The sequence below is a fragment of the Elaeis guineensis genome, chromosome 15, assembly GCF_000442705.2.
Source record: "Elaeis guineensis isolate ETL-2024a chromosome 15, EG11, whole genome shotgun sequence".
In the NCBI taxonomy this organism is placed as follows: Eukaryota; Viridiplantae; Streptophyta; class Magnoliopsida; order Arecales; family Arecaceae; genus Elaeis; species Elaeis guineensis.
Window position 1 is genome coordinate 65,589,790 of NC_026007.2, and position 144,179 is coordinate 65,733,968.

The 144,179-nt window shown below is 37.3% G+C and overlaps 8 protein-coding genes across 9 annotated transcripts; 4 read left to right on the forward strand and 4 right to left on the reverse strand.

Moving 5' to 3' along the window:
- Positions 1-14,520: 14,520 nt before the first annotated feature.
- On the reverse strand, positions 14,521-33,111 carry LOC105058490 (uncharacterized). The gene is made up of 23 exons (XM_029268484.2): positions 32,886-33,111; positions 32,529-32,614; positions 31,640-32,425; positions 28,573-28,778; positions 28,412-28,486; positions 28,113-28,247; positions 27,358-27,476; positions 25,997-26,299; positions 25,820-25,907; positions 25,540-25,645; positions 25,344-25,457; positions 22,947-23,110; positions 22,327-22,447; positions 21,479-21,703; positions 21,202-21,392; positions 18,078-18,245; positions 17,889-17,994; positions 16,698-16,835; positions 16,409-16,573; positions 16,121-16,321; positions 15,406-15,600; positions 15,254-15,325; positions 14,521-15,125 (listed from the first exon to the last, which is right to left on the reverse strand). The coding sequence occupies exons 2-23, from the start codon at positions 32,574-32,576 to the stop codon at positions 14,970-14,972; spliced, it is 3,882 nt and encodes a 1,293-aa protein (XP_029124317.1). The 5' UTR covers positions 32,577-32,614; positions 32,886-33,111; the 3' UTR covers positions 14,521-14,969.
- A 7,766-nt stretch (positions 33,112-40,877) lies between these two features.
- LOC105058489 (glucose-6-phosphate isomerase 1, chloroplastic) lies at positions 40,878-59,722 on the reverse strand. Its single transcript, XM_010941439.4, has 14 exons — positions 59,092-59,722; positions 57,327-57,449; positions 52,636-52,734; positions 52,439-52,522; positions 50,189-50,332; positions 50,042-50,107; positions 49,862-49,930; positions 49,657-49,764; positions 47,509-47,561; positions 47,284-47,422; positions 44,072-44,228; positions 43,901-43,979; positions 43,103-43,169; positions 40,878-41,116 (listed from the first exon to the last, which is right to left on the reverse strand). Exons 1-14 carry the CDS (start codon positions 59,629-59,631, stop codon positions 40,982-40,984), a joined length of 1,863 nt encoding a protein of 620 aa, XP_010939741.1. The 5' UTR covers positions 59,632-59,722; the 3' UTR covers positions 40,878-40,981.
- A 4,119-nt stretch (positions 59,723-63,841) lies between these two features.
- Positions 63,842-82,503, forward strand: LOC105058488 (uncharacterized). 2 transcript variants are annotated; one of them, XM_073249492.1, is made up of 5 exons: positions 63,842-64,089; positions 66,774-66,851; positions 67,084-67,159; positions 75,700-75,773; positions 77,676-77,868. In XM_073249492.1, exons 1-5 carry the CDS (start codon positions 63,991-63,993, stop codon positions 77,808-77,810), a joined length of 462 nt encoding a protein of 153 aa, XP_073105593.1. In that variant the 5' UTR covers positions 63,842-63,990; the 3' UTR covers positions 77,811-77,868. The 2 variants fall into 2 exon arrangements, with proteins under 2 accessions (XP_073105593.1, XP_010939740.1); XM_010941438.4 differs by lacking the exon at positions 77,676-77,868 and adding an exon at positions 82,056-82,503 and having other exon boundaries at positions 63,843-64,089.
- On the reverse strand, positions 70,013-71,328 carry LOC140854089 (uncharacterized). Its single transcript, XM_073249515.1, has 2 exons — positions 71,308-71,328; positions 70,013-71,160 (listed from the first exon to the last, which is right to left on the reverse strand). Exons 1-2 carry the CDS (start codon positions 71,326-71,328, stop codon positions 70,363-70,365), a joined length of 819 nt encoding a protein of 272 aa, XP_073105616.1. The 3' UTR covers positions 70,013-70,362.
- Positions 82,504-84,924: 2,421 nt separating the features above from the next.
- LOC105058487 (uncharacterized) lies at positions 84,925-90,056 on the forward strand. Its single transcript, XM_010941437.3, has 5 exons — positions 84,925-85,231; positions 85,313-85,506; positions 89,450-89,554; positions 89,651-89,722; positions 89,806-90,056. Exons 1-5 carry the CDS (start codon positions 85,081-85,083, stop codon positions 89,875-89,877), a joined length of 594 nt encoding a protein of 197 aa, XP_010939739.1. The 5' UTR covers positions 84,925-85,080; the 3' UTR covers positions 89,878-90,056.
- Positions 90,057-102,277: 12,221 nt separating this feature from the next.
- LOC105058486 (14-3-3-like protein G-BOX factor 14 lambda) lies at positions 102,278-105,934 on the forward strand. Its single transcript, XM_010941436.4, has 4 exons — positions 102,278-103,231; positions 104,201-104,323; positions 105,379-105,495; positions 105,589-105,934. The coding sequence occupies exons 1-4, from the start codon at positions 102,443-102,445 to the stop codon at positions 105,607-105,609; spliced, it is 1,050 nt and encodes a 349-aa protein (XP_010939738.2). The 5' UTR covers positions 102,278-102,442; the 3' UTR covers positions 105,610-105,934.
- A 17,001-nt stretch (positions 105,935-122,935) lies between these two features.
- On the forward strand, positions 122,936-126,182 carry LOC105058485 (cyclin-D3-1). Its single transcript, XM_010941434.4, has 6 exons — positions 122,936-123,664; positions 124,478-124,564; positions 124,704-124,802; positions 124,881-125,082; positions 125,183-125,304; positions 125,448-126,182. Exons 1-6 carry the CDS (start codon positions 123,359-123,361, stop codon positions 125,679-125,681), a joined length of 1,050 nt encoding a protein of 349 aa, XP_010939736.1. The 5' UTR covers positions 122,936-123,358; the 3' UTR covers positions 125,682-126,182.
- Positions 126,183-134,958: 8,776 nt separating this feature from the next.
- On the reverse strand, positions 134,959-138,263 carry LOC105058484 (root phototropism protein 3). Its single transcript, XM_010941433.4, has 5 exons — positions 137,886-138,263; positions 137,443-137,602; positions 137,247-137,316; positions 135,868-137,133; positions 134,959-135,653 (listed from the first exon to the last, which is right to left on the reverse strand). Exons 2-5 carry the CDS (start codon positions 137,559-137,561, stop codon positions 135,087-135,089), a joined length of 2,022 nt encoding a protein of 673 aa, XP_010939735.1. The 5' UTR covers positions 137,562-137,602; positions 137,886-138,263; the 3' UTR covers positions 134,959-135,086.
- Positions 138,264-144,179: the final 5,916 nt, after the last annotated feature.

Genomic DNA, 144,179 nt, shown 5'->3' on the forward strand with positions numbered 1-144,179 from the left:
TCTAATTTCGGAGTGGAATGAGAATGGTCCAATATATATAGAACTCAATCCCTACTCTCTTCTATAGATTCAAATTTTCATTCCAATTCTGATTTCGATTTTGATCACAAACCAAGCACTTCGGAGGATTTGGCCAGTCCAATTTTGATTCCAAGCTATTCTGATTTCCATTCCAATTTTGATTCTGGTCGCAAAACAAGCACCCCCTAGATTAGAGAGTACTAGGCCTAACTTTGATTGGGCCCATACCTGAAGCTAGGGCTGTCAAATCGTTAAGTAGCTTGAGCTCAGTTGAAGCTTAGCTTAAAATAAGCTCAAATCAATATCGATTTGGACATAATTCTTGGACCTAGTTGTTGCCTAGAAATGAAGCCCAAGAAGAGGGATGAATTGGATCTTTTAAAAATTTTAAAAGATTAGTGTACTAAAACAATGTGTTAAAGAGATCGAGTGAAGTGGGTTGATATTCAATAAAAATAAATTCAAACACAAAAGAAGGAATGCAAGTAAATGGTACAAAGAACAAGTTAAGAGAAGTAAGTACAGTAAACATAAGAATTTATAGTGGTTCGGTGCTAATCTTGCACCTACATCCACTCTCCATGTCTCTACTTGAGAATTCAATCCACTAAATGAATTTAAATTTACAACACGTTGGACACTCTGACCCTTGCTATCCAAGCAAGAACACTTATTTTTCGGATATAAGCCAATCCTCAACAATTCGATTCAGGGTTCGGATCAATCCAAATAAGTTTTAGAACCTCCCAAAACTTAAAAACCCAAATATAATTTTAAAAAAATAAAGTACAGAAAATTCAGCACACAATCTCCTTAAATAGATACAATGAATGTAAAATAAATACAATACTCAAGGGGAAGAAGCTTTTGCTGAACACTCTCAATTAATTCCACACTCAATTACTGCTGGAGAGTGATTGGTGAAGTAATTGAATGCTTTTTTTCTCTCTTTTAGGGCTGAATGAGCTTTTCACAGATATGAGCTTTGAATGCTAGCAAAATTTCTGATTTTTCTCTTCAAGAGAGCTTTTATAATCACTATCTACCCTTGAGAATATCTTAGAGTTGGTTTATAGCCATTGGAGAGTGTTTAATGCACATTAAATGTATCAAAAATAGACTGAAAACTATCCGTTACACAGCTCGCTCAGAATAGGATGTCCCATAGGGCATCCCACTGGCATTGAAACATCCCATGAGATGTCCCAATAGGTCAGACAGAAAGTTTAGCTTTCTGTTTTGGTCTCAGGATCTTAGAAGTCATCCCAGATAGGTCATCCCAATCACATAGGTCGTCCCAGATGGGTCGTTCCATTGCATGCCATGAGCCAAAATGAAGCACGCCGTCTGTCCGACGAAAGGAGATGACCCAGATGGGTCGTCTCATTTTGTTCTAACCTAATTTTTTATGTATTTAAGATCCAAAACTTACCAGAATACTTTCAAACACTCTCAAGTAGATTCAAATCAATTTGGATACTCTCAAAAGCCTTCAAAAATTTTTTCAACTTGCTGAAACTTCAACTTTTGGCATACTTGATAAAATTTTTCAAATCCAATCTTTTGGACTACCTGAAATATCATAAAAATAATCTTCAAAAATAGAAAATACATTAGTAGTCCCCTCAAATGGTTTGTGATCATCAAAATCAATTCTTGGAGCAACAATCTCTCTCTTTTTGATGATGACAAAATATTTGAGTATATATAAAAAATATCTTTAAAGCTCAAAAAATTTGAGTTTGTGAAGCACTAGAAGAGTTATGCTAAGAATTCAATATAGAGGATCATGATATACATATTTTTAGTAAACTTTAATGATTTAATTCATTTAGCCAAAATTATTTGTGAAGAAATTAGAGAATTTCTAAGAATTATTCTTATTCGATCAAAATCCTCTTCTTTCTTATATAAATTAAATTATTTTGATCATTTAGAAACAAATCTCTCCCTTTCTTATATAAAGAGTGTTCCATTTTTAAAAAAAATTTATTGAAACAAAGATGGTTCATAAAGAAATTTTATTCTTTTCTTCTTTGATTCTATATCGGAGCAATGATATAAAAGAAAATATTTTTTTTCTTTTTCTTGTTTTGATATTAAAGCAAGAATGAGACAAATTGAGCAAGAATCAAAAATAGATATATCGAATCAATTTGGTATCAGTGCAAAAATAAGATTAGTAGAGTATTTAAGAAGAAAATAGATTGATCAGAGCAATTTTTTAAATATTATCAAAATGAAGGTAAAAAAAATAATGTATTAGAGTTAAAAAAAAATAGACGAACTAGTATAGAGTACTACATTAGAGCAAAAAGTTTTTTTAAAAAAAAATAAAAAGAATAAAAGATTTTAACAACTACACTATTTTCACCATTTACCATTATTTTTCTCCCTTTACCATTATTATTTTTTATTTATCATTATTTCTTTCCTTTTTTATAACAAATACACCACTTTCACCATTTACCATTATTTCTCCCCCATTTTCACATCATCAAAAAGAATAACTAGGAGAATAAGATTTTCATCGTGTTAGATCAAGTATCAAGGAAATAGAGCATCCATTCATCCATCCAAAAAGAAATGATAATAGACATTCATTCATCCAAAAAAATATGATAATAAACATTCATTCATCCAAAGAGACATGATAATAAACATTCATTTATTCAAAGAGAAATGAGTCAAATGGAAACAACCTCATTCATTTACACCAAAAGAGAGGTCACAAGAGTCATAATGAGTATAAAGTTCTCATACATCCAATCTACAAAATATAACTAAGTAATCTAATACAAAATGATAAAATCAAAGAGACTGGGCATTGAGCACGGAATCAAGATAAATAACACAGGATCAGCCTCGTCCTCGACCGAAGGGTCTGGTCTGAGATGAAGAAGCAGAAGAACGAAAAGCAATAAGCTATACGAACGCAGGCTCAGTAGATGTAGAGGATCTAGACTGAAGCTGAGTCCTAATACCATCTAACTGGGATAGGATACCCCTCACAGTAAGTCTGAGTCCATCTAGATCAGCTGTCACAAAATTTCTGGAGTCTCTGATATCTGTCCTAATCACCTCGAGAGAAGAGCGAAGCTGTGAGTGAAGTCTATCTATCTCTCGAGCTACGTTATCCATCTGTGATACAGAAGAAGTCGATGTGCCCATGCGAGTAGAGAGAGAATCTACTATCTGTCTGATCTTTCTCTCCAAATCAAAGATCCTGCCACTGAATCTCAGAAGGGAGCTCTCCACACTCTAATCTGATACTCAAGTCTGATAGAAGCTCCATCAATGAAAAAATATATGGCACAATGAATGAATCTAATGACGGAGCAGAGAAGGCATTCAAAGAGGCAGGGTGAAACTGCTGTAGCTGCTGTTGTACCTACTGTTGTACCTGCTGTAGAAATTGCGCTTGGTATAGTTGAAACTGATGGAGCTGCCGTAGATCTGATCTTGAAACTGTTGCTGCTGGACTGATAAGATCCCTGCTACCCTCTCAGCAAGCTATCCCATATCAACATCCCCCAAGCTAAAAGTAGGTATGGTACGACTAGATGAGGAGACTCTGACTGAGGGTCCTACCTAAGGCTCTGAAACATGGTGATCAGCTGAACTCAGCCTGTGCAAGGGAGAAGATGGATCCTCTCCCTCAGCATGCTCCTCCTCTTCATCACTCTCCTCCTCAACAGCTTCAACTCGACCTTTGGCCCACCGGCCATCAACTCTTACAAAACCCATGCGCCTAAGAGAGTGGTTGTTGTAGGTGTCAGTATATGATAGTCTATAAACAATCTCTCCCTCAAAACTGACTCCTGACTCTCTAAAAATAACAGTAAGGATCATACCATAGGGCAAGGGAGCCTTGGATCTGTTCAAGGCTTCCCTCATGGCATCTATCATCAGGAAGAAAAAGTTCAAGGGAGTCTTTAAAACTACATGGTGCATCAGACAAATGTCTCTCTCCGTCATCAGATCATATCTTCCCCTTCTGGGGAAGAAAATCTTAGACACCATGTGGTGGAGTAGCCTCATCTCCACACTAAGATCTTTGGCCTCAATCTTTAAGTGCCCTTCCACATCATCTCTCCCTAGTATGGTCCTAAGTCCAATCTCTTTCTTAGGAATTCATCTAAACAACTACCCTCACAAGGCATCTGAAGCAGTCTACTTAGTCTAGGTGCATTTAAGACAGTTTGGACTCCCTTTACAGTAGACCTCAAAACATCCTCAGTGAAAATCAAATTTGAGTAGAACTCTTTCACCAAATCAATATAAACTGGTTCGGACAAACTTAGAAAAGATTTCCACCCTTGCTTTACTAGTTTATCTCTAATTGAAAAACCATCATGTCTCAAAAATTTGAAGTCTATATTTCTACCCAAAGCAACCTTCCTTGCAGATAATGGAATCTTACTTGGAGTTTCTGGAGGGGATGCTTGGGTTGGCTCATATGCTGCCTTCTTCCTCCTTTCTTCTGCTTCCACAGATCTCACCGACTTCTTTGTGGCATTCTCATTTTGGGGGCCATGTCCCAAGAAGAAGGTGGATAATGGTCAAGAGGGTGGAGAAGGATGCGGACTAAAGTGAAACTAAGTGGAGAAGATGATTTTTGAAAAGTTTCTCATGAATTTGAGGGTTAGGATTTGAAATTTGGAAAAATCAAAAAAATGAGCTGTGAGAGCAGTAAATTTGGGGAGAGTAGATCTCGATTTTGAGATTTTTGAGAGATCTAGGATGAGGTTTCTAGATTGGGATGAGAGAGAGAAGAAGAGTCTTTAGATTTGAGACATCCCAAAATCTCTTTTTAATAGAATAGGGTTCGAGTCGGCTCACTTAAAGAGAGCCTACCCGCATGAATGGGATGCCCCATCCAGGGTTGCATCAGGCGATGAAAAAATTATTTTAAAAAAAATCAAACTAAAAAAATTTGAAATTGATCATACCGAGTTGAGAGGGTCATTGAAAGTCTAGATAAATTTTGGTATAATTTTTGATTTAATATTTCAATAAAAAAAATTAGAGAAGGTATCTAAATAATATTGATGATTTTTAATTATCTTAAAAAATTCTCAAAAAATGATAGATGACTCCCACAATTAAGATAATGAAGTCAAAAAATTTTAAATAAATTTTGAAAGTAAAATTATGATTGAAATTCAAGCAGAAGGGTCTAAGATGTCCAATTCTCTTCTAATTTCATAAAATTTACTTTCATTAAGTACTTTGGTGAAAATGTCAGCTAATTGATTTTCAGTGTTTATGTATTCAAGTGTTATATCATTATTTTGAACATATTCTTTTATGAAATGATATCTAATTTCAATATGTTTTGACCTAGATTGTTGAATTGAATTTTTAGTCAAATTGATGGCACTAGTATTATCACTTTTATGAGGATATTTTTAAGTTCAATACCAAAATCTATGAACTGTTGCTTAATCCACAAGATTTGAGTACAGCAACTTTCAGCTGCGATGTATTCGGCCTTGACCGTAGACAAAGTCACTGAATTTTACTTCTTGCTAAATCAGGAGATTAAGTTTATTCCTAGAAATTGGCAAGTTTCACTAGTACTTTTTCTATCAAGTTTTAAACCAGTAAAGTCTACATCTGAGTAACCTATTAAGTCCATAGAAGATTGTTTTGAAAACTAAAGACCTAGGTTTTGTGTTCTTTTAAAGTATCTAAAGATCCTTTTAACAATATTTAAGTCAGATTCCTTAAGATTTGATTGATATCTAACACACATGCATACATTAAATATTATATCAGGTCTACTAACAGTTAGATATAATAAAGAGCCTATCATGCCTCTATAGAGCTTTGAATCAATATTTTTGCTATGCTCATCTTTTTCTAATTTACAGGAAGGATCATAGGTGTACTTACAATTTTTGAGCTCTCTATTCCAAACTTCTTTAATAATTCTCTTGTGTACTTATTTTGGGTGATGGAGATCCCTTCCTTCATTTGTTTAATCTGAAGTTCGAAAAAAAAATTGAGTTCTCCCATCATACTCATCTCGAACTCTCTCTGTATGAGTTTGACAAACTCTTGGCATAGATCTTCATTAATAGACTCAAATATAATGTCATCAACATATATTTGTATAACAATAATTTTTTTATTTTTTTTTTATAAAAAGAGTAGTATCAACCTTTCATCTTGAAAATTCATGTTCTAATAAAAACTTACTTAATCTTTTATACCAAGCTCTAAGAGCTTGTTTTAACCCATATAAAGCTTTGTTTAACCTAAATACATGATCTGAAAGTTTATGATTTTCAAAATCAAGAGGTTGCTCTATATATACTTCTTCAGTAATATATCCATTTAGAAAAGCACTCTTGATATTTATTTGAAATAATTTAAAATTCATAAAATAAACAAAAGTAAGTAGTATTCTTATAGCTTCTAATCTAGCAACAGGAGCAAATATTTTATCAAAATTAATTTTTTCTTGTTGATCATATTCTTTAGCAACTAATCTTACTTTATTTCTTATTACATTTCCATCTTTATCTAATTTATTTCTATATACCATTTAGTTTCTATTATAGGATGATTTTTAGGTCTAGCAACTAGTATCCATACATTATTTCTTTCAAATTAATTTAACTCTTCTTACATGGCCATTATCCAGTTATGATCTTTTCAGCTCATCTATTATTTTAGATTCTAGATGTGAAATAAAAGCTACATAGTTGCAAACATCTCTAAGTGAGGATCTAGTTCTTACTCCCTGTATCGAATCACCAATTATTAATTCTCTAGGGTGATTATGGACATACCTCCATTCTCTTGGGAGATTACCTATGTCTGGAGGTTGTTCTTGAATGTTCTGATCATTGATTCTTTCATCGTCTTGTTTTTCATCCATCTGATCTTTGTTTTGTTTATTTGAATCATTGAGAGTGAGCTCTTTCATTCTATCTTCTATGATACATGCATTATCAGTATCCTCTCTCTTTCTTGATAAAAGATCATTAGTTTCATCAAAGACAACTTGAATTGACTCTTCCACTATTAGTATTCTTTTATTAAATACTCTAAAGACTTTGCTAGAAGTGGAGTAGCCAAGAAAGATAACTTCATCAGATTTAGCATCAAATTTACCTAGGATATCTTTGCAATTATTCAAAACAAAATATCAGCAACCAAAAACATGAAAGTAACATATATTAGGTTTTCTACCCTTACATAATTCATAAGGTATTTTCTTTAAAATTGGTCATATTAAGACACGGTTTAGAATGTAACATGCTGTGTTAATTGCTTTGCCCAAAGGTACTTTGGGAGCTTGCTTTCACATAATATGGTATAGGCCATCTCTTCTAGGATTCTATTTTTTCTTTCAACAACCCTATTTTGTTGAGGAGTTCTAGGTGCTGAAAAGTTATGATCTATGTCTTTTTCGTCACAAAATTTTTTAAAATCTTTATTTTCAAATTTAGTGCCATGGTCACTTCGAATAGAAATAATTAGCAAACCTTTTTCATTTGAAATTTTTTAATAAAATTTAGAAAATACTGAAAATACTTCATCCTTAGAAGCTAAAAATAAAACCCAAATAAAATACGAAAAATCATCAATGATTATAAAACCATATCTTTTTCCTCCTAGACTAGTTGTCCTTGTAGGACCAAATAAATTCATATGCAAGAGTTCTAGCGGTTTAGAAGTTGAAACAATATTTTTAGATTTAAAAAAAAATTTTGTTTGTTTACCTAATTGACATGCATCATAAATTTTATCTTTATTAAAATTAATTTTTGACAAACCAACAACTAAATTTTTTTTAATAATTTAAAAAAATATGTGCATATTAATATATGCAAGCCTACGGTGCCAAAGCCAACTAGTCTCATTGATTTTAGCATTCATGACCACAAGACATTGCATGTTTTGCATGGAAAGATTATTCAAATCAACCATATAAACATTACCATGCCTATACCCAATGAATCTAGTGCTATCATCAAAAGGACTAGTTATAATACACATAGATGATTCAAAAATTATTTTATAACTTTTATCACATAATTGACTAATACTTAAAAGGTTATGTTTAAGACTATCTACAAGTAAAATATTTTCAATGCAAGTGGAGGGAGTGATACTAATGTTACCAATACCGATGATCTTTTCTTTATCATTATCTTCAAAGGTGACCATCACTCTATTTTTGACTTCTAATGTGATGAATTAAAATTCATCATCAGTCATGTATCTTGAGCATCCACTATCAAGATACCACTTTCGTTTTGTTGCTTGGGAAGCAAAACACACCTACACACATGAAATCAAGTTTTAACTTTAGGTACCCAAGCTAACTTGGGTCCTTTGGGGTTAGTCACAATAGTTCTTTTTGGTACCCATATTTTCTTAACATTTCTATCATCAAATTTATTTGATAAACATGTATAAGCTTTGTGCCCTACCTTGCCACATTTAAAACAAGTGATATTTGGCAATTTTGATGCATTGACAAAAATATTTTTCAAAAATTTTTATTTTCTTAGAGTGTTATAGCCAAGTCCGGCTTTATCATATACAGCTTTTTGATTATCAATAATCATTTGAAGTTTGTTTGAACTTAGTATAAATCTATCAACTATAGGTTTCAACTTGGTTACTTCTTCCTTTAGATCTTGATTTTTTTTACAAGAGTTTTATTTTGACTAGAAAGTTCATCCTTTTCTTTTATTAGAGACTGATTCTTTAGTTTTAATTCTTTATTTTTCTTATCAACTTTTTCATTTTCCTTAGTTAATACATGGTTTCTTGATTTCAGATTTTTATTTTTAGTACCTAATTCTTTTAGATCATTTAAAAGTTCATGAAAAGCTTCTAACAGTTCATCATAAGTAAATTCAAGTTGAGTTTCGGATGATACCTCAGTTTTATGTACTATAAGGCACAGGTTGGCTTCTTCATGAGACTCTTCGTCAGTGGTGGAGTCATCACTTCACTCCATGTAGCCATCATGGCCTTCTTTTTCTTGAACTTTTTTTGGCCTTTCTTGAGCAGGGGACATTCTGATCTGAAATGGCCCAGCTTCTTGTATTCATAGCAGATGATGGACTGTTCCTTTTTCTTTTCTTTGCTCGCCTCCCCCTTGACTAGTGGTCTTCTCCTTGTCCCTTGTCTTTTTCTTCTCATGAAGCGTCTAAACTTTCTGGTGATCAGAGCCAAGTCCTTATCTTCTTCGCTATTGTCTGATTTTTCTGTCTTCTTCTTCCTGAGCTATCGACTTGAGGGCTATGGTCCTCTTTCTTCTAGTTTTCTCTTTAGTGTATTGCTTCATGGTCAGTTCGTGAGTCATGAGAAATCTAAGCAGCTCCTCCAATGATAGAGTATTCAAATTCTTGGCCTCTTGGATTGTAGTGATTTTTATCTCTCATGATCTTAGTAAGGACCTGAGCACTTTTCTCACAAGATCACTGTTAGAATAACATTTGCCAAGACTTTTTTAACTATTTATGATGTCAGTAAAATAAGTGAACATTTGAGTTATTGATTCTTCAGGTTCTATTTTAAATAGTTCGTAGTTGTGCACAAGCATATTGATTTTAGATTCTTTTACTTGGTTTGTACTTTTGTGTGTGACTTCTAACCTATCCCAAATTTCTTTAGCTGAATTGCATGTAGAAATGCGATTAAATTCATTAGCATCCAAAGCACAATATAAAATATTCATGGCTTTAGCATTGAGCTGAGCTATTTTCTTATCAATTTTATATCATTCACCTTCCGGCTTGGAAGAGACACACCATCAATTAATTTAGTAGGTGTGTGTAGTCTATTTATTATGACACTCCACATGTCATAGTCAAGTGCTTATATAAAAATTCTCATCCGAGCTTTTCAATAGGTGTAGTTTGATCTATTGAAAAGTGGAGATCGGTTTGTGGATTGCCCCTTGACTAGAGATGTGCCAAATTGGACTGCCATAGATCTTTAGCTCTTGATGGTTAAATCAAGCAAGGATTAGAGCACCGAGCTCTGACACCACTTGTTGCTCAGAAATGAAACTCAAGAGGGAGGGTGAATTGGATCTTTTTAAAATTTTAAAAGATTAGTGCACTAAAACAATGTGCTAAAAAGATCGAGTGAAGTGGGTTGATATTCAATAAAAATAAATTCAAACACAAAAGAAGAAATACAAGTAAATTGCATAAAAAATAAGTAAAGAGAAGTAAGCACAGCAAACACAAGAATTTATAGTGATTCGATGCCAACCTTGCACCTATATCCACTCTCCAAGTCCCTACTTGAGAATTTAATCCATTAAATGGATTTAAAGTTACAACACGTCGGACACTCCGACCCTTGCTATCCAAGCAAGATCACTTATTTTTCGGATACAAGCCAACCTTCAATAATCTGATTCAGGATTCGGATCAACCCAAACGAGTTTTGAAACTTCTCAAAACTTAAAAACCCAAATACAATTTCAGAAAAAAAGAGTACAACAAATTTAGCACACAATCCCCTTAAATAGATACAATGAATGTAAAATAAATACAATACTCAAGGAGAAGAAGCTTTTGCTGAACACCCTCAATGAATTTCACACTTGATTGCTGTTGGAGAGTGGTTGGTGAAGTGATTGAATGCTTCTTTTCTCTCTTTTAGGGCTGAATGAGCTTTTCACAATGTGAGCTTTGAATGCTAGCAAAACTTCTGATTTTCTCCTTCAAGAGAGCTTTTATAATCACTATCTACCCTTGAGAATGTCTTAGAGTTGGTTTATAGCTGTTGGAGAGTATTTAATGCACATTAAATGCACCAAAAATGGACTGAAAACTAGCCGTTACACAGCTCACCCAGAATGGGATGTCCTATGGGACATCCCACTGGCATTGGGACGTCTCGTGGGGCATCCCAATAGGCCAGACAGAAAGTTCAGCTTTCTGTTTTGGTCTCAGGATCTCAGGGATCGTCCCAGATGGGTCATCCCAATCACATGGATCGTTCCACGTGGGTCGTCCCACTGCATGCCATGAGCCAAAATAAAGCATACTGACTGTCCAACAAAAGGAGATGACCCAGATGGGTCGTTCCATTTTGTTTCAACCTAATTTTTCATACATTTAAGGTTCGAAACTTACCAGAACACTTTCAAACGCTCTCAAGTAGATTCAAATCAATTTGGACACTCTTAAAAGCCTTCAAAAACTTCTCCAACTTGTTGAAACTTCAACTTTTGGCACACTTGATAAAGCTTTTCAAACCCAATCTCTTGGACTACCTGAAACATCACAAAAATAATCTCCAAAGATAAGAAATACATTAGTAGTCCCCTCAAATGGTTTGTGATCATCAAAATCAATTCTTGGAGCAACACTAGTTTGCAGATTTCATATTAATTTCAAACCAATTTTTTTTAAAATCGAGCTTTTAAACAATCTAGTTCGATCAAGCTTAGCTCAATAAGGCTAGAAATTAAGGAAGTATATTATAACTGTTGTGGTCATGGGTCAAGGAGTCGAATGGCTCAGATGGTTGGCTTATACTTTCGCCTCCGCATACGTGAGGTGCCTTTTAAAGGACAAAATCGTGAGGCTCTAAATGATCAAGGCCCATTGAAGTTTATGGTCCACTAAAGCCTAAAGATGGTCATGAGTCAAAGCAGACAATACCTCACGTATGCAGAAACGGAGGCATAAGCCAACCATCTGAGCTATTCGACCTGTTGACCCATGACCACAACATTGGCGCCGTCTGTGGCAAGCAAGATCACTTATTTTTCGGATACAAGCCAACCTTCAATAATCTGATTCAGGGTTCGGATCAACCCAAACGAGTTTTGAAACCTCTCAAAACTTAAAAACCCAAATACAATTTCAGAAAAAAAGAGTACAACAAATTCAGCACACAATCTCCTTAAATAGATACAATGAATGTAAAATAAATACAATACTCAAGGAGAAGAAGCTTTTGCTGAACACCCTCAATGAATTCCATACTTGATTGCTGTTGGAGAGTGGTTGGTGAAGTGATTGAATGCTTCTTTTCTCTCTTTTAGGGCTGAATGAGCTTTTCATAATGTGAGCTTTGAATGCTAGCAAAACTTCTGATTTTCTCCTTCAAGAGAGCTTTTATAATCACTATCTACCCTTGAGAATGTCTTAGAGTTGGTTTATAGCTGTTGGAGAGTATTTAATGCACATTAAATGCATCAAAAATGGGCTGAAAACTAGCCGTTACACAACTCACCCAGAATGGGATGTCCCATGGGACATCCCACTGGCATTGGGACGTCTCGTGGGGCATCCCAATAGGCCAGACAGAAAGTTTAGCTTTCTGTTTTGGTCTCAGGATCTCAGGGATCGTCCCAGATGGGTCATCCCAATCACATGGATCGTTCCACGTGGGTCGTCCCACTGCATGCCATGAGCCAAAATAAAGCGTACCGGCTGTCCAACAAAAGGAGATGACCCAGATGGGTCGTTCCATTTTGTTTCAACCTAATTTTTTATACATTTAAGGTTCGAAACTTACCAGAACACTTCCAAACGCTCTCAAGTAGATTCAAATCAATTTGGACACTCTTAAAAGCCTTCAAAAACTTCTCCAACTTGTTGAAACTTCAACTTTTGGCACACTTGATAAAGCTTTTCAAACCCAATCTCTTGGACTACCTGAAACATCACAAAAATAATCTCCAAAGATAAGAAATACATTAGTAGTCCCCTCAAATGGTTTGTGATCATCAAAATCAATTCTTGGAGCAACACTAGTTTGCAGATTTCATATTAATTTCAAACCAATTTTTTTTAAAATCGAGCTTTTAAACAATCTAGTTCGATCAAGCTTAGCTCAATAAGGCTAGAAATTAAGGAAGTATATTATAACTGTTGTGGTCATGGGTCAAGGAGTCGAATGGCTCAGATGGTTGGCTTATACTTTCGCCTCCGCATACGTGAGGTGCCTTTTAAAGGACAAAATCATGAGGCTCTAAATGATCAAGGCCCATTGAAGTTTATGGCCCACTAAAGCCTAAAGATGGTCATGAGTCAAAGCAGACAATACCTCACGTATGCAGAAACGGAGGCATAAGCCAACCATCTGAGCCATTCGACCTATTGACCCATGACCACAACATTGGCGCCGTCTGTGGGAATGCCTCCTATCAACATATACTCCCTTTTGACTGGGGGGCTGTGTTGTGGTGTAGAGAGAGCTTCTTTAGTCCCGCATCAGTTAAGAGTCAAGAGAAAATATGGCTTATATAAATTGAAACCTTCTCTCCCAATGTGAGGCGTCTTTTAAAGGACAAAACTGTGAGGCTCTAAATGATCCAGGCCCGTTAAAGTCAAAGGCCCATTGAAGCCTATGGCCCACTGAAGCCTAAAGATGGTCATGAGTCAAAGCGGACAATACCTCACATATGCGGAGGCATAAACCAACTATCTTAGCCATTCGACCCCTTGACCCATGACCACAACAATAACTTTAGAATATAATTACTTATAAGGACATGTTTTGGTGCAATGATAAAGTTGCTCTATTGTGATTTGGATGTCAAAAATTGGAAACATAGAAATAATCTCCCTACGTGGAGAGATAAACCTATGCACATTTAACCCTCATCAAAACCCAAAATGGCAGGAGCCTATCGGGCTACTCCAAATAGACTTGACTTTAGCATTGTGACCTAGGAACCAACCACCCACTTGCAAGCCTAGTTTAGCATTAATGGGCAACATAAATTGACCTACTTGCAAGCCAATCGGAAGGATAGTTTTTGGTCCTATGATCGACATGTAGCACCAATCAGCTAAAATCTAGGACAATCTAAACTTGGATGCTCTCGCCAAGAACCTTCTTTCACTAGTTGATCAGTCGGTCTCTTACCTGCAATTGCTAGCCTTTTGGACTGGAAGAGATTACATACTGATGTGCATGGCCATTTTTGGGCAGCTAGCCTGACAATCATAAGTTGTGACGTGAAGATGGGTTGAAGTTTGAGCATTTCGAACTACATACGACCTACCTACAAACGATATGACTCCAGCCTGTGAACTTCATTAATCATGATCAAACCATACACTGAAATAAAGGACTGGATGCAAGACCTGCAGAGAGAAGAAGTGAAATTGCTTCGCTTTCTGCATAGCTTCAATAAATAACGGTCTTCAAAACAATAATCCAACCCAATGAGTTAGCGTCTGTAAAAAAGTGATCCACCCTGGCCGAGAAGATATCAGAAAACCTTTCAGAATCCAATCCTACTCTTGGGCAGAGAAAATAACAGTTCAGACATAGATAATGTCCTTAAATTTTTCCCCCACCTTTTCGATTCAGTCAAATAAGCTTCAAACCTGTCGATGTTGATTTCTGAAGATTACCTGCAGTGCCGGAAAACCAACAAACACGCCATAATTCAAGGCAAGCCCCAGAAATAAAAAGCTTAACATAGCTTAGAAGCATCATTTTAGTTAGAGGCAGGGGTGCAATCCTTCGAGGACAACTGAATGAGAATAAGAAAGAATAGTTTCATAATTATTGCATTATGTTCTTTGGATTAGTACCATCACACATCTCAGCCCTAAAACTGAGTCAGAGCACCAATAACCCAGACAATCTGCAGGACACCGCTTAATTATCTCTGCTTATATCATACAAACAAAGGAAAAAGTAAAAAAAGCCCATTCCGCTGAATGAGGGCACACTGATATATAAAGCCTAAGATAAGTTGAATTCCTTTTACTATCTACACTACCGGCGAGAAGTTCATGGAGAACAGACTTGGCCTTCATTTAGCTTCCTCATATGCGTGGAACTATACAAATTGGCGTGTACTTGTGCAAGGCAGCATGTTTTAGATCACCAGTAAACTATTTAAACCATATATTGATGCCCTGCTGTCAACTCTTTCAGGACTATAGCGTAGAAAATGGATGCATACGAAACATGCATATTTACACAACCTAATAGTAGAAATTTGAGTCCTTGTGAACAGGTGCATCCTTGCAGAGCACTGATCGCACTTCCATGATTGATCTGGGTGGTTCCAGGTCTTTCTCCTGCAGTGCATTACTACCAAGCAGCTGCTGCATCTGTGATGCAAATGTATCATCCAAAACCTGCATCATTCATATCTTTATTCAGCTCAGAAGATTCAAGAACATGAAGTAATCCAAGATACAAGTTATATACATCCAAGAAAAAGCTAGTTTATGTAGAAAAACTATACTAAAATTAGGGCACTTACAGCCACTGTGACTCGTGCACATTTATACCACGCTCTGTTCTCTTTTCGATTCTCCAAGAAACTAAGGACATCCTGTAGCCAGAGGTAATTAATTATATGCATTGCTATAACCAACAAGCAAGGATGCATTGCAAAGTTGTTACATAGTATACCTGTCCCATTCGGTGCCAAAAGCCTCGACATACTGCTACGAACACCTGAACCTCAAAGACTGTATGGAGGTGATTGATTGTCTGAAAAAGCAGATCTTTCAAGGCCTGCATTCTGCTTCTAATATCAGATTCCACTATAACATCCTTCGAGTCTTGGATGATCCTCTTGAGTTTTGTGGTGCTCTGTGCACGAGTCTGAACATAAAAGTGAGTATGATAAATGCATTAGAAATTGTAACATATTTCTAAACCAATATATTGTCTTCCTCAAGCTGAAACGAAGTATCTGGTTAGCCTAGAATCAAGATTGGTGTTGGCACATGATTTCTTGCATGAAAATACTTGTAGTGGCATGTTCCCGTTTTGCTAGAAAAAGTTACTTGATAACTTTTCTCTTCTTGAGCATGCAAGCAATTATTGAACTGGTTCATGTTTGCAGTAACTTCGCAATTGACATTAGAGGAAAACATATAGTCCATCAAGAAAAACAACAAGCATGCATGTCATTTAGGGCGACACAAATTTTCTTGAACATCTCATACATTGTGCATTATATACTACAGGATTGCTGTCATTTGGTTGTCTAGCATCCATGCAACTGAATGAAATCTGGTCCTAGAGTGATTAAATTCTTTACATTTTCAAAATTTTTCTTTCAAGCAAACTAAAAATAAGAAATAATGTCACAAGGATGAGTTAGTAAATGCATACTTACATTCTCTGCGAGTTTCTCTACAACTGCCTGCAGGTAATTCCTGAACTTCGCTCTCAACGTTACATTTACTTCACCAAGGCGATCTTCGGCAGCTACATTCCCACCATCTGGTATACAAGAACGCCAAGATTTTAACTGCATCTCTATTTTGGGTCGCAGAACATCAAGCACTCTTTTCATAGTGTTCAAAAGAATCCCCAGCTGAAAGCAAAATATGCAAATTCTTAGACCGTAGTTAAGTCAAAATGTTTAAGGTGCATTAAAAAAATGCACAAGCAGACAGCTCACTTCATCAGGCACAGTATAAGGGCATATCGAATTGCGCTTTGTGAGTTTCTGAACATATTTGAGGCCAAATTTCTTAGGTGCCATGCTATCCTTCAATGGAGCCAACACATCTGCATATTGCTTCTCCAAAGCCTCAACCACTGCCTTCTCAATATCTGCAATGGCCTTTAAATTATAAAGGCAACAAAAACAAATTGAACTAAAATGGGTGATTTTTCAAATTTGATAGGGCATGGAGAAGCAAAAAAATAAACACTCAGAGGGCCTAAGAAAATATGCCCAAACATACATTCTCCAGGACAAAGGTGTATTCTGGCCAGCGGCATACAATGACCTCATATTCATTCAAGGTATCTTTCAGTAGGTCATACATGTCATCAACAAATGGAGTTGTCATATGTTGTGTTCGAACTCCTGACCATTTCACCTGCCACTCAGATATCAGCCAAATTAAAGAACCATGAATGCAATATGAATGACCAATGTTTTGAAGCAGTCTTAAAAAGAAGAGTTCAATAACATTTACAGAAACATCTAGTAAAGGATGAAAGATCTCCACAGGGCAAAAATGAAAAATGTTAATTGTGGAAAGCTCAATAAACATGCAATGAAATAATAACACAAAATTCAAAGAGAAGAAGGAAAAAGAAGAAAAGTGGCATCAGGTGATCAAAGAAGAAAAAGAGAGCAAGAAGAAACGAGAATAATGCTGCCAAAAGCCATAATGGTTCATGCAAATTCCTTTTACTAAGCATGTACTTGTGCGAGGAAGTTATATCAGGCAAAGTGATAATGACACCACTAGCAAGTCCTGATTCCCCATGTTAAACCTTAACACACTAAGCAAGTGTTGAACCCCGATGTTGCACCATAATTTGCCATTGTTTGGACCAATGTTTGCTGTATCATCCAGAACAGCCCGCTTCTGGGTGTACCAAACTGCACCAGGTCAGAACCAGAATGAAAACACTATTTGGGTTGGTAGAGGACCCAAACCAGCCTGCCCGACCCGCACTGATCGAACCAAGCTGAGCCATATCATACTTCCCAGTACCATTCAAAACCAGAGTGCATACTATATTGTACCAACCCTACCACCCAATTTCAGGCGGTACTGTGATAGAAAGTGAGAAAAAGGAGTCCGAAGCTGTCTCGACATGGAGTGTGTACCATAGCATACCAAATCGGTAGCACAGGGGTACAATTCCCGACATCAAGATTTCAGACCTCGGCCTAGATTTTCTTTAACTTGACAAAGGCCAATTCAACAAGTGCAAGCCCACAGATCCCAGGTACTAATTTGACTGGCGATCTAACAATTCCTGATCATTTTAAAATTGAAGCAACTCGTGTTTCCTATCTTTGCCAAATGTTACTGAGACAACACAACTTTCAATAGAGATCTGAAAAAAACAATACACACGGACATATATACATGCATATGCGAACTTGAAAATGACTTAAAATGTAAATAACTCACCTTATCTAATTTGCAAGACTCGAGCAATGCAAGGCGCTTATCTTGGATCCATAATATAATATACAAGTGGAATAACTCCTTAGCATCAACACCTCCTTTAATAGGACTGTGAAGATAATAAAAAATATTTACTGAAAGTTTTTTGAGAAAGCCAAATAAGCAGCATAATAATATAAGTACAATATTTACCTAATGTTCCAACTAGCAAGATCCTTCTGGAAATCAGCAGTTGCAATAACAAGATCAGCAACAGTGGGTGAAGGGCCAGTAGGAGGGCATGCAACTAGGAATGCACGCAATCTACTACAAAGTTCCACAGTGTAAATGGATGCAGATAGATTCGGAAGGTCTATGAAGCTGCAACAAGAAATAAACACAGATGTATTAATAGTAATGTTGAATAGGATACAAACACCTTTGCTGAAAGAATGAGGAAAGTTAATATAGACAAGAACACCTGTGCCGAAAGAATGAGTAAAGCTAATGTAGTTCTTCTATTCACAATCATGGAAAATGATGCCAAGCTACCAATGAACATGTTGATCAATCTAATTATTATCTTCTAAGATGTCAAGGACGCATGCATACAATCATGAAAACGTAAAGGACTTCAATTGTGCGAGCATGCAACCAAGGCCTGATTAAACTGCAAGCCATTCTCAAAGATTACTTTCAAATGCAAGATTATGAAGCAGTTATGTATTATATATCAACCCAAAAAAATCCTTCGGTCTGTCTTTTCATAAGCTGATAGTGCATGTGTAAAATACTATGAGTGGCCTGGGGGTTTCATAGGAAGTTTGGTCTTATGCGGCAAAAAATCAACATAATAACCTTCTCCATCCACAGATTCTGCACAGGCAACAAGTAACAGATTGATGCACAAGCAGCACAACTTCATATCCACACATGTATCAAAACAAATCCATATTAAAACTTGCTAACTCAACATGATCAAATAATCCCAAATCTTCACATACAGCAGTCAAATTCAATGGGAGTTATGGAGAGAGCAATTTATATTTATTGCAAGTGATGCAACAAATCATTCCCATCATGCTATCTTAACTTCCAAATGATGTGTCAAAGCAATATAGAGTTACTTCGCAAAGATTATTTGTGTCACTGAGGGGAATAAGTAAGAAATGAAGTTTTACCTTTCCAAGTTTAAATTAAATTGACTATAACTAATATCACAGAACCAGTAGTTAATAAGTTAAGCAAGGCATTGCCTAAAAAGATTTACTTTTCCAAGTTTAACTTAAATTGACTATAATTAATATTACATAGAACCAGTATTAAATAGAAGAGCTTATTTCAGATATTACATCGAACCAGTAGTTAATTTGACAAACAAGGCATTGGCTCATACTATAAGATTCCAAGGCAAAATTTTCTTCTTCTTTTCTTTTCATTTTTTTTTTTTTTTGGATAAGCTGATAAGCATATGTCTCCCTTAGATATTAATCATTTCGATTTATATATGGATATTGAGTTATACTCTTAAGAATAATAAAGAATAAAAATATTTTTAGAAGTATGAGAACTATGGATATAAAAGCTTAAGGTGCAATTCACTATGTGTCACAAGGCCTTTTTCACAGAAGTCCATCAAAATTCTGGCAAAAATAACACAATCCAATGTTAATTAGATGTTTATTAGAAACATGATATGGGTGTTAAGCATTTGTCTCCCAAAAAATATATGACACAGTGACATTGTCTTGCAGTTTATTGAGTATATACTAAAGATATAAAGAATTGATTCCCGTAAAAGAATTTGCAAATAATCTTGTTGTCCGCACTGAGTAAACAGAATCGTAAAGAAAGGAAATACCCTAACACTGCAGTGACGAGCCTGACATTTGACTACAGCAGGCCATATTTTTTCCCATACATATGTCAAAATCATTTAAATTTGGCTTCTGTCTCATGCTGATTTTTAGGCATGAAGATATTCAGTTTCTGCAGGCCAATATACTCTGCTCATATTTTGCTACTAAATTAACAATATTTCCACAGGAATGAACAAAAAAAAAGTAGCATATTTTGGTAATTTGGTTACTGTTAGATTATACAATGACACCGCAAAAGCAACTATTAAGAGAATAGTTAGGTAACTTTACATATTTTAGCGATTTTGCTTTGGTGAATAATTTTCATTATTTGCATCTAGATTTTTCATTTTTCAGCAGAATTGCATCTTGATGTGACAAAGTTAAAATAAAATTTGATTTGGCCATAAAATTTATATAAAATTGGATATGATTCATGATACTTTCATGCCTTGATATTGTGGCAATTGCAAAAAAAAAAAAATTATACATCAAAGGGAAAATATCAAGACTAACATGCATCTGGTTTAGCTAACGTGCATCTGGTTCTAAAAAGTTAAAACAAGTAGGCAAAGATGCACTGACTGACTTGTTTACACAGGTCCCAGGTGAAGAATTTCATTAAGCCAGGTTCCAGGGTACGTAACAAAGAAAGAAGGAAAGAAAGTAAGTTTGTATCTATGTATATGAACTGAAGGAAACATGTAATTAGATTCCAGATTTTTGCATCAAATACAACAAAATTCATTGTCCATTAAGATTCCAACCAGGAAAATTTTTGTACGTTATGATCTAGTTTTTGAACGACAGAATACTGGTTAAAAGGATGCGTATGTGAAACCATTTCAGAAACTTGTAATACATAATCTAATATGTTTTTATATGGTATTCAACAGCCATTGTTCAAAATACCCCCTTATCTTCGCTTGCCAAGGGCTGGGAGTTATCATCCTGTTGCTATTACTTGCAGATTGTATCTAAAGCCTTGAAGAGAGAAAGATAAATGGTAAAGCATGGGGGAAAAAGACTTGAGGCAACTCTAATACCCCTTCCAATTTGCCCTTTTGTGGTATTAAATATCTGCCTTGTGTGTGTGGCATGAACCTTACAGCTTTAAAAATGTTATGATAACACATTTAAAAAAAAAAAAAAGAACAAATTAAACTCATTCAGATTTATACAGTAGCTAGAGAACACAAAACCAAACAACATTCCATGAGATAAATAGTAAAAATGAGTATGTGGTACATATATATGAAACAACAAATTATTTTGCAAGGCACTGCTACAGCAATAACAAACAAGGTCGGTAAGAGAAGACCCAATGCAAGGAAGCATATGACAAACATGTTCTTTACAGGTTCATGACTACATTAGTCAAAGAAAGGATATTGAAGGGGTTTACTTTTCAACATGCCTAATCCACTTTACAGTACTGGAGCCTGATTGGTAACTAAGAAAAGGAGAAAAAGATCTACCTGGGGAGTACATGCTGATTATGGATTTCGATGTCCATGAAAATTTCATTTCGGATATTGAAGCAGAGTGATCTCATTTTCTGGTAAGCAGTAGAAATGGTCACAACATCCATCAAGTTGCCTTCACATTTCCCTGCAACAAACTCATCAGTTTCAACCAAGTGCCGCCTCATCCTCTTCTTTACAGCAGCCTGAACACATAGTGGAATCTTAGTAAAACATGTATATCAAATTCAAGAATAGGAAGCTTCATAACAATATTGTTGGATTCCATTACCTGGAAATAACGGCATAGTTTTAGTTGAGCCTCTGGGGATAGTATATCATGCAGAAGAGTGTACAGCTTGACAGCAGGTACCAATGCTGGAGCTGGAGCCCCGGTAGCAGGACAAAAAACTTCCACCATCCCTGACGGTAAAGACTCATCGAGGGACTTGTAATTCTCAAAAACCATAGCTAGAATTTGCTCAATCTGCTCCTCGATTTCTCCTAGAATGCGGTTCTAATGAAGTATCAACAATAGTTCATGTTAATCCATAATCAAATTGTTATTGACTGACATTATTTAGAGATAGCTAAAACTAGTAAAAAGGTCTACTCATGTCAAAGTAGAATCAAGACATCAGGAAGCAGAAATGATGTAATTTCTATATTTAATATGCTGGATGATACTTTAAGATTTTTTCACAAGAATGGACAAAGATATATGTTAGTAGAGCAGTTCACATTCATTGAAGAAATTCACAAAAGGACCTGGAAAATACTAAATAACAAATAAAGATTTTTCCAGATTAGAGTGTTAGAGTATATGACTCATATTTAGAATTTTATATATAACGGAAACATACCAATAGGTCTCCACAGGTGCAAACTAGATTGCAATCATATTTAAGGATTTAAAACAAGGTTCTATCATTTACATTTGTCACATACTGCGAGTTAAGCACAAAAATGGAACCAAAATTGTGAACATGCAGTCAACAACATTGATGCAAAGGTAACCCATACTCATCTCCAGAATTTACAGAAGGCCACTAGAATCTCACATTTGATTCTGGACATAATATTTTGTGGGGGAAAATTTATACAAAAAAATCCATATTTGCCAACAAAGAAAATAAGTACCTCTTGATGACTCAATGTATTCTTACTATGGCTCTTCAACATCACAGGCAACAGCAGATCATGAACCACAATAAGACAGTCTGCTGTAGGGGTTGCGACATCCATAACATAAGAAAGGTATCTGGCAATCATAATAACCTTATTAGCATAGATTGTATGAAAACATAAACCCATGAATCTGTACAAAATTGTGATTGATTTCTTAACAATAAAGCACGTTTGATGAACACTTCCAGGCTTCTTCCAGAACTAAGATAACCTTAAGCTGTTGCTCTCATATGTATGATTACAAAACATGTCTAGTAGGCTCATGCTACTGCCAACTGGCTTTCTAAGGTTCATGCCAACTCCCTCTCTAGCCTAAACATGCTCAGTTCAAGAGTAGACCACCATGTTGTAAAGAGTCAATTTAAAGTTGAGAGACATGTCTCAAACAATAAAAGTCATACCTAATCTATAAAGCAAACAAGCCTTGCTGGTTAAGGTAAAGACAATTTTGGGGGTAGGAATTTGTGTTTGTTTTCTTTTTCTTCCCTTTTTTTCCCGTTTTGGAAGTGGGGAGGTACAACTCCATCATAATTTTATTTCATAGGAAAAAGAGAGTATTATCTGAACAATACCTTAGTTTGGTATATGCATCTGAAACCCCATAATAGGAGGCAAATTCTGTCAGTAACCATTTCCATTGTCCATGCAGCAACAGATTCCTCTGTTGAAAACGTTGAGCTTTCATTGCAACTTCCAAGACTATATCATAAGCCACAGTTTCTGCAACGGAACCATACTGCAACACAGCATGAAAACCGCTATGTTAGGATTCCTAGCTACGCAATAAAAAGAGAGAGAAAGAGAAAGTTCATTATAGCCATGATGATTCACAGCCAAGACTTAATAGCATCAAAACGAAAAGTAAGCTGATGAGAAACATCTGCAATAAATCCTAATATACGGAAAGGGATATCCTTAAATCCCAGCGATTAGGAGTTCAACATTTCTATTACATCTAAGCAAAAGACTCATCTGAAGCTGCCTTCCCCCCCTAATATTCAAGCCAAAAAGTACCGCCTTCTTCAATAAACAAGCCCCTCCAGATTCTACATCTTGAGATAATATTTTGCAAAGTGATGACAAAAATCAGAGTATAACAAACTTTTGGGGAAAAGACACTGACTAAAAGATATCAAAAAAGTATATTAGTTTTTAGAATCACAACTATCACCACTCTATATTGAAACTGCCATGGGCATTCCATTTAATGAATAATTCTATAACAGTAATATAAGATGAAACACAAATACTTAATTAGTTAATGGGATCGCAGTCATCTATTAATACCATTTCAATGTATGACATGTAACAGATAGAGCCTTCCAACAAACATTCCTTCCACAGGAACCAGTATATGCACTATATTTGGAAAACATTTAACATGTAATAGCAGTATGTGATGTTATAAATATTTCATCATGTGATGGGATCAAAGCCATCCATCAAGTATTCCATTCCCAACTCAAACTTAGCTAGGAGTCAGCATCTGTTGCAAAAAAAAGCAAATCATATCCAAAAACAGAAAATGAAAGAGAAAATCAAAAAACTCCTATGAACTTTCCTGATAGTTAAGTGTGTTGTAATATTTGTATTGGAAGCTCCAATATTCTATAAAAGCTTAACATTTACTAGTAATATCTTAACTCTTAAGGATGTTATTACATGGAAACTATATCTCAGTTCCTACAACTTCTATACAAAAATGGTCCGGATGCATTATGGAACCTTGTTATATAAACAAATTTCAATTTCAATCCCTCTTCTTATCATTATAATATCATATAGTGATCACAGTCCACCAATGTCTTCCAAAGTTTCTTGCCCATGCATTCCCATTGTTTGACAATTATTTAAAGAAGAGCATCTGATCAGTGACATCAGTCCAAAAATTGCAAGAGTTAGACTATCATCTAAGGTTTCCCTAATATGTCCTCATAGGGAGCTTTAAAGCAAGATCCTTGAGGCATCCAAACAGCTGCTCAACTTATACTCTATGTGGCTGATCAGACCGTACAATATCAAATCTTATAAGACAATTTAAGACACTTCCCCTTTTGTTGTGCACTTCTCTGGACGGAAAAGGAAATGCCTGACAGTGTAACAAGATGAAATGCTATTGAATTGAAAATCCCAATAAAAACTAGTAAGTTGGAATTGCTCCAATAATGTAACTTTCAATTTCCACATTTAGTATCATATAGAACATATATTTGCAGATTAATTATAACCATTAAAAGAAATTATTGTAAGGATACAATTTACAACTCCAATTTGCTTTTATAGGAAACTAACTTGAAGCAGTCAGCAATTCATCAGCATTTGAAGGCTTAACTCATTCCCAATATGTTTAAGATCTAGAAACACCATCTAATAAATAGTAGAGGAGCTAGATGAATATACACAATGAGGGAAGGATGCTAGGTCCACAGAAAGGATGAGATTTGACATTCATTTGGAAATTCCTTGGCATGCCCTTCTTCTTTGTAGACCCTTTAACATAAAAGCAAGCACCTTTGCCAACCAAGATCTCTGACCAGTCATCAAAGAATTATGTAATAAAAAGCACCTAGCATTCCTCAATTGCGATACTATTTTAATACAGCATCTTTGAAGTAGAAGACCTAACACATTCACTCAAATCAAAAGATGTTAACTAAATTCACAACAGAAACTATATGACTCTAGACTGTTCAAAAGAAGAGGTGAAGAAAGTAGAAACACTGAGAACAAATCTCCTCCAAGAACAGAGTAGAAAAGATAATCCAGTTGTCTTTCTGTTGCTCCAAAAAGCGAGAGTGTATCTAAAAATTGAAATAACTATGGTGCACTTTTTGATAGTACAATGGGCAGAAGGCTCTTCTCCTTAATGTATGTACATATGCGCACGCTCCCCACCCACAAGCCAATGAATTGGTCAGTGACCATGCAGATTTCATAGAGAAAAAGAAAGAACATTGCCATTTTCATACCTTCAAAGCACTATTCTCGTCTACACTGGTTGTGTAATTTACACAAAGTTGTATTCGTCCAACAAGTTCGTGCTCCGGTTCATGATAAATAGACCACCAGCGAAGTTTGTCACTCTGCATGAAGAAACATTTTAAGGCCAACCAGAATAATATAGATTTGAATTAATGTCAGTATCATCAGTTTAGGGATGCTTACAGGATCCTCCGCAATGTTGGCCACTTGAGCTACGACTCGGCCACATAACTTTCCTTTGGAATCATGGACATCAACAATTAAATCATCTCCTAAGCTATCAGGGAAGCTGTAATTACCAAGCAAATATGTTAACATGCATACCAACAGTAGGGCAAATTAGTCCAAATTTTTGGTTCAAGAGAAAATAATTATCTACTTGAGCAAAGAATGCGAATTAAAATATTCATACATTTACTTGGATGGAAAGTAATTTGCAGTTTCATGAAAGATCGATACATACAACACATGTGTTTCGCCAGATCCAGGTTGCATTCGAACCCAATCCTCTTCGGTTGAACTTTTCAGTCTCAACTGACAAGAATATGTTTCTGTGATAACCAAAATTTCATCAGAACAGATCATTAAATCTTTTACCTCATAAAACTTTACCTTCTAATACAGAGTTCATTCTAGTTACCTTGGACAATTTCATATGTTGAACTGCTACGAAGAGTAGTAACCCCAATTTTTAGAAGGCCAGAGACTTGTTTAATATACTGAGCACTAGTATGCATATATGCTAAGCTGTGCCTCGAAAATGAACTATTTGCAGGTAGATGGGGTAAAACACGAACTTTCCTAAGCGATTCCCATCCTGATGAAAGAGTTGATTGGACATTGGACATGCGATATCGAAGTGATTCAAGCTTTACCATGGGTGCCTTCAAGGATGAAAAACTGCAGCCAGAAGGCATATCCGGAGACATTCTGACCTTACGGACTGAAAAGCAAACAAAAAATTGAATGAGAACATAGATATAACCATACAAATCTGATAAATCTAATGTAAAGAGGTGTATTGCCAATGTCCAGTTGATGGGAGAAAAGTGAGCAGAAAACATGAAAAATTCCAAAAGTAAATTTTGACAGCTTTTTTTGAAAAGAATGATATGACCAAGGTTCGCTGTGCCGGAACCGGATCCAATGCCGGTTCGCTGGTGGTATGGTTCAGTATGCCCCTATACCGTTCCACACCGAGCCCAACCGACATGGCAAAGCAAGCGGAGGGAGGGAGAACTAGAGAGAGAGAGGGAGGGAGGGAGAGAGAGGAACTGAAGGAGAAAGAGTGGGCGGGGAGGCCGTCGGGGGTCGGGGAGGCCCCCGAAGGTCGGGAACTTCCTCCCTGCCCTTCGTCGGGTTGAAACAGAGGGGTCACCCCCATTCTGATCGCATTCCTTTTTTTTTTTTTTTTGAGATCTACAGTAAAATAGGCAACCCAAAAAAGAATATTAAATAATTTGGCCAACTTCACTGTGGATCCCAAAAAAAATTAAAACATGATCGAAACAGGGGTGGTCACCCCTATTTCTACCCGACAAAGGACACGAAGGAAGATCCCATCCTTCGAGGGCCACCACCGGCCTCTGGGGACCACCGCCGACCTCCCCACCCACTCCCCCTCCTGTTCCTCTCTCTCCCTCCCTCTCTCTTTGTCTCTCTCAATCTCTCTCTATTTTCCTCTCGATAGAGGAGGGTGGAGCTCGAAAGACCTCATCAGCCCTCCAATGGCCTCGATGGGCCTGCAGCAACTCTCTGGACTTTCCTCTATCTCTCCTCCCCTCTTCTTCTCTCTTTTCCTCTTTTTTTTTCCCTCCTCACCAATGTACTGTTTTATACGCCAGAATCATGCCAGTCAATCATCAGTATAGTTCGGCATGCTCTGAACTGGCCGGTTCAAAATGGTTCAGCAAACACTAGATATGACAAGTAACTAATGCTTCAGAAAGCAGCAAAAATTACCAATGGAAAAAGAGGAAAAAAGGAGAAAAAAGGGCATACCTTGAACCTTCATCTTGCCTATTGTTTTTCTGGGCTTCGGTGCAGCTCCTTCATTCGCAAGCTCTGAAGATCGTTTTGCCAGCAATTCCTCCTCTGACTGTAACAAGATCTGCTGCAGACTGCGACAGGACATAGGAAAGGAGATTGATTGCTTCACTATGTTGGAAATTTTATCTTATTTTTGTGGCCTTGCAAGAAAACTATTATTAATAAAGCTATTTTATCTTTGTTCATTCAAATTATATATTCTCTGTTCTTTATGCAGATCTTTGGTTGGGGGGAGGGTATCCTTCGGACTGCTGAAGGGATAAGCCTATCTCAGTGAGATAGGCATTTTGATGTTTGGTTGAGGAATAAGTGCATGGAATAGATGGAGGGAACAAGCTGCATTAATGGGCATTGAGTTTCATCAAAGTTTGAATTTCATCGCAAACAGCAAATTATCCTCTAATTTTTTTGAGAGTTTATCGAGTGATAAGGGCAAAATGGTAATTGAAAGGAATAGGCACAAACCTAATAAATATTTGAGCATCATATTCCCATAAATATTTGAGCATCATATTCCCATAACTATTGATTGGAACTCAAATTTAGTCATTTAAAACAACCACATATCAGAGGTACTAGACAAAAAGAACCACAGCATTTTCAAGTCGCAGAACAATTTACATCACACTCTACTTGTAACTCCTCCAGCATGCTTAGTAGTTTCTACAGCTATATGTCCAACAAAAAACTAAATAGATCAAACTCACCCAAAAGTGCTTCGCAATAGTGCGCATTCATTTTCCAAGAAAATGGGAGCTTCCATGCAACCTCTAGCCCATGCGTGAAGGCATAGCCGAACACATGCATCATATGCAATCACAGAATGCCAGGGCCCTTGTGCACTAAAATCAATTCCAAGCCAACAGATATCTCATTAACAAACATGTGGAGGGGAAAAGATAATCAATCATCACTACTACACTCATTTAATTTGATCTGCATTTTTTTTATCATATTGATAAACTATTAGCTGGAGTAATTCCAATTGCATGTTCCATCAGTATACCTTGCATGAAAAGTGGGAACTCGAGCTGGAAATGAACTGGAACATGGGGCAACTTCAGCACCACTTGACTTGTTCCTAAGAAGAACAATTCATCAAACTTGCAATGCATATAGCATCACACCAAATTATTTGCTTTCATTCAAACAGAGTTGGACACTTACGAGCATTTTAAAGACCTGGCATTCTTGTCTGGTATATTGCTTTTATCATTGACATGTGAATGTGCCTCCTGTTTAATAGCTGGGCCCTTTGAACATGCTGCATGAGCATCATACGATCTCATTGATGGTATTGGTTCAGAAGCTTGGCTGATTTTCTGATCACAGCCATGAATTGGCGGCGCACTTGGGACATCAGAAATGTCATCCTGTGTGCATAATTATAAACATGACTTAAAATAATTAAATACACATACAAGATGCATAAGAAGTCATGAATATCGCATTATATTTGAGCTTAAGAATCTCCCATATGTGTAATTATAATTTTGAATGTAAGGGAAAATTGGATTCAGACATATAATACTAGACTTTCTAAGGTAAAAAGCAATGGTAAATCCATAAGTTAATAGGACTATGATTGCATTGTCAAGAAGAAGTGATGCGGTAAGGGGCAACAATTTGTGGAAGGCAAAAATATGAGGACATGAAGATATGGCAAGGAAGTGAAACATGGTCTTGAACTCTTCAAACTGGTACTTCAAACTCGGAAGTTCCTTTAATGTAGTGAAGAAATAAAATTAGCTTAGTAGCTTATGACTCCATATCTTAAAAATCAGACCAAATTTTATGGATCATAATTTAGGTTGTAGAGACCATCACGAGAGAACAAGTGCCCAGCCACATTAATAAGAAGCCCATAACCAAATTTAACAAAGATGGATGCATGAGGGAAGGGAAAAGGACAAAGGAAAGTGAACGATCTTCCACAAAAGTTCCCCTCCCCCCCCCCAACCCCCAATCCCCTGGTTCAATAAATTTAGAACCAAACCAAACATCTAGGTCACCTAAAAGGTCAAACCTTCATCATAATTAGTCTATCTAAAGTTAGGAATTCAACTCGCTGATTTCCTGAACCATCACAAGCAATATCCTCCTTTTCCAATCTGTGGAAATAACATCAAGAGTTTGCAATAGCCGGAGAACATCCGGGTATTTGCAGCCAGCAGTACATGAATACAAAGGGAGCTGGCATCACGATATATATAATTCAGAAATCATAAAAAATTAAGCTGTAATTCAGGATTCCTGCTATGTAGATGATCCCCAAAATTCAAAGTACCTTTAAATGGTTCTCCACATACCCTGGAACATGTAATAACCAAAGTTTTGCATTTGAAGAGAGGGTCAAGTCTGAGGAAGACTCTTAAGATGAGTGAGGTTTTCCTTGATCAGATGATGTCCAGCAGCACATGGCAGTGGTTGTCCAAGGACAGCACAACTTGCCAGAGCAAAACTTAAGGGGGAGCACAAACACCACTTTGCAGAAATAAAAGAAATAAGATCATGAACAGGAAGTTCTTCCACTGTATGAGATGAAATGACTTATTAAAGGAAATTCCATTCTATATTTTGTAATTAGTCTTTCTTTTTAAGATTCATTACTTACATCGAGTGATGAAATTTTCTACTGATGACACGAGAAGTTCGTATTTGTACATGAGAGTGGGTGTTTTAAGTGTGAAAAGGTGCCAGCCTACTAGCAAAGTAAGGCACCTAGCTAGTAATAAACCAGTTGCACTAAAAGTCTAAAAGCTATATGTGCAGGTCATATGGAAGGACAGGACAGCAATAGGAAACAGCAAATGGTTATACACCAATGTGGATAAAGGTATAGAAGGTGAACCACTTGTCCTCAAACTAACAAACTACAGGTGCAGACCATAAGCAAAATTTCCATGATAGATAATTATGTTTCAGTTAAATACACCACAATCCCTGACTATTAATCAAAAACAAAAATTTTCTCTAGTGTTTTTGTCAGGAAAATGAGCCTTAAGAAAAACCAACATAGAGAACAGATGCTATATATTTTGGGAGGGAAGGAAGAAAAAAAATCCTAATTGTTGTTTCAGATATATAGGGAGCAAACAAGTGTGTAGTCCTTTTCATTTTTCACTAATGAGAGCATATAACATCCACTTTAGCTGACCATAGATAACAAAATATAAAGACATTCCACGAGAGACAATATGTATTATTTCAATTACGAGGACTGTCAATGCTGCTATACATCTTGGGCAGGAAGGAAGAAAACATACACACCGTTGCTTGAGATAATATAGGAAGCAGACTAGCATGAGCCTTTTTACCATGTATTGCATCCTCTTGAACAGACCCAGGATGGATCATTAAAAAAAAATGGGGGCATTCCAGGAAAAATAATACGTAGAATTTCAATGGCAAGGAGCGACATTCCATGCAAGAAATATAAAAAGTTTGGTCATTTGAAAGGTATGGGAAATGCTTTCTTATATTTTAAGGCTTTAGATGCAGTATTTTGTCTAAATTTCTTAAACGGGTGAATAACATATCTTCGGTGGAGCATGAAGTACTGTTGGTTCATAATTTACATTTCAGTTAAACAAAACCTTAAGCAAATGATAACATAAGTTATAGAGAGCACATAGAGGAAAGGAGAGACAGGAGCAAGCAGCAACTTAATCATAGTTACAACCCAAAGAAAGAAGGGAGAGTCTATCATGCTACATACTAACTACAAATCTACAAGAATCAAACAGAATAATAGATTCATTATTCAGCAAGAAAAACAAGTTAGACGAGAATGACAAGCATTGCTAGATGCAATATGTAAGAAACCCTAATTAAAGTGCAATTTACTTCAGTTGTGCAGATGCAGTTACAAACTTGCAAGCAGGAAGCTCTGGTTATTTATCAATCATGGAATACAACTATAGAGTTAATAGATCTAGAAGCAAAAAGAGAAGAATCACCAAACAAGCCAAAAAATTTAAATGTGAGGAAATGAACCAGCAAGTTATCAAAAATGAGTTCTTTAAGTTAACTTCAAGAGATGATTTCTAGTACCTAGCCATGTCTCCAACAAGTTATATCACATCTTGAGCAAACTTGTCAAATTCAATCCATGCATGCACTCACCACATATGTTATATTAAATAAAATAATTTTGAAAACAGATTCAACATTCACAACTTATTTCTCAAACTGGAACCAGTAACTAGAACAAAAACCAGAATAAAGGACTGACCATTTCAGCAGTAGCTTCCACCTCTTCTCGGAAAGGAACATGGCGAGAGTAGCTCTCTGAATGGTATTCCCCTCGTGAATTCATGCTGACTTTAACCGCACTTGGATTCGCATCCTCTCTTATGGGAACTTTATGGGAGTAGCTCTCTGCAGTATAACTTCCTTGGGAAGTCACACCAACCCTCTGCACATTAGCCTTCACATCTCCTCTGAAGGGAACGTTACGAGAGTAACTTTCTGTGTGGTAGCTCCCTCTTGAAGCCATACCAACACCACCATTATTCCTTCCCACCTGACTAGCAGAGCTCCAGCCAGAATCCGACAACCCATCTTCTTCCTCTTCTTCCATGTACCCATTCACATGCACTTGCTTCCTCAGCTGCTGCGGCTGCTGCCGAGTGGTATCCATCGACGAACTGAAGCCCGAGTAACCATCACTTGAGTAGTAATGTTGCCCTGAAACCGGAACCGTGTACCGATTACCACTGTCAGCTGCAGTGGAGGCTCCATTAGGTGCCCTGCGCCCCGAGACATCATCCCGAGGCGAAGAATCAACAGAGTACCTTCCTCCATAGATCTCCGCCTCATTATCGGAGGACTCATCCATGTCTGAGCCAGAATCACTTTCATCTTCTGTAGGGATGGTGTGGGACATGGGGATCGCTCCTCTCGGCAGGTGCCCACTCCGAAATTTCTCCGGCGGCGGGATTCCAAGCCCACGACCGCCATTCCGGAGACCGTAAAGAGGATCCATCCCGCGCTGAGGGTTTGAGAAAGATGCATGGCCCTATTTAATACCTCCAAATTAGTGCAAGAACACCCGACAAGAATAAAAACTGCCAAAGTCGAGCAACAAAACACAGAAAAGAGAGCAAATTGGCAATGCTGACCTCCCGAACCCATCGAAGGGAATGCGCATCGAGTCCTTCACTGAACATCCCGACCTTTGGCGTGGCTTTCGACCATAAACCTCTACCTGCAACGGTTTCCAACAGAAAAATCTTATTTTGTTTCAAAAAAAATAAAATCTACGAAGCAGATGAATTTTTTACTCCGAACTAAGAGATCTCCGAGACGATGCTCCATTTACATCGCAACACAAATTTCAAAAAAAAAAATCCAAAAAAATAAAAGAAAAACAAGGAAGTAACTCTCATTCTCCACCAGCACGAAAAGCTTCTAAAGAACACCAGCGAATGTGGAAAAAAGAAAAAAAAAAAAAAAAAAGGAAAACTGAGTCTGTTTACCGGCAGAGAAGCGAGGGAAGTCGAAAGATCTCTTCTAGTGTTAAAATATCTAAAAATTGAATAAATTCCCCTCTTCTTCTCTGAAAGCTCACACTCGATTCGCTCCTCCTTTCTCCCTCTATTTATAGTTCCAAGAACCAGAACGTCCAGAAGAGAATTAGGAGAAGAAACAGAGCCGGAAGCAAGAGCGACGAGTAGAGAGAGAGGGGGGATAGACAAGATAAGGGTTTGTAAATGTGTATATATTCGCAGTTAAAGAGAAGGATATCGAAACGCGATTGCCGTTTCTTTACTTTTTTAAATTTTTCTCCTACGGGAAAGGAAAACAGGGGACGGCGTTGACGGGGAGCGACGGGAAGATGACGTGGTGGGCAGTGCCGTTTTTTAAGTAACGGTCGAACGTTATGGAGGAGTTTGGCTCCAGTGTTGAGTGCACTAAACAAACTTAAATTTGATTTGAAGACGAGGAGATCGGGATGGATGGTTACCGGCTGTGCCGGTTCGAATCAAACCATGGGACACGTGGACGGATGAGATTAAACCTTCAAATTTTCTTTGTTAGCAACCCGACCACAGGAGCCGAAATCCAGATGGAGGAGGTGGGGACGCTCAACGTTCCACGCCCCGCTTGCTGTGTTTCTCCAATCCAGTCCTCCTCTAGTAGTTGCACGTTTCAAGGTCCAATTGATCCCGATGCTAGACACGTATTCCATCCAACGGTTATTACAAAAATGAGATACATACACCGTGCCATGTAGGTCATTGAAAGTCTCGTGAAGTGTAGCGCTTCTGAAACATCTAGGTATTTGAACATTATATATTGCAAGGGAGATTGGAGGGGAGTTGGAAAGGGGGCGACGTGGTCCGCATGAGGAGGTGGTGGTGGGCCCGGCCCCCACTCGCCCACACTGTCTGAGCCGAGCTTTGGGTTTTTGGTGTAGTGGAATGACCAAAATGTCCCAGTATTCTTGTAGAAATTGCGGCGGCGGGGGGCAGCGTGTGACATGGGTGAAGACCTAATTCCTAAGATTGGTCTAATAAACGGGTGATATCAAGTTAAATAGATTAAAAAAATTTTAAATATATTAAACAGATTTTAATCATATTAAATAAGTATTAAATGAATCAGGTGATGATCCAATATGATTATTAAATAGATCAAATAGATTAAACTAATTAGGATGATAAATCTGAACTCTATTTTTTTAATAAATTGATAAAGTCAAGTAACTTGTTTGCTAATCGGAATTTTTTTATACCAAACTTAAATCCATTTAAAATTATGAAATTTGTCTTCTTAGAGAAATTTTAAGCATTAATAGAGTCAACTTGGTTGGCTTGTCCATGTCTTAAAATATTGATAAAAATAATGAACATTATATCACAGTAATCTCATTTTAATACCTTTCTTTTATCTATTACTCATAAAATTTATAGAATCTTTATAGATTTTCAAAGTGGCTGTCAACCACTTATTTTATGGATTCAATTAAATGAGAAATAGAAGTTGGCAGAAATAATTAAGAAAAAAATAGATGATTGTTCAATGTTTTTGTTATTATGATAGGAACAACATGTCACATAGCAATAAAAAATAGATAATTATGGAGATTGTATACATGATACCAAACTTTATTAAATACGAACAATTCTAAAAATTGTATCGATATTGATAATGAATTGATATTTTAAATATAAATATATGATGGTTATGTAATATTATAATAATTCTGGCTAGTTGGTAGTTTACAGTGGCTTTGCATTGCAATGGTTTGAGGCAACAACCATTATGCATTAATGATGTTATTATAAAAATCTCTTTTACCGATTAATAAATGCAAAAGATGTGTACGAGATATGGAAAAAATATAGTGGTATTTTTTATTATAATATATCAGTGCAATATGCACCTGCATTACAGGTGCCAGAAAAACTAGTTAGATATTAAAAGCCCCAATCCATTCTAAACAAAGGTCCATGAAATTTTTTTTTTTTTTTTTTTTTTGAATAGTCTACTTAAAATCACCATCTAATGAACTAGATGCAGGTATAAGTTTGACAATTAATAGTTCGAATTGCCAAGGACTTGCACCCACCCATACATATATAAAACGTCAAAATGGAGACCATCCCCACCTAACTAGAAACCCATATCACAAGCACCTTTTAACGGTCCTTTATGCCAACGTTTATTTCCAAAAAGAATCCCAAGCCTCTCCAACGGGATTCCAGCCCACGTAAGGTGGAGTCGTAGTCCTTTTCTAATGGTCTCCCAGTAGTACTGCATGAATAATTCTCGGCATTTGCGTGCCTAAAGGCATCTAAAGCGACATGGATACGTCACTAGCATATTTGAAAGCAGAAGACCACATGTTCTCCCTCTATAATAAACTCTTCTTTTATCCCCATCAATGGACTCTCTAACACAATATTTTAATAGCTAGTGGACGTACGCCCGGACTTTGTCATGTATCCAACTATAATTTGAACCAAGGACTGGTTGGTGACCCTACATTGGACTTGGACGTAGACAAACACACGCCATTACTCTACCTTTTGGCAGCCACAAGTTATAACGTTGTCCCAACCTCTCGCTTCCATTCAAATCTTCTTTTCAAATTTTGTCCATTTGCTAATTGGTTTAAAGGAAGGAGCACCGAGTATCCAAAGTAGTTGGACTTGACCCAAAGCTAAGCTGCTTCTAGCTTGCACGACATCATCATTTTGCTACTATTTTGATGGGGTTTATTTTGACACATAAAGATATGATGGGTACGTGAAGTGGGGTCCATCAAACCATGCAAGATGGTTAGGACCGGATTGGCCTAGCTATTTTCTTCTAATAGGTTATAACTTTATATCATGATGTAACAGGGATTGGTTGCCTTAATGGGTGTCCATAGGTGTTAGCATGTGAGCGTGCAAACAAAAGCTGATGCTGCATGGCCCACCTCATGTGATCAACAAATGTCACAAAATAATGCAAGTTGAGACCAACAGAAATAGACCAAGTCGTTTTATTTAAAGAGAATTAACTCTGCATGAGAATTTATTTAATTATCCATTTTGTGAGCAAAGATTGAATGAATTGTTTTTAGAAAATGATATATATTCAAAAGTTTCTGGATAATTTTGTTCTTAGGTCTACATGTCGAATAAGTTGAATCATTTGCGGTTAACTCATATCTGATTTTTTTTTTTTTTGATTTTTTAAAGTTGAATCATGGCATGGTAATTAAACTAAGTCGCCATGAGTGGTTAATCGATCGATATATGATGTACACTGCAGTTCAAATTGGGGATTTGGTTGATTGATGTTATCTTTGCTTGACTATATTGCTATCTCAGAATGTGAAAGTGGGATACTTGGATACTGTCATGTCATGAGAAATGGGAATGCTTGGATACTGCCACAGAGATGGAAATATGATGTCTTGTAATGCCATGATCTGGGACTACGGAATTCAATGTTGTTTGAGAAGTGTTATGAGGTATGATGATATTGAAGGTCCAGCTGAACTCCGCTACATGATTAGCATTTTGATCATAATATCCTATTTTGATCTGGGACTACGGAAATCATAGCTATTATTTACTGAATTTACCGGTTCAAGGAATAAAATAATAGTTGTTATAGGCTTATAGCTGCCTTGGTCACAAGGCTTCTTGATTCCCTGTTTTCTATCTACCCTATTGTACAAGAGAACCCTATGAAACTGTTAACATTATGAACTTTCGATTTAGACCAGTCAACCAAGGCAAGTAGTTTCTTAGAAAAACAAACAAATTGAATTTCTTTGAAAAATGGCTTCTATAATAAATATTATTAGCCATTATATTGGGAAATATTGTATATTTATTAAAATTAATAATGTTATTTGCTCAAAAATTAATAGTTCAAATAAACATTAAGTTTTGAATGTAAAAAAAGATATTGATCCGTAAGAACAATGAAAAATGATTCATAACAATTGTTCCTATTATACAACAATTGCTCGAGTCTATATGTATTTAATAAATAAATATTACATTGTTTGGTTAGCATTGAGATTTTAATTTAAAAAAATTATTTAATCATGTCAAAATTAAAAGCATCATGATATAATAAAATGATAATAACGACACAATTGTTATTAATTTCGACCATAGTAGAAAAAATAATTGTTATTCATAGTTTATGCTTTTCTATCATATATGACTCTTTCAAGTAAATAATTATATTTTAATATATATCTCTTGATAAGTTTTCCAACAATTACAAGATGGTCAAATAGTTTGTTATAATTTTTATTATTAAATTTAAATTTATTATATGTTTCAATAAATAGATATTATTATTCATGCACCTGCCGACTAACTTGTGGTTTTTAAATGCAAGAGATGAAAGCCCTGTGAATCAAGGGTTACGTGAATAAAAAGTGATGGAGTTGCATGCAGGGGGTGGCGTACAACCCCACATGCCTTGACGTGGGAGTTCGGACTTTTCCTCGGAATTTCTCGTGATTTGGTCTGATAAAATGAACTGCCACCCCCTATCACCCCACTGCTAACTTTAATGCTGCAACAAAAAGTTGGTACCCTTAGATTTCCTTCTTTCTGACTAAGCTCCATGTCACACCCCTACAGCACATGGAAGCCATTAGAGCACAAGCTTTCATCTAAAGCTGCTCATGGACTCTGTCATGGACGGAGCAAATCCAAGATTTTTCAACAGATCCCGAGACAATCCAGACTGAACCGTGTTTGTCAAGTTATGGTTCTAACATGAGGTGCTGTAAGATTTCCTGAGATTTCCATCTTTCTGGCCAAGCTCCTCGTGAGCACCTACAGCCGATGGAAGCCATTAGAGCACAAGCTTTCATCTAAAGCTGTTCATGGATTCTGTCACGTACGGAGCAAATCCAAGACCGAGACAGTCCAGACTGAACCATGTTTGTCAACCTATAATTCTCACATGAGGTGTAGGCTTGCATGTATAGCAAAGAAGCAAACATAACCAACTTTGTCTATTTGCAATTTTCAATTTTTTTTCCAAAAAAAGACAAGTTGGTGTCCATGAGAATTTAGTGAAAATGTTGCCTGTATAGGTGGCAATGTACATGTTGCTTATTGGGCTATAATAACTAATTATACCGACATATCTTTAGCTTGTTTCTGCACTGTTTTTTTTTTTTTTTTTGGGTTGTTTCTGCACTTAAATATATATAGTGGGAGAAAAAAAAGCTTGTTTCTGCACTTAATTTTCCCAACTGCAAACATTTATACATGCCTCCGCAACAATGAAAGTTTGCAGTGATTATTCGATAAAAAAAGGTTTGTTGCTATTCATAATGAATAAATTAGATATATAAGCAATGATTAAAAGGTTATCATGACTTGATAGCCTTTGTGACCGTATTAAGACATTGTAGTTTACCAACATATCTTCATTATTATATTATAAATGCACAAAGTGTGCAAACGAGTGAACCAAGCCAGAAATTAGGCTGCCTAGTCTTGGCTCAGTATATGAAGGTAGTAATCAAGCTCAAGCCAAGCATGATAGAGTCTGTTCAAGCTTAACTTGTATTTTATTTAAATGGAGCTTGAAGAAGCTCTTAGTTTTTTACTCTTGCAAATCTGAAGTATTCAAGCTTGGCTTGTTTAGCGAGCTTTGAAACATATTCAAGCTTGGCTCATTTTTTGCTTGAACCAAACTCGAGGGAGCTTGATACTGGGATTGTAATTCTTTGGCCGTATGCAGCCTTCCAAGGTAAACTCTCGGAGGGAGGCATCTAACCGGAGCCCAAGCTTTTACTTAGCATTATGGCAATTAATAACATTTTTGTTTATTGAACGCATTTATTTTGGTTCAGATCTTTTTCTTTTCAGAGAATAAAGGGAAAGCACTAAAAAGATGCAAATGCTTTTTATCAACATGGTGTAAGTTAAAAAAGGTTTTTTGTTTTTCCTTTTTTGTGGGATATAACATGCCAAAAAAGTATATCCTACTTACCTACGGCACTCTTGATCGACACCAATAATATCCATGATCAACAAAGATCTATCCTAATTGCGTCCAAAGGCTCAAATCCCATTTTGTCATAGTCCCTCCAATCTGTCCCATGAAAGCCACTTGATCAACCATTTGACTTTGTATTCAAATTTTCTATAGTATACCTGCTGCACTGCAAAATACTATATAGTTTTGGATAACTGCCACATCATCTATCTTAGAGACAGACGGTTGTTATTCATCTTCAGGATCAGACAAAATGCTCATTTTTGTTTTTCTTTGATAAAATGGATGCTTTATATTAAATTAAACATAAATAGATACATCTACGAGAATTAGAAAATAAAATGTTTAAAACACAACACTCATTCAAAAGCAAATATAGTACTTCATGACGTGAACAATAGCCATCAATCTCTGAGATGGACAATGTATGGCTATCCGAGACTACATGGTACTCTATAGTGCAACACGAGCACCGCGGAGGATCATGTTTATCTAGCTCCCCTCGCACAATACATGTAGTATCTTGATCTACTGAAAATTCGTTGATCAACCAATAGCAATTTGCTAGTATGGTCGATATGTTCCACCGTCTCATAGATCTCTGAATTGACACCACCGCTTGGCAACCACTTTCAATAATTGTATGGCTCCATGATCTGGTCTCAGCAAGTGCTAAGGCTGCACGAAGCGACCAGGCCTCCATTTATAACAAGCAAGGGTTAGGAAGACCAGTACGGAACCTGCAAACTATGCTACCCATCAACTTTAGTTCACAGGCATTTATCCTGCCTCATAGTTTATTTCTAGTCATCCTACGTGCAGTGGTTACATTCATGCGTTTTTCAGTTTTTCTTTTATATATATGTGTGTGTGTGTGTGTACATATATATACATATATATAGAGAGAGAGAGAGAGATGAAATTTGGGTGTTCTCCGAATATCAGCCATCAGGAATTCCCCCATTTCAAGCCTTATTTTCTTAAGGAACATTTATAAAAGGCTTTCAAAATATTGGAAGCATTGCTTCCTCATGGAACATTTCTAAAAGCTTTTCAAAATATGAGCAGTAGTTGCATTGTAGGATGACAAACATCATTCCAGTTTGGACCTTGGCATTCTCATTGATTTGAATCCCGCTTAACGACCTTCGTTGAGGAATTTCACATTCTCTGGCAGCTAAATACATCAATCCAGCAACCTAAGACAAATTGCTAAATCATCACCACAACTCCATCATACTAAACAAAATGATTCAGACCTTCGGAGTTTTCAAGCTTTCAAATCTCAAGCAGTTTTTTGAAGGCAATCCAACTGCACCGCGGAACTAGTGCAACCAACCCAAGAAATGCCAATGTTGTGCAAGTGCACCGAGCTCGTCTCCTTCAGATAATAAGAGGGATTGCATGGAAAACCATGTAGGTGGCGGGAGATACGTTATACGTACATATTTTTGGCAGGCAAGAGCTGTCTACATGATGCTTAAACCAGTAAAGATTCCCTGCATGCGGGCGATAGGCGTGTTTCATCCAACACATACAAGCCTGCTTCTAACCACTTTCTTGAGTCAATTGAGGCCCGAACGACCAAGGTAGCCTATCTAGCGTTTAATGCAGGAAGAAAGCCACAAAACGTACCCTCCCTCCCTCTCTCTCTCTGACTGCAAAATAATGTTTAACACAGATAAACAATTATATTTCATACAATGCGAATGATTTGCCGGATCCCATTGTATTATAGCAAAATAGAGAACACGATGAAGTTGCAGCTCAGACAATCACATAGCAAAAGACAGTAAAATTGAAAGAAATAAACATCAAATTGTGAGCCTTCTCACCCACTTTAGCCACATCCTACCAGGAGTCAAGACGCCCATTATCAAGGAGCTAAAGCACCTTAGTTAACCCTTTCAAAAAATATTTGTCACAAGTTACAGCGTGTTAGGCTAACTCATAGTCTGAATAACAGCAAGAGAGCACAAAACAGGTTCAAATTTACCTTCAATGTTCCTTGATGTGTGACTGGAATTTATTTTATTCTTCCAAAGAAATTTTCCTTGTCTCAATTGTTGAAACTTACAAAAACGAGCAGTAAAGCTTACACATACAACTCATCTACATTGCACTCTCCAAGAAAAACTTTGATGCTTCGAGGGGAACCACAGCTGCCTTCGGCTATGAGTGCTCTGTCGTTTGCAGCCATATGAGCAATTATCTTGTATATCATTTCAATCTGGCAACCAATAGAAAGCACAAGATTGTGAAAAAATGAAGATGCCATAATATGAACCAGTGTGCAATGCTCCAACGCACAGTTAATGCTCGCATCTACAGTGAAGTGAAAACTCAAGTTGCATAACTATCCTATTACTGGACATTGTTTGAACACTTTGGATTCTACCACAACAAATTAGCCTGCCATGCATTCGATCCATGGATAGGGCTTAACCAGACGGTTGGGCTCTGGATGAACAGCAGAGGGACCAGTTAAGTGTAGGTAGCTGCTTTCAGAATAATGAGATGCATATATATTGGACTGTTGATATGCTTTACATTCACAGCACAATTACTATTTTGGTATATAACATTAGTGTCAAGAATAAGAAACATAAGTTTAAAATATTTTTTATATTTTCAATGTCACAACAAAATGAAACCAGAATGCAACACTAGTTATATATTTTAGATATAAAATTTGGATGTCATATAATACTCTTTTTTTCTCCCCTACGAAGTGTTGTCATTGAAACCTGCAGATGCTGACCTAACCAGGTTTAGGCCTGGACCTACATATTTATAAGAGATTTTGGGTATTTGTTTGGTAGAAATATACTTTACTTCTCCCCAAATCAATCCGCTCATATGAGTTCAGTATCATAAAATTCTCACCAACATGGACTCTTCCCTGAGCCAAATAATGGATTTCTAGCATTTCATCCAACATTTGGACCGTGTGTTATACAGGTCTAGATACTGGATTTGGGGATACTGGGAGATGATTTGTTCCTCAGTTATAGAAAAACATAGGTTTGACTTTCTTGTAACCTTTCCTTTTCCACATGGATGCAAGTGTTTGTGGTGGAGGAGCAACCAGGAAGTGGACCACAATCAGGCCCCTGGAAAAGAATGGTGCCTTGATCATGTAACCAGAGGGCTGTTTACATGGTAAATGATAAGCAAATGTTTATGATTTGCTGTCCAGAGTTGCAGTTATAACTATGAATGCCAGACAATCTCTTGCATGGGTCAAGTATTACACGGGATGAGCCAGGATATTAGGTGGGTCAGATAAGCATATCACAAATTCCATTTTAGAATTGGTGCTGAAACACCTTAATTAGTTACTTTGCATGTTTTGTTAATTTTTCTTTATTAATTAATTGATTCCAACTAGATATTTATTATTCTGCTTTGGAAGAGTTGCTTATTGCATTAACTTAAAAAACTGAGCATGATTTTTTGAATGACCACTTTATAGTCCCATAAAATTTAAGAAAAAAATGAAATCAAGTTAAATAGATCCTAATAAATATGCAAGCATACCTTTTATTTTTTGTTTGCCCTTTAATTTCTTTGATGTCTTTTGGCCGGTTTCTTACATATTTACACTCGTGCTGAGCATATTAATGCACATGAAAGGTATGGATACTTCTGCTTCCCCATCTAATTGAGAATTTTTTCCATCACCTATGTAACTTGATAACTGCAATCCTGCTTTTAGAGGTTCACCTCTCTTGCATATCCCTTGGACAAACAACTAAGCTTAAAGTAATTATTAGAGATGAATAGTTATAGAGCTGGGGAGTGGAAAAGAGTGAAGTGACCATTCAAATGGAGGGGTTTGCTTGTTTTAGTAGAGTAGATGTTGTATGAAGTTGATTATCCACATATCCAGCTAAATGCCTCGCACATGATTACAGTCATCCACAGCCTTACAACATCAATGTCCAAGCATGGCAAGGGGCTAAGCTTCAGAACATATAGTACTAACAAATATGTTTGAATCGTACCAGCCTATGCAACCATCAAAATGCCAAAGTAACCTAGCTGTCCACATCATGTGACCACCTTTCAGACAATGAAATGGATGTGCAAGTACTGGTTAACTCATAGAATACTTTTTCAATACCTCACAAAGACTCCTATGATATTGAAACCAGTACCAATGTTCAAACACGAAAAGTTGTATGTCAAACATAATCCTAGAGCAAAACATTACCTGTTCAGGTTCATGGCAGCGATCTGCAATTTCATCAATTGTCAATGGCTCAACAGGTTCTTTACAGCTGAAAGAGAACAAAAATCATGTTACAGCCGAATGAGAACAAAAATCATGTTATGTATAAACATAAACTATAGATCATTTTTGTGATGTAAGACAGCAAAAGGGAAACGCAAGTCAAGAAATCACACGGAGACATTCTAAAGTTCAGAAACTTCATTCCAAAAGAAAAGTACATAATCCGAATTTCATCAGTTCATGGACTATCTGTGACTGTATATGATTAGTACAAAGTCTTTCAATTCCTTGCATAGGATTTCCATGGTGCTACCCAGCAACAATAACCTGAGTTGTCTAAAGGAAAAAAACATCCTTAAGGGGCTTCTCAGCATGCAAGCAGTGTCCTTGGTGATTAAAATGCTTTTCAACTATACCGTTCCAGAGATGACAAACGATGACTGAAAGTGCTAAAAATTCCATCAAATCAAGATGTTGAATAAGAAAGTTGCATTTAACCAACAACAAATTTTTATTTGGACCAATGGAAAATGAAATATTTTCAATATATGATTAACTTTTGAGACTTTTAATTTTATCTCCACTAATCTTTAGATAAGACTTGTTAATCTAAGAAAAAAAATGATCACAGGTTATCCCAATATCACCGTACATATAAACATGCCCACAATATGAGTTAACTTTCATGACATGGAGAACTGCACATATAATTATATTGTGAGATAATTCTGACAACAACTGAAATCAACATGAGAAAATGAAACAGAAGATGAATACCTGGCCTCATTTAGCACAGCCAGAACTCTTTTTTGAAGAGCTAATACTTCTGCTGCTGCCTTTTTCCCAGCTTCTACACCTGCAATCAATGCCAAAATTGAGTGAGGTCAGCAGCCTCACTGAACTGGAATTATTCGTATAACATGCATAAAGATACAGTGAGGCACATACCAGGCTGATGGTAGGCATTGATGTTTACCAGAGATGCATAAATCCCAACAGCCCGTTCATAAAGTGCTATCAGTGCTCCTACTGATCTAGGATTCACTTCTTGAACTGTTACAGAGATGGACTCACGGTTGTTTGCATAAAGGGCTGAACGGGTTCCCTATGCAAGAGAACAAAGGAGAGCCAATGAAATATAAACTCTTAACTATCTCGAAATTACTGTACATGATTTATTAGATACAACACGTGTCATTACATATATTAAAAAGAATTATACCAAAAAAATGGACACATAAGTTGAAGTTAAAGCATCACCAAAATGATTAAGATGCTCCACGAGTAATTTATATTATAGGATTATACCACAAACCTTTTATAATTAAAAAAATGTTATGCAATAAAATTTTTTGAGCTTCCAAGAAGATCTAGAAAAAGCAAATATTTAATCTATATCATCTCACTATTGCCACTAATTAAGATTTACAAGTACATATAAAATCAAAGAATGTCGCACAAAACTGGCCCTAACATGACCAAGCAAAACACTCAAGCACATCAGCCAGACCGCAGCCAGCCTCCTTAGGACATGCAAAGCAGCATCACACTCAGGCATGCCAAAACTATGTCAAAGCTAACTCAATGACACAAACTAGGGCCCTGAGCTACTTATAAGAAAGCAGTCATCGCCGCTACATGACTTGCTCTGATGCTGCCACAGCTTTCATTGCAATCTATATTGGCCAAAATCGCTACAAAGGAAAAGGAAAGGTTTTTGGACTACTTACCTAGGCATCAACATGCAAATTAAATAGATCTCTTAAACAACAGAAGAAGTTTGCTTACATGCATGGTTGCTACTATCCAAATGATTTGACTTAGATGAATGTTTCTAAGACATACTGATCATGGTAAATAAGGAAGAACAAGAAAATATAATTCTCATTCTTCTTATTTCTTTCCCTCCTTGGATAAAGGGCTGAAGTGGTGACTTACATAGGTTAGGACGTATATGCATCTGCCAACGGAAGGAGAAAAAGGAGAGAGAGGGGGGCTATTTTGCTTTCTTTTCCAACATTATTTCTCTTGGATATGTTTCTCTCTCCAACTGCAAGATTACCTGCCAATTAGCCTTGTAAGTTTCATACTTGCCCCTCTCTAGCTCACTAGTGAGGTATCTTACAATTCTGATATCAGGATGTGAGAGTCAGTAATAACTGTTCTCATATTTTAATAGATCATAATTCAATCCATAAATTTGACCCAGGGGGATGCAATAAAGTCTGTTCATTAAGGTTTTCGAGAATAACAATATTGGTATCAAACAACACAGTGATCAGTGCTCAATGCAAAAATCACCTATATGCAGAGTTCCTAAAGAAATAGACTTGTTTAAAAAAATTGAAAAGTAGGCGGCCATGGAGTTAGGACAATCACTGATAAAAAATTTGAAGAGATATGTAATGCTTGGTAGCATACATACCAAAGTTTTAAAAAACAGTACCAGTGGGTGTAACAGGTTTTTGAGAAACCAGTATGGTACCGGGTACCAACACTCTGCTGGAACAGTATGGTACCACTTATACCTACCCTTTCCACCAGTTTTTAGAACCTTGATACATACAAGGGCCTATTGACATAAATCAGTTAACTACAATATAACTTCAACACAATGCCACAAACACAAAGGAAAAAAATGTGCCATGACACGAGTGACAAATAAATATTTAATCATAGCAATAGTCAAACTCTGCTGTCTGAACATTGTATCTGTTAATTGCACATCTGACTATACCAAAAGAAAGTGTAAATGCACATCTAACACCCGTGATAAGAAAAGATAGCTTGGGAACAAAATTCTAATTTAAATACCTTTTTGAGGACAAAAAGTAAGAGAAGGTTCAGAGTAAGAGAAGCTTCAAAATTCAAAAACATAATAAGCCATGCATACAACCTATTAAATATAATAGTAGTTCCAATTACCCATCATTGCAGTTTAATATGATTAGCACTTTGACAATCTTAATGATATCTGAAAATCTGGTATCTTGATATTCCAATATCAAGGACTGGCTTTTACATTTGACCATGCCTTCACATTGTAAATCTTGTAGCATTTTCACCCACCTATGCATGTAACCCACTTAAAACAACATATATGGGCAATCAAACACTAGGATAAGCTGTTTATAGAAACAGGCTGGAAGGACATCTAATGCACATAACAACAGATAAGAGAAAACACAATTTACCTAAAGAGTCATTACCCCTTAGAGAACCAACTCTATATCTCATTGTCGAAGCCAACATCCCATTCGGAAAAACAAATGCTTTGCATCCAAATTGAACAGCTCTTGTTTAACAGACACATGAAAAAGAGGCTGGATATTCTAGTAAGGGATATGCATTGGACATGGATTCTAGGTCATACATATGCATCAACAATTAACAATATGATGGGTATTGTATAGAGAGAGCAATAGGTATGTCTGATGCATGTGAAGAAAGGAGGAAGAGGGACACTTATTTGGCTTCAATCTTCCAAGTACTATCCAAGTCCTGACCCCACATCTTCATCTCAGGGTCAAAGTTGACCAGCTGACCCACCCCCAATCCATGTTTATCCCTATCACAGTAAAACCCTCATCTAGCAGATGTGACCATAACTTTCCTCCTATGAGTACACATAAATACATAATAAAGTTAGAATCAATCCCATCCTGAATTGTGGGAGAAAATTGAGTCTTATTAAAAAGACATTCTGAATACAGGTAACATTTATGGAGATGGTCGTCCCACTTTATCTCCTTTTCAGCCATCTGCTCCTCTCCTTCCAACTTCAGCATCTGGCCACCACCATTAAGAAGCAAGCCCAAGAAACCCCAAAAACATTCACATAGAGGACTTTTTATTGATTTTGGCAATGTCTTCCATACATGACTTACAGAGAGTTTAAGGGAAAAGGAATACTACCTAAGCATATATTTTTAACTCCAGCAAAATTATATAACTGTTACCTACATAATACTTAACAAATTTAGTCAATCTTTATGAATAGTCAAATCTAAAACATAACATATGGAAAATTTGTCCAAGACACAAGAACAAATAACTTGCATCAACACTTTTTACTGACCATAAGCCTAGAGGAAGCAATTAACTAAAAGTAGATTATTATAATCAGCTCCAAGTTTCAGATAACAAACTTAAAAGCTAACCTGTAGCATTCCAAATAAGTAGTCGCCACAAGTAACTCCGGGTTCAAGTTCCCAGTCATGACCAGGGGGTCTGTCACGCAATACTTCAATGAATGTAACAAAAAAGTTGTGGACCCCTTCTCTCAGTTGTTGAATGTAGCTGTCATCAAGAAGGTAAGAGCATGTCAGATATCAATTTCTTCAATATGCAAGAGAACAACAAATGAAAGTCGGGTGAAAACTCACGCATGCTGATCAGTGCTTCCTTTATTTCCATACACAGTGAGTCCTTGATTAACCTGTCAGGAAAGGAAGGTTGTTATGAGAGTAAAGATATCAAACCATGTAATATAGTTAAACATTTCTTTCATAACAATGTTGTGTCTGAAATGTAATACAGTAAGAAATAGAAGACAAATTATCATAAAGCAGAAATATTTGCAAATCAGAATACAATTGAATTTAGATGATTAGAAAAAACTTTAAAAAATAGTGTTTTACAGAAGCCTAGATCCAAACTCAAATACCCATGCCCTTTGGTGCACAAATTTCAAGCAATCTTCTCCATTGACAGAGCAACCTAAGCCTCACTAATGCTCCTCTAGGGTGCACAGAAATGAAGAAGAGAGTACACCAATCTTTTTCTTTCAACCATCTAGTAAAGAAAAGCAATGAAAAAAGATTGATATATTCACCACAATACACAGAAAGCGAGAAATGAAGGAACTAGAAAGTAGGAGAAGAAACGTGAGAGTGGAGTTCTGATGCAACATAGGGTGCAGCCAGCAGGTACTATGACCATTTGGACCATGCGAAGCTTTGCAGGAGCCAGTGGATTTGTGGGCAAAGACTTAGCCTGGTTTCTATATTTGTAATAGAATAATTCAAGTGTGTTTCCTTATTACTGAGTCCTATTTCTAGTATGATTTGTATCGGGTTTACTACCCGAATTAGGTTAGGGAATGTCCTATATATACGTCTAATACATTGTATGGGTAGCATTTTAACATATTAACAAAATTTCTTGAAGAGATCTTCCTTCACCAAACAAAGGGTTCTTCAATCCAGTTTGCTTCTATTTGTGTTGATCTTCAAAGAGTAATCCCTGCGATCAAAGGATTCTTACCCAATTTCCCATGCACACAGAGATAATGAGCTTATCTAAGACTAGGTCAATGAGTCAAACTGAAGACCATCCAAAAAAAAAAGGAATCAAAATTCCAAGTAAAAATAATAAAAAAAAGTAAATAAAGATGTCTCTTCACAACAACCACATATACATAAAAGGAGAAGCCAAATTAAGATATATAACATGAAATCAACAAACCAAAGGGGAAATATAGTGGACACTGCAATCAGGCAAAGCAGTAAGTTTCTTTGTAGCAAAGACAGTGTTAAATAAAAACAAATTTGATCCCCCTCACAAGGCTTCCACAGTCTACCTGTAATGTCTATTTGTTTGCTGTGTGATGCCATATGGAACCTATAAAATCTCTTCAAATTCGATTTGTGCATTTTTCCTGTGATATACTAATTTAGATTGACAAAGAGGTTACAGTTATGGCCTCTTCACTCCACGCTTCTGCTTCAACCATCATTCGTTTGAAGCAATCTATACCATTGATACCGAACACAAGGTCTTGAGCTCCTTCACTACCTTTAAGATTCTGCCTAATCACTGTTGCAACTACAAAGCCAGAAGATATCCTACTGTGTAATTATTGTGATCATTTCGAGTCTACTTCACAGAAGAAGAAAGATATATTGAAAATTTACATAATAAAACAATGCAAATGAAGAGAAAAGATGCTTCTGGATTTTGTGCATGACTGCCACATGCCAATGAGACTGAACTTACGTATGATAACCTGCCCAACATTGTTGCATGGAGTGAGAAATGTTAAACCATAAAAGAGGGCCCAAAATATAAAATTGAATCATACAGGTGGCTATGCTAAGAGATTGATGTGCGATAAATTGAGGACAGATAAAGGGAGAAGCAAGTAATTAAGAGGGAATCAAAATTGCACCAGTTAAGAATTAATTGGTTGCGAACATGATAAAACAGAATAGTTACATGCAACTAAAGCACTGCAGTGGTCCAAATGTGAAAAAGCAGATCCAACGTGTCAAAGAAGGTCAAGAAAGAATAAAGTATATGACAGGGGAAGGATTGCAGAAGTTGGAAATTGAAAATATAAACTGCCTGTGATTGGAATGAATGTCTTGAAAGGATTCACAAGTCAACCCCACATATAAAAGCTGAAGTTCCTAACAACCTCAGAGAAGCCAGTTTCACTATATACCAAGCACTGCTGCTTATGCTAAAGAAGAAAATTGTGCGAGCAATACTTGGAACCGATTAAAGAATCCAACAAGAGATGATATAAATACCCGATTTCCATCAAGGTCAAATTCTTTTCCAAGTGATTCCATGACCAACTGCTGTAAATACCTACTAAAGAGTAGCAGGCTATCCTTGTAAGGAAGTACAACCATATCCTGTTGAAACAGGTGATTAATGCAGATAAGTTGAATGTGGCAATATGAGAATAGAACATATAATACAAATGAACGAAGTGAACAAAAAATTATAAACCTTGGATCCCACTCCATCAGAAGCCCAATACCAACATAAAGCAAGCAAGGCTGCTGGATTATTCTTCACCTGGATAAGATATTAAAGAATAATAAAAAAAGAATGTGTACAAATTTGATATGAAACAAAAGGTTACAATTAACAAACTACAAGGTTGCTGGTAATGTAGAAGATACATACCACAGTTGTCCGAGTTGCCTCATCCATCAATGATGCACCAACAAGCATTTCATTAATGTCAATGCCCTAGGTGGTAGAAAATTATCAAGAATAAGTCCAAACATTTTGCATTTAAATCCGAACAATAGTAGCAAGAGAGGAACATACCTGAAGTGCGGCCGGAAGCAAACCAACTGCAGACATTTCTGAGGTTCTGCCACCCACCCAATCAAACATAGGAAATCTTGCCAACCAGCCCTCTATCCTAGCTGTGTTATCTAATAGGGAATTTTCTTGAGTGATTGCAACACCCTGCAGAAGAGTTCTGCTTCAGATACTAGATTACAGAGCAGAAAAGAATAGATATTTCAACCTATTATTTCTTATCAAAAGTTTTGAATGGAAAATGCAGACATTTGTGACTACTAGTTAACCTATTTAAAGGAAATCATTATGGCAAAACAAATGTCTAAATTAAAATAGCAAACATGTTAGTTGGCTACTCAGCATAGCAGAATCAGAGACTGAATGCCATGTACGCTTCAAATTTTAAATTTAAAATGCCCCAGAAGAGGCAAGCAGTGAAGCAACCATTCTGATATTCCTGCTGAAAATAGGATCCAGAACCAAGCCTTACCTTCATCTACCATGGAATCGAGTCTACAATGTCAATTACTGTAACACCCAAAACAGTGACAAAAATTACACTCCTCTGTTTGACGAACATCATTTGTAACTAATTATTTGGAGTATGCTTTAGCAAGAGGCAGAAACAAAATGAAGACACCTCACATAATGAAAGTACACTCAGCAGTCTCTGCTAATACTCAACCAGGCAGAGTGCTTATGGTCACACTAATACCCTTAGACACAATCCAAGCATTTGTGTTGATTAAGTTAGAAGAAATAGCAAAGTTACTAAGTGTGTGCCACAAGGGACATATTATATATTTCTTCTCTTAAACGGAAAAAAAGGATCACACTCACACTCACCTTTTAATCACAGTCATAATCCTCAAACAAAAGACCTATCCCATCTATTTGGATCAGCTTAATTCTCTTAACCATTTTTATCTGTGAAGGACCATCATCTACATCAATACAAGCTACATTCATTTGGCCCTTAACTCTTCCTCCACCTCTCTTCAGATGTTTCAAGAAATACAAAACCAATATGCCATTTGGAGACCTCATTGGTCTTGATTGCATATGAATAAACCATCACAACTTCATAATAGGCCCTTCTTTACCCAATCAGCTGCCAACATGACATTCATAAGGCCCTGTTTGGAATATGGTTCGGGAGTAGTTAAGTGATGATTATCCATTTAACCAGCCAAACACGCAAAAAATGGGGTGTTAAAGTTAGCTGGTCAATACGCCAAAAAGTGTCTTAATCTGGTTGAGTACGAAGATGGAGAGCAGGGGTACAGGATTAAAATATGTTTAACAAGAAGTTCTCTCTTCACCCACTTTACTTTTTCACTTTTTTCACAACTTATCCCACAAACCCTGGAATGTCAACCGAAAAAAATATTTCTAACCCATGGATATCTAAGGTGTGGTCACCTATGGTTAAAGGTATCTTGCCCCCAGTTAGCTATTCAGCATCAAAACAGGGTTATCTTCTCAGTTAATCTAGCAAATTACCCATAGTGCTTTTATCCTTTTCATTTTAAAACCTTAGGACCAGCATGGTGACTGCCATTTTCTGGCTTATCTAAAGAAAGCCTACTAGAAGTACCATCCCATGCTCACCTGAAACAAGAGTGCATGCAATACAATTGTGGTACATAAGTAATACAGAGGAATATCAACATGTTGCTGAGCACCAAACCAAAACAACAAAACAAGAGATTTCGGATTATAAGTTTTCTGCAAAGGAAATCTATCCTATAGTATGCATAATTTGCATACTTGAATAAGAGGTGAGAACTACCCCACAAAGATATTTAAAATTTAATAATTATGTGAAATATGGTATGAAACACGGGGGATGGGAATGGTGGAAAGTTGGCATAAGGATAACTTCCAATCATAAAAGTCACATTAAACTATAAACGTGATGCAAACTGCATGAAATAACATTCAAGATGGCCCTAAGAAGGAACGCTTGGCTAATAAGGATCCATAAAGCCAACAACAAATATGTGGAACAGAGCTTCATGGTAATGTCTATGGCTATGGCTATGGCTCAGTATAAAACACAAAAAGTAACTACCTTGTTTACATTTTCATGAATATGTCACTGACCCTAAATGATTGGGATGTTGGACATGACACAGACACACATATGATAAAACATATGGTCACCAGGTATCCATAAGCCCGCAGCAAGGAAAAGAATGTACATATCCATCAATGAAATGGAGAAAGAAAAAATAAAGGCAGTAAAAAAAAAAAAACTGAGATAAAAACCTGTTTTGAGAAATTTAGCCCAGCTTCTCTAAAGGCTTTCTGTACTTCCAACAGACCATTCCGGGTTTCAGGGGTGCCTCCACTCTGAGATTACAAAGGAAAGCTAAAGGTTTCACAAAAATATTGTTTAAAAGCACCAATCAAAATAAGACTGCCAAAAACAAATCTCAGAAGACAGAAATCACTTCTATACAAACCTTTGATATCACAATTACAAGTGTTGATGCTAGCTCAGGACCAAGTTGTGCAATTTGATGATCAATTCCAGCTGGATCAGTATTGTCAATAAATCTTATCTGGACATTTTAGAGAATAGGAACAGAGAAAAATTAGCATGTCAGCCCAGCAATACTTGTAAAACACTGATAAAACTCCTAAAATGATAAATGAGGTATTACAGGTCACTGACAAAGACCATAGAACTGATCAAATATTACGTGATGTGTGTGTTAGAGAAAACAAAAGATGATGAATTTTATGCAAATATAAAAAAGGCAACTGGGTGACCTTGGCGTGCTTTTAAAGTCAAAATAAAGAGTGATACAAAAAGGATCTTTATGTTAAAGATTATAACAAGTAATTATAAGTGCCGGACTGTAACTGGATCAAAAACTAAATCAAAGTCACATAGCACATAGACTAGATATTTGATTCAATTCAAAGTTGTGTTAGTGCAGCTTCGAGTAGCATCCAGAAACAGGAACAATTTTTCAGCTCAAATGTCCAATCAATAATACCTATTATATCGGTGCCTTGTATACTTCACGTCTTCAGGCTCTTAGTGTAACTTGTGCAGCACCAACTATCCTTGTCAAGAACTTATTCTCAAGTTCCCCATCATTACTAGAGAAACTTACCATGATCAGAAACTGCCTTCAGGCTCTTATAGATATGAAATGCTCAAACATGTTATGGAAACTTCCAGCCTATATGCATCATAACCAATTTCTCCTAGTCTAAAGAAAGTCATAACCGATTTCTTATCCTTGAATTTCTTGCACTGGCTGGTTGATTGCCCGTTCATTGTTTATAGACAGCAGTTGGCTGGTTGCTTATTCATCTGTTGATGAAGTAGTGTGATATGCCCTATTCATATCCTCTTCTAGATAGCTTGGTTTTCTGGTAGGAGATACAAGTGTCAGATCCAATAACCTTGTTGGACCATGATCAATAAGACATATGATTTGAACCAAATCACACTACTTTCCCAATAAACTTCACATAAAATTTTCTAAATATGCCTTATGATCTTGGAATCATATTTTAGTTTTGTAGCCATCATCGGCCACAGGAACCTCCCAAAGTGAGTAACAGACTTTGGGTTTCAATCTAAAGCTATGAATCTTGGAAACCAATTTAGACAAACTACCTCTTTTAAGCATCAATAAACAACATAGTATGCATCCATATATTCACACAAGCACCAAAATGAGTCACCATGAACAATTTGTCCATAGCCACCTTAACTGTCTTTATAGTAGTTTATGTCCATGAAGTCCCAAGTCAAAGTCTAAATTCAATCTTCCACAAAGCATTATGCGCAAAAATTGATACAATCCTGCATTTTTGGAGTCACCCTTCCCTGGCATACATTGTAAAAGTAAATGATATTTAAGTAATTTCTTTCATCATTTTAGGCCAAAATAATCATTCACCACCAAGAATAAAGTCATGTCCCATCCAAACTGCTGTCTAATTCTTAAGCAAGATGATGTAGTCCAAGTTCAACCGGCTCAGGCCTACGAAATCCTGTTCAAGCCCATCATCCAACAATTCCCACACTCAGACATTTGCTTTCAACCACATAAATTCTTTTTATTTATTACCAGTCAAGCAAAAAAAAACCTTTACAAGTCTTTTAGTTATAACTAGCCTTAATGCTAAATGTGTTTTACCGAATAAAGAGTTATTTCAATAAGCATTGTGTTTTATAGACCTTAAAGTAAGCTAATTGTATTGAAATTTCAAAATTGTCAATTGAGAAATCCAAACCAATTAACAGGACTTGACTTGCATGTCCATATGTTTCACCTGAAATGGAAGCTTCCTCCTCTTCTCTCTTGAGAAAATCTGTTTGGAATTTAAGTACTCCCTTTATTGCAATATGCACTTCATCCTTAACTCTTGAGAAAGATACAATTCAAAGGAGTGCATTCAATATAATGGAAGGCTACTGATGGAGGACCATCCATTAATAAGAATCTATGTGCACTCATGTTAGGCACAAATATAAAAATGAGGAAATTTAATTTTATTTGAAAATTAAGAAATTTTATTTTTATTTGGAACTAGAATTTTATGGACTCTAGGATTAGAATTTTGTGGACCCTAGTATTGTATTTTTATGCAGACTCTTATTAGGATTTTGGGTTGTCTATATAAATCCGTTGCTATGTTTAAGCATGCAGCTTAAATTATTGAGAATACAGAATATTGAGTCGTCCTCTCCCTTTGCCTTATTCTCATCCTCCTCTTCCCTCCTCTTCTTCTTCTTCTTTCTCCTTCTTCGTTTGTCCTACATCAATTGATATTAGAGCAAAACTCAATCAACCACCACTGTCATAGCCTCTTCACTATCCTCAGATCATAGATTTGTTGCCATCACTACTGCCATCCAGTTCATGACTGTCTAGGAAGAGTCCATCATGGATCAATTGACCAGCATGCTAGATATCCTGATAGGGCCAATAGGATTTTGAATCTAGAATTTTGTGGACTCTAGGATTAGAATTGTATGTGAACTTTGGTATTTTATTTTTATGTAGACACCTATTAGGGTTTTACATTGTCTATATAAATCATTGCTATGTTAATTGAGAATACAACTTAAATTATTGAGAATACAGAATATTGAGTTGCCCTCTCCCTTTGCCTTCTTCTCCTTCTTCTCTTCTCATCCCTCCTCTACTTCTTCTCTCTCTTTCTTCTTCTGTCCTACATCAGGTACTTATGACCTTCTATATCACCATGAGATAAGATGTACTATTCCTAGTTGTCCATGCAAATACATACATCCACAAGTTATCAATGCTAGTCCTCTTTCATATTGCTCACTCCCACAGACAATTACAACTTCATCCAACCATCACCTCTAAAATATCTCCTTTTTAGTAAGAGATGCAAGAGGCGCACTAACCACAATGCAAGTACGTATATCAATTTACACAACTTTTTAAAAAAAATCTAGAATCATATGGCATCACATCCATCCATCATTCTTCTTTTCGAATGCATTGCCCATATAGAATATTGGCAATCCATAGTGTGAGATCTTGATTCATCATTAATCAATGGAGTACCTCAGATTTTTTCATAAACATTGCAAATTAGACCCACCACCATATGTTAACGGTGAAATTATGAGAAAAAAACAACATGAGGAGCTGAATAACATATTTACATTGCCTTCTCCCATCAAACAAATATTACAATATGCCCATCAAATGAATATTACAATATGTAGGATCCCATCAAATTCCACATGCGCGCATTGATAATACACAATGCAACCAACTAGAGAACATGCTATGAACCAATTCTATCATACAAATACATTTATAATTTCTCCTCAGCTTCTGCATTTCATCATGATGCTCAAGAGGATTTATAATGTACCTAATGTGCTCAGGCAGCCCATGTTTGAACTGCCCACTTAGTGCAGGTCAAAAGCCCATCAAGTTCAAACCTAGGCAAGTAGCATTCTATGCACTTTTGGTATTCTTCCGGATAATATTTCGGCAAATATATGGGAGAAATGTTAGTTTTCTTTGTCATTAGCAGAAAATTTTGTGGGTATTTAATTTGTCAAGTATAAACAATCTGCAATGATTTCTGATTCATTTTCTCCCTTTAACTTTTGTTGGACTTTACATTTAAAAAAAAGGCAGGTTTGGGTGGAAAATGTTTGATGCAATAAGAGTTTATCATTTGAAAAGAAGCAGATTTAGAACACCTGGATGTCCAGAGAATAGGGTACTGATTTTAATTTAACTAGGATATTCTTATCCCAGCAAGAGGGAGAGGTTCCTAAAAGAATCATAAAACTATAATTTTAATGTTTAATATTAAATATAAGTTGGTCCAAGATTGTCAATTTAGAGACAAATCCTTCACCTTTTAAAAGAATTGTGTTACCATGCACCATGTCAAGTTACCCAACAATCAACATGCTTCCATCTCCTAAAAGAATTGTGTGGATCTAGTTTTGTAGAAACCTCCTTTTGAATCTAAGAATTCTGAGTTTAGAAGTGTTAAAAATTATGAAAGCTTACATTGGATTATGAAATTATGTCATAGCTCATAATTTGTAAGTGGAAACTATGGAACTTGTGATCAGCATAGAAAAACATGCTTGATGGGTCTATCGGAAATTTCCACAGTTCCACTCACTCAAAAAAATTGGTACATTGTCCTCCAAAAGGCTCAAATAGCAAACAAGCTTCCAAGGCCATCCTTCTTATTTAACTTGTTTTGATGCATTCCTTCAACATGTCAACAGAAATCAAGACCACAGCTGTCACCTCTTTTACTGCATGGGCATATAATTTGTAGTTTTATAAGCTTCAAAAAGATGCAAAATAGTGTATTTAAATATTTGCCTGACAAGCACAAGCATGGAAAAGTGGAAAGAATAAAAAATAGAGGAAAAAAGGATAGGCATATATCAAGTCCCTCTATACTGAACGAGTCCAAAAACACATACATAGGTGGGTAGTAATGATTGGTATGCAAAACATATACCATATAATTGCAATCATCAGTTAAGAAAATTTATGTAAAGTGTAAACATAACTTCCAGAATCCAAATTTCCTGCTTATGTCAGCTGACCTAGTGAAATTTAATTTAATTAAATAATAATTTAAAAAAATCATAAAATAGGAGGCATACCTTGAGAGGAGGATTGTCAGGGGCGAGTGCCGCGGCAACAAACTGAGGCCCTAGAGCTGAACCTCCAATTCCCACGGAAAGCACTTGGGTAAAGCGACCAGCTGGAGAAGACGGAGGCTTAATCTGTTTTTGTTTGAAAGTCGATAAAATGATGAAAACAAACTTCTGGGTGAAAATGGAAGAAAAAAACAGAAACTATGGGACACAAATTGTAAATAATGCAGTTCTTATATACGTAGCACTAGGACAAGAACAAACAACTAGCAGAACTAGTATCAAAGAGGATTTCCCCCCTAATTAATGCAGTTATGAATGTTGAAATGTTCAGAGAAAATGAGAGCATTTCATCAATTTAGCATGTCTTGTAGCAGCCTCAATTCACTATAAAGTTTAAAAACTAAATCATCAGAAATAGGTTTCCCATCCTATCCATTAGTATTAAGTAAACATCAATATTCAATGCTACTCCTTTTTTCCTTGGATACATTTCTTAATATGTCCTATTTCTCAAGAAACAAGCTATTCCTAGCTTCAAGAACTTTATAACCCTTTGCTCTCAATTGGTAGTTTTGTGCACCAATTGCAATATTTTTATTTTTTTAAAGTTCAGGTTCCATTTTAGTCAGGATTTTTTTTCTTAAACAATTTAAGAAATATTATGCTGTGCATGCTGAAAAGACTTTCAAGAAGTCGGGGAGTTGCAGCACTCGAGCTTCGTGTGTTTAATGAACTCCTCTGGAAACATCAAATTTCATGAATGTTCTAAAATGTAGCCATCTCTTTAATGGCATACAAGTTTCGAGGTCAGATGCAAACCTTTCAAAGGATGCTGCAAACTTAGGAAATAATTTATGGCACTTGAATGAACACTTCTTTAAATCAATTTATAGTTTCACTTAGCAAAGAACCTTAAAAACCTGACAAATATGAAGATGTGACCCTGGGTTTTGCTATAAAGGATGATATCATCAAAATAGACCACTAGGAAATGACCAATCAAAGGATGATCGGCATAATTGTAATGAATCTACCTAGATAACTAGTTTGCCCAAAGGGCACGACCAGCCATATGACACATTTTTTTGTCTTGAACGTCAATTTCCATTCTTCACCTCGTTAAATATAAATTTTGCGGTAACCACCCCAAAGACAAATCATGCCATCATATTCAACAGGCCATCAAGCCTAGGCTTTTCCTTTTTTTTTTTAAGGTATGACTTCGTTGTCAGCAAATCCTCCAAATGTCATCTTTCTTTGGTTTGAGCATTGTGGGGGTAGCTGATGGACTCAAATTTTGTCTAACAAAGTGCTTCCATAGAAGCTCATCAGCCTGCCATTTCAGCTCCATGTTTTCAGTTTTGTTCATCCTATGATGTGGAACATTAGGTAGGGATGGCCTTAGAACCAAAACCATGGCATGTCAAATGACCCTCATACCTGGTAAGTCTTTAGGTAACTGACTCATCAGGTGTAAGATCAAGAAAAGTCTTAAAGCACCTGTGATCCTCTAGAACACCACAAAGTCAGATTTCGGTGGCGTTTTTTTCCCAATTTCAGCCACTAAAGCATACGCCAAACCTTGTTCCTTCCTCTTATCTTCCATTTTCCTTTTATTTCGAACAATCAGGGGCCTCATATCTTTTGCATTTGGCTTGTTATCCTTCTTTCAAACCCTTTTGCCCACGATGGGTGGAAAGGATTCAACACGATTTGCTTGCCATCGAAATGAACCACAGCCAAACAGTCAAGAGAAGAATGGACTGACCTTGGCACTGATGATCTCATCAGCGAAGTTGCAGATTGCATCAAGCGTCTTGTCGATCTGCAACCTCAAGAACGAGTTTGGCGCGAGCTTCGGACTCCTCAGCCAGTAGTGCCCCACCATCCTCCCCTCATCGGGGTTCGCGATCGCCCCCTTCTCAAGATCCTGCATCGCCCGGAACGCCTTCTGGAGCAACGGCTCCATCCGCTCAAAGAACTCGTCCGTGAACCCAATCCTGCTGACATCGACGTAGAGTCCCAGCTCCTTGTGCTGGTAGAGCCAGTCCACGTACCGGTGCCAGAGGTTGATGGGGTCCTTCTCGATGGCCCCCACCTTCTTCTCCACCGGCGCCTCGGCGGCGCTGGTGCCGTCTGTGGATCGGGAAAGGTCCGCGATGGACTGAGGCGGCCGGGCGTGGCGGAGGCGAACGGAGGGGCCAATCGGCAGCGATATCGTATCCCGGCGAAGTGATTTGGAGGAAAGGAGAGATCGGCGGGGGCGGAGAGTGGAAGAAGGCGAGCAAACGCCGGAGATCGAAGCCATGGGAGATTGAGAGAGAGGAGGCGCGGAGAGAACAAGAAAGAGAAGCGCTCACGGCTTTGGGCCCGACAGCGGCTAGGCGTGAGAGCTTGGGTTGAGGGGGGTACGGCTTAAATGCGGACGGAGAAACGGAGCCCAGAGAGGCCGGTGGTACGTGGGAGAGACGGCGAGAAGGGTTCGCACGTGTGGGTGGCGTCGCTGGCTGGCGTTGGCTTTATGCGAGAGGTGAGAAGTTGACTCGAGAGGGGCCAGGGGCAGATATTCACAAGGAACGTGATGGGTTTGATGGGATGGATGGCCCAACAAATCGACGGCTGTGATCTTTAGCTTAAAATACTGATATTTTGCTTAGTTGGCAGGGTACTATTGGATGTTCCGTCGCCGCTTGTTAGCTTGTGATTTACCATCGCCGGCACTAAAAAAAATTAGCAGAGAAAATATCTCTGGGCCGAGACAATTACAAGGGACACTTTTTTTTTTTCCTTTTTTAGAGTGAAAGGGCCCTTCGTGAAGCCGTCAGGCGGCAAAAATAGGCCTCCGTATTGCATGCACCAGGTGCAATTGGACCGCGTCAAATCCCACGGTGGATAACCATACGTGGAAAAGGACGGGAAGGTTGGTGTCATTGTTAGGTTGGTATCTTGTTTGAAGGGGCATTTGCCCTCCAATTGGAATTTTTAATACGGAGCATATTAATGTTGCATCTTAACTCGAACTATTGTTAAGTGACCTTTCATATTTTATGTAATTTTAACATATTTCAATTCAAAGGATTGACAATGGTGGCGAGTAGAAGGGTAGGTGGAAATAATTTTGTCAATGCCAGATATGCCGTCCTTGCCAATGTGATTTGGTTGTCTACGGCATCATGTCGAGCAATGCAAGGTTGACAAGAATAGTAGGTGACGTGTTGAACACCAGCATTCAAGTGTCCTTAGAACACTTATGTGATGAGAGTAGCATTGTCGATGAAAACCAGGATGTTGGATGCTCACAGCTGAAATGTGACATGTTGTTGCTAAGTTGCCACGTAAAAGTTGTCCTTTCCATGGAGATTTGTTCATGAGAACATTGTGAAATAAATGAAGGGAAGACATGTCTAAAGAGTCTAATGTATGCATAAGATCCATGATATTTATGATGAAATTATTTCAGACTCCACTAGAAAAAGTTGGATAATGAGGATGAACATCTATCATACATCTAAAATAGAGACCAGCTTGTATCGGGTCTATTAGTTATGTGGATGTGGATATTAATGTACTTAATTATCATTAAAATCATTACTTGATATACAATGTAGATTAACAATATTGGTATTAATGCTCTTGGCTATTATTAAAGCTGATTTCTTGATGTGCAATAAAAAATTATCCATTATAAAAAATTTTATTATAATTTATCACATCTTCATATTGTATTTTAAAAATAATTTGAAAAAAATTGAAAAAACTATATCATGTGTATCATGCAGCACGGGTATGTATGATATGGATAATAATAATAAAAGTTTTTTCATGAAGAATCAGGTTACCTATGTAAAGTTCTTTTTTTATAATATGGATATCGATATTAATGATGGAGATTTTTGATCCTTTATCTCTAAAGTTTATTATTTAATATACTACATAAATTAGGTATGAAAATATTCTATAATTTGTACAATGCTTTATTGTATGTCAAGAACAATTGAAGATAAGAAGAAAAAAAATGGGACTATATGCATCACGGTGGTTATATCCTAGTTGAATTATTTTGTTGGTAGAGTATGCCAAATTTGTAAGCTATAAAGTGAAAAGTGTCTGAGAATACCATGAACACTAATAAGTGAGAATACCATAACTAGTGTGACATATATCTTTCATTAATATTTATGGACAAAGCTGCTATAACGGTGCACTTTAGGCCCCAGCTGAGAGAGAGAGAATGAGATGGAGACCTAATTTGCTTAGGATACACCACCAAGGGGTGTGACACCCGATGGGAATATGTCTGCAGTGCACAAACATACGGGAGTAACATATGAATAAATTTAATTGCATCCTAAAGAACCTCTTAGCTTCATCCCAACTATTTTCGTGTTTTTTTTAAATATAAAAAAATATCAAAAAACTTCATATCAACAAAGATAAATTCCTTCAACATGATTATCCACTGTCACCTATTTTTATTCCATGTGTTCTTATTCTAGAGAAGTCAAATGTATCGATAGCAAAGGCTGGATCTTTCTATCATTAATCGCACTCCCTTCCATCTCATTTTTTATATATGTCTTGGGGCCCTCTTATCATAGAACCTTTCATAGCACAAGATTAGCGTCTCCTCTTCTACTCTTTTTTATTCTAATAACCAACAAGCTCTTAATTGGAGAACGAGAACATTGACGTTTTATATATATTGATTGCACTCTATGTTTGACTAAGCAAACTTGGAGATGGATAGATTAGTTATTTATAAGAAATAGATCTTTGATCACCACCCAACATTATTTACCCACATGTCACCCACATATGGCGACAAAGTCGATCGTTCGTGGTAATAATAATATCAACATTGTTTACACCAATATATTGATAATAATATTATATTGCATGCTTGCAAATTTGTTTCATTTAGAAATTATCTAGATCCATTTGAATATCAAAGTCAGAGTTATAGCTAATGATAATCCTATTAGTAATATGCTACATACTATTGTATTTGTTTTATTTTCTAGAGATGGCCTGGACTTATTCAGACATAGAATTGGGAACTATTTTTATTAATATTTAGGAATGAAAAAAAAAAATTTAAGTGATCAGGCATAGTCTACAATGAATTATATATTGGAAGGGATGATTAAGAGTAAGACTGCAAATGCGTTGGATAGTATTGAGGCATGGTTGACCCTAACCCACCTGATCTTATACATGGTTCATGATTTTGGACCCATATTTATGTTGTTGACTAATCAGGTTGTATCTATAGAAAGGATTTTAGATTTAGCGAGTTATTTGGATCAGCCGAAATCAAGTATGGTCTGCATCAAATGTAAAATATGTGGATTTGGATTGACATGTGATTAGATCAGGCTTATGGTTATAATTATTCTTTAATAGTTAAAATATATTATTTGATAATTAAATGTAAAAGTGTAAAAAATAAATAAAACTAAAAAAGACCAACTTAAAGTTGATTTTCATTCAAAAACTTTTGTTTTCATTTGACTTAAACTTGAATTATATATATATAAATACCAATATACTTAAGGGTCTTATAATGAAAATCCACTAAAATAAATAATGAATTGTGAATGTATGCGTATAAATAAGCGAAAAAATATGAAAGAAGATATAGTTATTGAGATGAAAAGGGAGAAGCTAGGTTAAATAAGAGTTCACCCAATAAATTGGGAAAGATATTTGGAACGAAGAAGAAGGAGATTCATATTTGAGATTTTTGGTCAGATTGGGTTTTTTTTTTTGATTCATATTAAATTTCTATGGTATACAAGCCACAATCAATTGGGTAGTGTCCAAAATCTATGGTTGCATTTGATAGCTGGTAATCTATTTAAATTGTCAGTATTTTCAAGTGGGTCTATCGAATTACAGTATTTGGTATGTTTTTTGGATGGCAATTTAAATTATTTTGGCAATCTATATTATCTTTCAGAAGACAATCCAAATAATTTTGGAGAGGAATGGCTATCCAGATTATCATTTTTTTGACAATAGTCAATAAAAAATTTGGACAAAATTATCTCTAAAAAAATTACACAATATCCATTGCCCAACTCTTCCCTTCCAACCACCATCCACCCCTTCCTCTTCTTCCACCATCAAATATGTCAATCAAGTTTTTCAATAATTTTACTACAATATTACTTGTGCATATTCTATACAATAATCAATATTACTAACAATATAATAAAGATAATATATTTTGAAGGTGATTCGTATTATTTTTCAAAATTACTTAACAATGTACCAAACACAGCCTATAAGATCCCGACTGGCCCTAATTTCAGATAGGGTCAATTTTCGAACCAAACCCAATCTACGGGTATTAGAATGTGATCGGACTGGATCTCATCCGGATTGAATTGGGCTGGCGAACGGGTCGTCCTGACCTATATGCCGCTTTATTATTACTATTTTTTAAAAAAAGTAGAGACCCTTGTGAATGGACGGTGATGTCAAACGCCCAAGCGGCGACCCATAAGAGAAGTATCACACCCAAGCGATTGTCCCGGGGCCAAGGCTTTTCCACGTTCTCGCTTGAGACAACTCTAGAATCTTCTCTTCTCGCACCAAAAGGGGCATCCATATCCCGCTCTCTCCTCTCTCAGGCGGGCGAAGTGACGACGGTGATATAGGGAGAATGTGGTGGGACTGGGAAGAGTTCACAGAAGAAGCCGAAGAAGAGCAAGAAGAATCTCCGATAGATTTCGATTTCCTTTCCCTCTTATCCAAGCCAAAGGTAATAAACCACATCCCTCTCCTTCCCTCTCCGTGCGTTCCCATTTCTCCTTTCGCCCTCGAGAAATCAACCCTTTTCCCTGTCAATTACTTCTTCCATTGGGCTCTAAGCGGTTCTTTCTCTACTTTTTTATTCTTTTTTTATCGTTGGTTAATGTAGTTTGTGCTAAATTTTTCTTTTTGGGTGTGCTTCGATATTAAATGTTTTTGGATTTGTAATTCAATGTTTGTGGAAATTCAATGCTGAAGGTTGATGGAATAATTAGTTTAGTTCTTATATCTTTGATGTGTCGGTAAATTTTCGGTTAGAGTAAGGATTTCTGTATGAATTGGGGTGGGAGAGGACTGGAGAGCACTATTAATCCTTGTTCTCAGACTGGCCAAATATCATTAATCCAGTGAATCACTGCTTGATAAAGTTTTCACCTGTAAACAATTTCGGTTGGATTCACATGCTGAGATGAGAATCACCATCTCATAAATGGTGGTCCTGTGCATGTTTGCTATCTTTCTTTCTTTTTAATTTTCAATTACGTATGGAAGGGAAAGGTCTTCGATATCTTTTGTTATCTTTGTTTTGAGCAATCTGATTTGTATCATTTTCGCGGAAATTTGACTCTCAATAACCTGCAACTCACATCTTCTAACTCTTTCAGCGCGCCAGTCAGTTCCACGGTTTCATCCCCCTTCATTTCATTTGATATCAAGCCTTAATTGCTCCAAGTTGGATTTTCAATTATTTGTTCTTTTCAATATAATCAAGAAAATAGACCTGGCTATATTTGAGTGGATCTGCACTCAAATTTGGTCAGATCCAAATCAGATGATGGGGTCCTATATCAATAATCCGAGTTGTCGGATGTGATCTATTACCTCTAAATTGTATGTACACAAAAAATCATCTGTTTTGGAGACTCCTATCTTATGCATCAAGTGGTTTGAAAAAGGAGAGGACAATTTAAATAACATGAAATGGTACATATTTTTTGATCTCTTGATGCATAGGTTAAGAATCTCCAAATCATATGATTTTTGGTGTGTAAGCAATTTAGTAGTAGTAGATCGCATCCAATGACTTGGATCATCGAGTGGGATCCTCATTATCGGGTCTAGACCTGATTAGTTCTAAGTGGAGATCCACTTGAGTATAGCCAAGTCTACCTCTCTAATCAATATTTACAAATTTTGGATTTAGCTAAATGTATTTAGAGTGTTCTGTGTATGGAAATAGGGATATGTGGCCATATAAAATGGTAGGAAGTTGGAGCTATTAACAAATGTTGGCATCAATCACTTTAATATTGGCAAGATCAAAATAAAACCTTACCTGATGGTCGAGTTTAAATAAATTCGGCGCAAAAGTTTGATGTCATAATGTGGCAAAAATGAAAAGGCTTGGGTGAAAAAAAGGTTTTTCTTTTGTATATGTTTGAGCCTCGTTGGTAGAGCCTATATACAAAGTATGAAAAATTAAGGAGAAAAATATACAAATTGCTTATCAAAATTAAGGTTGGAATTGTTGGCAATAATATGTAATTTATCAGTGCACAAATACAAGTAAATTAAGGTTGGAACGATTGACCTCGTGTTCTAAACAAGTTCAAAATCCATTGGCAATATAAAGATGAATTTACTAGAATGAATACATGCAACATACCTATAGAGGCTATGGGAATTAGACTTTCTAGGTGTACATGAATTGAATGTATGTCAGCTCTTATGTATGGAAGCAAGTGTTTGTTCCTAGCCAATTAGTTCCATGTCATGTCAAAAAAGTTCTAGCATTGGGACCCTTATGCTATTTGCCATATTTATTTGGAAAATATATACTATATTTTTTCCTCCTCCTCTTGGTTCTAACTCTAATATTATGTGGGTTCCCAATTCTCTCTTTATGTCTTATCTTTATCTCTAAAGCCACATCATGAGTGGCCCAAGTACCATCTAATTCCATCTCATGTAGGTTCCCACTAGATCTGCACCATTTTCTTTGATGTTTGTTCTCAAGATTGATTGATGAACCCATTTTTGCATCTAAAATTGCTTGTCCATTTCTAGATATAACTGTTTTTTCTACCATTATATACAATTAATGGAGAGCATCAATCTGAACAAAGTATTAATCTTGATCATTTTGAAAGTCATTTGTCCCTTCATAAAAACCACATCCTTAGCTTTTCTCACATTCCCAATAGGGCCTCTTCTTGGATGCTGTTTTATTCACAAATTAAATTACATGTACTAGAATATATGTTTTGGTACATCATTAATTTTAATGAACTCCAATATTATCTCATGCTTTTCTAGGCGCACTGTATTTCCTTGTTTGCACCAAAGGTATCATCTCGTTAATATTTATATCAATACTTGTGGTTGGATATTGGAGTTTAGGTCGTTGCAAGCATATGCATTTATGAACTTTTTTCATTTGACCATGAGGTGCTAATTCTTTTGAATAATTGATTTTGTGTTTTTGTGATGTATTTGGAATAAATTGTTTTAGTCTGTTTGTTATATGTAGTTCAGTGCTTTCATAGCTTCCTAGCTATTTTCTTCATATCTTGGAGTCGGGATCTATATATTGACACAAAAAAAAAAAAAAAATCATTATGATGTTCATGTAAAGTTAACACCTCTTGTTTTTTAACTCTGACTACTGACATTGTATCATAACTTTATGTGCAGGATTACTACAGAATATTGGAAGTTGATTATGATGCTACTGAAGAAACCATTAGGTCGAACTACATTCGTTTAGCGTTGGTTTGTGCTTTTCCCACATGTTTGCTTTCATTTTGCGACCATGCATTTTGTTTCTTAACTTGGACTGAAACATTAACTAAATCCAAGTCTGTTCCGTGATCCCTCTGTTATTCAATTCAGGAGACAACTATAAATACACCATGAAATGTCGTTTGTCACGAAACTGATGTACCTTTAAATATTTGGTGACAACAAATTGCTGAAACTGTATCATTGGTTTTGTTTGTTACAGAAATGGCATCCGGATAAGAAAAAAGGAGAGGACACTGCAACTTCAAAATTCCAAGAGATAAATGAGGCATACAAGGGTAAGTTTGTCATTTCACCAAAGAATTTGTGCAGGGGGGAACTATGTTTGATTAACTTCTATGTTTTCTCCAAAAAACAAAAAAAAGAAAAAGAAAAAAAAAGAAAAACTTAAGCACTTTGCATCATTCATAGCTAGATAATATTCTTGTGCCTCTCCACATTGTCATCCTAGTGAGTAAATGCAACCACTCTTTAATATGCAGGCTTATGCTTATGTGATAAAATTTATGATAACAATTTTCAAGCTGTAATGAACCAGCACTTGTTCCGGTGGTCATGCCCCTTTGCCAAACAATCAGAGGTTCTAGGTTCAAATATTGGGTGATGCATCCCCAAGTATTGGGCCCTAGGCAATTATAGCATGGGCTTGTCTCCCTCCCTTCCCCACAAAAGTAAAAAGCAAAAATGATGTGGTCACCATATATCTTATTGCTGAGATGAAGAGGAATTTTATTTACTTTTTAAGTTGTAGAGCTGGAAGCTGTTTTGCTTATCTTTACAAAGTTACTACATAAGCTATGTGATGAACATGTATTGTTCAGGATCTGGTATTAGGAGCATTACATGAATGGGCATTAGACTTGTGATATCATATGGTGATCAGGAGGTCACTGGTCATCCATGCTTTTTGTTTTAGAATAGATTTTGTATAAGCAGGCATTATCTGATAAAGGAACGATCCTTGGTACTTGCAGACCTAATTAACAATATTGATTGTGGTACTGACTGCCGCAATTAACTTTAAAGTTTAAACAGTTAAAAATATTCTCCCTTTGAGGTCCTTAAGGGTATGGTAGCTGTAAGTTTACATAGTCTTGAAGTGTCACGTCCCAAATTCGGGATATAACATGGCCATGCTACCGAGGGATGGAGCCCACGATAACACGAAGCCAATCCATCATAATCATTTAAAATCCATCAAATAAAAAGATTCAATTCCATTATTTATCAAATAATTAAATCAATATTGGTTCAGAGCATCTAAATTCAAAATCAAATACAAATCTATATCTCAAAATCCATAATATTGGTTCAGAGCATCTAAATTCAAAATCAAATACAAATCTATATCTCAAAATTCATAATTATTTATTATAAGTTCATGATTATCATATATCTAAACTTCATCTACAAAATTTTCAAGCTTGCATCGCAGATCTCCAAATCTGAATTCCTTTTGCCGGTCCTAACCTTATTCTTCTGTACAAACAAAAAGAAAACAAAAAGAATATGAGCTACACTAGCCCAGTAAGTAGAACCTACACTTCCTTATCGGATCCAGCATAAGTTTTTCATGAAATACAATATTTAAAAAATAACAGATAATACAAAATAAAGTATTTCATATAGCATATAATAAAATAAGTGATAAACCAATCATGCATGCATAAATCATGAACATTTCATTAACATGTTTTGAAAATCATTCTTGTCATGTGTCCATATCATGTTTTCAAATCTTGCTTACAGATATTCGTGCTATGATTGTTTTATACCCGTGACAGGGCCAGTGTTCTTAATCGACAAGTTCATGTTTTATATGCCAACTTTATACTCGTTGGCAGGGCCTGTGTTCTTATGGATGCTAGCTCTGAATGTCGATTTTCTTGAAGGGATTCGTTCATAGCTATCTGAGAGCCTTTGAAATCATTATATCTTTTTCTTAAAACATACATACATATATATATATATATATATATATATATATAGAGGTGGCGAAATCATAAAATTCATGCTTCATAACCATGCTATTTTCATAAAACATATTCATGAAATTAATACTCATAATAAAACATGCTTTTTCATATCACATATGCTGATCTTTATTTTATGAAAAATATGATTTCATTAATAAAAGATCATATACATGAAAATCATGGAGATTTAAAAATAAGAAGCGTAAGATCCACTTACCTCAATCATCCTAGATCTTTAGTCTTTCTTAAATGAATCAGATAATCCTATTTAAAATATTAAATTAGGAAGTGATTGACTGAATGACCAGTCAGATAAATCCTCCAGGCACTAAATCGATTTGGGGTCATAGGTTCCTAGAAAGGGAAAAAATGGCCTGATATGGGATCCATAGGTCTTCTTAAAAAGAGCAAGGAGGACAGAGAAAATTTTAGAGAGAGAAAGTAGAGAGAGAAAGTTCAATTCTAGAGAGAGAAAGTAATGGTTTAGATTGAAGAGAGAGAGTCACTCTTTTTTTTTTCTTTTTCTTTTCTTTTTCTTCCTTCTTCCTGTGGTCTTCTTTGGCAAAACAGGGGACTGAACGGTCCTCCCCTTTTGATCGGCCGTCCAGGGTTGCAGTCGGCACCGCGGTGGCCGTCGGCACCGCGGTGCGACGGAGTGGTCCAGAGGAACCCAAAGCTGGCGGTCGGCGGTGACCGCCGGCGGTTGGCGGTGACCACCGGCGTCGGAAAACCAATAAAAAAGGGATGGAATAGGGGCTGTCTTCCTAGGCAAAATCCGGCGACTCCGATCGCCGACGATCGTGCACATCGGTAAGGAAAGGAAGGGAGAGAAGAGAGGAAGAGAGATTGCGGCTTATCTTGAACTTCGATGACCTCTCCGATGAGAAATTGCGGCGAGCATGGTGACGGCTTCTGCGAGCGATTTTCGACGATCCTCGCTGTTTCGCTTTGAGACTTCTCGATGAGAGGAAGGGGGAAGGGTCCCCCCTTAAATAGAGTCAGAGGGGAGGAGTTTGACTCCTCCCCGATGGGCTTTTCCGACTCCGATTAGGAGTCATCGGTGGTGGAAGAAGACTCCCTGCGGGAGTCTTCTTCAAATTTTTATTTTTTTATTATTTTTTTTGGGCTTTTGGGTTTAAGGCCCAACAGGTTGGGTGTTACATTCTTCCCTCCTAAAAATAAATTTCGTCCTCAAAATTTGATATATCCTCACTCTTTTACCAATAAGGATCTTAATCTTTATACTATCTTTACTATACTCTTAAATCAGGTTCTATGAATCCTAGCTTTTTTTTTTTTTTAAATGAGATAATTTAATTTTGATTTTTTTTCGAAAGATGTAAAGGAATGAGAAAATTCATAATCAAATAGCATATGAATATCTATGGGATAACTAGAATGGTATTTGAAACTACTTGATTGCTTGTACTGGCATCTTGTTGGGCAAAGCGGACATTTGTGCATTTTCTTATTGTTTTTGATCTGCTAGCTTGGAAATCTTTGTACTATCTTTTTTTTTTAATAGGACAATCTTGCTTCATATGTCCTATTCTGCCGCATGAAAAATATGCTCCCAGCTTTTTGAGACAAGGTCTATAATGATTTTTACCACAATATTCACAGATCATAGCTTCTTTATTATTCTCTGCAATATTAGTAGAATTTTTCTGTTGATCATTTAAATTTTCTGTTAGTCTCAATCTCTTTTTGTTACTCCTCTCCTGTTCTGATCTTTTTATCTCTGATTCTACTTTCAAAGCTCGTTCTAACACATCTTTATAATTATTAAAAAGGTGAGAAGACAATCGAGATCGAATCCCACATCTTAATCCTTGCTCAAATCTATTAGCTTTGTTTCTTTCGGACTCCATAAGCAGGGGGCAGAAGCGACCTAGCTCGTTAAATTTGTTGGCATATTTCAATACTGTCATGTCATCCTTTTGCTTTAAGGTCAGAAACTCATTCTCTTTTACCAATCTAATTGTCCTAGGAAAGTACTGATCATAAAATATCTCTTTGAATTCCTCCCAAGTCAGTTGGTCATTATTATTCTCATAGGCAGCTTTTATTGTGGTCCACCAAAACTCGGCATTCTCTTTCAACATAGGCACGGCTAATCTGACCTTCATGTTCTCAGGATATTGCAGGGCATCAAACATCTTCTCCATCTCTCGAAACCATGTCTCTGCAGTCATAGGATCAGGACCATCTTCAAATAGTGGTGGATTAAGCGTTCTAAACCTCTCATAATATGACTTTAAAGATGGTGTAGGTTGAGGAGCAGCTTGTGTCTGCTGTTGTTGCTGAATAAGCTAAGCCACCACTTGGTATACTCCAGTAATATCTGCATGAGTGGCTGGCGCATTAGGAGCATGCTCAGCAGACTGGTTGGCATTTCTCCTCGTAGTTCTTTTTGCTCCTCTCTTTCTACGGGTAGGATTCGTGGAAACTTCATTCTCTCTATTGCTCATTATCACCTAAAAATACTAGCATTAATTAACTTCCTTAAACGAGCAACAGGAATTTTAAAAAAAAAAATTATCTATTCTTATTATATTCTTATTCAATTAAATATGATTTAGCTAAACGAGATCTATTTACTCATTTCTAGACTTTTTACCCATGATTAAACCTATTGCTTTGATACCATAAAATATTACGCTCCAAATTCGGGACATAACATGACCATGCTACCGAGAGATAGAGCTCACGATAACACAAAGTCAATCCATCATAATCATCTAAAATTCATCAAATAAAAAGATTCAATTCCATTATTCATCAAATAATTAAACTAATATTGGTTTAGAGCATCTAAATCTAAAATCAAATACAAATTCATATCTCAAAATCCATAATTATTTACTATAAGTTCGTGATCATCATATATCTAAACTTCATCTACAAAATTTTCAAGCTTGCATCGCAGATCTCCAAATTTGAATTTCTTTTGCCGGTCCTAACCTTATTTCTATGTACAAACAAAAAGAAAACAAAAAGAATATGAGCTACACTAGCCCAGTAAGTAGAACCTACACTTCCTTATCGGATCCAGCATAAGTTTTTTATGATAATGCAATATTTAGAAAATAACAGACAATACAAAATAAAACATTTCATAGAACATATAATAAAACATGTGATAAACCAATCATGCATGCATGAATCATTAATATTTCATAAACATTTTTTGAAAATCATTCTTGTCATGCGTCCATGTAATGTTTTCAAATCTTGCTCACAGATATTCGTGCTATGGTCACTTTATAATCGTGACAGAACCAGTGTTCTTAATCGACAAGTTCATGTTTCATATGCCAATTTTATACCCACTGGCAGGGCCTGTGTTTTTATAGATGCTAGCTTCGGATATCGACTTTTTCGAAGGAATTCGTTCATAGCTATCTGAGAGGCTCTGAAATCATTATATTTTTTTCTTAAAACATATATATATATATAGGTGATAAAATCATAAAATTCATACTTCATAACCATGCTATTTTCATAAGACATATTCATGAAATCAATACTCATAATAAAACATGCTTTTTCATATCACATATGCTGATCCTTATTTTATAAAAAATATAATTTCATCAATAAAAGATCATATACATGAAAATCATGAAAATTTAAAAATAAATAAGGAGCGTAAGATCTATTTACCTCAATCGTCCTAGATCTTTAGTCTTTCTTAAATGAATCAGATAATTCTATTTAAAATATTAAATCAGGATCAATTTTTATTCCATATATTAAATAATAATAGAAAGTAATTGACTGAATGACCAGTCAGATAAACCCCCCAGGCACTAAATCGATTCGGGGTCATAGGTTCCTAGAAGGAGAAAGATGTCCTGATATGGGATCCATAGGTCTTCTTAGAGAGAGAAAGGAGGAGAGAGAAAATTTTTGAGAGAGAAAGGAGGAGAGAGAAAGTCCAATTCTAGAGAGAGAAAGCAATGGTTTAGATCGAAGAGAGAGTCTCTCTTTTTTTTCTCTTTTTTTTTTCTTTTTCTTTTCTTTTTCTTCCTTCCCGTGGTCTTCTTTGGCAAAACAGGGGATCGAACGGTCCCCCATCTTTTGACCGGCCGTCCAGGGCCACAGCCGGTACGGTGGTGGCCGGCGGCAGGAGGTGTCGACGGAGCGGCCTAGAGGAACCCAAAGCCGGCGGTCGGCGGTGACCACCGATGCCAAAAAATCAAGAAAAAAGGGATGGAACAGGGGCTCTTTTTCCGGTCGCCGGCGACCGTGCACACCGGTAAGGGAAGGAAGGGAGAGAAGAGAGGAAGAGAGATTGCGGCTTACCTCGAACTCCGATGATCTCTTCGGCGAGGAATTGCGGCGAGCACGGTGACAACTTTCGCAAGTGATTTTCGACGATCCTCGTTGTTTCGCTTCGAGACTTCTCGGTGGGAGGAAGGGGGAAGGATCCCTCCCTTAAGTAGAGTCGGAGGAAAGGAGTTTGACTCCTCCCCGGCTTTTCCAACTCCGATTAGGAGTCGTCGGCGGTGGAAGAAGACTCCCTTAGGGAGTCTTCTTCAAATTATTATTATTATTATTATTATTATTATTATTATTATTATTATTATTTTGGACTTTTGGGTTTAAGGCCCAACAGGCCGGGTGTTACATGAAGACTTGGGTGGGCATTGGTTGTGTGGTGGGATGATGATGTACAAGCATTCTTTGGATCCAATGCTTTTCTCAAAATTTTTGTTTGGGTGGCTCAATATATAGATACTATTGTGTTTTCATTCTTATTTTTTTGGTTAATTATGTGGCTAATTTATATTATTGCTGTTAGTGTCCTGTTTTGAGAAAATTAGTATCTATTTTTAAGTATAGATTGGGTTATAATGTTTTCAGACCATTTGGACTTGTTTTGGACCAGTTTTGCTTTCTTCTTGTAGAAAGGTTCTTACTAATGTAAGAAGTAAAGAATAATAGAAGTGTATGAAAGGAGAGGAATTGATTCTTTATGTATCGGATTCTAATGAAGCTACTATTTCTTTTCTCTGATGCTGTAGAATAAGCATGAGCCTTGCAACCCTAATAGCCTAGATTAATGGTGGTAAGACTAGAAGATAACACTCTCTTTTTCTTTTTACATCTATCTTTTTTTGTTTCCTAAAAAAAATTCTTATAATATCTTGGCACTACTGCAACCTTTCTTTCTTTCTAGTCACTATTTTTTTTTTTTTGGTTTAATCTAGGATATGGTTCATTTCTTAGAAAAAAAAGTAATATCTTGGCACTATTCCCTCACCCTTCTTTCCTTCTAGTAACTAGCTTTTTTTTTTGTTTTATTTATCTTTTTTTTGGGTTTATTCTAAGATATCGTTCATTTCTTAATTACAATCTATGAATCATAATTCTTATATTGTCTTATTATTTATTTATTTATTTTGTCACTCGAGCGAGCTTTACATATCCCAAAGAATCGGATCTCAGATTTTTCCAGAAAACTCTGGCAAGCGCTGGAGCCTGGAATTCTAGTATCCTAGACCATAGCTTAGATCCTAATCATCTATTACCTATAGTCTTTTGGAATGTCATTTTTTTTTAAATTTACTTTTATTCAGATTTAGATGGTCTGAATCTAAAATTCAAATGAGCCTTTAGAACAGCCCTAGCATCTCGAAACCTTTATAAACCCTCAGTTTGCTTTTCTCCTAATTCTTCCTGCATCAGAAATCTCTCTCTCTCTCTCTCTCTCTCTCTGGGTTGCGGACCAAAACAGGAAAAGGTAAAGTAGGATTAAGAGAAGAGGGAGGGGGTTGCTAGAACATCATGAATAGCTAGTTGGATTTTGACAGGCAGGGGGGACAATTCAGTGAAGAAAATTGGAGTTGGATCTCTACATTGCCTGGATATACTCAAGACGATTTTGCTTAAAGAGTTGCCGAGGTTGTTTGTTTGGATCCTTGGGCTCCAACATTTTATGGTTGAGAATCCCTATGTAACACCAACTCTGTAGCTGTGTAATGGCTGTCAAAATATTCTGATAGCCCTCCTTGTTATTTTGTCCATTCTCTTGACAAATAGAAGGTTCATATTCATTCTATTCCTCAAACCTTTAAACACCCTCATTTCACCTCTTCATCTCAATCATATGATACTTTGGTGTCATTTAGGGTAGTTCTTGAAGTTATTTGGGGGATCCTTCTGATTTTGTGATACATATATTGACCATTTTGGTTTTACTTCGGTATCCTTTTTCTCAGTTTTCTGTGATGCAGGACTGTAGTTTCTGGATGTTACTTTGTCGATGATATATAATTCTTAATGATCAGCAAAAGGCTACATGACTTCTTGGGTTGTAACACACTTATTTTAACAAGCATGAGAAATGTCTTATATGTTCCCATTTCCTCCAGGGGGTGTTTAAGATGGAATTTCAATCAGATCATTGAAATTTGCGGGTTTGGTGCTGAGGATGGGTTTTTCCCTCTTTTGTTTTTCTTGCCTGTTATTATTCTTTGTAAATAAGAAATTTTGACTAGAAAGGGGAAAAAAAAATATGTATAGCACTTGGTCAGTTATGCAATTGCAACACGATGGAATTATGGTTTAGAACTCTGGCTACAAGTGCATCTTTTGCAAAGTCTATACTCTTTCTATCATTTAACTTTCTTTTAATACTTGCTTTCTAACTTGAAATTAAATAAATGCAAGGATGGATAGCAGCCACTTCTGATACCAATCATGTTCTTTTTCATGGTTGCTTTTTTCAAATGTCTATGCAGTTTTTTTTTTTTAATTATTATTTTTTACAGCCACCATGCTAATCTTTATTGAAATAATTAATTTTGCATCTGAGAACTTTCCTGTTGTGACAGTTCTAAGCGATCCTGTCAAAAGGCGAGAGTATGATAAGAAGGGGGTTCTGTATACTCAAGATTGCAATGTCACTGTAAGTAACATTTATGCATTTAAATTTAGCTAAATATCCGTTGATGGATTGCAATTATCATTTCCAAATATTCATTGGTAAATTTGCTCAAATAGATGGATGTTTTTGTTTGTTTAGACAGTTATAGTAAATTGCTGAAGCTGGCATAAGATGATTATTCTAAGTTCAATGTCAAATTCTGAATTATCTGTATCCATTTCCTCTTTTTTAGATTAAATTCAGACCCTGCCGTCCTTTTCTTATGCTGTCCTTTGCAATTAGCCTCTAAATTATCTCCTTTTTCCTCCATGGTCTTTGACCTATAAATCATGATTGGATTCACATCTCTAGTTCTACCATCCAAAGGTTCAACAAGGTGTTGAAGATAATACTAAAATTCATACCAATCTGTTTACCCAAAAAAAAAAAATACTAATCTCATCTTTCTAAGAACATTAGCATTGGACTTCGTGTTTCCATTTTAGTCTAAAACCTACAATTCTTTGCAAGACCTGTTAATCTCCTATTTTTTCCAATCAATGGAAAGGGTGAATCTGAATTATCATTGTTTTGCTCATATATTGCTATGAAATATTCAGAGTTAGTCATTCTAGCATGACATGGCTGAGACTGTTAATAGAAGAGACTTATATCCCAGGCACGGCTAATGGAATAGGCTGTGTTCCTATGGATATGTCGTTCATGGTCTATGCGAGAACTCAAGTATTCAAATACTTATATATGTAAGCTCATTACTTTATCTTAGCATTTCTCAAGCTAAAGGTGTATGTAATATAGGACAAACCATAACTAGAAGCCTTTTCAACCACTAAGGGTCAATTTTATGAACCCTTATCTGCGAATTCCTAGTAAAGGCTGCTTTTGATGTTACTAGAAACTTTCCTGAAATCCTCCTTTTTGTTGGCTCTAAGTCTTACCCACTCTTTTGACCATTCAACAAATTAACAAAGATTCAAGCACATCTTCTTATTATGACCACCTTATACATTTTTGTTGTGCATGCCTTTAGCATCTTAGTCAATTGTCCATCAATTTTCACTCCTACACTTCCTTTAGCATAAAGTTTCCTTATTTTATTTGTCTTAGTTTCAGCACATCCATCTCTACATTCTTATCTCTGTTACATTTGTCTTGTTTTCTTAGGCCCTTTATATTGTTTGATATTCTGAACAGCACAATAGTGCCGGCTTTATTGCCATCAGAGAATTTTTCTTTTTGTCATCAAGGCATTCTTCAATTAGATAACAATACATGTCCACTTCATCCAAACAAGTCTAGTTTTATTTGAGGTTTTTAAATCTCGATACTTTGTGTCACGCCCCCGACCCGAGATTGTGAATCGAAGGTCATGGCAACCGCCGTATACTCATAGAAAACTCTTCCTATAAGCATGCAAGGCATCTTATCATGCTATTCTAAAACAACAGCGGAATAATTAGACAATAATTTAAATCCAAATCATAACGACCTAAATTTTTTTTTCTTTAATGTCTCAATAAATTCAACAATGATTCATAGGCCTTACATCAAATTCAATAAGGCTTTCAACCTAAAATAAAAATATAGAGATTCTGCTTCTGATCACTCTTCCATTCATATCTTGTATCATCTTAATTCCTCAACATCTGTAAAAACAATAAAAATAGGAGGTAATAAACTAGACAGCCCAGTAAGCAATGATCACTTTTCAACAGATTTCATCAGGCATTTAAGTAAATAATCATTTATAGAAAATAAGCATATAGAGTTCATCAATTCGAAATCAATTTCAATTATGCAACATAATTCATGCCAAATTCATTTCTTTTTCGAAAATTCAAGTTTCTTTTCAGATTTCAATTTCTTTTGTTCTTCAATTTTTTTCGTCAACCATGAGCTATGACCATATTTTTCCTGTGGCAGGGTCATAATACCGCGTATCTGTTTGCGGTAGACTGCGAATCATCTGGCAGCCATGTCCTTTGGAACCGCTGGTCTCGCTGGCGGTTTGTCGCTGGTTTCTCTGGCGACATGTCGCTGGTCTCGCTGGCGATATAAATCCTCAGGACAATCAATTGCCAACGTATATGCCCCCATTGGCAGGGTCCTTTACATAGTCAGGTTGTCAATTCATAATGTTTCTTATATCATAATTCTTCAAAATCATATTTCATATTCTAATTTCGATAATAAAACATATAATCATGTAGTATCGAAATCAATCAATATAATGCATCATGAAATCAATATGTTCAATCATGCTTCATCATAACATTTCAAATAAAATATTTTCATAACAAAATACCATTCATCCAATTGATGCATCGTTACACAAATCATGTCAGAAAAATATATTATAATTTCCCGATAAATCTAGAAAAAGTGAAACATTACTTACCTCGAACGCATTCCAATAAATCCATATAATTCTATAAATTTTCTTCCAAAAATTCTGTTCGTAGATCATATCGCGATATCCCATGATCAAACATCCACAATCCTATACAGAATCAATTTCAATAATTAGAAAGAATACGAACATCATATTTCAACGATTTAGATTGGGTCCGATCATCTAATTTCATCTAATCAAAATCTAATTAGGACCTAAACGATCCAAAGTTTGACTATCAGATCAAATCGGATTCGAAGTGATAGGATCGAGGTTTCTTCATCGATTTCATAAAATCAAGTAGAGAGAGACAATTAGAGGAGAGAGAAATCAATGAGGTACAATTCGAATTGATCAGATGACACAATCCAACATTATGATTGGTCCAATATCTCGATTGGTGAAATCAACATGATCAAATCAAGTCATGGCTAGATCGAAATCATGGATGATCAAATCTAAAGATTCATGGTCTGATTAAGGTGGGCGCCAGTACGTTGTCTGACAACCATAGATCAGGGTTCTTCATTAGAATCAGATCAGGACTATTAAAAGAAATTTTTTCATTTACTAACTTTTTTAGAGAGAGAATCAATCAAGAAAGAAAATTTTAGAGAGAGAAAACTCATCTTAAATTCTTCACACAATATGATTCAACAAATTCGATCGATCAGATCAAATCATGCTGAAATTATCATGTAGACAATTCAATAAAATCATGAGAAATAAAATCTAAAAATACCTGATCTGATCAAAGTGGATGTCGGTGTACCGTCCGACGATTACAGATCAAAAATCCATCATGAGGATCATTTAAATTCATCATCATTCTTTTCAAAATTTTAGAAATCTTAGGAGAGAGAAATAATCTAGAGAGGATTTTAGAGAGAGAAAGTAGAGAGAAAGTTCAATTCTAGAGAGAGAAAATACTAGTTCAGGCTGAAAGGAGAGAGGAAAGAGAGAGAAATTCTCTTTCTCATATTTTATTATTTATATCATTATTTATTAATTAATTTAATGATTTTTCTTTTCTTTTCTTTTCTCTCTCTTTTTTTTTCTTGTTCTTCACGGAAGAGAGAGGAGAAAATTCTATTTATTATTATTATATTATTATTATTTTATTTTTTCTTCTTCTCTTTTATTTTTTCTTTTCCTTCTTTTTCTTTTCTTTTTCTTTTCTTTTCCTTCTTCTTTTCTTCTTCCTTTCCCGTGGGTTTCTTTTGGGCCGAAACAGGGGACCGTGAGGTCCCCTCATTGGTGTTCCGACCGGCGGTGCAGTCGGCGTGGGGCGGCCGTCAGCAGGAGGGGAGCGACCCAACGATGAGAAGAGGGCCAAAATCGATGGTCGGCGGTGACCACCGGCGCCTGAAAAACGGCAAAAGGAAAGGTTCTTCCGCAACAAAATCCGGCGACTCCGGTCGTCGGCGAGTGTGCACATCGGCACGAGAAGGAAATGGGAGAAGAGAGGAAGGGGAGGAGGCTTACCTCCGACGCCGGCGAAGCTTTTCCGGCGAGCAATTGGACGGGCACAGGGACGGTCTTCCGTGGGAATTTTCCAGCGATTGCTGCCGACTGGGCTTAGAATCCTCGGTGGAAGGAAGAGAGGAGGGATCTCCTCCTTAAATAGAGCCGGAGGGAGCTCGTCTCCGACTCCGATTGGGAGCTGGCGAGAGGAGGAAGAAGACTCCCTTCGGGAGTCTTCTCTCCTGTTTTCTTCTTTTTTTTTTTTTTTTTTTTGGGCTTCGGCTGATTGTTGCATGGGCTGGGCCAGGCCATGACACTTTGGCTGCCTTTGTGGTGGTCAGATACTGAAATGACTGAGATCTTGGTTATTCTCGGGTTTTTATATTTTTAAATGACTGGTAATTCTGAATATTGGAGCCAAATATAGTGTAATCCATGAAGCTAGATTAACTTTCTAGTTAGATCATGATTCCCTGTTTGGTAGCTCTCCACTTCCTCTTTGAGTCCATTGTCCAACCACAAGTTTTGCTCCTGTTCCTCTTGCTCCCCCTTCTCTTCCCTTGCTTTGAGGTCCTACCACAGCTGTGGTGGTTCGTCCTTTCACATCACCAGTGCCCATTAATATCCAACCTACGCTTCTCATAGGCAGCCTTCCAATCTCTCCAATCCTCAGACTCGGAAGCTCCCACCCTCCTAAGGCTCCATACAACTCGTGCTCCCCAATGGTGCCCCCTGATCAAACCTCCATAAAACTTACCGCTGATTCCTTTTTACTGAAGCCTGTGAAGCCATCATCCCCAAGTGCTCTATTGCCAACCTTAATAAATGTTTTTTCTTCAACAATCGGCTGCGGCTAAATGCATCTGATCTTTGTTCCAAGAGAACGAGATGCCTGACTATATTATAACTAGTCAATGTAACCGAAATAGAGATTAAACAATCTCAGATTTATTGTCTTGATTGATAATTTGAGATTTAATTAAAGGATGTTATTCTAAGATTTAGTAGCCATCTAAATGTTTTGTGCAAGGTTCGTCATCTTGGTATCAGACCTCGTACCAATATCATCTTATTACTATGTCAATACACCCGGTATGGAGGCTGGTTCGGCATACCGACATTTGGTACATCTCCGGTATCTTATATCAGCTCGGTATTGGTACGGTATGATGTAGTCGGTATGCACTGGTATGGCAAACTATGGTTTTGTACTTGATATCGACACAAAATTGTATCTTGGCCAAGAAGAAATCCATGGCTTTGTTAGAATATCATTATTTTACATTTGTCTTCACATATAATTCAACTCCTGTACATAATAATGCTTAAGATAACAGCATTGATAATACTATGTTTCCTTGGCTATTAATTTTTATCTTTATTTGGATGAGGGCTTAGTTTTTCCTGTTCCATTGAAATCTTAGTTTCTCTTTTCTTATGAATAATGTATTGTTGCAAGCCTTATTTCCATTTCAAAAGCTTATCCTTTAGTCTCCAGGGTGTGCCTAAGGTAGACTGCAGAGGACTACTCTTCCCTTCTCTTCCTTCCCTCTTATTCTTTTTTGGAAAATGAACCTAGTCTGATGTCACAGTGAGGACAGGAGAACTGAAGGGAGAGTTAGCTAGTCCCTATTGTGGCTGACCTGTGGTTGGACAGCTAACTTATGAACTCGCCATCAACATTGGTTTGTCCGGGTCTGTGGGTTCACAGAACTGAGTCATATATGTTAGATAAGGGCTTTTTTGTCTTGAATCTCTTGTTCAGAATGTGATGCAGGGTTATGCATCCAGATAAATGCCCATGGCCAAAGCTGAAATTATCTAGGCTTTATGTGTTCTAAGCATCTGGCTGATCACTGGCTGCTTCTCTAATATAGTTGTAGCTTCTCCAAATCGTTCTTTAGCAGCTTGCTGGCTGCATTGTGGGCTGGTGTACTATTAGAGGGAAAAGATTGAGCATTGTGAATATTGTTCACTGTGGGGGGGTTCCAATTTGATTTTAGAGATGCATAAATTATTTGTTAGCCACTATCATGTGAAAACTGTGATTACCGAGCTGCAAGCACATAAGGTAGACACCAGGGGCAGTAAACCATTCCTTCCGATCTACCAAGTTTTTTTTTTATTAAAAAAAATAACATTTAGATATTAAAAAGTTAGTTTGGTAGGTTAATTCTCGAATAGTAAGTTAGATTGCAACTGCTATTATTACAAGGGAAGAGTTTTAAAAAACACAAATTCCTTTTTTGTTATTATTATTTTTGTGCACTATATTATTTGTTCATCTGTTTCTGTTTGGAATCCTATCTTAGTTTCTTCTAGCTTTGATTTTGCCATAATGCTGCAAATAGTTCCGGTGGATGTAAGGTTGGTATGTGCCGCTCATAACAATGTTATGTTGTTCTGATAACATTTGTCATTCTTGACTATGAAAAATTTGATTTCAGGATTATCTCAATCGAAACAAGGGCTTGATATTGACATGCAATGGCCTTGGTGTCAGATATCCTATATGGTAAACTAGCAGCAAGTGGTGATTTCTTTAAGAATTTCTGAAGCCAATAGCCTACATTGGAGGAGTTCTCTGATGTAATGTGAAATGTGCGCGTAAAAGAGCTTTTTTTTTTTTTTTTTTTTCTTTTGGTAAGGCGTAAAAGAGCTATTTGATGAATTGCAAGATTGAAGGTGACCTGGTGCATTTTTCACTGTCCTTGACTTTTCTTTGCTGGTAGGTAAATGCCAGAAGCAGCCCCAATCTTTTTTTTTTTTTTTCTTTTCTTTTCTTTTTGAACATTGCTGGAGTGCGATTCGTGTAAAGCTACTTACGATGTTATGTGGTCTCTGATGACTCTGTATATGAAGGCTTGTGCCCCAGGTTCTCCTTGCACTTGGATACTCCTGTCTTCATTGCATGGGTCCTCCAAATGGTCTGAGTTTGCTTTCTTCCAGTGTCATGAGATCCCATGTGTAAGACTGCCTGCTAATTGAAGTGGTTTAGACTCCGAAGAACTAGGGGGGTAGAGAGTGACACTATGTCGAAGCCTTGATGGCTTCCGTGCTGCCACGCTTAGTGCTCTATGGAAGCAAATGGGTGTCACTTAAGCTCCACAAAAATAAAAAATGTTCACTTTTTTCTATTCGTTTTTCTTTCTTTATTCTAATTTTTTGTGAGTTGTTTCTTCTTTTTTCCTTTACCTTTTTTTAGACAGATTTTTAATTAATTTTGTTCAACTAAAATCTCCACTTAAATTTACAATGGTTCATCTATTTTTATAATGATTTATGAGATTTCAGACAGAAAAATGATGGATAAGAGTAAATGGTGGAGGAAATAAATCCAAATGGAGATCTAAGGTGTCCCCACTACATGCTTACTATCAGATGGAAACGTTTCTCTGCAAAGAAAAAAAATATTAAGGGAACATAATTCGTAGAGCAGACTTTCCTGGTAGATGGATGGGACATTTTTGATTAAGAATAAAAGAAACATAATCAAAGAAGCATTTCTCAAACCTGGGCTGGATTTTTTGGCACCGCCAAACATTAAAGGTAGCATATCTTCACTCTTTATTTTGTGAGATGTGAACAAGCTTATAGTCTAGTTAGATGACTTCGCTCAACATCACGGATAACTCACTTGATGCAGATTAAACTTGATCACATATCAAGATACATAAAAGCACATATTTTGATGTCTAAGCTCAAGTCTATCTAGATGATTGTCTCTCTTTTTTCTCGTATATCCTAAGTAGTATTTGGTGCATTACATAGGTAATATTGCTATAGTAATATGATTACAGAGGAAATGTTATTACTTATAAAATTATGGAGAATCTTATATTATAGTGTTTGGTATATGCAGTAATATCGTTGTAAAATTACAGAGAATCCTACATCGTAGTATTTAGCATATAATTTATATTATAAAGAATATAAATTAATTTTTTTAAAATATCTTCATCCTTGTTTATTGATTATCGTCTATTTTCTAGAAGGACAATTTAATTTTGAGACCAATCATTTTTCGTGACATCACTCATTATGTTTTCTTTTCTATTTTCACTAATTGAGACTATCTATGACTTATTTTGATGGGGTATTTTGATCTTGAAGTTATCTTGTTGTGAGATTGTAGAATTGTAAGATTACATGTAATCACATAGCCATCTCCCCCTAGGCAATCAGAATATATTTTTTTAAAGTAATGTTGTATTACGGGGGCGTTTGGTAGCATGTAATCCTAACAGGATTACATGTAATTTTGCAACAGATAATCAGATTATACTATTTGTTTCGTTACTTTCACAGATAATGCTGCATTACATGTAATGCGGCATTACCTAAAAAAGATGTAATCTGATTGTCTAGAGGGAGGTGACTATGTGATTATATGTAATCTTGTAATCCTGTAGTATTGCAATAAAATAATTTTAGGATCAAAATACCTCCATCAAAATAAATTAAAATAAATTATGGGTAATCCCAGTTGGTGAAAATAGAAAAAAAAAATATAATGGGTGATGTCACGAAAAATGATTGGTCTCAAAATTAAGTTGTTCCTTTAGAAAATAGACAATAATCAATAAGTAAAGATGGAGGTATTTTGAAAAAAATTAACTTATATTCCATGTAATCTAAATTATATATTAAATACTATAATATAAGATTTTTTGTAATTTTACAATAATATTACTGCTCATATCAAACACTACAATGTAGAATTTCTTATAATTTTATCAGGTAATCACATTCCCTCTGCAATCACATTACCATAACAATATTATCTATGTAATGCACCAAATGCCACCTACATATGATATAACATTATTTGTGAAAAATAAATAGTATAATCTGATTATGTATTATAAAATTATATATAATAAATAGTATAAACTGATTATCTATTATAAAATTATATATAATTTTATCAGTGTTATATGTTATCAAATTGCAATATGAGAATACCTTCTTATGGAAGCAAAGCCGTTGTCCCCTGCATGTATCCATTAACTGTTTTTATATTTTTTTTTCTTTATATTCTCTCTCTTTATTTGATTTCATCTCCTTGCTAAAAATCTGGGTAGACCTTCGCCCTCCCCTTTCTCTTAAGATTAAAAAAAAAAAAAAATCTCAACTTGCATCAATAGCCATACTTTTGGCCAGATGAGCACTGCTACCCAATCCCCGTATGGATGCATCAAAACATTATTTATTCATTCCAATACGATCCCGGTCCGTCCAATAATACTTCAGATGAGCACAAACTTGCTAAAAACTGAAGACAAATATTAGAGAACCGGCAACGAATGTCTCTCTCTCATAGCTCCCAGGAAAAAACAGTGGCTGATAGCGCCGCTACTGGCGACGGTGCTCAAAGCACCAGTGGAGTAGATAACAGAGAGCTACCGCCACTGCTTCTGCTCGTCGAATCCTCGAATTCTTTTAACTCCTCTCCCGGTTTCTCAGCTCGCGATGGAGCTCTGCGGCCCTCCTCGCGCTCTCCCGACCCTCCCACGCTGCCGCGATTTCGCTGCCAACCCATCTCTCGCCCTCCCACTCCTGCTCCCTCGCCCATCCCCTACTCTTTCTTCAAGGAGATCCCTCGCCTTACGCTCCACGCGAGGTAGGATTGAAGTCTTGGTTCTTTGATGGCGTTTGGGCGGTAGATCGAATCCCTAGATTTCGTTTCTCTGGTTTGTCTCAGGATGGAGGGCTGCGGCTTTGGAGGAGACCTCGACGAGGGTTGTTTCGACTGAGCTTGAGATGGAGTCGAAGGGGGAGGCGCCGAAGAAGGTAGAAGCGGATTCCTTTCTTGCGGGTTCTATGCAGGAAGAAGCTCCTTCCTCTGGGGACGAGCAGAGCGAGGCCGCTGATTTTTTGAGCAAGCTCAATCTCAAGGTATTTTTTTTTAAAAAATTTTTCCGAAGCTTGGATTTTCCCTATTTGTCGTATAACTTTCTTACATAGGATGTTAGCTGTATAAACATGGATTTCAGCATGAATTTTTGTTAAATAGTAATATAAGCGAGATGAGAGCTCAGAATTGTTAGTTTGATTTAGTTAAATTAGAATAAGAATGACGATAACCATGGAAGCATCATCACAACTATTTGAGTATACGTATTTTCTTTCATTCTGAAGTTTTATTAGGGATTACATCCTTTATTTAAAAATTGTCCCAGAAAAAAAGATAATTGAAATCATCATTCTTTATTGAAATCATCGTTCTTTATGACTTCAGTAGCAGATACTTTGGCCATCCCCTCCTGTTTCCTGACCCTTCACTACTTTGAGGCACTTTCTGTCTCCAACACATAAATCTTTGTTTTACATGCTGTGCCTATGTCTTTTTCTTCACCATTTCATAGCTTTTGAACATTACACTTTGTTTGATGCACTGGCATCTATTTCAACACCTTCGTTGATGTGGCATTCGATTTGAAAGTTTCCCGACATTCCAAGAATTAACTTTCCCCCACTTAACCACACATTCCATCAACTTTTCATGGCTGATTAAGCATTTGTTGCTTAACCTGAATGGGAAAGCTCTTTTCTGACTTGATCTTGAATTTTGGAATCATTAGTTCCTCTATTTTACCTAACCGTAAAAAAGGACGACCACATGGAAGAATGAGGATTGATTTTATCAGATCCCCAGTTGGTGGGAGCACTCAGTAGTTGGGCTAACGGAGATGACATCAGGATCAATAATTGACCCAAGAAGAGATCAAGACTAGTGGGGCATGGTGATGTGGAAGTTAGATGAATGGAACTAGAGGCAGAATCTGGGAAGAATATTATTTAAAGGAGGGGAGGTGTCCAAGAATCCTCTCTTTCTTAGGTCCATAATGACCTCTCTTTCAAGAAACTTCAGTAGCAACCTTTTTCTTATTTTTCATTAATTGCAGTTTAAATTTTTCCAGAGACCTTTTTCATTCATCCAAAAGTGTTGGAACTGTAATTCTGTTGTAATCACTTCTCTTTCAGAGGATGATCTGTCTATCTATTGTGGTGAAGGTGTGATGTTCTTTTTTCTTTAATCGGAATTTCAGATATCTTTTACTTTGTCAGATTTTTGGTTTTACTTCGGGTTAGCTTTAGTTAGATCTGGGTTAGAATTCCTTGCCCACTTGGAAATTAAAAGTCCTCAGTGATAAGGCTATCCAAACACACTGCAGTTAAAAAAACCTGATCCTCTATTCAGGTTAGACCAGCTGATTGATTGTCACAATTGATCATCGATAATTAGTTCTGCTTTACTTTTAAAGTGAATACTACCATGCTTCTTTCACTAGTAATGTAAGGATTGATCAAGTCACATGTAATCACCAATAAATTGCTTAAATCTGTCTTTATCTTTGTTCTTGGAGAGCCTAGATACCTACTTAAGGATTATGATGATATTTGATAATATTTGTAGTTTCTTCTCTTCAAGAAAGTGATGCCAAGTGCCTTAATGGTATATCCATTAAGATCCTTTTTGGAAGGAGACTTATGACTTTGTGCTTGAAATATTTGGTACTTTTTTTTTTGAAGCTCCGTTCTTTGTCAGCATAAAATTGAATCCCATACTCTGATTCTTTTATCATTTAAGCTAAGCAGAAATCAACCTTTTCCCCAAATTGCATGTGCATATGTGGGTGCAATTCTTCATTAAGGATACAAAGAAAGTGCATGTTTAGATGCACGAGTTCTATTTGACTGGAACAGGAAGAGGAAAAAAAAACTGTTAGTCAAAATTTCATGCTTTTCAGTTATGTTAAAAGCTTCAGCTTCAACTAGTCTTCATCTCAGGAAAAGCAGTTTCACCTAATCTTACATCAAGGATGCTCATAGAGTGCATGTCTCCAAAGGGTTTTACATTTTCAATGTACAAGTCCATTAATGGTAGTAGAGACGTCACTGGAGCAACATGATGTGAAAAACCCTTGCAATTTGGATATTCAAATTAAGATGTATAACAAGATCCTGAGGATTATACATGTATGAAGTGGGGCAAGGACGGGAGACGATGCTAATGTAAGAGTTGAGGAAAATGTGAACAGCAACAAGTAGGTGCCAAAACGATTATTTAGGTTGTGTACAGTAATAGGTGTTTGGATGCTCTCATCATTAATCTGAGAGGCAATTATCAGTTGGACTGTAACATCTGGTAAATGCACTGCATCTGATGCAGCATAAAAGTACGAGTAAAAGGCAGAGAATTATATGTTATTCAACTCAACTAAGCTTTAATCCCAAGCTAATTGGGGTAGGCTACATGCATCCTTTTCCTCCATTCCTTGTTGTTTAGGGCCACACTTTTTGGAAGATGTAGATATCAAATCCCTCCTTACTACTACATCATATGTGATTTTCTTGCTACCTTGACCCCTTTTTCCTTCTACATGTATCAAATCACTCCTTCATAAAGTTTAAAGCTCCAAGTAATTTATGGGGGAAAGATGAAAGAAGCAACTCCATTTTATTCCAAAATGATCTTGTGAGGAAGAACAAGTGAAATAAAGTAAAATTAACAGATTAACAAAGCTGAGATATACTTTTGAAAAAATTACAATAATGCAAAGAAGAAAGATGTGCAGAAAGTATAAATATTTGCCCTCTCCTTGAGGTTGTAAGGGCAGGGTTTCGAGTATTGTGTTTCTATATTTATTAGGTTGAACCTCATCAATGGATGCACACATGATGTAAAAAGATAAGTTAGAATTAAACACACAATCACCCACTGTCTTGGATAGCATTAGTAAAGTTTAGGCTTTAGACATTATCTCAATCATCTGGAAGCAGTCTTCTTTTTCTAAAACCCAGGCATGCACTATGAATCCCATCACAGATATATTTCTGTGTTTCCTAAATATCACTGAACATGCATGTGCTTCATCATTTGGGTAACCCAAAAGCACAAACTAGAATACAAGAACATCAGAGGATAGCTAAGACTTACTATAGTCTATAATTTCATAAAGTTTTAGTCTCGTTAATATTAAAATACTCAATACATCTGTCTGTAATTATGAAATATCATTATGTACGCTATGTACATGGTGATTCTGACAGGCAATTGGACCCATCCCTTGAGCTCAATATGCGAATTGTTTTCTGCAGTATGAGGATGACATCAAGCCTTGTCACAACTTTTTTAGTTTGTGCTGTATATAATGTATGAAAAGCAAGTTTTATATAACTAAAATTGCATGTACTGCACTAAAGTAATCATTATATAAGAAAGGGCTGGGATGTCAGAATAAAGTGCAGACGTGCAAAGAATAACTCATTCTTTTGTTAGCAGGCATGATTTGTTATGGGGTCCATATACCACTGCAGGCCACCATTTTCATTAGAGATTAGGCTTTTAAGGGAGGACTAGTGCATCAAATCCCTTTTTCTTGATAACTACTGTATCTAGGAGAGAGAAAAAGTACTAAGGAGGACTGTTATTTGCACCTGTATTGACTTTAGAAACTTGATGATTTTGAACTTTGTGGGATGTAAGATTAAACCACCTTACTAAAATCTGGTTTTAGTTCTATAAGACAACAAATAAAATTCTAATCAACTTATCAAATTTAATGTCAACCTTATAACTTTGACTTCTAGTTGGGTTGACAGTGGGATGTACCATGTTGAAGTGTAATATGTTCATAATAATTAAAAAGAATATGCTTGAATTCTGCTGATGTTTAGAAATAGCCAAACAATTTAAAAAGAGAAAAAAGGGCCTTCTCAATTTCTGTTTTTGTTCATTTACAAGGTAAGTGCATTGACTGTTGCTTGAATTTTCTTTTCTGTTCTAATGTAGCAGGAATGAACCAGTTTTACTGATAGGTTGCTTTTAATGTAGTTGGACTCTGAAGACACATACGGCATTCTTATTTATGGAACTGGTGCTCTGGTTGCTCTCTGGATATCATCTACTGTTGTTTCTGCAATCGATTCGCTTCCTTTAGTATGTTTCTCACCACATGATTAAGTAGTTAGATCAAAGTTTATGGGAATAGTTAGTCCAAACAAACGCACTAATCTTCACAACTTTTAAAAACAGTTCCCAAAGGTGATGGAAATTGTTGGTCTTGCCTTTACAATCTGGTTCAGCTCTCGATATCTGATCTTTAAGGTGATCTATTGAACTAGTAGTTGAGCTGATGTCTTTTTATTTTTCAGGTTCACCCTTGTAATTAGCCTGTTTGTGATTTGCAGGAGAACAGGGATGAGTTTTTTGCAAAGATTGATGAACTCAAAGAGCAGGTTTTAGGGCGTAGTGATGATTAATACTCTACAGACTAAAATATGGACCAAAGTATTTGCACATTTATTTTTGTTTTATCCAAGATAACTTGGTGTACTGTGGTTGAGTTAAACAAATTCAGTGAGATGTCGGTAGTTATTATATCTTTTCAATTCAGATTATGAATTATGTTTTTTAAATTAAGATTTTAAATTTCGTGGGACGAAGGTGTTTTGATTTCTCCATGATATAGGATGTCTCACTGTTCTGTTACGTCGAATAGCAGTTTCGATCGTGCATCCCCATAGATATCTTTTATTTTTCTCTTATTCTTCTTTCTTTTCTTCCTTGTCTTTTTTTTTTCTCTTTCTTCCTTCTTTTCTTTATTTTCTGCTATTTTCTTTTCTTTCCACAAACTATTAACTATGCTTTTCTCATGGCTTACATCACTAGAAGAATATTTTCATCAAATTTTACTCCAGGTCCTTGAGCTCTGAAATTTTATATTGCATCAGTATTTATCCTTTTCTCTTTCCAATTTGTAGCTTTAGTTGAATTACTAGAATAAATACTGCTTTAGAGGAATAAATATGAGCTTGAGTTGAATTTTTAAGGGGTGTTTGATTCGTAACTGGAATCAGAATAAGATTTTCGGAATCAGAATAGAAATGAGAATCGAAATGGTTTGAAATCAGAATTGCAATGGTCAAATCTCTTAAAGTGTTTGGTTCGTGATCAAAATCGAAATAGAAAATTGAATTTATAGAGAAAAATAGAGATTGAGTTCTATATAGATTGAGTCATTCCCATTCCATCCGAAAATTGAAATCGGAATTGGACTTCTTCCAATCAAACGGTTGGAATGAGAGTCATCTATTTCGATTTCGATTTCAAACCCTTACTCTCCTAACCAAACACCTCCTTAATATATTGGGGAACGTTGATAATGGATTAGCTTGTGCTCTATTAAGAACTTGGTCGATATTGATGATGGCAGGCTGCATCATTATTTCATAAGAACTGGTTGATAGATATATTGATATCTTCAAGTGATTTCATAATTAAGGGGGTGTTTGGTTCGTAACTGAAATTGAAATGGAAATGAGAATCGAAATTGTTTGGAATCGGAATCAGAATGATCAAATCCTCCGAAGTATTTGGTTCGTGTCGGAATCAGAATCGAAATTGGAATGAAAATTTGAATCTCTAGAGGAGAGTAGGGATTGAGTTCTATATAGATTGAGCCATTCCCATTCTATTCTAGAATCGGAATGGAATTTTTCTCAATCAAACGATTGGAATGGAAGTCATTCATTCAAATTCTGATTTCAGATCCCTTTCTCCTCAACCAAACATCTTATAAAAACGTCTCCTAAATGAAGTTGGCCAATCTTTGGGAGGCATTGTTCGGGTCAACACTATCTCTTGGACTCTGAGGTTGGCCAATCCTTGGGAGGCGTTGTTCGGGTCAACACTATCTCTTGGACTCCGGCGTCGGACTGTATGCAGAGTTCACATCTGCTATCAGCAAAAGGTACATATCTACTCCTGTAGGCATGCCCTATCAAAAGTAACACAGAGATATGTATCAGAGCAAGAGAGCATCGTCACTGAAATAATTTATATATCTTTCCCGTCATTATTTTCATGAGAGAGAGAACGATGGACCAAAGAGTGGATGGATAAGGTGATGGTTAACCATATTTGAATGAAGAGAGGATGAAGGAAACACTCGGGAAAAAATGGAAAAACTGGTTAACATGGTGATTGAGCTCGTGAATGACCAAGTTGTGATAATTCAATGCAATTAATGAATAGAGCTGTGATAATTAACTGCTAAAAGTGGTTTGCTGAAAAAAAATAGGAGATGATACCGGTAACCACTTGAGAAGATCTCCTTTCTCTGTGTTGCTCTATTGTGGATTTGTTTTCCTTTTGTTCTAAGCCTGGACGGATGATGAGTTAATGGGAGACTAGAGATTTGGATAAGTGGGGAAAATAGCCGTTAATGGGTTTGTTGAATCAAAAAGAAAATGTATAGGAGCATCAATTTGTTTATATACGTTTCGGCATATTGCTGTATCTGGTCCTTGTTTTCTGCGCTGGCTAAAGAAATTGAAGCAGCCTATGATGTCGCTAGAGTTTATCTGCTCATAAAAGAACCTAGTAGACTAATTGATCTAGCATCCTTGAGGAAAATAAGGCTTAAGCCCATTATGTAGCCATCAGCGGTAGAAATCCAACCTTTATGAGATCCATGAAGGAGATTCAATAGGTAGGGATGAAACTAATTGAGTGATCGTGCTAGAGCATTACCATGCATGGGATGCGATTTTTTTACATCAAGTTTATTAGATCTGTCTTGTTTGACTGGAATGTTCGACAATAATATTTTACAAATGCCTTTACCACGGCATCCAGATCTATTTCCACTGCCTGCCTTCTGTCATCGATCAAGATCAGAAATTCTTATTCTACTCCACTATCGTGAGGCTTTTTATTTGATCTTCTGATCTTCATGTAACCCTCGACTAACTCTTTGATCTCCTTCTCAGTCTGTGACTCTCCCAAAACCTCCTCCCTCAATATGGCATCATAAGTAGGCTGAAGGCTACAGGGATCTCATCAAAATGGCATACATTATTTTTACTAAAATATATTATTTTTATTAAAATAATATATTTTATTAAAATATGTTATTTAGTAATATTATCTGTATTAAATAAAAAGGAAAAGAAAAAAAAATCTAGCTGTTGAAGAAGAAAACTTCTTCCTTACTTCTCTAGCGACCTCGCCTCTCCTTCACTTGTGATCCAAGGATTCTGATAGGATGGCTAGACGATGGCAGATGGATCCACACCCCACAAAATATCATGCTTCTACCAAGATTAAGCTCTCAAAGCCTTAAGGGACTAACTCACACCTTTCATTTTTCACCTGTTTACCAAACGATGACTGACGATAGTCTTATCTTTCACCTTTTCCTCTATTTTTTCCCTCAGAAGTCTTAATCGGGTGGAGGCGCTAGCCAGTCTAGAGAAAAAATCTCAATTGGAACCTAAGAAACCCTTCGATCTCCCTTAAATACTTTTCTCCCGAAAAGAAAAAGAAGCGAAATAAAAAAGATGAAAGGTGGCCGCAGAGTGTCACCACAGAAGTAGTGGAGAACTTCGAAGTCCTAAAAAGTGAGGTCGGTGCGGCTGAGATGGATATCACTGAATAGGGAAGCTTCAACGATGGTTTTTTTTTTCAGACCATCTCCTTTGACCCCAACCTCCTGGTCTCCTCCCCCACTACCACCTCTGCCATCCCCTGCCTCTTTGACCCCTCTGGCTCCAACTGCTACTGCCGTACCTCATGTGCCCGCTGGCGTCCTCCTCCTCATGGTGCTCACCAAGCCAGTGCCTCTAGGCCTATCCTGGCCTTTCCGCCATCTTCCCCATCGATGACAGTGTGCCTGGACTTGGTTTGCATAGCAACGATGTGCTCCCGCTCCTCCAGGATCAAAGGTATGGAGAAAAGATTGGGAGAGAGGGAGAGGGACGATCGGAGGGTGACATAGGCTTTCTTGTAGCCAGGTTTGGTAGCGAGAAAGGGCTGCGCTTGACAAAATGTATTGCCATTCGAAAATGTGGCTCCCTCTCATTCTTTCAAAAATACTACGTGTTGCAGCTTATTTCTTGTTGACGTCGGAAAATTGAGAAGCATAGTGCTGGAGCAACCTGTAAAAAAGTCTGGACCAGAGGATTATACTCCAGCAAGGATCCTCCAATGATCAAGTCAGAATGCACAAACAGAGAAGTAGAATTTTAGCTCTCTGAGATGGGTTACTTACATGGGTCCTCCGGGTTTGAGTATTTATAGAGAAAACGGCTGTGTAACTATTTTTGGTAGATAGGCTGGTCGAATCTGGTACGGTTATTTGGTTATGATTCTTAGGATCAGACGGTTACGTCGGAAATAATTCTCAAGTTTAGGCGGTTACGTCCAAATAGCATTGACAGCTATGGTCTGGTAGTATTGACAGCTACAGTCAGTTGGTGCCTGCCTTTTGAATCTAAGCCTGATCAATCTACTTTCGAGGAGAGGTCGGAGAGTATGGCATGCCGACTAGAAGTTGAAACTAATAGTTTTCCGATCAAGGGTTGGATCAAATATTTTTCGTTCAGAATTCAAATCAAGAATATATCGACGAAAGATCGTACAGAATAGCCTCCGACTAGGAGTTGGGACAGACATTTGTCGATCAGAGGTCGGGCAAACTACAACAATTAGACCGCCTGAGGGGTGCTGATATGGATCCGATTAATCATAATGGGCTTGAATCTTCATACATCATCGGTCCATTCCAAATTACTCTTAACAGATACCCCCTTACTTCCTAGTCCGAGCTCGATCGGGTTATGGGAGTATTTATCTTGATATTTTTGAATGGTTGGAGAGGTGAAGAGTTTTTTAAACTAAATATCTGTGGACGATTTTTTAGACGAAAAAAATTATCGAACTAATGATGAAATTTTCAAAATCTGCATGGATGCTACTCTTCTCTGTTGAGACGCATTGAATATGAAGACCATCAGCCAGCTTGAGCTAATGAAGGCTTGATGCATGGTTTATTTTAGAAATTTATACTGACTTGGCATCCTCCGAGAGACGTACATCCTTCTATTTAAAGGGACAGCTTTCTTTGTTTTATTTCTCCTTCTGCTGATTTTGATAAAATCTTTTCTTCTTTTGCCATTTTTTTTGCTCCAAAGCTCTTACAGACAGATTTCCTTCTTTCTTCACCATGTGAAGAGCCCTCGAAAGATAGTTACTTCTTTTAGATCTCTTACTCGAAGGTAAGTGCCTCTTACCTTCTTGATTTTTTCTTCCTTTCACTTCTGGTGCGGATACCAGAGCCATCAAAAATCGGCAACATGATTTAAGTTCGATTTGGATTGAAGAAGCCTCATTAAATTGATTCTACTTCAGTTATTTATTTTCAGTCAATAAATTTTAATGCATTTGGCTTTGGGTCCATAGGGCCATACTTGGATTTGTCCACATCACCTTTGGAGCCACCACTCTCCACATGCCAAGAGAAGAAATATGCATGCCAGCATGTGCCGTGCTCATGCCAAGTTGTGTCAAGCATCAAGCACCCACATGGAGTTCCATTTCTTCCTTAGAATTTCTTAAGAGTTCTTGGCTACTTACTTATTTTGTTGAAGGCTGATTTCTTTCCTATGGTAGATTATAATGCTTTACTTTTTTGTGGAGGGTTGATTTCTTCCTTGTAAAGATAAGAGATTCCTAAACAAACAGGACCCTTAGAGTCCTATATAAATCCTTGTATCTTTCATGAAAAAAATAATGAATGATTTTATAAACTCCACAAATACTTTTGTCAATCGTTCCGAGAGGGAGAGGGTGTGAGACCCAAAATCGCCCCACAAGGAGAGGGTGTGAGGCCCACTTTCTATCCTATTCCTTCTACTTAAGATTCAGTGTTCCTACAACTTTGATCGACTCCACCATCTACCCACGCAAGCCTATTCCGTCAAGAGAAGATCTGTCTCCTCCAGAATTTTCATCTATCGTGCTGAGAGAAGGAGTGATTTCTTATTCTACAGATCATATGCTGTCAAGGACCTTCGTTCCTTAACAGTTGATCTTTGATTTTTTTTTAATCCGATGTTGGTAAAGACCTAGTTCTTTATCGATGGATCTGTTTGGTTAAAAGATTAAGAGCCCTAATCAGAGTAGTTTCTTAACTACCACGATCCGGATTCTTATCATCTTCTTGGATTTTCTCACGGGTTTAATGTTTTATTTTCTCTCGTTCCATTCTTATTTCTTTTTTTTGCATTTACTTGTGAGCATGTTTAATTTCTGCTATCTGTTTATGAAATTTTCTATTGCTAATTGTTTACTAATCTCTCGAATGGCATTCGTCTGTATCATTTAGATTAATCTCGCTTTAGTCTCGTATCAATCAATCACGCCTCCTGAGCAGAGTATAGGCAATTATACTGTCTGTCCTGAGAATAATGAGCCCCTGACCGGACGTGATTTGTTGTTGATGAACAGAAGAGAGCTTGATTATTAAGATTGATTTTCTTTTTAGGATTGTCCCGCATCAACTTCCCTCTAGGTTTCTGTTTTCATGGTGGGTTTCAAAAACTTTAGGAGCGAGGTTCTCATGCGAAAGAAAGTGAAGGGTCTAAAAAGCCCTAGGTCTAAAACCAACTCTTCTGTCGGGCCTGAAGAGATCCAAACCGAGCTGACTTTGGATGACTTGGAGTTGCTTCGAATCTAAAACTACATTCCGGAGGAGTTTTATCTTAAACTTTCTGATTCCAATACTCAAGTCCATAGTCTACCTCCAAGCCGATTAGCAGTGTACGAGAAAAATTTGAGTAGATCTTAAATTTCTCATATTTTTCTTCATTTTTGAGCTTTTTAGGTTCTACAGGATTGCTTTTTGTTCTGTGAAGATCATTGGCTCCTCAAGCCGAGGCCTCTTCGCTGCATGCGGCTTCACCGACCTAGATGAAACCCCAGTTATCATATGAATTTCACTCCGTTGGAGTTGACCTTCTACTACTGCCTGCCCCTCTCGTGATTGTGTTGGTGCCAGCTGAGGTTGAGGCTGAAGGGGCTGGTGCTAGCGCTGCTAAAGTGCGGGATTTCTCCACTGCTGCTGCTCGACTCTTGGAGGATATCGACATAGAGGACCTTGCCGTCGGATGAGCCGATCCAGTCTCTCCTTCTAGATCAAACGCTCAATTTTCTCATTGAGCTAGTAATAATCTTCAGGATCATGATCGTGGTCATGATGATAGAGGCAATATTTATCCAGATCGCGATGCCCTGGATTCGTCCGCATCTTAAGAGACGGAGGCAGCTCGGCTCGCACCTCCATCAAGATCTCTCTCCTAAAAGTATTTAAAAGAGTGAGATCGCCTATTTGTCTTGGAGGTGAATGATTCTTTCTTGGCGAAATGTGCCTTCATCTCGATGGGGATCTTGAATGGAGGCAATTTTCACCATTTCGCTTGGGCGAGCGAGCTCCATCTTGCTCTTGATTCCCCACAGTCGGGGTTATTCAGGCAGTTGCTTCCATCAGAAAGTTTTCTAATCAGACATATTTCTTTGTCCGAGCTAGCATTTTCGAAAAATCTTGAGAAAAGTTCTTCAATAGCAACTTGTTGAAGTCGCCCATCAACAGTCCACCCTTTAGGACAGACATTATGATCGAGTGATCTAGGTCGCAGCTTCCAACATAGTCCTGTTGAATCGAGGTACGTAAGATTGAATGGACTCACCATCCTTCTGTTTGATAGTTTGAAGGTAGCCCGAGTGCTTCTGTTGTCGCCGGTTGGTGATGAAGTGGGCAGCAAAGGCTTGGCTTGGCTGTCAGAAAGAGTGAATAGAAGCCGGCTTCAGACTGCAGTACCAATGTCGGACCGCCTCCTTCAAAGTGGAGGAGAAAGCTCAGCAAAAGATAGCGTTGGAGGCTTCCTAAAAGAGCATGATTGCTCGGAAGCTGTTGACATGATCGGTGGGATCTGTGGTCTCGTTGTAGCTTTCCAGCTGAGGAATCTTAAAATTTGATGGGATAGATATCTGGAGTATGCTCGTCACAAAAGGCGGTTCAGAATCAAACCCGTCGGATGAGGCTGACGGATTGTTATAAATCTGCTGGATCCTCTGATCCATTTCTTGAAGTCTTCGCTCGACTTCTACATCCCTGTTAGTATGTGCCTCAGAGCGCAGAGGACATCGCCGGTCGGGGGTTGAATCATGCCCCGACCAAGGACTCAAAGACTACCGTCTCCCTGACTCTTGAATATGATCCACCGCCATTTGTTGGGTTTGATTCGCCAGTTGTGATGCCGATGAAGGTTGGATCGCTGTCTGAATGACAGCTGTTAATTGCTGCACCTATGGGATAAGCAGGTTGAATTGCTCTATGGTCACCACCACGAGTTGCTGCACCAGTGCAGGAACCTCCATCATCGCTGGAGGCACAGGAGCAGAATGATTTATTTCATTCTGCATCTGTCGGGAGGTGGAGGTATTGGTTCATTGGGAGGAAGTCCTGGGTGGAGCCATCTTTGAAAATTTCTGGCTTGTTTGCTTCTTTCTACAGGACCTGAGATTTGGCCCTTCCTTTATCTATTGTGGCTTGTTTCTGGTTGACATCGAAAAATTGAGAAGCACAGTTAAGGCTGGAAGTGGGCTCGGGCTGACCCGAGACCTATCGGGCTGTGCTGACTTCGGATCGGGTTTCGGGCCTGAAACCATTCTGGCCAGGTTTGGGCCAAAAAATAGAGCCCATTTTACTTTCGGACTGGGCTGGAGCCTACCTTTGGCCCGGCCTGAGCCCGAGCCTGAATTTAGCCGATCATTAGCCCAGATTTTCATTCCATGATTCCATCCTTCGATTTCCCTTCAGAGTTCTAATTTTTCTCATGGAGGTCTTGTCTCGAAGAGCCCTAGCCCCATCCACCGTCCGTCGACCATTGCCGTCCTCACTCTCGATCCTCCCTGCTCTTTCGTCGGCCATCAGTCTTCACTGTCGATCTCCTTTCAGTCTTCAGCAATGTCGGGCTCCCCCCTCCAATCTCCTGCAGGTGCTCTTCTTTCCACTATTCTACCTCCTTGGCTCTATCATGCCCGTTCTCTCCCTGACCGTCGCTCCTTTGGGCCTCGACTAGTCGACCGTCGCTTCCGAGCCACCGGCTCCCTCCGACCATTGCTCTCAAGCCGCTGTCTCCCTCCGACCGTCGCTTTCTCGAGCTTAGACTGTCGCTTCCAAGCCCCTGTCTCCCTCCAACCACTGCTCCCAAGCTCCACTATCCAGTCTCCCTCGAGCACCTCGACCTCTCTCAAAGAGTCCGACAAGCTCTTTGACGGTGTCGGCGAGGCCTGCGGTCGGTCTCGCCATCCACACTAGTCTCGACTGCAGCCTTTGTCGCTAGGCTCCTCACCTCCATGCCGGCACGCCCATGCCCTTGAGACCGACGTCATTTTTATCGAAATCGATGGCGCCACCTAGGCCAAGCTCGAGCTCCAGAAGCCAGGAGGCCGTCGGAGGCCTAGCAGGCATCGTCGATGGGTTAGGGCTGATTTTTTTATTTAAATTAAGAGGGAATAAGGAGTGATGTTGGCGGTGGGTTGGCCCAATCTATTGGGGCCGGGCTCGGGCTCGGGTCGGGCTCATACCTGGGTCTTTTAAAAATTTTCGGGTTTAAGCCCGGTCCGAAGCCCAATAAAAAATTTTGGGCTGGGCTCGGGCTGGGATCTGGCCCAGTCCAGCTCGACGCACTTCCAGCCCTAAGCACAGTGTTGGAGCAACCTGCAAAAAAATTTGAGCTAGAGGATTGTGCATCGCGAGGATCCTTTAATGCTCAAGTCAGAATGCGTAAATAGAGAAGCAGAGTTTTAGCTCTCTGAGATGGATTACTTACCTGGATCTTCGAGATTTGAATATTTATAGAGGAAACGACTGTATAACCATTTTTGATAGACAGGCTGGCCGAATCTGGCGCGATTATGTTGGAAATGATTCTCGGGATTAGATGGTTACGCTGAAAATGATTCTTAGGATCAGACGGTTATGTCCAAATAGCATTGACAGCTATGGCCTGCTAGTATTGACAACTACAGTCAGTTGGTGCCTGCCTTTTGAATTTAAGTCTGATCAATCTGTTTTCGAGGAGAGGTCGGAAAGTGTGGTGTGCTGACTAGGAATTGGAACTGATAGTTTTATGACTAAGTGTTGGACCAAATTTTTTCTGCCCAGGATTCGGATCAAGAACATGTCGTCGAGAGATCGGATAGAATAGTCTCCGATCAAAGGTCGGGACAGACATTTGCCGACCAGAGATCAGATAAACTACAACAATTAGACCGTCTGAGGGGCACTGATATGGATTCAATGGGTCATAATGGGCTTGAATTTTCATACATCATCGGTCTATTCCAAATTACTCCTAACACTATGTATCAAATGGAGGCTTCTCCGTTGAGAAGCCTCTCTCTCTCTCTCTCTTTTTATATATATATATATATATATATTAGAAGAGTGCTAATGTCGGTGGTAATATATTTTTTAAGATTAGGTTATACTCGTAATATGGTCCAACCAGATTACTTACGAGGTCCTAGTTATAACAACCCTCGAAGGACTCACTCATATGAAAGTGGCTATAGGATGGCCACAACAATGGGTTTGGGTTTAACAGTATCCATCGTTATTAAAATCAAGGAACCATTACAACGCTCAATAGCATTAATCTGCTTTATAATACAACTGATCTATACTATGTGTATTGTTAAAATCTGAGTTCAAAGGACTTAGATCAAGGCTTAGTCTGTTATGACTCCTTTAGTTTGGTACAACCAACATTATGTGCGGTTTGAGTCCAAAATAATATCTTACTGTACAGTATAATTTGCCTGAGACATGATATTTAAGGATCTTGCATATTAATTGGTTGAACTTATGTGAGGGAATATTATATGATATTTAGTTATTGAATCTTTTTGATTTCTGGTGGAAAAGGTTCAATCATTAAAGCCTTCAATTCTCCACTAGTACTTTATTTTATTTGAATCCAACGTCGAACAATTTAGTGCAAGTTGAGTTACATTTAATACTTTCCCAACTAGCGAGCTCTAGTTGGATGTGTGGGCCACTCGTGCAAGCAGATATGCGCTCAGTCTGCTCATCTGGCCATGCCATGCATGTTGTGAGCATGAGTCCGACTTGCACTTGCATGAAAGCCTACCTTTATCCTTCTAATCATTTTGGCTTTGATCAGAATTATTTCAATATTTGAGTCAGAGTCCACGTAGGACTATTGAGCCAGATGTTGGAGAGCTCTGTATGGCCAAGCTAGCCGTTAAGGTGGCATTATTGGTTCGTGACATTTTGTAACACTTTTTGTTTTTTTTTTTTTGGTAACGGCGTTTTGTAACCCTTTGGTAGTCGCTTATTATAGCATTTATGGGTAAGGAGACTACTTGTTGCAGGCTTTACTTGGACTGGTTTGTACACGAGGGTCATGGCCCAAGCACCCAACTCAAGATGAGATTGGCAACCCTTTCTACCTATGATAGATGACCTTGCTCTCCCATTCTTACTTTCTTGTGATAAGTTCCATCACTTCTATTTCTATATTTTCTCATCTTTTATATATTTTCAAAAGTATTGATCTAGGCTAATGGATGCAGTTGATTGGATCAAGCCTTCCATGTGCTTGTGTTGCGATAGGAAGGGGCTAGGTTGAGTTGAATATTAGTTATATCTTGGGAGCGTTAGATCCATCTATCCTATACGAGAGATAATAATGATTTAGAAAAATTTCTAACACCTCATGTGTTTAAGTTTTACTTTACATTTTTATTTTTCCCAATTCATATTATTTTTAAAACTATTTTTTATATCTATTCAATAATTTTTTTAATTATCTGCAACAATTACAACATCGATCCTTGACTATCGTATAGGAGCGGTGATATGACTTTATAAGAGGTGAAATGTAGTAAAACTCAAATTCGAGTTTCAAGTAAAATTATTGTTCGAGGTACTAGTTATTATACCAACTATTATAACATTTACTTTTAGACACCTCATTGTGTTTGTATATTAATTACATATTTAATCTATTATTTATTTTTTTTATTTTTTTCTTTTAGCAAAGTGATGGACAAAGTCTAAACACTTACTGTAGCCTTAGCAAGAAATATTCAGAAATCTAGCTCGGCCCAATAATTCGTTGCTCTATGAATATAAAATAACCAATTTATCCTCCAGAAACAGAAATGCCTGATCCGTAGAAATGAAGAGAAAGAGTCAATTTTTTCTCTATCCATGTTTTTCTCATTCGTTCTGATTTTTCTAACGGTCTAGATTAATGATACTTAATTAAGATTAAGTAACTATCATAAAAATAAAAAAATAATTTTTTTTTCATTAAAAAATTTATTACCTATTTTTTTGACAATAAAATAACCATTCATTACTAATAATCCGTATCGCTCTCACTATATTCCATATCCATGTGGATATTCAATATATCATCCGTGTTTCTGTTACAACACAACGAATAGAATGTTCTTAACGCTTTCTACTCCACTTAGTTATTTATAATCATATTTGTATCCTCGTCATTATTTGTCCCATTTAAACAATAAAATTTCAACAATGTTTAAAAAAGAAAAAAACTATAAATGAATTTTCTTTTTGAAGAGTCTTACTAAAAAATTTTGAAGAATCAAACTATATCTTTTATGCGTTGATTATCCATGATTTTTTCCTTAAAAGTAGTTCATATTTTTTCCCTTTTTTTGTGCGCGGAGAATATCACGGACGGATTTCTTTTTTGAACAGAGAATATCAGGAGCGGATTTCCTTCTCAAACAGAAAAATAACATGAACGGATTTTCTGCTAAAAAGTTCTGAAAAATTCCAACTAATTTTATGCGCTAATTTGACATTTTAAATAGATTTCAAATGCGATCTTTTTCTTTCTCTTTCCTTTCCCTGATGGAGAAGAAAACCAAGAGTCAGAGGTATCTCTAAATTCAAATGCTGTTATCATAATCTTTTGCTCTATGGTAAGCATCTGGATGGTGACGCCCCCCTTCCCATCACTAAAATCAAAAAGAAATCCCGGGAGAACTCTAAAAGTTCCAAGGTTTCCGAGTCTTCCGGTCACATACCTCAACCGGGCCCCCGAACCGTTCCCTCCTCCCGTATATATAAAAAAAACGAGAGAAAATTCCACCGCGGCAACAGCGGAGTTGCGAAACCGTTGGAGCGGAAAACTCCATAAAAATCTCTCCTTTCTCCTCCTCCTCCTCCTCCTCTCTCCTTCTCTTCTACTACCCTTGTCCTTCTTCGCTTCCTCTCCAATGGAGTTCGATGAGTTCCTCACACGCAAGCAGTACGTCTGCCTCGCCAAGCTTGCCGAGAAGGCGGACCGGTACGAGGAGATGGCCAGGTGGATGGAGAAGATAATCAGGAAGCCGTGCTTTAAGGACTTCACGGCGGAGGAGCGCTGCCTGTTCGCCGTCGCCTACAAGAACGTCGTCGGCTCTCGTCGCTCCTCCTGGTGGGCGATCTTCTCCATGGAGCATAAGGAGGAGAGCAGACGGAACGAGGCCGACGCTGCGATCATCAAGCGCTACCGTGTCCGGATCGAGGCCGAACTTTCCTCGATCATTGAAGGGGTTCTCGGCCTGCTGGACTCCCACCTCATCCCCTCCGCCGGCTCCGCCGAGTCCAAGGTATTCTACCTCAAGTTGAAGGGGGACTGCTACCGCTATATCGCCGAGTTCAGGGCTTGGGAGGAGCGGAGGCAGGCGGCCAAGGACGCAGCGGCGGCGTACTATGCGGCTCAGGTAGTGTCTGTCTTTTGGGGCTAGGGTTTTCTGGTTCGTGCTACCTCGAACTCGCTCTTGAATCCCGGTTTTTTGCCTTTTTATTGGGGCTATAGTGGGTTTCTCGAAAAGAAAACACAAATTTGTCGGAAAAATTGCCTTCTTTTGTTGATATGGTGGTTAGGGTTTGGGGTTCTTGATTCGAAACCCCTTTAAGAATCTTGTTTTTAGGGGGTCTCGTCTCAGTTTTCTCCGAACTCTTTATGAAATGAATAAAATACCCCATAAAAATCTTTTTGTAATGGTTTTAACTTACAAATTGGTCATTCTTCTTATTCGGATTCAGGGTTTTCTGGTTTTTGAACTCAAAACACCTTTTTTTTTTTTTAATATATTTTTGCGAGAATTTACTTCGCTCGTTTTTTTATTAAAAATTATTTTTTAAGGATACCGTAAAAATTAAAATCGTATTTTAGTGAGAGGTTGCAAATTTGCTTGCTCGGATTTAAATGACAGCCCCCAATGACCATCTCACCTGTATAGGTTAAACGGTGGATAGAAAGAGTTAATTTAGGATTCGGCATTGTTAATTAGATTTGTCCATCTGGGTTTTTTTTAATTGGTTTTTGGTTCTGCCATACCCAGGTATTGGTTTTTCTTGTTCTTGGTTTTAATGCCTTCTAACTGCTTTGAAGTTTTCAACGCGAAGTTGGCGTTTTCTACTCGTTTTTTTTTTTTTTTTTTTATGCCCAACAGAAAAGTCGCCTTCTTTCATGTGAGAAACTAAAATGGTTTTTAACTAATAACATCCACATTGCTTAGTTGGTTGACAGACCCCTGCCACTGTGTTATCATGTATGGGATGAAGGAGACAAGTGGATGCAGGGAATCATAATTGGAAGCCAGTAGGATGAACTGTGTGCAACACTTTAGGATTCTGATAGGTGTTTCTGATATTCTTTCTTTTGTATCGTCTTTTTTGATGTTTAGGGTATCGCGCATGTGGATCTTGGACCAACACATCCTGTTAGGCTGGAGCTGGAACTCAATTTCTCAGAGTTCTTCCATGATATTATGAATTCATTAGACATGGCTTGTAGCATTGCAGACAAGGTCCCGTTTTGCTATATCTTGTTATATCTTGGCTTAAAGAAACTCTCTATTTCTTTCATTTATTATTTCTGCACTTGTTTTTTATGTTTAGTATGTTTAGCACATCTTCAATAAGTTTGAGGTCATGTTTCTCACGGATATCGATGTGTAATGATATTTCTTATGCTGCATAGAACTGTGCACTGCACATATTAGACAACCATCAACTAATATTTATGATAGTTTGTGATGCAAGATTTATATATCCTATTAAAAAATAAATATTTATGATATTTTTGTACAAAGTAGTTAAGTCTAGTTTCAAAATATTAAATGGTGGGGGAGGGAGAACATTTTTTTTTTTGTGATGGGGGAGGAGAGAGAGATTGGGAGAGAAAAGAGAGGGTGTGCAGGAAGAGGAGAGGTTTAGAGAGATAGATGGGAGACAAATTGAGAGGGAGATATAGATGAGAGATCAAGGGAGATAGGGAGAGTGAGTGAGAGAGAGAAGGGGGCATTGGGGAGGGCGAGAGAGGGCAGTGAAAATGAGAGAGAGGAACCACCTGGTGGGTGGGTAGTGGGTTTGGAGGTGGGCCGGGCTGCATTGGGCTGAGTTGGCCTTCAGCTGGCTTAGGCCTGGTCAACTTTTCATTTGGGCTCTACTATATGAGCCTGAACTCAAGCTATGCACTCTTGAGCTAGGCTCATAGCCCGATTGACAGTGAGTCCGGCCTGATGGGCCTCGGCTTTGCCTGGGCCCATTTCTCTCTGTATCTTTAACTCTTTTTCTTTGCATGGCACCTTCCAACCAACTTGCCTTTGCCATTACAAGATAAGGATGATATTGTGTTGATCTCCATCCTAATGTTTGTTCTTATTTTGAATTCAATAGTTTATTAAAGTAATTTTGGGTAGTGGTCGAATTAAGTAAACTTTTTTATCAAGATTCCATTATGCAATGAATTGCTGAATGTCATCATTATAAAGAAGACAAGTCATTAGGCATAATCCTCCTATCTGGTAATTGGTAGGTACATTAAATGCTCATTGTTTTCATTCATGCAAAATGAGTGCAGGCATTTAAGTCGGCTCTTGATGATCTGGACAATTTGGGTATGGACTTCTACAAGGATAGCACACTTATTATGCAGCTTCTGCGAGACAATCTTACTCTTTGGAAGGCTGGTGCACAGGTATATTCTTGTTTCAAGATCAACTTCGTCTAACATACTAAACTGGTGATGCTTAAGAATTCTTTTATGCTAATAAATTATTTTCATGTGCAGCGCCAGACAGTTGAACCATAGGAGGCATATGCCGGGTGTTCTCCTTAGGGGAGGTGGACTATAATGTCATGTGTCTATAAGCACGTTAGATCAAACATAAGGACAATTTATGCCACTCAGTTGAATCATTCAGGATTTTTGAAGATTTTTTTAAAAAAAAATTCTTCCAATCCATGTACATCTGCTTGCTTCAGTCTTTTCTTTTCTTTCTTTCTTTCTTTTTTTTGACTGAAACTTGCTTCAGTCTTTTCATGTACTGCTTTTGATCTATTAGGTGCACTGTTGTAGTTTGGATGAATGTTTGGTCCTCATATAAAATTAAAGTTTTCTATGATAACATTCTTGTTGTGCAATATTTTGAGAAATCCACCATGCTTGGGGGAAAAATGACTTAAGGATGCTTATTATTGGAGAAGAATTATCTGGTTAACAATTATAAATGTATTAAAATGCATTATACTCTACATCAGTCTGCCATGTTGTGCAACCATTTTCGTATTCTTAGAAGGTTGATGTCAGGTTGACAGCCGGTCATAACATCTGCTCGGTTCAATCGGGGAGCCTTGTCTAAGAACATGCTCTGTACACAGGATTTGATAGAATAACATCTGCATGATGAAGGAAACAACACAGGTGAAGTATCAGAATCAACAATTTCAATTGGGAGCATCTCAATGGAGTTCTTATTCTTGTTTATGTGTTTTTTCATTCTGCTTCTACCTGCTTAATGGTATTGTAAGGTATGCTATCAGCTGGACATATGAGCAGGTTTAACAGGTTTAACTTCCCTGCTTGTTTGAAAAGAACAATGGTGATAATGAACTTCATATGGTGCTCTGTATATGGATTCAAAAGAGCAACAGGAGAGTCCTACCACATTCCACATGCCAAGGGCATGGATTCAGCAACAGGCGGGGACTTTGTTTGCCAGCCTTGAAGCTTTGCTTGACATCAACGAAGTTTTTTGGTAGGAAGCAAATAATAACCTAACGATTCTTGTGACAGCATGTGATCAGCCTTGTTTGCCATGGTATGATTAATTTGAGCGGCTATTTCTTTTCGAAATTTCATAAGAATGTGTTGAAGTAATATACTTTAGAGTAAGCTTTGTGGATCCTGCTCCTATCATTACCGCTGTTGTGAATCAAATCAAGGAATACGAGAGGAAGGCATGAGAGGAAGATTTGGGTGCAAGGTTTCTGGTTCAGCTTTAATGCTACTTCTTGGACTGTTACGTATTTGGTTTTAAGCTTTAGAACTTTTGTTGACATTGCTTTAATGGAGGTCTAAGATTAATTCTGTTAATGAACTGGTATTAATGCTGCTTTTGCCATAGGAGAGTTGCACAATTAGTTTAAGCTTTCAAAAAATTTAGGTTGACCTTGTTTTAATGGAGGTCTAAGATTAAAATTTTATTAATGAACCATGGTCTAAAACCTGTATTGGCATTATTAATAAAGACTTGCCAAAGAAGTGGAGTGTACATGAAATTGGTTCTAGATAGGGTAGCTATAAAATTAAGCAAGGAGTTCTGCCAACGCCTGTTGCATTTAAATTGAAATGGAAATATTTATTCCTCCAGTAACTAGTATTGAGAGTTTACTTGAAAGACAGGCATGAGAGGTTTAACTTGGTGCAACTCGGTTGTATTTGTTCAGATCTATTACAACCAAGTCAATTTAGATGTAGCCTAGTCCATCTGTTATATCTGGATATAAAACCTAAATCCAACCCTCCATCTAGGATGTAAGTGATCAACTGATGTAGAACTCATATAGAGGAGATCATATTCACTACTGATCGAAGGGGATGGACATAATATATTTGAAAGGGGCCAATAACTCCTAGCTTAGTTGGTTTGGCAATTTCCGCCTTAAGCACTGGTCCTCCTCTTCAGTTCACTGTGAGGTTTAGTCGAGTGTGAATACCTTTATGGGTACAGAGGTTTAGTCGAGTGTGAATACCTTTATGGGTACAGGTAGCACAGTAGATGCAGTATGTGAGCGTTGATTTAACTTAGATGTCTCACTTCTCACTATTCTTCGTTACAATCTTTTAGATTCTTTTGTACAAAGAATTTCTAAGAATTTACCAAAAAAATATATATTTTTTTCAAGAATAACTCAGGATCCTCTCTAAAATGTACATAGACCAAGTTACGGTAGTGAAATCTTAGAACACTTGACATTTATTTAGCCTACACATTTGAAAAAGAAGATCTTTCTATAGGCGATATCTTTTTACTTCTTTGTTCTTGTTGACTTTAGAAACATTTAAAAAAAAAAAAAAAAAGGAAACTGTGGAATTTGAGGCTAAAACCTTGCAATGACAACCGCCGGTCGATTCACAGCTTGTTAGCCTTTGAATGCCAATTCCAAATTCGGCACAAGAGATTTGAAAATTAAATTTATTTCCATGAACATTGCCAGATTTGCGTTTTTTTGTCATCAATGATGTCAATTCTTAGCTGTTTTGGTCCAATATATCTTCTCTATGAAATTGACCACTAGAACTACCATGTCAGCCATAAGCCACAATTTGAGGGCAAAGTTTGGCTCAGAATTGGTACTGTAGTTGGTAGGACATAATCCAATTCCCATGGTTGGGCAGGATATATAGCTCCATGCATATTACTGAAGCTAGCCTACACCAATTGCTTGTTCTTTTCTAGTTCAGCTGTACATAGTGCCAACTGCATTTTTAAAAACTTAATCCATTGCAACTCAATATGATATGGCTCTTCTTGTGCTGTTCAAACCTCTTCAGGTAATAAGATAGCTACAAATCCAAATCGCAGAACAAGTTAATATAGATCCAGGTTAAACCAAGCTTATCCTAGATTCGAACCGAACTCGAACTTCCTATGACCTTATGCAGCCACCCATACACATACACCGACTTGCATTAACTAACTACCAATGCAATAAGTAAATTCCAAGAACTCACACCTTCTAATGCATTACTTGATCCCACATGACTAGAGGATAAATTTCTACTGACCTCGGAGTTTGAGCAGTATGCAATGAGGTAAAGCAGGTAGCTTTAAATTCAAACGAACTTTTAAGGCCAGAGGTGGCACACTGCATGCACCCACAGAGCTCTCCGAGAATATAGGAAAAGATGAAAGCAACCCCTCCAAAGTCTTTGATAAATACGACCACTAAACTAATGCCCACCTATTGGGAGCACGTACAAAGCACATGACCGCCGTGGAGGGCTCTGCACGGGGTCCTATTCTTTATTCAGATTGCCAGTGTGTCCATTTTGACCACCCAATGATCCAAGTAGAGTTTTGGACACCAACTCATGTAAAATACCAGCCAAATTAGTGCAAGTTATGATGTTTTCTGCACTCTCTTGGTTAGAAATCCAGGATATGATCGATTTAAACAACTCCAAGTTATCATGAGAGTGTGGTGGCCGTGGTGATACATGAGGCAAATTTACTATGAAACTTGGGGTTTATAGTGATAGTTTTTAGGATTTCGACGCAGATAAACGGATGACTTAGTGCTGCCAGGAGAGGGGGATAAGTTGGCATATGGTTGAGGTGAGCATGAGTAATTATCTGACTCCACTTGAACTTAATGCACAAGTTATGGCAATATGTGAGCCTGAATACCAATGGGGTACTAAAATACAGCAAGACTAACCTCAACTTCATTGTATACTTAAATGGAGCAGTGCTAGTCTAACTCAGAAATATCCCAGAAAAATACAACTAAAAAGTCTAGGTCAACTTTAAAATTACCTTGCAAGTATGTTTTCAGTCAGGTGACACCTCTTTCCTTGGCACCTGCATGAAGAAGAGATTTGGATTTGATGCTGGAAGTTGATGCTTTTGTTGTTATTTTCATAATATTCAAAAGATCTAGCAAAAAACTGTGGATTCTTACTTTTTGATAATTTTGAGGGTGTCAACTAGCTAGTTTAGTTGGTCCAAGTGTTGGACACCATGACCTGTATTTGATCGATTCTGTCCTCGTCCCAAATTCGGTCGGACTTTCTCCCATTCTATTTCTCATGCACACACATGTATACACATACATGATATATGCCATATTAAAAGCATATGCCCAACTATTCAGTGACCTTAGGTAATTTGACACTTGCTTTTGAAATTTTAGTAAGTGATGGAAGCAAATATTTTAGAGATACAACATGTTGCAATTAAGGGTTAGGAAGAGACATGGCAAGACCCTATAAACCCATAACTTGGATTGGCTCGAGAACTCGAGGTTGGGCTGAAATGGAGGATGATAGACCAAGGGGCAAGAGATGTTACATTCTGATCATTGATCAAGCCTCTAAGAGCAACCTGGGATAGCGACCACATGAATTTTGATCTTCTCTAGTTCATAACTGAATTGGAGAGATGGAGCTTACAATCATTGATTGTCTACTGTGTGATAGCTCATGATTGAGCTGAATCTGCCATTCCTAATAATTCTACCCTACTTGAGCTAGACTACTATTATTTCAATATGTCTGACTTCTCCAATATTGCATATGCAATGTGGGATTTTATATACACCTGCATTGGTCCTTAAACAAACACTGTTGTTTAAGTTCTAATATCCTCATTAGAGGAAAGTTTTAATCACAAATACCATAACCAACTTCTTGTATTGTGGTCAACTCCGAAAGGACTTGTACTGCAAGATTCTTTTGACTAAGGTTTTAAATCCCATGGGTCAGGATTATCTTGATTTTTCAATGGAATGGGATGTATTGACGTCCTCATTCTATCCTAATATTTGAGACAGAAGCTGTCTCAAGACATCCCGATCGAGATGTTGAGATGATAGCAAGATAGTTTTATCCCAATATATGGGATGGTACTTCATCCTGATGTTGATGTTCACGGGACGTCCTGGAACTTGAATCCTTGCCCCTAACTACATGAGTTATAGATTATGTCAATCTCTGAAGCCATTATGATAACCTAAGGCCTCACTAAAAAGGGCAAGGCAAAAGGTTATGATTTAGGGTCATTGGCCTAAACCAAGCATGCAGGGCCTCCCCAATGCATTCTCAATCTGGGACTAAATAAATATATGTGCCCTGATGGGCATGTATTTAGTCCCAGATATGTTTCATTCTGCCAGCAACCGGCCAGCTCCAAGGATTTGTTCAGCCTCAGTAATCCATGCTAAGCTGAGGATAAGTGGCGTGGCAGTCAAGCGAGCACTTGGAAACTCTTTAGAAGGTGGAGAAGGCCGTGGAGACACGGTTGCTCGGCGAGGACTGTGGAGACGCAGAAGCCGTGGCGGATGTCCTGGAGGCATATTGATGGAGGACAATGGCATAGAGGGGTGTTGCACATGTACGTGGGGGACTGCCCACTGTTTATGACTATAAAGTGACTGGTGACCACTAGGATTTAAGGTTGGCAGAGAAGTAAGATGATACTTTTTTAATGCCATCTCTTAACCTTATCTCTGCATACTTTTTAAGGTTAGCAGCCATAGTTTATAAGGATCATTTCTTAACCTTATCTCTGTGTACTTATTTAGGTTAGAAATCAAGGATGGTGGATGGTAAGGTAGGTCATTAAAAACACAAGACGAACTAGAGAGAGAGAGAGAGAGAGTAATGCTGCAGCTCAAATAGCATATTAGAAATTGAAGGTTATAATATGTCTTGGAAGTTTTCTTTTGAAAAAAAAATGTCTGGGTTTACTTTTTGACCTTTTGGGCTGTACTCACACTACAATGGTGTGGTCGCCTGCATGTACCCAAAAAAAATAAAAAAAAAGAACTTCTGGAAGGAAAATATTTGTTGGCTCTAGAGTAACATTCATGCTAGGGCTTGCCCATTTATCAGTAGCTACTATATGGGGGAAAGAAGAGTAATGCTTTATGCACCAGGAATAGAAGTGTTACCACACTCTAAATTACTGAAATAGTAGTTGATAAGCGGGCAAAAATAGGAAATTCGTTATAAACAACTCAAATGGCAGAGCTAGATTCTGACATAATACTGCAACTGCGGCTGCCAATTGGGCATGTGTTGGTATTCATAATTAAACGTGAATTCAATTAAACTTAGAAAAAAAAATTAATGATTTACAATCTAAAATTCAGAAAAAAAAAGGGTCAAATATAAAAAAATTCTGTCCCATATGATGTCTTCATCAATGCTGCAACATTGTTATCACAATCACATCTAAAATTCACCCATAGAAGTCCTTGTGATAGAAGTTTGAGTAACTAAAACTTCAAAATGATAATGATACTTAAGGCTCATGAAACTTTACTTGAATCCATGCATTAGAAGAAAATTCAAGCACCATGCACAACAAAGACAACACAAAGATACACATGCACAAGGTAACATGGAGGTGGAGACTATTTGATGATCATGTATACTTGTTTTGTTCATGGATTATACATGAATATCTTCAGAATCCTTGCTTCATGTTTCATTTAGGGCTTCATGCTTACTCGTAGTGTCAATGAAGCCTTTGTTTAGATCCACCACACCTAATTTTTGCTTGGGCTACATGTGATGCACAACAGATGGAATCAGTATGTGAAAGAAAATGGGATTAGAGTGTGAACCAACCACCCACCCCCCACATCGATACCCACAAACTCAGCATTCCATCTATAGCAAGCCAAAAATCTTAGAACACCTAAATATGATTAACCAATGGTAGATGACAGAGGGTACCAACTACTTGGTCTAAAACACCATATATTATCTTTCTTAATAAACTATTTATGACACTTTGTTGACTGTTATTTAAATCCTTAATGGGGGAAAAGAAAACTGATCCATGTGCTGTTTATGGATTCTAATGCATTTTAAAGTTGTATCATTCCACATGGTAACATTGGACCACAATGTATATGACTATATGTGATACCAAGTTACTTTTCTTGGTCATGCGGCATGTTCTATGTATTTGTTTGTGGTTGTTTTTTCGTTACTGATCATATGTTTTTTATCCTGGATTAGAATTTTCATTACAATTACAAACATAGAGATGCAAATAAGCCAAAGCCAACTGAACTTTGGATTGTCTGGAATTAGATCTATACATCAAGAGGGTGTTTAAACTTTACTTCAAACTATACTTGCTTTTCTAAATTGTGATTGCACTTAAAAGTGTTGCTTAGCATTCCAAGATGATTACCAGCTTTTTTTTTTTTTTTCTTTCACGAAAAGCAGATATGAGATAACAAATCAAGTTGTCCTCTAAGATTTCGAATAGAGGTGTGACTTGTTTAGTAGTAGAACCCTAAAATGTATGTAGATCAAGCTCAGTGATTAAGTGTAGCTCAAGCTGTTTATGAATGGCTTGGTTAATTTTCAGCCTTGCATATATATGATCATGCGCATCGCGCAGCTGCGCGTGCATACACATACACAAGGACGGTGAGGGGGTCGATGTACGCACATACACACATGCAAACAAAAGGATTGAGAGAGAGAGAGAGAGAGAGAGAGAGAGAGAGAGAGAAATTAACATGATTTATTATGAAGATGGATGCCCAAGCAGAGACATGGTGGTCTCCTACTAGCTGTAGTAAAAGGGACTGATTGGTTGAGTGACAGTACCGAGAGCTCGAATCTCAAACTGAGGCAAAAACTAGTCTCCTTAGACCGGAGAAAAGATTGTCTTTCTTAGGGAAGGCTAAATGTGTCCACACTTGTGCTCGCCAACTCTAATAGCAAAAACCAGGACAGCAGAGAGAGAAGATATGTGGATTGCTCATGCAAATCTAAGGGCATGTACTCAAGTCAAGGATAAAGCTAGCGTTCCCTCTCTGGTCCAATGAGAAGTTGGGTCACATAAAGGGAGGAGACCAAAGGCCAATATGATAACAAAAGGAACATTTCAAAGGGAATCAGTGAGAAAGAGAGTGGGGGGCATATCTCTAACCGAAAAAAGAGCTTGAAAGTAGATGCTTGCAAGCATCCAAGCAGAGATCCAGGTCCCTTCCATGTTATTTCTCGCAAAAAATTGGAGAAAATTAAGGGAATATTTATCAGAAAAGAGTACATATATGAAGAATTGATTGTGAGGTTCTTATCATAAAAATCTTAGTTCTTTAGTTCTTCAATTGTTTACATGGGTGATATCAGATGTGTTAACATCAAGGCGAATCATGATTCATAAAAAATATCATAACTTGATGGTTCCAACTACATGGATAGTCAATTTGGCTTGGCTTGCATCATTGATCTCCATCGCATGGATAATTCTGATGGTGTGTAATTTTTGATTTTTTTTTTTTTACTGGATTTAGGAAGTCCATGGTCAATGTTATACTCTTTCTGTTGGACTAAGCAAGCACGTAATGCATTAAAAGCACAGCCAGAGGCTGTGGGTGGTCCATCCTCAAGCTGCTATAAATTATGGTTGTGGTTGAGTAATGCAATAGGGGAACAAATATGATGGATCTTGCTGCATCTAATGCCTAGTTGATTAGTTGGCAAACTTAAAAACATTTAAGTTACCTAGGTGCATCAGAGAATGCATTGGGTTATGTGGATCCTTGGTAGGATAAGGTGAAGAATGATATTAATTAGATTAGAGTCACCACCCTAGCTCATAACATACACAAACAAGTAAACTTCATGAAAAGTCTGATTGCATAACAATTAAGTTCATTTACATCCTACAAATAGGCTTTATAATAACTAATATAGTCATTGGTGAAACATGCTAATTATTAAAGAATAATATATGATAAATTCTCTTGTTACTTCAAGAATATATAATACTGTTTCTCCAACTTCTAGAACTAGGCAAGTATATAACAAAGTTCAACACACTGAAGCTATTAGTTCAACTTGGTCACATGGAGAGCTAGATTTATTAGACACTCATGGCTCATGAAATATCAAGCATTGTAACTTATTCTAAACATATCCTAGACCCGTTAATCAAGTAAATTCGTTAGCTTACGGTCTGAATTCTAGTTGGCAAACTAATTTTTGAAATCTAAGTTGAAGTAAATTCAGAATCAACCTGACCTACAACCCCAGTGTTATGCTGGTATTGGATATTGTAGCAGCAACAAGATTAACTCATGATTGAATTACATAAGATTACATATAAAACACGAGGACAGAAGCACACCAAGAGTGCGCAGAGGTGCAAGACCATGGTAAAAGATGGACAAGAGAACACAGTGAGTAACCCGCATGCCTTTTGTGCCCACTTACAAAGAAACAATGGGGACAAGACAGAAACATGGCAGGTTGTGTACACACTTGGCAAGCCTAGATACATGGGCACAAAATAATTAGAAGAAGACGGGTTCAGATGGAGCTCGTGAGGGTGCACAAATATCTAAACAGGGAAAGAGTTTAGAGCTCAAGAAGAGAGTCAATTTAAAACATTATTGTATGACTGTTAACTTTGAGTGTGGGTTAAAAGAAGATTGAAAAAATAAGAATGGTAGAAAAAGTGGACTGCACAAAATTAGGCACAATAATTTCGAAGTGTTTGGCTTTCGACTACTTATGACCTGAATCCTGTATATAGATGCAGGAGTCCCTTGTTGACCATGTGGTCCTATTATCACTACTTCAGGAACTCAACTGAGCTGCTCAAACCTCAAATGTTGAATTACCAGTAAATTAACAAAAAAAAAAAAAAAAGATGACCTGAGGATGTATATAAATGCAGGAGTCCCTTGTTGACCATGTGGTCCTATTATCACTACTTCAGGAATGTGAGGGACAGAAGAAATGTGAGGAACTCAACTGAGCTGCTCCAACCTAAATGTTGAATTACCAGTAAATTAACAAAAAAAAAGATGACCTGAGGATGTATATAAATGCAGGAGTCCCTTGTTGACCATGTGGTCCTATTATCATTACTTCAGGAATGTGAGGGACAGAAGAAATGTGAGGAACTCAACTGAGCTGCTCAAACCTCAAATGTTGAATTACCAGTAAATTAACAAAAAAAAAAAAAAAAAAGGTGGTTGGGTTGCATCTAAAGAGTGGGATGCTAGACTTAAATGTAACCTTATGTTTAGAAAAACTAATTGTTGGGTGGATGTCTGGCCAGGACACCACCTCCCAAGATCCTTTCAGTACCACGCGATGCAGCAGGAAGAAAGAAGAAACAAAACAAAAGAAAAACAATCAAAATACGTGGATCAGCCACAAAAGGGCTCGCCTCCACAGGACATGCAAACTTCACTATAAAAAAGAAATTTTTACAAGAGGAGACCTCACCCTCAATCCTTGTACACCCAATTCTCTCTCACCTGAAGTTCCCCTTACAAAAGCTCTCTCTCTCTTGGAGACCCTCCCTGAACCCCTGAAGAGCCTGACGACCGCTGTCCAGGAGCCTCCTGCTCCTTCTCTCACAGCGCTCTCGCCTCTCTCTCTCTTCCCGAATTCGTACGGCTCTGTACGGCGAGAAACCCGAACCCACACACCCCTCTGTTACCGATCAGTCCTATTTAAAGGGTTAAACAGGGTTTAAAACCTAATTAGAGAAGGATTAGGAGTCCTAAACAAAGCCAGATAACCCCTGGACTGTCGGATCAAGACCGGGAGCCACCCACGCCCTCAGATCGTGCTCTGGTCCACGGAATAGTGCCGTGGACCGCGAGAAACGCGTGGGAAACGCCCACCGGTCCACAGGCCCCACCGTAGACCACTCGGTCCATGGTGGACCGGGGCAAAGGGGCCTGCGCGTGCCTGGGCCGCACGTCCCACGCGCCGCTGCCTGCGACCGCGCCGCTGCCGCCCGCCGCCGGTCGCCGGCGGTCCTCCGCCGCCTCGATTCTCGTGCCGACTTCAAAAGCTCGTATCTCCTCCATCCGAGCTCCGTTTCAGATGATCTTGGTCTCATTGGACTCCATTTTTCATCGCGAACCTCGCTGTGGGCTCAACGTAGGCTGAATCTCGAGGCGTCAAATCCTAACAATCTCCACCTCGACTCGATATTCGGCCTCCTCCAAACTCTGAGAGCTTCTGGATCTCCTCGCCCCCATGCCCTGGGGCAATCGCCTGCTGATCATGGATGGACAAACATGAGAGTCGAGCCAGGCTGCTCGATCCCATCTCCGTCGTATGCTGTGCTCCTCCTGACCTGAGACCTGCTCGGGGCATCGTCTTGCGGTAATAGGAATCTCACCTTGCAACGTCGCCTCTCATCCTCCCGAGTCTCCTGTCTCGTGCCCGATCTGCCTCCTGGAGCTCCACCTCGCTCTGGGCTCCACCTGGCTCCCGAAGCTCCACCTCGCACTGGGCTCCCTGCCAGGTAATAATGTCCTCTGCTCCCCTTCTTCTCCTCCAGCACAATCCTATCGCCACGTAGCACCCTCAGGATTCCTCCACCAGCTACCGTTCTGTAGTCTGTCGAATCCAATCTGCTAAGTGAGATAAGATTGCGTCTGAAATCGGATATGTATCGAACCTCCCCCAATCCCCTCACTACACCGTCATGTGTCCTCCAGCTGACCGTCCCAATGCCTCTGATCGCACAGCTCGATCCATCCGGCAGATATACAGTGCTCTCATTGTTCTCCAAGGAGTCAAACTGCTTCTCTCTGCAACATACATGATAGGGGCATGCAGAATCTAATATCCACTGCTGGGAAGAAGTAGATACCTCGTCAGATATCTCCAGGACATCTCCATCTAAATCGCTGCCGGCCGTCGCTACAGCAGCCACCGTCCGATTTTTCAGTTGAGGGCAATCTCTGGCTAGATGCCCTAACTCCTCACACCGGTAACACCTGGTTTTGCTCAAGTCCCTGTTGGACTTGGATCGCCCTCGTTGCGATCTCCTGTCACTCCGTCTACCGCCTCCTGCACCTCCAGAAGCCACCAAAGCTGAGTTACCGTCACCTGAGCTCGAAGCTGGGTTCTCCCTTATGAGAACCTCATTCTGGAGTATCGCCGCGGTGACCTCGTCCATCTTGATAGTACTCTTCCTCACTAGAAGAGCAGTCACCAAGGACTCGTACGAAGGGGGAAGCGACGCCAGCAAAACCAGCGCCCTGGTCTTCTCCTCAACGTTCTCGCCAACGCTGAGAAGGTCGGTGAGGATCTTCTGGAAGTGGCTGAGATGCTCCTGCACGTTCTGTCCCTCAGTCATCCGCAGTTGGTAAAACTACCTCCAGAGGAAAAGAGTGTTGGTGAGAGACTTCGCCATGTACAACTCCTCGAGCTTCGACCACAGCACCGTCGGGGAGGTCTCGCTCAGCACATGGATCACCACCTCATCCGTCAGGTACATACGGATGGTACTTACCGCCTGCATCTGTAGCCGTTTCCAATCCTGCACCTCCATGGTGGTCGGCTTCTCATCGCACAAGAGAGCATCGATCAACCCCTGTTGGATGAGCACATCTTTCGCCCTTGCCTGCCACAAGGAGAAATTGCTCTTACCATCGAACTTGTTGATCTCCATCTTGATTGTTCCTGTCTTTTCCATCTTCAGTCTTGCTCACCACCACTGCAATCTGCGTCCTTGTACCGCCTTGCTCTGATACGATTTGTTGGGTGGATGTCTGGCCAGAACACCACCTCCCAAGATCCTTTCAGTACCACGCGATGCAGCAGGAAGCAAGAAGAAACAAAACAAAAGAAAAACAATCAAAATACGTGGATCAGCCACAAAAGGGCTCGCCTCCACGGGGCATGCAAACTTCACTGTGAAAAAGAAATTTTTACAAGAGGAGACCTCACCCTCAACCCTTATACATCCAATTCTCTCTCACCTGAAGTTTCTCTCACAAAAGCTCTCTCTCTCTTGGAGACCCCCCTTGAACCCCTGAAGAGCCTGGCGACCGCTGTCCAGGAGCCTCCTGCTCCTTCTCTCACAGTGCTCTCGCCTCTCTCTCTCTTCTCAGATTCGTACAGCTATGTACGGCGAGAAACCCAAACCCACACACCCCTCTGTTACCGATCAGCCCTATTTAAAGGGTTAAACAGGGTTTAAAACATAATTAGAGAAGGATTAGGAGTCCTAAACAAAGCCAGATAATCCCTGGACCGTCGGATCAAGACCGAGAGCCACCCACGCCCTCAGATCGTGCTCCGGCCCACGGAATAGTACCGTGGACCGCGAGAAACGCGTGAGAAACACCCACGCGGTCCACAGGCCCCGCCGTGGACCACCCGGTCCACGGTGGATAGGGGCAAAGGGGCCAGCAGGCCGCTGGCCTGGGCCGGCCCCCGCGCGCGGGCCTGGGCCGCGCCTGCGGGCGGGCCTGCGTGCGCCTGGGCCGCGCGCCCGCCTGGGCCGCGGGCCTGGGTCGCGCGTCCCGCGCGCCGCCGCTTGCGGCCGCGCCGCTGCCGCCCGCCGCCGGTCGCCGGCGGTCCGCAGCCGCCTCGATTCTCATGCAGACTTTAAAAGCTGGTATCTCCTCCATCCGAGCTCCGTTTCAGGTGATCTTGGTCTCGTTGGACTCCATTTTTCGCCGCGAACCTCGCTGTAGGCTCAACGTAGGCTGAATCTCGAGGCATCAAATCCTAACACTAATTTTTAATCTACACTCCTTTTCTTTGAGTAATTTTGATAATGAGGACAAGAGGAAGTCCAACCGAAATCAGGGTGAGGGTAGGTTTAAATCCAAATCACTACATATCCAATATTTAGTGACTTTTCTAACTCAGCTAATCGGAAACACCGAGGAAAGACGAATTACCAACAATAGATTTTAGAAGGTTTCAAACAGAGATGCATGGTATGGACTGGATTTATCACTGATGTACATAGTGGCTGAATTGTGTTTCTTCCAAATAGGATATAGCTTAATGAGTTGATCATGTCGAGGCTATTTAGTTTGTCAAGTAGACCTCTTAGAACAAGTCAAACAGATCATGACAAGAAAAAAAGGGAAGTAAATAGGTCCATTCAATGTGGCTTTACACTCTTATGATACTTACTAGCTAGTGCTTCATATAAAGTTTCACTGATGACCCTGCATTTGTATATTAAATATAACTGAAGATAGAGATGGTGAGATGAAATATAAAGAATACTTAAATTAGTTACCTTAAATCCTCCATTAATGGTTGGAACACTTCAATATTCCCTTTGATTTCCTTAAAAAAGGACTAATGCTTATGATCTATGAAACATATATAAGTTGTTCTATAATTATCTATGGTAGAGATTTTCACTAGATCAGTGAGTGGGCCTGTGAGATTTTGCAAGTTCTTCGATTCTTCCTTTTCAACCAATGCATCATGCTTCTGGTTCTCATTGCATAATAGCTTGTATGATTTTCTCTTAGAGGCAGTGTGACAAAGAGGTCAAAGGGGATTGGGTATGGCACCAAAATTAGTAATTATGAGTGCATCTTACTAAGTCCCATATTATAATTTTAAGATTTGATCAGATTCTACATTCTTTCTAATATCAAAAAATAAGAGCACAAATTGGAGAACTTTTTATATGCTTGTATGTCTCAATGAGGAAAAGGAACAAAAAAAAAACAATCATATAGGTGTTCCTCTTGAACAAAGTTACATATAATACCTACAGCTTTGGTATAAATATGTTATTTAGTCATAATTGCTTACCTGCCACTCAAATTTTGTTCCACTTTTCATTAAAATATACTAAAAGTTGCACTTCTTGACATGTTTGAATTGTGGCTTGCCCCAACGGTCATACTTATATGCTTAGCAACTAGACATCCTAAGCCCAATTTCTGAGTGTATCTCCGAGAATTTGGACCAGGATAATTATAGTAGGATAACTTTTCGTCTCTTTCTCTTTTTTTTTTCCTTAAAAAATATTGATGTATGTTACACTATACATTTTCTACTACATGTTCCACATTATTTTTGCTAGATAAATAATAAAATTGAGTAGCTCGAACATGCATTTTGCATAAAAGTATGAAGAAGGTTGCATTAAACAAAGTGGCTATAAAGTAGAACACTGAATAAATATGATAAAGACTGAAATGCTTATACATAGCACGCCATATGAGTGCAATGTGGCTGATGTTTATTATGATCAAGAGTTTGCATTTGGGCAATTGTGATATAAATGAATAAAAGGCACTCGTCAATTAGTAGAACATAATATATATGCAGTGAGAATTTCCTATAACAATGCCTATAAAGCTAGGTTAATAAAATTTTCCTAGTTGGACCTAGTCCAAGACGTGTTTCCATCTATCTCATGATATGAGGAAGTAACAAAGAGGTCAAACAAGTGGTTGAGACAATCTCATCACATTGATTGTAAATAAATATAATACTATTTTTTTTATAGTTTTTATTTTTTTATCTCTATTTACTACAATATTTTTATTAGTCCAACCAAAGGAGCCATCAATTAAGAGCAAAGATTAACCCTTTTTTTATTCATTAATGCATCAAGTTTAAGTATAAGTAATGTAAGGAGAATATATAATAAAGGGAAGATACCAATATAATGCATAGCACCAATTCAAAGGACTATGCTAAAATTAGAGACTTCTCTTTCTAAAATAAATTAGAAAATTATAAGGTGTTAATTTTAAAATGGTTACTTTAAGTATATTGGTTATGTATTACTCTAAAAAAAAAAATAGTTATAATTTATAAAAAAAAAAAATCTTTCATTACTAAATTGTGGCATTTATAGATTGTAAGTAGTCTACATACATGTCCCACTCAATTATACCACTCCATTAGTTTCCTTTTGCATTTAATATAGGAATAAGTTGGATACATTGGTAAGCATTGATTGATTTTAAAAGGATAGACAGTAGATTGCAGTTGCAATAATAATTCCTATATTCCTAATTTGGACATCATTTTACTCTAGATTTCTTTTGTAAGCATGATAAGAAGGCTTATTTTTTTGTATTTTTTAAAAAAATTTATAAATATTAAAGTCATATATTTTATTCTATCAAAAAAAAAAAAAATCTGAGATGCAAGTCTTATCCAAACCTGAAGATTAAACTAGAAATTACGTCAATCTACCATAAGACATACCATAGCTTAGCCATCAGAATTTTTGAAAATTAATCCAAAAAAATGAAAGATATAATGGGCAATTGTTCTCGATTTTTTTTTTTTTTTTTTTAAAGCTGGGATTACGCTTCCTTCATGACCTAGAGGTTGGGAAAAGGCCAAAATCAGTGTCATTATTAATAGTTCTGAGCGAAACGGTGATATCTGGCATCTGAGGAAAGGGCGCACTCGTCCCCAAAAAAGGAAGAAAAAACATAACGCCGGCTACTATTGGCCAGCCAACCTTTAACATAAGTAATTTACCAAAATGCCCTCAACTTTTACTGAAAGGTCCTCACAAAAGTGACGTCCCTTTCTCAATCCTCCCTTCCTGTCCCTGGAGAATTCTGTTTGACCGATGGGGACCGTGCCGCTTGCCCTTCTGAACCCCCTAAATGACCATAATACCCTAATGTTTATATCTTACATATTTATATCCAGTAAATCTACCATCAGATGCCAGAAAACCTATCCATTATATCTTGCCAGACAACCATATATCTGATAATTATTTTAAAAATATATTTTATGTAATTTTTTTAGACATAAGAAGGATGATATATATTAGAAAAATTCAAAAAAAAAATTCTTAAAGAAATGTTCTAATGTATGGTATAACATAGTCAAAGATAAAAAATAAAATAAAAATAGCTTTTAACCTAATATTCCACTATCATAAAAAAATCAATCTTATATTTTATCATAATATTTTAAATATTATATTTTGATAGAAATAAAGATACTAGATATATTCATCAAGCTTTATATATATATATTTATCAAGTTTCATGTGTGCGAGTTTTTTTAAAAAAATCTGTATGGAGAATGAATTTGATTTAATGATATCTAAAGAACATCATGACAAAATTTAAAGATATTATCTAAATGCATGATTAAATAAATAAAAAATGTTAGAAGTATAATAATCACTTTAATTTATAATTTTTACTGATTAGTATATTAAATATATATCTCTTATTATATATAATTTTTTACTCTTTATTTATAATATATTTTAGTCCTAATTTTAGATTAAATTTATCTTTTATTTTAACATTAGACAGAGAAGATCATTATAGAGAGCGGTGTTTTTTGTTTATTTATGTGTCTTTTTTATTAAAGGTAATAAGGGAAGAAGGTTGTGACTATGATGGTCATTTTGGAAATGGCTATCCTGTAAATACATTGCAAATCCATGGCAGACACAATAACTCATCAGCAGCTTCTGTTGTTTTGGGTCCCTGAATCCCTGTACTACATCATGTGTACAAAGTCTTTGTACAAACCGCATCATCAGTATCAGATCAGCCCCTAAAATCAACCCATCAATTATCATATCATCATACTATAATCAGTATCATCTCTTCAAAACCCCTAACACCTCCACCCCACATCCCACCTTTCCTTTCTCACAGAGGGCTGAGAAAAAACAAAAGAAAAGAGAGTGTATTTTTTATCATTTCTGAGCCCTTTTTCCCCTTCCTATTATCCCCATTTTCTGCTTGCTATTTCTCTCCCCTGTTCCCCCAAATACTCTCCTCTCTCTTCAATCCACTCCCGCAGTAACCCTCTTTCCTATGCAACAGCGCCTTCCTCCTCCTCCTCTCTTCCTCTGCCCCTCCCCTGCCCACCATTAACAAGGAAGAGCGCCCACCCAAAATCCCTCATTTGCTCCAGAGCAAAGAGACCCATTTCAAGGAGGAAGAGGAGGAGGAGCAGGAAAGCGAAGAAAACCAAAGCCCCGCTTTTCTATCACCAAAACCATCTTCTATCCTTGGTCCATCTATTATTTCCATCAATCTATAATCCATCTCTCTTGGTTGAGATGAGTCCAAGCTATGCTTGCATGTCCTCCATCCTCCTCTGCGCCGAGGACACCAGCAGCATCCTGGGCTTTGATGATGATGAGGAGGAGAGTATCCGGGGGAAGAGGCCAGGCTGGGCCACACAAAAAAGGAACGATTTTTATGGGGATTCCTTGATGGTTTTCCCCCTCCAGTCGGATGAGTGCTTGGCTCGGATGGTGGAGAGAGAACCCAAGCATTTGCCCAGGGGTGACTACGCTGAGAGACTGCGCTCTGGGGCCCTGGACCTGTCCATCAGAAGAGAATCCATCGATTGGATTTGGAAGGTGAGATTTTTAGTCGTTTCTTTCTGTATTTTCAGGGTATTATTCCTTTAATTTCTTTCTTTTTTACCACTATTTTACTGGTTCTTTGATGTTTTTTTAACGTGATTTTAGTTCCAGTATGATCATTTTGATGTAAATAGATCTAAGGTTACTGACATTATGAGTCAACGTGGATGCATTTGATGTTGTTGTTCTAATTGCTCTGTTGGTGTTTTTATTTTTTGCTCCAATCATTCTGTGGCTTGTGTTTTTCGGGGTATCACTGTTCTTGTTGTTTGATTAGTGCACATGGATATGGAGGTGTGGTTGTTTGTGGCTTCAATAGTTTGATGTGATGTGTTACTGCTCAAAGCCCGACCTGATGGGTGGGCGAGCTGGCGAGCAATGCTGTTCTGCTCGGTTAGGTTGGAGGAGTGTGTATGGTGCTGGAGGTGATCAATAACTAGAAAAAGACAATCAGAGGGTCACCGGAACAAGTTTGGTGGGGACTCTTTGATGCTCAAGTGAGACAGAATTTCAAGAGAAAATAGGAGAGATGAAAGAAATGAAAGAATGAGAGTGACTCTCCTCCTCTCGAAACTTTGCCTGACTTAAACATCGGAGAGTCCTCGGCAAGGACATTCCGGCAATCCTCTAATCGTCTTTCTCTCGTTGCAAAACAGCGCCAGAGCGATACATGCTCCTCCAGCCCAACCAACTCGCTTGGAGGTGGTGAAATTTATGTTACCTTCTAGTGTTGCTTTATTTTTCTTTTCTTGCATTTTGATCCCCATTACCTCTTTTGATTGATGGCATTTATGATTTATTGGACAGGTTCATGCCCATTACAGTTTTGGACCTTTGAGTGCCTATTTATCTGTGAATTACTTGGATCGGTTCCTCTCAACCTATGAGCTTCCTGTAAGAACCCTCATAAAGGCCTTGAATCTACTGTTTCTTAGAAATATTACATTCATTCAAGTAGATATAAGCATTGGTATGGCATAAGCGAAACGAATCAATTAACTCGATTCCATTTCCTTATCATTTCTATTTTTAGCAAGGCAAGGCTTGGATGACGCAATTATTGTCGGTGGCATGCTTGTCATTAGCGGCCAAGATGGAGGAAACTGAAGTTCCTCTATTGCTGGATTTGCAGGTGAAGTAGGCATCATTAATTGAATTTTCTGATTCTTGCCTTTAAATATCTTAATTTTCCCTAATTTGTATTATATAGGTTGGGCAGTCAAAATATGTATTCGAGGCTAGGACTATTCAGAGAATGGAGCTTCTGGTTCTGAGCACCCTCAAATGGAAGATGCAAGCTGTGACTCCTTTTTCTTTTATAGATTACTTCCTTCACAAGTTCAATGATGGTAATTCTTCCTCCAAATTATTGATATCCCGATCCACGGAACTTATTTTGAACACAGTTAGAGGTATGTTTCTTGTTCAAAGATATAAAATCTTATCTCTGATAGTTAAAAAAGAAATGTGTAGCTTGTACTTTGTTGCTGAGAGTGTGTAATTGAAATGCAGGGACAGCTTTCTTAGCATTCAGACCTTCGGAAATTGCTGCAGCTGTTGCACTGTCAGTGTTGGGAGAAACCCAAACTGTGGATGTCGAGAAGGGTGTGTCTTGCTGCATCCACATATCAAAGGTATATAGTTCTAGTTATTTTGATTTGTGGCTACAATTTACTTAGACAATGTTCTATTTTTCATATGAATGAGCAGGTTCATGTCGCATTTCACAGACCTTTTAATAATTTGAAGGTTTTGATCTGGTTTGTGGTTGCTGCAGGAGAGAGTGTTGCGATGCTATGAAGTAATTCAGGAGAATGTACTGATGAGAAATAGGCTGCTTAAAAATGCTAGCCCAACGGTTTCTTCAGTGCCATGGAGCCCAATTGCAGTGTTAGACGCTGCATGCCTGAGCTATAAGAGTGATGATATAACTGTTGGGTCACATTCTACATGCCATCATCCTTCTCCAGCTAGCAAGAGGAGGAAAATATGCTCATCTTCAATCCCATGAAGATGGGGGTTTTCTGGGTACTGCTCACCTGTTTTGGGAGGTTTTGGTACCATCAAACAAGTTAGTCTGGTTTGGTTAGTGGGTGCTTTTGTGTGGTCAGAAAGTTACCAACAAAAAAAAAAAAAAAGAATGAAACTTGGCAAAAACAAGGAGGAAAAGAAAACAAAGATCAGATGTTTTGGGTGAGCAGTACTCATCCCTCTAATATGAATGAAGCAGTGAAGCACCCACCAGCAGTTGAATTATCAAAAATGCAGAGGCAGAAAGGAGAACAGAGAAAAGTGGATGCAATGATAGAAAAATGGAGAGAAATGTATGCTTGGGAGAAGATAGAGGCTGCCAAAGATAAACTGAGCGGTGTTTTTGTAGTTTGCTTTTCTTTTTACCATTAGGGAAAAGGTCCCTGTGGGTATGAAAACTGACCACTGAAAGAGAAAATAGACAGGAAAAAGGAGGAAGTGGGTTTTTTTAAGAAAAGCTATTTATCATGAACATTATTTATGTGTTTACTTTTCCTTTTTTCTGTATTTTTGGTGTCTGCCATCCTATTGTTTGACTGCTTGTCTGCTTAGACTTTGTAGTTTGCTTCCTTTATGATATAGGAGTGCTTCTAGTGGGTAGAAATCTTGGTAGACAACATATAAAACCCTCGAGGGGGAGAGAATCTCCATGTTTATAAGGTGAGTGGGGGGATCCTCCCCTTGGAAGTTTCAGTCTCCAATTAAAGTTTCAGATAGTGTTTAAAAAAGGAAGGGAAGAATTATTCCCTACTGGATTGGGTTTTCTTTGGGCAACTCTTTGTTTAGCATTGTTTGTCATATCTAAGCAGGAACATTAAGTATATCCCAAGATCTAATCTATCGCAGGTCATGCCAAATTGTATATATAGTACTCTGGGTGGGTGGAGTTTGTAGTGTTTGTGCATAAAGATTCTTTAATTCAAGCTAAGCTTGTTTTAAAAATTAGAAAGGGAAAGGTATCCCCTGAGATCCACTTCACATAAAAGGTTACCACATTCATATATTCAACATTTGGGGGGTGGCACTATGACTTTGTTATATCTCTCCAGTCAATTGTGTCTAGCACATCACTTTTGTCACATCTTGGTTCAATAGATAATGATGGCATGGAAAGGATGGGCAGCTAAAGAAATGTGCCTCTCCTGTTGAAGGAAAAATATTGAGCCTCATCCTTTTGACAAAGGCTTCATTGAATAATACAAGCTGGTCTATTGTCACAATCTCTTATTATGTTTCACCTTTTGAGGAGGGGAGCAGTATTTGTATAGCATGTCCCAAAGAGGATTTTACTAGGACTGAGCTAAAAGGGAAATGGCTTGACTGCTTTCTTTTGAATGTTATGATTATTAATGTCCTTATTTGCCATGGTCCAGACATACTGTGCCCACTGTTTTTAGATCTATTTCCCAATGTTGCTAACAGTAAAATTGCACTTGAGAAAAGAGGTGGTGATTTTGTTTAAGACATATTAATCCTACCAGTGAGAAGAGTCCCGAGTAATTTGTTCTATCATCTATGGGGTCTGGTTAACTTAGGATTTACTATGTGTAAACTGGCAGTGGGAAGAACTCTGAGATCATCGTGATATGAGATCGCTGTGCACTTGGACTTTGTGATCCAACTCTATTCAAAGGCGAGGAAAAAAATGTAACAAAATGCAGCACCGTGAAGGATTAGGGAGATTCTGAGCTCTGAGTTATAGTGAGGCCTTGTACTAGTTTAAGGGTCTGTTTGGTTGGAATTGATCTGGTATAGAAATATAAATCTTATATTAGATTATTATATTTGGTATGAAAAATTGAAGAGAGAGATGATAACAAAATTGGTATATTTCATATTTATTTTTCAGAGAGGAGGTAAAATAAATACTATGGAGGGTTAATATTTGATAAATTTTTAAATAATAATAATTCATATTTGATAAAAATAACTCCGATACATTTAATAAAGAGAGGTGCAGAATGAGATATTGGTAACAATGAAAATATCAAAAAAGATAAAGCTCAAAAATTGTAATATATATGTAGTCATGAAATTCGTTTTGATGTCTTTTCAAATTTATTCAAAAGTAAGATATAGATGACGTTATACAAAGAGTTATGTGATTGTAGTTATTATATAAAAACTGATTAGAGATGGCAATAATATTTTAGATTAAAAAATTATTTGATGTTGATGGGTATATTTATAAATTTGATCAAATTTTTATATAGGGTTGTCGTAATCTTTTTCAGAGTAATTTTTTAACTAATCAAATATAGTAAAAAATTATTTTTTTTTGTAATTATTTTTTTAGATAAATAATTTTAAAATTTATCAAATTACAGAGTAATTTGACGTACCTCAACTAAACGGATCTCAAGGTATTTAGTAGATCATTGGACAATTATTAGAATGATTCCATCCAAATTTGCCCTTGTTTAAATGTGCTCCATGCACTTTAAAATCTTTCTATTAGATCCATCAACTTAATTTTCACTGTATTTTGACCTTCTATCCACATCTCTAGCTTTAGTGAAAGATTCACGCAACCAGCACAAGATTATTACATGAGTGTTAACACCTGCGAAACTTTCTTAAATACCCAAGTGAAGAGGTAGAATGGGAATTGAGAAGCTTCCAGCCTGCTGGCCCGCCATTGAAACTATTGGTTGGATCAGGTCCACCAGCACAGCGGTGGTCCCTGGTGGACCAGTCCACCCAGAAGCAACACGGACAAAGGAGGACGGAAATTGCAGCGAGGACCGCAGGTCATTCGACAAAATGTTTGAGTCGTGGGCATCTGGGGTTGGTGATGGGAGACTCAGAGGCAGGGCATCTTGGAAAGTGGCAGCACGAGGGAAGTGGGAGTAGGGGGAGAGGGGGTTTGAAATGAATCGGGAGCCTACAAGACTCGAGAGAGAGAGAGAGAACGCGGATGACGTATGTTGCCGTACATGCCTTCATCTCCTTTGAGATTAGTAAATTTGGAGATAATTGAGGAAGGTGACGATGGCATTTTAGTCATTTTAAGACCTCCGTATTGCATGCATCAGGTGCAATTGGACCGCATAAATTCGTCATGCTACTCCTTGTATTACATCGATTCTTGATTGTGCGCTCTCCACCGTGCATATGCTCAGAGATTTATCTTGATTTATTTGTATCGGATGCATGCAATAATTTCTCCATTTTAAGAAGACCGTCAACGACATCACAAGACAAGACAGATGGATGGAAGGGCCAGATTGTAACGAAAAATAGATTTAGGGACTCCGTTGAAAATTTTAAAATGCATGGGATATGCATGCAACGCGAATAAAATTGAGAGGATAAAAAGATAATTATTTTATATTACAAAATAGTGAATAAAAAAAAACTACATATAATTTTGTTGGAGGGATATACCGTCCTGGATATCAAGCATGTTTTTTATGAGATGAATACTGCAGCTAACTGAGTGAGCATACCGGAGAAATTCTTTGGACTAAGATGAGGATCATTTCTGGACAACTCTAAGATATTTTATTTTTTAATTTTTTTAATTATATTTATAAAAAAATTGTTTAAATAAGCCGTCTTATCAAAAAAAAAGAAAAAAAGAAAAAAAAAGAAAGGAGACTAGGTAGGACTTCATGCTGACCCTGTCCATTTGAGCTCTTCTTACTTCCTGTGTTGATTTATAATGCATGGTATACAAATTGAATGTAGACTTATTCCTTGGAATAATGGTAGTATTTTTGTATCAGAACCTCAGAGGTGCTAGGTAGAATCTAATTTTAATTATGTACCTAGTTGCTTACTGGGATCTCACAATAATTATTCAATCTAAAAGTGAACCACAAGGTTCAAAAGTCTGCAGCAAAGTAGTGCTTCCAATGCCCTTGAAAGGTATTACCAAAATACAACTTGATTAAGATGTTCATTTGGACAAGAAAATATATAGTTATGTAGACTGGTACCGAAGGTTATTTTCCAACATACATGTGTATTGCTGTCTTAATCCTAGTACTAAGGGTTCCTAACTATAGATTGAAACCATTTAATTAGCAGCTTAAATATAGCTGGTTGTTAGTTGTTTTCGTAATGTCTAGAAGAGGAGGCAAAATCATCTTAAAGTCTACATCCAGAATCATGTCACTATGACCCTTTTTTTTTTTTTGGGTGGTACAATACTATGATAAAATTATTGACCAAAGGAAGAAAGAAAGTGATGGGACCCCATTTAAGTGGCCAAAATGAGGCCATGTATCCATCAATTTAATTGAATGTGGAAATCAAGTTTTACAGTTGCTATCGTATTGATTTATGGATCTAACCACAGTGTGAGAAAGCGGTAGAAAGAAGTTTACCTTGTTCTTTTTTTATTCAAACGATAGCAAAAAGAAAAATTAAATGAAATATCTTCAGGGGTGAAATTTTTTTATCCCTTGTAAAAAACCTTCTCATCGATCATCTCCCAGATCTATGCAACAAGTCTGTAACTCATCCTCCACATCTGAAGGTCACCAAGGATCTATATAAGTCATCACTTGAGTTTAGCTCAAACTTATATCATAACCTATCTTAGCCAGAATGTTTGAGTGAAATCCCATTCAGATTCCACAAATCAGCATAAGAAGACCCTGTACATACCATTGTTATCATGCTGGGAATAGATCTTCTAACTGATCGAACATGTTAGTAGCCCAACCATGAGCAACAAAGTATGTGGGACAGTAAGTTCATTTTGTGTAACTTCGAATAGTGGATTAAAGCATTGTAAGTATCAAGCATGAATCTTTTAAGAATGCATTAACTAAGAATCAAATCCAGAATCTTCGATGATCGAGCAAAGGAGTGTGACTACCAGATCAAGCCCCAGTTCATAATGTATTCATGGCTCCCATGTGAACAAACTCACGTTCCTTTCTGCCACAAAACTACAACCCACCTAGCAGTGTCCTTTCTCAACAAAAGCACTGGAAGCTGCAACATAAATATACTATTTGTCTTTAAGATATGGGAACAATTTTTTTACTCTCTTGGAATGCTTCAGCACATATTCTGGCAGTTAACTTGGCTAGAAACGTTGCATGGATGGAAAATGTAAAGAGAGGTTGTCTACTAAATGATCCATCAGATTTCACCTCGCTCTGTAGCCTCCGTCGTCACCTTTTGAGCCACACCTGTATGACCACCTTAGCTAGCTACACTTCTGAAGAGAAGTTTCTCCATACCAAACTAGGATACCCTCATCTTATGACCACTTGATCAGGAGTTGTTGGCATCACCAGACCAGGACCACCCCACGAAGACAATGCTAGTTGGTGTTCTGAGCATCCCGTACAATTTGGGCGGTCCGATATGGTCTGATTTCATCAAAAAGACACCAAGAAGATAGCTGTTAAAGGATTGGTTGTCGTGAAACCTGGCACTAAGAACAAGAGACTAGCTAGGGGAGACAAACCAAACATCTATGCGCTGGGGGGAAAGAACAAAGTTATTCTTGTCCAAAGTTTCTGAAGCACAGGGACCAGTTCTAAACGAAGTCTTGGCCATTATCATCATCATCTTAGTCTCGAGAGCATTTGAATTGGATAAGACCTAGTCTCCTAGATCGGAACGGAATAACCCTCTACTCTTCTATGGTTGTAACCACATGAACGTTCGCCCTCTTAAGAATGGAATATCTTTATGGTTGTAATCACATGAGCTTGTACACTATTTATATGCCGGTTAATGCGAATGAAACAAACGATGGAGTTTAGCCATTAATTCCGCTGAACATTATACCATCCATTAACCCACCTGAAGTCCCAACTTCTATGGTAACATGTAAACATCAAACTATGGCTAGAAAGGTATGCATTAGCTAAACTTGTTTTGAGACTCCCTGATCATCGAAGCCAAGAAACTATTAATCGGAAACATTGACATCTGATGCAGAGATCTAGCATGTGTAGTGTGGGCTGAGGATCATCCAGAGAAGCTGATCAAAAGCAACATTTAAATCGTAGCCTTATGATCATGTCAATGATTGTCTGGCTTGTGGACCAGCTTAAATTCCCGTGACTAAGATCGGGAGACCAATATGTTTGAGTCCTAGCCATCTGGCTTGTGGATCTGGTCAGGGACTACAAAATGTCAGATGATACCCATCAAAAAGAACCAGGGACAAAGGGGTGAGAGAAGTGCGATGGTTGTGGAGGCATGTGATATGTACAATAGGTTTCTAATTGAACAAAAAATTGTACTGTACTTAATTTATGTGCACTAGAAATATAAATATATATATATATATATATATATATATATATATATATATATATATATATATATATATATATATATATAGAGAGAGAGAGAGAGAGAGAGAGAGAGAGAGAGAGAGAGAGAGAGAGAGAGAGATAAATGCAAAACATTTGAATAGGAAATACATGTACAACAGAATAATGATAGGTTTTTAAGAGTTTTATTACATCCCTTGTAATTATGTTTATCAATGCTTCGGGCTGGCCTGGCTAGCTTTAAAAATTCTATAGTCAGGCTTTCAGAGAAATTCTTTGTGCACTGCAGGTAGTGTAGAAAATCCAATGTGGAGCACATTATTTTGTCTGATTATCATATAGTCATCACTTTCCAATGCAGATTTAAAGCTTGCAGATCGACTTCTTTATTTAAAAATTTTATATGATAAAAATATCTCTGTCTTTTAAAAAAAATTATGATATCCTGTGGCGTATTATAGCCTAAAATGTCATAATATAGTCTAGGATATCATAATATAAAAGAGACATTTTTATCTAACCACTTTCCAACGCACATTTAATGCCTTCAGATTAAATTTTTTATTTGAAAATTTTGAATGACGAAAATGTCTATATTTTTTAGAAAGAATTATGACATCTGTGCATATTATGACATTCTGCATTATATTATAACATTTTGTGGACAAAAATTATAATTTTCTGAACGTAGGATATCATAATTTTATCAAAGAATAAAAATATTTTCGTTATATAAAATTTTTAAATAAAAAAATTAATATATAAATATTAAATATATATTAAAAAATAATAATTATATAAATTTATTAAAAAAATAATGTACTCTGCATCGGATTTTCTATGCGGCCGTGGCGCACAAAAATTTTGCCTAGGCTGCCAACAAGCCACGTTTGTGCATTAACGGTGGAAGCCCAAAATAGTGCATTCTTGGTTTTTGCTTGGGAACTAGAGAAGGTCAGGCTCATGTGGGGCCCCCAAATGAGCCCTAGATGGGCTTTCTTAGATGTCTATCCAGTGTGGGCTTATTAAATCCGCTTGCTTCAGTACTCTTTGAGGTCTCACCAGCTACCCGGCCTATGCAATGTCTTAGGCCCAATTTGGGCAACTCTGTAATCAAGCAAATGGCCCGGCAATAGGCCCAAACTATATAAGCTTAGAGGAGAAATTCTTGGAGCACTACGGGCAGTATAGAAAATCCGATGTAAAATGTATCATCTCGTCCGATTGGTTCACGTAGTTACCATTTTTCAATATGTATTTAATGCCTGCAGACCAGTTTTTTTGTTTAAAAATTTTATATGATGAGAATACTCTTGTTTTTTGAAAAAAAATTATGACATCCTGTGATATAATATAGCCCAGAATATCATAATATGATCTCGAATATCATAATATGAGAGAAATATTTTTGTTCAATCACTTTTCAACTCGCATTTAATACCTGCAAGTCGGCTTTTTCATTTAAAAATTTTAAATAATAAAAATCTTATTATTCTTTAGAAAAAATTATGACATCCTGTGCATATTATGAATGTATGAGGTCACAATATGGATATGAAATGTCATAATTTTTTCAAAGGATAGGATATTTTCGTCATACAAAATTTTTAAACGAAAAAATCGATATGTAGATATTAAATATGTATTAAAAAATGATGACTATGTAGATCAATTGAATAAAATAATGTACTCTACGTTGGATTTTCTACGATGCCCGCGGTGCACAAAAAATTTTGCAAGCTTAGAGAGGGAGATTTAAGGCCACTTTTCCTAAATTTTCAGCTGGCCCATTCCAGCTTATTGTTAGAGCCCAGCCTAGTCCCTTGCGCTGTTGCGTGGACTCAGGCAGACTGTGGCCAGGATTTGGGCCATTGTAACAACCTAATAACGCACGATAAATAGTTGGTGCTGCCACAACTAATTCTTTTTTTTTCCTTGATAAATCCTGTCACTAAATATATTTAGGGGGTGTTTGGTTGGGGAGAATGGAGATTTGGAATTGGAATCGGAATGTGTGACTCCCATTCCAACTGTTTGGTTGGAAGGAGTCCCATTCCGATTCCGATTCCGAAGTGGAATAGGAATGGGTCAATCTATATAGAACTCAATTCCTACTCTCCTCTATAGATTCAATTTTTCATTCTAATTTCGATTCCGATTTCGATTACGAACTAAATACTTTGAAAGATTTGACTACTTCGATTTTGATTCCAAACCATTCTCATTTCCATTCTTATTTTAATTTCAGTTACGAACCAAACGTCTCCTTAAGTTTTCTCCAAATAAAACAACAACGATGCCATGATTCCATGCGTCGGTGAAATCGCCACTTCATGTGAACTATTTCAATTCAATTTGTTCCACTTCTTACTTGGATGTTGCAACACATGTATTAAGTAGGAAACTATAACAGCAGTAAACAGCAAGGTAGTTGGCAACTCCATTTTCTTTGAGCCGTCCAGGATTCTTCCGCATCAGTATCTTAGGATGGGGTTTTCCCTTGCACTGCCTACAAGAGAGCAGAGAAGCACAAAATCACGAGGTTTGGACAAAGTTTCAGTGTCGACAACCATGTCGAAGAAGCTTAGACATTAACCTTTGCATCTGACATCAGAAATCTCAATCAATCTAAACACACATAAAAATATAAATAAAAAAGATAAGTAAAGAAATTCCATTGCTTCATTTGATCAGTTTGCAAGTCCATGATGCTTGATCAATGTATGATTTCTCTCTGTATTCTGTTATTTCCCTTTCAGTCTGTCTTCAGAACCGAAAGAACTAATAAATGCAGGGACACCCAATTGCACTGCTGAGCCTTGATCACGTTTATGTCTTTTTTTTCTTTTCTTTTCTTTTTTTTCCTTCTAATAGAGAAACATTCTTGTATCATTGAATTAGGCCTCAAATTGCACTCTCAATAGGACACACACACACACAAAGAAAGGCTTGCAGCTAAGAACAAGAAACACCAAGCAATAAAAAACGCATGCAATTATACACCACCCAAACACAAATGGCAAGCTTTATTAGCAGGCCTACTTCTTAAAGTGCAGCCATTTCTTATTACAAGCAGCTTATCACTCTTCTAGCACAAATGAGTACTCTAATCTTTACTCCATCATCGCTACATTTCATTAAGAGATTGAATTCCTCCACCTCCTTGGGCCCTTCCTTGTCTTCTCTACCACCCCCGTTTCTGGAATGTGAGCTCCTATGTCATGAGCTTCAGCACTTGTGATCTTAGTTAGCTTGCTTAGCTTCTTCCACCCAGCGCTCCAAGCTGATGAAGACTGCTTGCCGGACTTTGTCGATGCCATCTTCTCATACTGCCTCTGCAAGTTATCCATATCATTTTGGAGCTCGAGGTACTTAGCTTTCACGCTCTCCATCTCAAACTTTAGCGTGTTGATGTCCTTCTTTGCCGCTGCCCATCCTTCTTGGAAGGATTGAGGGGTCCCCTCAAGGAGCTGCTTCCTAGTGGACATCATGGGCTGCTGGTGGGAATCCCCTGCTTCCTTGAGTGATGAGTTCGCAATTGCGTTGCTTATTTTCAGTTGCTCAGAGAACAGGACTTGGACTACAACCCGAAGTGGAAGGCGCTCGTTCTGTGCGGCATGCATGCAGGCATCGACTGAAAGCTTCTGGCAGTCCATCACACGACAGAGCCGCTTCCGCTCGTGCTCGGTGAGCGTCGGATGTGCCTAATAGAAAGTTTTCAGACATACAAAAGATTGGTTCTTGTTTACATTATGTACAAGTCATCCCAAGAATTTCTCAAGTAACAAGGTGAACTGAATTGAGTTCATGGAGACTATATGATTTCTTTTTTTTTTTTTTTTTTTTTTTTTGAGGTTAGAGTTTCTCATCTTGAGCATATAAAATTAACATTGGAAATGTTTGGAGGTGAGTGTTTACCTTGAGATAAGAATCCACTGCTCTATACAATCCATCATCACAAGTCCTTGCTGAGTCTGGCAAGGCCTCTGCCAAGACTTGAAATTTGGTGAGTGACAGATTCCGGTCCCTCGAAACCTCAGTAAGATAACTATCCAATAGCTTTGCAACTCTTAGCTTAGCACTAAGCACACTCGGCCTCAAGGTCGCATCATATCCATGCTTCTCAGTATGTGGATCCCTTCCTGGACTTGAAGCCTCTGCTTGCTCTTGGACCAAGAAGTGCTCGAGGAGCCTATGAACCAGATCAACATCATACAATGTCTCACTCCTGTTGTAGGAGGGTATCAGAAGGTCTTGCAAAGTGGACTGCTCGAGCTGCATTCCAATTCTTTTCTCCAATTCTGTGACCAGTGCTGGTGCCACCTTCAGCATGTTCGCCAACCTTAGCATTCGAAGAAGAAAGCAGCATGAAACACAGTCCTTCTGAGGTGGAATTATGCTTATAAGGCTCTCGATGACCATTCGCTGCTCTCGAATCTGCGAGCTCGATAAGTCCTCTTTGTTAGCAGACCCTGCAATGATCAAATGTAGTCCTCCCTGGTTCCATGTGTCGTCGCTCCCTTGAGCTCCTTCTCTTGCTAGTCCTGGGAGCCATTTAGAAGCATAGTGCATAATTGCAGCACCGATCAGATCCAACCTCATACCCTTCACTTTGATGGCGGTAACTACTCGCACGAAGTGATCGATCCTAAGTATCGATACATCTTCGAACCACCAGTCCGGTGGGACTGACTGGTTCTTGCCTGGGCTTGATTCTTTGGAGTCACTGTTCCATTTGGGACTGGAAGTCCTGGTTGGCCTCCCAGTGTATGCCCACCGAATGCCCCTTGGGTTTGCACAGGCCTTCCAAGCAATGGACTCGCTGCACCGACGCACAATCTGGAGGTTCTCCGCCCATGGAAAGAGGCTCTCACAGCTCTTCAGCACGACGATCGAGTCCCGCCATGAGGACAGGACTACATAGCTGAGGAAGGCTTCTGTTTTGAATATCAAGTTTCCCTCTTCCAAATCCTCTGTCATTTCCAAGTACTCGGCAGCACTTCGCAGGCCGGAGATGTTGGAGGCAGTCAGGTCAACCGCTAAGCCATAGCAGAACTTGGCCGTCAGTTCAAATGACTCGGGGCCACCAGGGATATCATCCAATTCTACTTCAATCCGTTCCGAGTCCCGCGATGATTCGCATACAATCCGGTTCATCCTTCCACTTCTTGAGAGTAGAGGATACTAGAAATGGGAAATCCACCAGTAAAGTATGAATTAGATTAAAGTACAAGACTAGGAGACATACTTGAGGGAACACAAACTGCAAGGACTAGTAAATACTGAAAAGTACCAACCTTGTGCAGATGGAAGCTGGCATCTCCCACTTTAACTAGCAAATCACTAGGAATATCACTTGAAACATACCTACTCACATTCAAAATGGAAACTTTGTGATTAATCTTGTGGTAATTAAGCAGTGTAAGAGCTTGGCTTAAAGGAATTCAGATGATTTGTCATTTATAATTCAGAGAGGAAAAAAAAAAGAGGTACCAAGACTCATTTCTGCACTCAAAGCCATCAGACTTGACTCCATCATGCCTGTCAGGATGAAGGGAACTGACGCCATGCTCTCTTCCACCACCAAGGTCCTCGCCTTCAGATTCCCACATGCTGGGATTGGTCGAAGGGTGAAAGCTTATAGCAGGATTAGCTGTTTACAATGCCTTGAAGAGCTTTAGAAGGTGCAGGAGAGAGATTGCAGAGAAGACGCAGCTAAATTGAGTTAACAAACTTGCAAGTCATTCTCGAAGATCAAAGATGAAACTTGCAAAGATTTAGATGGCTCAGTTCTGAACAAGAAGATGCATACAAGGGAGAAAAGGAAGGAAGAAAGAAAGAAAGGAGAAAATTGAAGAGCCAAATTCAAAATTTTTCATCCAATTCTGTGAGCAAAGACTACATTGATGGAGAAAAGAAGATTAAAGAGGCAAAACCTGGGGAAGAAGTAATTCACCAAGTGCTAGAATGTGGGTGGACAGTACACAGCCTGAGTAGAAGAAAATAGAAGGAAACATATATGTGGATGCTGGTGAAGGAGTGGAGTGTGATCAAGAAAAAATCACATGGGGTGTTTGAAGTATCTGGATCTGTCCAGTTTCCCACATCTTCCATAATCCTACAGGCTGTTGGGTTATGGGCTACCTCTGATCCCTTTCTCCTTTCTATATATTTTAACTATTTTTCTTTCTACTAAAAGGGGTATAATTGATGTCCTCAGCCCCCTCATCTCCTCTTGAATGTGTGGAAAGCAATAGTTTTCTGTAGCCCTTACTGTTTGTTTCTTCCAGCACAGTTTCATTTTCTTGTGCTTGTATAGGATGGAACTATGCCACCAATAACACTGATTTGCTTTTTTATGATTTTCAGATAACAAGGACATCCTTCTGGAAAGTATTAGAGCAACCTTATCCTTCATCCTTTATCTCAAGTATTTCAATTACTTGGCAACTCAATCATGACCAAGTTTTTGTTCATTTAGGAGAACATATTAGGTGGACCAGATCCACCATGGACCTTAGGTGAAATCATTCTAGGTGGATTCATTTCATCCTAGAGAATCTTCCTTTCCATTTTGAACAGTTAGGCAGCAAAGTATAATGTAGCTAACCAACATGTTTGATAAGATTCTATGTAGTGACTCAAAGATGAATGAACCTGTTAATGGGCCACTTATCATTAAAAAAAAAAAAAAAAGAAGAAGAAGAAAAGAAAAAATAGTGAATTGTACTTACATTTAAAAGGAACATGTATATGGGACTTTTGTACACAGAAAAGTTTGGTATGTGAGTTTTGGCACCTTGATATTTCTGTGAGATGATCATTCTTGGCCCACCTAAGCAGCTATCCAAATCAAATGGAAAAGATCTTTCTCACCATCCAATCATTTATATCTTGGAAGATTACAATATTATCGGTTATCCATAGACCATGATTAGCATAAAAGGAGCATGTAAGGTCAAGATCATTTCATTGCATGTTTGTTGAGCTGTGGGCACTCCCATGTTGTGGTCCTATAAAGATGACTGGTTGCCATGACTCATAGATTGCTGATCATACAGTGAATGGAACTATGCTACCTGATTCCATGTTCAATATAGAAAATCCCAGGTCTTGTGGTTCCAGGAAAGCATGCAAGTTGTGTTGTCAAGTGTTTTTAAGAAAAGAAAAGCCAAAGCCTTCCATGTGTTTATTTTGATAGATGAGTTTGAGCATGTTTTACTCACAAAAAAAAAAAAAAACAGAGAGAGAGAAAAAAAAAAAAAAAGAAAAACAAAGAATTTGATCAAGTATTTGACCAAAAAACTCGATAGATAAAAGTTGTGATGTTGCCCCATAAAGAGGAAAAATCATGATGTGAGTGGAATGAAGACTTCAAATAAAAGTAAACAAAAAAAAACATGATGTCTATTGCAGTATATAAGCTTATCATTCACATGACCTAGAACATGCTTGGATGTTCTAATTTGCTATGCAGCGATGGTGAGTTGATCCCCATGACAAGTGGTTGGTTCTAAGATGTGAAGTATAGAAGAAAAGGGGACTAAATCTTGGTATTTAACTTCTTAAAGTTTTTAAAAATATCTCTTGTTCCCAAATGTTCTAAAGTAACGAAATAGACTCTTTTTGTGGGGAAATTACAATGTTATGGTTTTGGACATTTTTAACAGGCAACATCAAAAAGTTCAGAAGAGAAAATTCAGAACCTTCACCAACCAATACCTCCTAACATCTCTAATGACTGATCCTACTGAACCAAATTTTTAATTTTCTTTCCAAATCAAAGACCAGATAGCCAGCAATGTCAAATGCCAACATTGCGTGAATAGTTTTTGATGAAATTATTAAGGCTACATATATTTGATTCTTACTCATAATAATGTCCATGAAATTGACCCCCCATCCTCTGAAAACTTTTGCGAGATTAGACCACTCATATAGATATAGCACGATTTATTTTAGACGCAATAATCCCACCTCTCCATCACGCATAAGGCCATGCCCCACAAAATAATGGAAATGAAATTAAAAAAAAAAAAGAGGATAACTTCCCCCATTTATTTTAGAGGCAATAATCCTGGAGATTAAAATTGTAAACTAATTTCATAAGATAAGCCTGCAGCAACGATTATGGAAGAAAGCACACTCTTAAGCAATTGAGATTTTTTAATTGATTGAAACAATTAAACTTTGAGAACATAGCTTCAAAAGGGTTTTCTGAAGAGATTTCCTTTGCAGGAACGAGGCTAGCTAACATACATTTCATCATCTCACTGAATAAATACCGTTCAGTTAATGATTTCCAGTGGATCTTGAAGAATGGCACTCATTAATGCTATGATGAGTGTGGTGATGGACATGGCACATGATGCAAGTAAGAACACTGCAATTATGAGGAGTATGGTGATGGATGTGGCACATGATGCTATATATAGGAAAATAATTTTTTTATGCAAGCATCAAAAACACTATATGAAACATACCAAACAAAGGAATTTATATTCTTCCGAAGTTCTATAATCAATACTATATTTCAACATTCCAAAATACAGAAACAAGTCCATGATATAGAAATCAATGAATTTAACACCATGGTGATGATTATGTCTCATGATAGGGTATCAATAGGTAATGTTTATGCTTGCTGATTGGGTATCTATACTGTCATGATGTTCCTTGACTAGCTACCAATAGTGACACACTCACACCTTGCGGCCTGCCTATGAGTGGTTATTAATAAGCCACATTTACACTTCATAATTAGGTACCGACAAGGCTCACTTATGTCGATGACCGATATCACGAGGTCATGTCTAGATAACAAGATTCATACCCAAGCCATAAACTTAAATCAATCAAATGTTCTTATTCACACTCAAACATGATATTATTAAGTATATGGTTTACATAAATTGAACTATAAGCCAATAGAATATTAAATTAGAGTAACAATGTTCATGCCTATGATTGTCATTTAAAATAATCCAAAGCTAGCTAACCATTTCACAATAAAGCAATATTTAAATAGCTCAACAAAGAGCATGTGAGAAGGATGCTTTTCTTTAATATTATGAGACACGATTGATCAATCAAGATAACTAATAACACCTAAACATAAGCAAGGAACTTACATCAACAGTCTAAAACTGAAAAGAACCATCCCAAATGGTACAACAATATAGTTAGTCAATTTCCACTCATCACCAAAGATCTTAATTCTAAATCTTGACTCTCAAAACAAATCCTCGTCCCAGGATTTTCTCTAATGTATTCTAAACCCACGTTGTCATCATAAATAATAAATTATTCTCCGCTTCAAGCTACCTTTCTCCTTGTCCAACAAATTATTTTCCTACATAATTCTTGTTGTAATTAGGACAAAGCTATAAAAAGAGTAGGGAGAGATAGAGGAATATAGAGAGAAAAAACTTACCCAAACAAAGAGAAAGAACAATGAGTGGTGTGGGGAAGAGAGGGTGAAAGCACTTTTAGAGAGGAGAGAAAGATGCGGTTGGGTGGGGTCGCACAATTAATGCTATTCGTTTTTAAGATGAATGATATGATAGCTATCCATGACTGTATTAGAGGATCTAAACTCATTTTGGTGGGTGTCTAACATTAGTTGACTGGCTCGCCCACTCGCTCTCCTGCTTGATTTTGGTTGGGCTAGATTAGGGTTAGGCTTGGGCCTTACATGCATTATTGAATTTGTTTAACATTATTTAGTTTAAAATATCAAAGGAATTTAGAATATATAGATAATTAAATTAAAATTGTTATAACACCGGAGTAAAACTTTACTGATATGGGTGTGTGCAACATTTGTATGGCTAAAATTGTGAATTTCGGTAGCTAGCAAAACTTGGGTTTGTGTGCTCACATGCCTGAGTCTCTCTTGAATGATCCAAACACTGTGATAGGCTTGCTTGAATTAGCTTACGAGACAAAGCATTTGAAAGTGACTTTAATCTTGATAAGTAGGATTGAACCAGGCAAGCTACTCTGGAATGATTTAAATGGTAGTTGTGATTACTGATAGAACCGGTTCTGATATTTTTTAGACCTAAGACTAAATAAAAAAATAGAGCCTTCTCTATTAAAAATTAACATATTTTAAATATTAATTATCATTAAAAAATTAATCTACATACAATAATTTTCTATAGATATATTCCTTAAGCAGCGTGTAAAACCCATCATTAACCTATTTAATTATTTTTTTTGTTATAATATTGTAGAAAGCCATCTTTGCAGTCCATTGAAATATCAATACAAGGCCTGGGGCTTGGGGCGGTCATCTAGTTCAACCTATCCCAGGACCGGCCCTGATTACTGATTATAATCTCATCAAGTTCCAATCTTCTATGCTGATCTATGTGAAGGACTTCAAAGTTGACCTCTTCCCTAACGAGCAATGTTAATTCCATAATGACCTCTTCCATAATCTTATCAAGTTCAAATCCCTCACAAAAGTCACTCTGTCTTCCATCAATCAATTAGGTTCATTCAGGTGTGGCAATTTTTAATATGACACGTGACACAACATGAAATTTTCATGTTAGTATTGGACTTATACAGATTCGTATCGAAATCGTGTTGACCTGGTTATGACATGAAAAATTTCGTATTGTGTCGTATGTTACTCTGTGAACTTGTTTATGACACGTTTAATCCATATATAAAAAAAATATAATTTTATAATTTTTTATAAAGTTAATGATTATTTTTATCTTTTTATTAAAAATCTTAAAATAAAACTAAACAAGCATATCAGTCCCACACACAGCCACCAAACTCAACTCTCTCTTTCTCTCTCATTTTAAAAATATATATTTTATGTAAAATAAATTATTCATATTAAATGTGTCATATAAATGTGTTAATCCAACATGCCACGTTTAATAATCATGTTGAATAGGTAATATGTTTAATCAATAAATTCACATATATGTTGAAAAATTTTGACACGTTATTAATTGTTCATATTCGTGTTCTCCATAATTGTGTTCATGTCGCAATCATGTCGAAACGAATATTCATGTCACAATCATATCGATACGAATACGACATGCGAACACGAATTACCATCCTTAGGTTCATTATACAGCACAATTTATCGTGCAAATACAAAGATAACAGTAGGATTATAACATGCCTGCTGAGAAAGTCTTTGCATTATATTTTTAAGTTAGTAAAATATTTTTATTTTATAATAATAGTAACAATATATATATATATATATATATATATATATATATATATATATATATATATATATATATATATATATATATCATTTGGTATTATTTTTTATTTTTATTTTTTTAAAAAATCTAATAATTCTTTTTTAGATGAATCCCAGCAAAACCAAAAAAAAAATGTTGGGTGTAGCCCTTGGATCCAGCACTGTAGTGCCCTAGCTGGTTCGCCCAATCCAAGTCCAATAAGAAAAAAATGAATCAGATTAAATAACATGAATGATATCACATTGTTCATAAAATTTTGCTTTCACAAATATATAAAATATGTAAATCATATAAATGTGTCGGTTGGTTTGATAGAGTAGGGGGGACACCATGGTCAATGAAAAAAATAAAGAAATCTCTTTTATTTGGTTGAAGTTTTTAAACGTGGGATTGAAAAATGATATTTTCATAAAAATAAAATTTTCATAATTCATAAGAAAGAAAAATCAATATAAAATATGACCTTTTAGCTTTATACAAATTAGAAATTAAAAATTTCATTTTCAAAAATATTTTTAAAGCCATAAATAAAATAGATAATTTTTTTATTAAAGATATAATAGATATTTTATATAATTTTTTAAAAAAATATATGCTTAACTCCACTTTACAATGTACCACTTTTTTATGATCGATAAACATATCAAAATTATTTTTTTAAATATGATATTTCTAAAAATCAGTTTTTCAAAAAAAATATTTTTGTAATTTTTTTTTCTTCCATTGAGCACATTAGTCTTTGCTATCAGTTTATTAATTTATGAAGTAATAAAAATATCAAAATAATGACAATGTCAGATAGCAACAATTTGAACGTGTTAACGAGCGTATATGGGAAGTAACCAGAAAGCAACAAAGTTATTGGCTAACAAGCTAAGATTGGGAAGCGCGGAGTGGTGGGGATTCGCAAGTGTAGAAGTAGCGGTGAATGCGAGGTCACGTTGCCCCTCGCCGCTCCACGAAGTTTGGGTTCGGCTTGATGAA

What these genes read in the sequence shown, in the direction of transcription:
- LOC105058488 (XM_073249492.1), top strand. Translation starts at nt 63,991, where the DNA reads ATGTGGTGGGACTGGGAAGAGTTCACAGAAGAAGCCGAAGAAGAGCAA. An exon ending in ACTACATTCGTTTAGCGTTG is followed by an intron (nt 66,852 to 67,083) that starts GTTTGTGCTTTT and finishes TGTTTGTTACAG; the next exon opens with AAATGGCATCCGGATAAGAA. An exon ending in GATAAATGAGGCATACAAGG is followed by an intron (nt 67,160 to 75,699) that starts GTAAGTTTGTCA and finishes CTGTTGTGACAG; the next exon opens with TTCTAAGCGATCCTGTCAAA.
- LOC105058487 (XM_010941437.3), top strand. Translation starts at nt 85,081, where the DNA reads ATGGAGCTCTGCGGCCCTCCTCGCGCTCTCCCGACCCTCCCACGCTGC. An exon ending in TGAGCAAGCTCAATCTCAAG is followed by an intron (nt 85,507 to 89,449) that starts GTATTTTTTTTT and finishes CTTTTAATGTAG; the next exon opens with TTGGACTCTGAAGACACATA. An exon ending in CTCGATATCTGATCTTTAAG is followed by an intron (nt 89,723 to 89,805) that starts GTGATCTATTGA and finishes TGTGATTTGCAG; the next exon opens with GAGAACAGGGATGAGTTTTT.
- LOC105058486 (XM_010941436.4), top strand. Translation starts at nt 102,443, where the DNA reads ATGGTAAGCATCTGGATGGTGACGCCCCCCTTCCCATCACTAAAATCA. An exon ending in CTTGTAGCATTGCAGACAAG is followed by an intron (nt 104,324 to 105,378) that starts GTCCCGTTTTGC and finishes AAATGAGTGCAG; the next exon opens with GCATTTAAGTCGGCTCTTGA. An exon ending in TTTGGAAGGCTGGTGCACAG is followed by an intron (nt 105,496 to 105,588) that starts GTATATTCTTGT and finishes TTTCATGTGCAG; the next exon opens with CGCCAGACAGTTGAACCATA.
- LOC105058489 (XM_010941439.4), bottom strand. Translation starts at nt 59,631, where the DNA reads ATGGCTTCGATCTCCGGCGTTTGCTCGCCTTCTTCCACTCTCCGCCCC. An exon ending in TTGTAATTGTGATATCAAAG is followed by an intron (nt 52,523 to 52,635) that starts GTTTGTATAGAA and finishes TTGTAATCTCAG; the next exon opens with AGTGGAGGCACCCCTGAAAC. An exon ending in CAATGCCTACCATCAGCCTG is followed by an intron (nt 43,980 to 44,071) that starts GTATGTGCCTCA and finishes CATTGATTGCAG; the next exon opens with GTGTAGAAGCTGGGAAAAAG.
- LOC105058484 (XM_010941433.4), bottom strand. Translation starts at nt 137,561, where the DNA reads ATGTGGGAATCTGAAGGCGAGGACCTTGGTGGTGGAAGAGAGCATGGC. An exon ending in CCAGCTTCCATCTGCACAAG is followed by an intron (nt 137,134 to 137,246) that starts GTTGGTACTTTT and finishes TCCCATTTCTAG; the next exon opens with TATCCTCTACTCTCAAGAAG. An exon ending in CAGTGGATTCTTATCTCAAG is followed by an intron (nt 135,654 to 135,867) that starts GTAAACACTCAC and finishes ACTTTCTATTAG; the next exon opens with GCACATCCGACGCTCACCGA.
- LOC105058485 (XM_010941434.4), top strand. Translation starts at nt 123,359, where the DNA reads ATGAGTCCAAGCTATGCTTGCATGTCCTCCATCCTCCTCTGCGCCGAG. An exon ending in CTCTATTGCTGGATTTGCAG is followed by an intron (nt 124,803 to 124,880) that starts GTGAAGTAGGCA and finishes TGTATTATATAG; the next exon opens with GTTGGGCAGTCAAAATATGT. An exon ending in GCTGCATCCACATATCAAAG is followed by an intron (nt 125,305 to 125,447) that starts GTATATAGTTCT and finishes TGGTTGCTGCAG; the next exon opens with GAGAGAGTGTTGCGATGCTA.
- LOC105058490 (XM_029268484.2), bottom strand. Translation starts at nt 32,576, where the DNA reads ATGTTCAGTGAAGGACTCGATGCGCATTCCCTTCGATGGGTTCGGGAG. An exon ending in AACTATGCCGTTATTTCCAG is followed by an intron (nt 21,393 to 21,478) that starts GTAATGGAATCC and finishes CTATGTGTTCAG; the next exon opens with GCTGCTGTAAAGAAGAGGAT. An exon ending in GTGCACGAGTCACAGTGGCT is followed by an intron (nt 15,126 to 15,253) that starts GTAAGTGCCCTA and finishes TGAATGATGCAG; the next exon opens with GTTTTGGATGATACATTTGC.
- LOC140854089 (XM_073249515.1), bottom strand. Translation starts at nt 71,328, where the DNA reads ATGAGCAATAGAGAGAATGAA. An exon ending in TGAGCAATAGAGAGAATGAA is followed by an intron (nt 71,161 to 71,307) that starts GTTTCCACGAAT and finishes TAGCTTATTCAG; the next exon opens with CAACAACAGCAGACACAAGC.